A 144179-nucleotide genomic window follows, 5' to 3' on the forward strand; every position below is an offset into this window, starting at 1 on the left:
GGAAGTCTAAAGGCGGAAGTCACACCCCCATCCACATCCATGGGGCTGTGGTGGAAAGGGTGGACAGCTTTAAGTTCCTCTGTGTCGACATCACGGAAGACCTCTCCTGGTCCCTCAGTACCTCCTCTTTGGTAAAGAAGGCCCAGCAGTGCCTATATTTCCTAAGGAGGCTGAAGGGATGTAACCTGTCATAACAGATCCTCTCTAACTTTTACCGCTGCACAATAGAGAGCATCCTGACGAACTGTATCACAGTGTGGTATGGCAGCTGTAGCTCCTATGATCGGAAAGCCCTGCAGCGGGTAGTCAAAACTGCCCAACGCATTACCGGCACCCGGCTGCCGACCAAAGAGAACATCTATCAGAAACGCTGTTTAGGGAGGTCAGTGACCATCATCAAAGACCCTACACACCCCAGCCACATTTTGTTCACCCCGCTGCCATCTGGGAGATGCTACAGGTGCATTCGCACCCGAACGACCAGATTTAGGAACAGCTTCTTTCCCAGGGCTGTCATCCTACTGAACTCTACAAATAAACTCTAAAGCCTGCACATCTGCCAATGCACTTTATTATGTTTATGTTTATGTATTACAAGCCAAATGAATGTCGAATGTTAAATGTCTTAATCTAAATGTACATTCTCGGGAGCCGCAAGACTACATTTCGTTGTACTGCACTTATGCACTAACAATGACAATAAAGTTGATTATTATTATTATTGTTATTATTATAATCTATTTTGTTTTTGATCTCCCGCAAGTGGAAACCTAATTTCACATTTACCCTAGACAAATGATTCATAATTATATTGACCTCGATCAGATCACCTTTAAAACTTCTCTGTTCTAAGGAAAAGAGTATAAAGCTGTTCAATCTTTCCCAAATGCTGTAATCTCATTTATGTTACCATCTTGTAAATATTTTGTTCATTTTTTCCACTGATTCTGTGGCCTTTTCATAATGTGGAGGTCTGATCTGTGCAGCGTGAACAAGGTCCTATAAAGGTTCAACATAACTTCACTAATTTGGAACACTATTCCCCTGAAATAAATCCAAGTGCTCTGTTAGCAGTTTTAATTTTTTTGCTGATCTTTGATGCTGCATTTAATTATATGTTCACCTTTACCACTAGTTCATTGTACTCTTCGCCACATTCAAGTTCTTATATTACACGGAATAGGTGACATTTCTATCAATGCATCACATCACATTTATTTATTTTAAAGTGAATTTGACACTTATCTTCCAAGTCTACAATTTTTCTATACTGTATTATGTTAATACAATACTGACGTCATCTTATTGTATTTGCATATTTAATTAAATCTGACTTTGCAAAACAAAAAGAAACTTTCAAGACGACAAAAAGTTTACTCGCTACATTATTCATCTTACAGATTTGATAAACTCTTTCCTTCACTTATTGAAAACTATATGCAGCCAGTGAGGTATTTAAGAGGAAGATATTTTGAACACCCGTAGATAGTTAACACACCATTTGACAAATCTCTCATCTCCGAAAATGAGCCACTGCATTATTCCAAAAAAGTGCAGCAAGCAATTCAGTTTATCCGAAGTACATTGTGCCCTTCTCAGAGCAATAATACATTTTGTTAAATCTTTCCCTGTCTGTCTCTCTCTCTCTCTTATCTTAATTAATCCTTGAATGACTACATTGTTGAAAATGTATTATCATTGATATCCAGAATTGATTAACAGCCACGTTCTCTGAGCAACAGACTAATTTTGTTGTCTGTAATTGATTAAAGGGGATATGACTGATTCGATAAGTTAAAACTGTATATAGCTTCTTGTCCCAGGAAATAGCCTTCTGATGGCCGAATCCTTAAAACGTTCTCGGTCCCGAGGACACTTCTACAAATGTATATCCTTCCTACATCTAATAAATAGGCATTTTCAAGCGTAAATATTGTTTATTGTTCCAGCTTCATGCAAATCGAAATAAAAACATTGCTTTCAAGCTTTTTTAATCAACTGCTTCGCATCATAAATGTCACATATGATAAGAGATGCCCACAGCAGTAGAACAAAAGGAATAGGAGCAGGAGTAGGACATTTGGCCCTTCGAGCCTGCTCCGCCATTCAATAAAAGCATGGCTGATCTTCTACCTTACCTCCACTCTCCTGCACTATCCCCATATCACTTGATTACCTTAATATTCAAAAATATATCGATCTCTGTCTTGAATATACTCAAAGGCTGAACCTCCACAGCCGTCTGGGTTAGCGAATTCCAAAGATTCACCACTTCCTGAGTGAAGAAATGTCTCCTCATCTCAGTCCTGAATGGCCGACCCCTTATTCTGAGACTGTGACCCCTGGTTGTAGAATCGCCAGCCAGGGGAAACCTCCTCCCTGCATCAATCATGTCAAGTCCTGTAAGAAATGTGTATGCTTCAATGAGATCACCTTTCATTTTTTCTAAACTCTAGATAATATAGGACGAATCTACTCAATCTCTCCTCATAGAGCAATCCCCCCATCCCTGGAAACAGCCTGGTGAAACTCCGTTGCACCCCCTCTAAGGGAAGTATATCCTTCCTCCTGGAAGGAGACCAACACTGTACACAATGCTCCAGGTGTGGTCTCACCGGGGCCCTATATAATTGCAGTAAGACGTCTTTACTCTTATACTCGAATCCTCTTGTAATAAAGGCCCTCATACAATTTGCTTTCCTAATTGCTTGCTGTACCTGCATGTTGACTTGCAGTGATTATTGTACAAGGACACCGACATTTCCCAATCTCCCACCATTTAAAAAATACTCTGCTTTTCTATTTCTCCAACCAAAAGGAATAACTTGACAAATTTCCAAGTTATATTCCATTTGCCATATTCCTGCCCACTCATTCGCCTGTGTAAATCCCCTTGGCGCCTCCGTACATCATCCTCACAACATACATTCCATTTTATGATTGAAGCAATTAGTATACAACATGTTGCTACATGTAACAGCTTGCATGTGAAAAGCATGCAATCTTATATACCTACTAAAAAAAAACATGCTGAGCTAAAAAATAATGAGGCTATATAGTTGTAGATTTCTGTGTTTACCACTAGGGCATTAAGCATCTTCTGGGTGAAGCAGAAAATTGAAAATCCGGCGGGATGAATCGCCTGTAATAGAAACCAACTCATTTTCTATTTTGATATTAATGGAAAGGAACTCTGGCCAGTTCTGTCGGAGTTTTGGATAATATTCTGCCGGAATTTGGAGCCTGCCGTTCGCCCCGGTAATGCTTAATCTCCAAGCGTTAATTACGAAAATCGCGACCCTACTCCCACCATCCGTCCCGAGAAAGCAGTTGTCTCCACGGGTCTTGGTGAGTAACATATATCAAAGCTGCTGAGAACTTTTATTTCTTTTTCAATTCGGCATACACAATGCTGTCCGCAGCAGTGGCCAAGGCAGCTTCTTTCTGATTCAGAGCTTCCATATTCAAAGTAGCATAGGTGAGTTTCTGGTGGTCGCTCTCTGGTACATCAGCAGACGCTCCCTGCGATGAATAACATGAAGAAATGGCAGAAGTAGATAATATACGGATAATGTGTTTCTTTCCTCCTCTCCAACTCTCGTCGCCTCTCTATATCAATCTTTTTCTCTCTGTCTCACTTCCTCTGCCTCGCTCTCTCTCTCTCTCTCTCAGCTATCTTACTCTCCATCTGGCTCTCTGCCTTTCACTGTCTATCATTCTCTGTGTCGCTGTGTCTCACTCCAGCTTTCTCTCTCTCTTTCTCTCACTCTCTGCTTCTGTGTCTGTCTCTCTCGGAATCTGTCTGTCTGTCTCCTTTGTTTCTCACACCTCTGCCTCTCGTACGTTCGTTTGTCTGTTCATTCTGTCTGTCTGTTCTGTCTGCCTGTCTGTTCATTTTGTCTGGTCAGTCTGTCTGTCTGTCTGTTCGTTCTGTCTGTCTGTTTGTCTGTCTGTCTTTTTGTCTGTCTGTCTGTTTGTCTGTCGTTCTGTCTGTCTGTCGTTCTGTCTGTCTGTCTTTCTGCCTGTCTGTCGTTCTCTGTCTGTCTGTCGTTCTCTGTCTGTCGTTCTCTGTCGTTCTGTCTGTCTGTCATTCATTCTGCCTGTCGTTCTGCCTGTCGTTCTGACTGTTGTTCTGCCTGTCGTTCTGCCTGTATATATTTCTATCTATCTATCTATCTATCTATCTGTCTGTCTGTCTGTCTATCTATCTATAAATGTATCGATCTCTATCTCTGTGTCCATCTGTTCTTCTCTCTGTTTTGTCTTTCTCTCTCCTTCTCTCTCACTCACTCTCAATCTCGTTCTTTCACTCTCTCACTCTCCCTCGCTCACTATTCTGTAAGTTTCCGACTCTCTCTACAGGAGCCAGCTCATCGGTGTTTGCAAAGCAAGAGGAGTAATGATTGGTATTTGGGAAAAATTGCACTTACGTTTTTGTCAGGATCTAAAGGAAGATTTGTAGTCTCATCTGAAAAGAAGGACATTTATTTCGTGAAGTCTCTGCCTGTTTTTCCAGCGAGTTTCAATGGGCTAGAATGTCAACTTGCTGCTCGGGCAGAAAACTGCCGTTGCCATGCGTAATAGTAAATGCCTAGTTACTAAATTCCATTAAAATCAGTTGATGGGCAGTTCACTCCCACGCTGAAAATCTTCCCCGATATTAAAAAATATCCTCAGTAATCACTCATTACCACAAATTTAGCGCAAAATTAAAATCATGTTTAGATATTTGTCTTTACCTAATGGGTAATAACAATCACAAGGCCACATTTCAGAAAGCGAAATATCGCAACAAGTATAACATGGCACTTCATTTCAAAGGAAGGGAAATCTGGCGGGTTACGTTACAAGCAGGGATCAGTGTTGCGGCCTCAGCTATTTACAATCTATATTAATGGGCGAGATGAATGGACCGAGAGAAAACAGGGAGGGGGGGAAGTACCTGGACTCTATGTTTCAGGAGGTAGTCACAACTATGAAATTAATTAATTCAGATGTAGTCCGAGGTCAGGGACAGGATGGTGTGACTGTGAGTGAGGCAGGTACGGGGATCCAGGAGGCAGTGTTAAAGGAGCCGCAGCCCTTGCTCTTGTCAAACAGGTTCGAGGTTCTTACTCCCTGTGAGGGATGGAACGGGGACTGCAGGGAGGATGAGCAACCTGGCCACAGCACCGTGGAACAGGGGGCCATTCAAGTGAGGGGAGTAAAAAGAAATGTTGTAGTGGTAGGGGATAGTATCATTAGGGGGATAGATAGGGTTCTCTGCAGTCGAGGGCGGGAGTCCTGAAGGCTGTGTTGCCTGCCTGGTGCCAGGGTTAAGGACATCTCTTCTGGGCTGGAAAGACACTTGGAGTGGGAGGCGGAGGATCCAGTTGTCGTGGTCCATGTTGGAACAAACGACGTAGATAGGGCAAGGAAGAAGGTTCTGTTAAAGGAGTATGAGCAGCTAGGGGTCAAATTAAAAAACAGAACCTCAATGGTAATAATCTCTGGATTATTAACTGGGCCACGAGCGAATTTGGCTAGGATAAATAAAATTAGAGAGTTAAATGCGTGGCGCAAAGTCTGGTGTGGGAAAAATGGTTTTTGCTTCTTGGGACACTGGCACCAGTACTGGAACAGGAGGGAGCTGTTTCGTTGGGACGGGCTTCAATTGGCCAGTGCTGGGACTAGAATCCTGGCGAATCATATAGCTAGGGCTGTAGAGAGGGCTTTAAGCTAATAAGTGGGGGGGAGCTTTCTAGAGAGCAAATAATAAAAATGACAACGGAGAAGGATATAGACTTAGGTAGCAGTGGGGGAATTAAAAACCAGAGCGTGTCAGGAAGGGACAGAAGATATGGAGTAAAAGGTAATGTAGTAAAAGGGGAAAAAGCAGGAACTAAGTGTCACAAAACGTATTTGTAAGTTCTTTATCTGAATGCACGTTGCATTCGTAACAAAATGGACAGGTTAATGGCAAAAATAACTACATATGGGTATGATCTTGTGGTCATTACTGAAACATGGCAGCAGGGTGACCATGACTGGGAATTACACATACCAGGTTATTTAACAATCAGGAAGGACAGGCAAAAAGGAAGAGGAGGTGGGGTGGCTATGTTAATAAAGGAAGGAATCACTGTAATACAGAGAAATGATATTGGGCCAAAGGATGAGGATAGTGAAACAGTTTGGGTGGAGATAAGGAATAATAAGGGGAAAAAAACACTAGTGGGCCTAGTCGATAGGCCTCCAAACAGTTGCAACACTGTTGGACGGAGTATTAATCAGGAAATAGTTGAGGTTTGTAATAAGGGAACAGCTATAATTTTGGGGGATCTTAACTATCATATTAACTGGATAAATCAAATTGGGCAGGGCTGCATTGAGGATGAGTTCATTTGGTGTATTAGGGATGGGTTTCTTGAGCAGTATGTAACTGAACCGACCAGGGGGCAACAACCTTAGATTTGGTCCTGTGTAATGAGACAGGATTAATTAAAAATGTCCTAGAAAAGGATCCTCCATATTCAATTAGAGGGTGAGAAGGTTGGATCTCAAACAAGCGTGCTGAGCTTGAATAAAGGAGTCTATGCAGGTATGAGAGCGGAATTGATTAGAGTGGACTGGGAAAATAGATTAAAGGGTAAGACGGTACATGATCAGTGGTGTACATTTAAGGAGATACTTTAAAACTTCCAAAAAAAAAATATTCCACTGAGGAAAAAAGGGTGTAAAAGAAAATATAGCCATCCGTGGCTAAGTAAAGTAATTAAGGATAGTATCCGACGAAAAACAAGGGCATATAAGGTAGCTAAATCTACTGGGTGGATAGAGGATTGGGAAGTCTTTAAAAGACAGCAGAAAATAACTAAAAGATTTATTAAGAAAGGGAAGATAGATTATGAAAGTAAATTAGCAAAAAATATAAAAACAGATAGCAAAAGTTTCTACAGTTATATAAAAAGAAAAAGGGTGGCTAAAGTAAATGTTGGTCCCTGAGAGGATGAGACCGGGAAATTAATGGTGGGAAACATGGAGATGGCAAAAACACTGAATGAATATTTTGTATCAGTCTTTACAGTAGAAGACACTAAGAATACCCCAACACTGTACAAACAGGGGGATCTAGCGGGGGAAGAGCGAAATACGATTAAAATCACTAAGGAAGTGGTACTCGGTAAAATAATGGGACTCAAGGCGGATAAATCCCTTGGACCTGATGGCTTACATCATAGGGTCTTGAGGGAAGTGACGGTAGGGATTGTGGATGCATTGGCAATAATTTTCCAAAGCTCTCTGGACTCAGCAAAGGTCCTGGCAGATTGGAAAACTGCTAATGTAACACCCTTATTTAAAAAGGGAAGTAGGCAGAAGGCTGCAAACTATACAATTCACAATTCACAATTCAAATCGCTTTATTGGCATGATAAGTTACATCTTATGTTGCCAAAGCATCAAAATACATTTATGGTTGAGCACATAAACGCAGTTCTATTCATACAGTGTATAAACAGGTATATCCCTGAGTGTATAAATATACATTCGCATTGTTTATATATATTCTTTTCTTAGTTTACTGGTTGTCCCTCTGTTCATGGCAAGCTGTAACATAGTGTGCCACCAGTGTTACACAGCTTCTCTCCTCTCCCAGCAGGAATGGGAGTTTTTGGTTGTCATTCAGATTTCTGAAATCAGGGCATATTTGTGAGAATTTTTGGTAGAAATTCTCCGTGATGCCCTGATATTTTCCGCAGGCTGTGAGGAAGTGCATCTCTGTCTCCACTACTCCCTGACTGCAGTGAGAGCATATCCTGTCTTCTCTTGGCAGCCTGGTCTGCCTGTGTCTGCCTTTTTCGATCGCTAGGCTATGTTCGCTAAGTCTGTACCTTGTCAAGGTTCTTCTCAGATTGTTATCCTTTACCATGGTCAGGTAATCAGCTATGTTGTATTGTCTGTTTAGGGCCAAGTAGCAATTGAGTTTGCTTTGGGTTTTTGTTGTTTCTTCCCAATATGTCAGATATTTTTCCTTTTGCTTAGCGACGATTGTGTTGGGTCGAATTCTTTGTGTTACCCTGTCACTGTCCTGGGGCTGGTTATTGTTAGTATTGTTAGTAGTTACTTCACTGAGTCCCAGGACTAGTTGACTGAGGGTATTCTTCTTTATGGTCAGCTTTTGGCATTTCAGGGCGTCGTAGTGATAGCATTGGGGATTGCTCATTTGTAGGTGATTCCAAAATTTGGTGGCTCTTTTTTGGATAGTGATTATTAATGGATATTGGCCTAGTTCCGCCCTGCATGCATTGTTTACTGTTTTCCTTTGAGTCCGGAGGATACTTTTACAGAATTCTGCATGTAGGATCTCAATTGGGTGTTTGTCCCATTTTGCAAATTCTTATTGAGTTAGCGGTCCCCACACCTCACTGCCATAGAGTGCAATTGGTTCAATTACTGATTTGAAAATTTTGAGCCAAATGCTAATTGGGATTTCTATTTGGATTGATTTTTTGATGGCATAGAAAGCCCTTCTTGCTTTCTCTTTCAGTTCATTCACAGCCAGTTTGAGGTTTCCCGTAGAACTGATTTTTAAGCCCAAGTATGTGTAGTTGGTGGTTTGTTCAATTTTGGTTGTTCCTACTGTGAAATTTATTTTGGGTCCCTGATGTTTGGAGTTTTGCTGGAACACAAGGAGTTAGGTTTTTTGGGGATTTATTGTCAGGGCCCAAGTCTGGCAGTACGACTCTAGCAGGTCCAGGTTCTGCTGTAGCCCCTCTTTAGTTGGTGACAGCAGAACCAGGTCGTCTGCATAGAGGAGGAATTTAACCTTGGATTAATATAGGGTGAGGCCGGGTGCTGTAGATTGTTCAAGTAGTTTTGCCAATCCATTTATATAAATATTAAAGATTATCGGTGAGATTGGCGAGCACTGCGTCACCCCCCGCCTCTGTGGGAAGTATTTTGTTTGTTTGTCTCCAATTTAAACTGCACATTTGTTGTTTGTATACATTGATTTAATTACATCATATGTTTTCCCTCCTACCCCGCTTTCGATAAGTTTCAGGAATAAACCGTCATGCCAGATGGAGTCGAAAACCTTCTGGAAATCTACAAAGCATGCGTAGATTTTGCTTTTGTTATGGTGAACGTGTTTGTCAATTAGGGTCTGTAGGGTGAAGATATGATCGGATGTTCTATAGTTTGGCAGGAATCCAATTTGGCATTTACTCAAGACATTGTGCTCCTCAAGGAAGTTTATAAGTCTTTTGTTTATGATGCTACAGAATACCTTCCCCAGGTTACTGTTTACACAGATGCCTCGATAGTTGTTTGGGTCGATTTTGTCCCCACTTTTGTATATGGGCGTTATGAGTCCTTTGTTCCAGATATCAGGGAAATAACCGACACTCAGAGCCAAGTTGAAGAGTTTTAGGATAGCCAGTTTCATTTTGTTGTCTGTGTATTTAATCATCTCGTTTAGTATGCCGTCTGTCCCGTAGGCTTTTCCTGGTCGCAGGTCCTTGAGTTTTTCAAGAAGTTATTTTTCTGTTATTATGGCGTCTAGCGGGTTTTGGTTATCTTTTATGGCCATTTCTAGCTTTTCCAGTTTTTTGCATATTTGGTGTTGCTCTGGTCTTAGTGTGTTTTTCTGGTATAATTTTTCAAAGTGGTTTACCCATGTGTCCCCATTTTGAATGGCCAAATCGTCGTGCTGTTTTTTGTGTAGTGTTTTCAAGTTTTCCCAGAAACAATTGGAATCAATGGATTCCTCCATGGAGCTGAGTGTATTCTTAATATATTGCTCTTTTTTGGTTCTGAGTGTGTTTCTGTATTGTGTTAGTGTCTGACAATAAGTAAGGCGTAGTTCCTCGTTTTCTGGATGTCTGTGTTTTTGGTTTGATATTTTTCTAAGTTTTTTCCTCATGTTATGGCAATCTCGGTCAAACCATTTTTCATAGTTTTTTGTTTTGGGTTTGTTCATGCGAGCTTTCAAGTTTGCATTTGTTGCCAAATTATCAAAAATATTGTTTAGTTTACTAACTGCCCGGTTTACGCCTTCTTTATTGTGAGTGTATATGTTATCCAGAAAGGTGTCTAAGAGAGCTTGAGTTGATGCATTGCTAATTGTTTTCTGGTATTTTTCCGTGTCGTTTTTGGCCCATCTGTACGATTTTTTGATGTTGTACAGTTTACTGGGTTGTGTTTCTATGTTGTTTGTTTCTGTCTTTTTGAGGAACATAGTAATTTGACTGTGATCTGACAGTGTTGTTTGTGGTTTGACTGTGAATGCTCTGAAAGAGGATGGGTCTAAGTCTGTAATCATATAGTCTACTGTGCTGCAGCCAAGAGGTGAGCAATAGGTCGATCTTCCTAGGAGGTCTCCTATGAACCTACCATTGACAATGTACAGACCCAGGTTTCGACAGAGCTGTAGTAGCTGTTTTCCGTTGGTACTTGACTGCTTGTCGCAGTTATGCCTGTATGGAAGGGAAGGGATGTCAAAGTGGTTATTCCCGAAAACGTAATTGCTTCCCTGATTATTGGTGAAGTCTGGTTCTTCGCCCGTTCTTGAATTGAGGTCCCCACAGATCAACACGTTCCCCTGGGCCTGGTATTGGATAACTTCCCCCTCCATGTTGGAGACGGTGTCCTCTTTAAAGTACAGGGAATCGATTGGAGGGATATAAAGTGCGCAAATGTAAACATCTTGGGTGTTTGAGATAATCTCCCTCTCAAGTTTGAGCCACATATGGTTTTTAGCCCTTTTTTATAAATTTGATGTAATTCTTAAGTTCTGTTTTAAACCAGATCAGTATGCATCCGGAGTCTCTGCCTTGGGTTACACTAGGTAATTTATTGGAGGGGACCACCAGCTCAGTGTACCCTTGGGGACAGCCAGTGTGTCCTTTTCCTTTATACCAAGTTTCCTGTAAAATGATAATATCTAGGTCTTTAGTTTCATCTATGAACTCTGGGGTCCTACTCTTCACTTCTCGCACTGAAGAGCGTAGACCTTGGATATTCCAGGTCGAAATATATAAGGATTTCATGTTAAGTTTGCTCTTTTACTATGATAGGTTAAAGAGTGGTACGTGTTTGTCGTGTCTAAGTGTGGGGAAAAAAAAGATCACTTCAGTTGTCCATAAAAGTTAATACAATTTGGTTACAGTTCTTTCTATTAATTAGTCCTTGATCCATAAGGCAGAAGTAGATGCTGCTGCACATCTGCTTATTGTCTCTTAATGGATTGTTTCTGTCTGAGGTATTGCGTACGTCCTGTGCATCTCTCCCTCTGTCTGGCTGGGAGCGGTCCTATTCCCCTGTGGGACAGGAGTGGTGCAGGTCTGATATTATTGTTTTGCATGGGGATCCTCTCTGGTCTCGGTTGGTGTGTTGGTGGTCCTTGTAGTGTTCCTGATATGTACCCCGCTGATCTCTGGTGGTCGGGGGGGTCCTCTTGGAGTCTGGGTATGGACCCGATTAAAAGCGACGTCCTTCAGGGCTTTAGCAAAGATCGATATTCTTTGCCTTTGGATGTGGACGTGGTCGTAAAGACATTCCTCATCGAGGGTGGGGTGTTGGGCCAGGTGTACGTTGTGGTTTGATTCGCAGTCTCTTGCTATGCTGGTATTTATCTCATGAATTGTGTTGTTGTTGAAGTCTGTTCTCGGCAATATTGTGGCAGTGATTCTAGTGTTTGGAAATGTATTGCTTGCCTTCCTAATCATTGCTCTGAGCGATGTTGCTACTTCTTTCTGTTGGGTCTTTAGGTCATTTGTGCCCGTGTGTATTATTATGTGTTGGGGGGAGCCTCATCTGGCTTTGGTCAGCCATCCCATGGCTCTGTTTGTTGTTGGGCACCAGATCTTTTCTACTTTACTTCTAGGGAATAGCTTTTTCTCCCATAGAAATTTCCCATTTGAGTCTATGAGTATTACGACGTCAGCCTTGTTTGTGTTTACTGTCTGGTGGCTTTCGCTTGGACTCATAGTGTGTGTGCTGGGCTGGGGTGTCTGGTGTGTGCGTACCTCTTGTGAGCGGCTCGCTTGTGGTTCCACGGTGGTGGGGGAAGATTGCGAATCAGTATGCTGGTCGGTCTGTGTGGCACCCCTTGTATTGTGTGTCTGTTGCTTTTGTTCCGTGTGGGAGTGCAGCCGTTCCGTCCGGCTCTGTCTTGTCTTATCTCTAGCCTCTGGTTGCTGGTCTAATGGTGTTATCTCTCCTCTATGGCTCTCTTCTTTTTCTTGCAGCTCTTTCACCTGATTCCTAAGTAGATTCACCTGGTTCTCAAGTAGCTTCAGCTCTCTCTTGTGTCTCTCCCTCTCCTGATTTTGATCGTCATTCATTTTGAGGAACTCCTCTCTAAGTTTAACCTTCTCTATCTCTAATTGATTAAATTTATCTTTTGGTTGTATCTGGCTGTGTGATCCCGGGGTATGTGTCTGGTCGGCCCTAGAAGGCTCACTCACTTCCTGGCTAGGCTGGTCGGCCCTGGAGGGCTCACTCACTTCCTGGCTATGCTGCTCTTCTCTTGGTGAGCTGGGAATGGTAGGGGGACTATGTGTGGCTTCCTCCCTGGTAGTTATGCTGGGGTTTGTCAGTTGTATCGTGTGGCTGTGGTTCCCCGGGGTTAGTGTCTGGTTTGAACTGTGTGGCTCGTTCACCTCCTGACCAGGCAGATTTTCTCCTGGTAAGTTGTCAATGTTGGGGGGAGTGCGGGCCACTCTGGGGCTGTTCCTTCCCCCCTTAGTTAATCTTTTCAGTGTCCTGAAGGCCGTTGCAAATTTGTCGAGGTTGCCTTGCACTAATATTGTTCCGGTATTGTACGCGTTGACCGTCGTGGTTGAACTGTCTCCTGGTGTGTTAATTTTCATTATGGACCCATTTGCGGTATTTTCTAGCTTAACATTGGTATAGTGTGATTTTATTGCTGTGATCCAAGCCGCTGGCTGATCTGAGTAGAAAATGAGGTTACTTTTTGTCCCATTGTTGTAACAGTCAGCAAAAAGTGTTTCTGGTTTTTCTCTCATCTGCTCATGCTTGATCGCTTTTATAGCTTTTTTTGCGGTGTTGGGGGGAATCTGGAAGCGGGGCTGTTGTGGATCTTCTGATTCGCTCATTTTTGGTAAAGTATTGTTGATCTTAGTATAAGCTTTTCTGTGGCCCCGGGTTTGGTGTTTCCCTCTCCCTGTTCGCGAACTTTCCCGGTCCCCCTCTCCGACCCCGTGGTCCCTGGGCCTCGGCTTCTGGGTTCACCCTTCTCAGGTCTGGGTCTGTGAGCCGCTGTTTCCCGGTGCCTTCGGGCTGTTCCCCTCCCCCTCAGAGGTCTCTGTGCCCCTGTCTCGGCCTGGCTCCTCGGACCTTTCCCTGGCTTCAGTCTCCCTCCCTGGTCCCTGTACTCACAGTCTTGGTTTGCTTCTGGAAGCCTTCTGGTTGCTCCCCTTCTCCTCAGAGGTCTCTGGGCCTGGCTCCTCGGGCCTTTCCCGGGCTTTCTATCCCAGCCGCCGCTCGGGCTGTGCCTCGTTCGCCGTTCGGGTGCTGGAATGCGGCCGTCGCTCAGGTGCTGGACTGCGGCCGTCGCTCGGGTGCTGGATTGCGGTCGTCGCTCGGGCCGTGTCTCGTTTGCCGCTCGGGCTCCCCGAGTCACCTCGTTCCGGCTGCCGCTGCGTCTCCGTGCGGCCTCCCCGATTCGCCTCGTTTCCCGAAGCGGCCTCCCCGAGTCTCCTCGCTCCGGCTGCCGCTGCGTCTTCGTGCGGCCTTCGCCGAGTCACCGCGCCTCGGTTCCCGATGCGGCCGAGTCACCTCGCTTCTGCTGCTGCTGTGGCCCCGTGCGGCCGCTGTTCTTTGGTTTGTATATTTTTTTTTCCCTTATTTCTTTTTTTTCTTTGGCTTTTTTTTTCTAATTTCCTCTGGTTTTTTTTTTCCTTTAGTGGTCTCTTTGGTGGTCTTTTCCTTCCTTACTTAATCTAGACTAAACTAAACTTAAACTTAACTAAACAAAACTGAACTAACTTAACCAGAACTAAATTTAACTTTAAAACCTTTTTAAACTTGAAATGAACCTTTTTTTCCCCACTTTAAACACTAAAAACACTAAAAATTCAGCAGCCCATCTTCAGCGTGTGTATTCACTCTGTCTGGCTGTACACTTCCCCCCTAACATCTGTGGTTGGTAAAATTTTAGAGTCCATTATTAAGGAGACAGTAATGGGATATTTGGATAAAAATAATTTAATAGGACAAAGTCAGCATGCTTTTATGAAGGGGAAGTCATGTTTGACAAATTTGCTTGAGTTCTTTGGGGAAGTAATATACAGGGTGGATGAAGGGGAACCAGTGGACGTAGTGTTTTTAGACTTCCAAAAGGCATTTGACAAGGTGCCACACAAAAGATTATTGCTCAAGATAAAAAATCACGGGATTGGAGGTAATATTCTGGCATGGGTGGAGGATTGGCTATCTAACAGAAAGCAGAGATTTGGGATAAATGGTTCATTCTCATACTGGCAATCAGTAACTTGTGGTGTTCCGCAGGGGTCAGTGCTGGGTCCCCAACTCTTTACAATCTATATTAACGATTTGGACGAGGGGACCGAGTGTAACATATCAAAGTTTGCAGATGATACAAAGATGGGAGGGAAAGTAGTGAGTGAGGAGGACATAAAAAACGTGCAAAGGGACATAGACAGGCTAAGTAAGTGGGCAGAGATTTGGCAGTTGGAATACAATACTGGAAAGTGTGAGGTTATGCGCTTTGGAAGGTAAAATCATAGAGCAAGTTATTATCTTAATGGCAAGAAACTGGAAAGTACTGTAGTACAAAGGGTTCAGGGGGTTCTGGTGCACGAAACTCAAAAAGTTAGTATGCAGGTGCAGCAAGTGATCAAGAAGGCAAATGGAATGTTGGCTTTTATTGCGAGGGGGATAGAATATAAAAACAGGGAGGAATTGCTGCAGTTTTACAAGGTATTGGTGAGACCGCACCTGGAATACTGCATACAGTTTTGGAGTCCATACTTAAGAAAAGACATTCCTGCTCGCGAATCAGTACAAAGAAGGTTCACTCGGTTAATCCCGGTGATGAGGGGGTGGTCATATGAGGAGAGGTTGAGTAGATTGGGACTCTACTCATTGGAGTTCAGAAGAATGAGAGGCGATCTTATTGAAACATATAAGATTGTGAAGGGGCTTGATCGGGTGGATGCAGTGAGGATGTTCCCAATGATGGGTGAAACTAAAACGAGGGGGCATAATCTTAGAATAAGGGGCTGCTCATTCAAATCTGAGATGAGGAGAAACTTCTTCACACAGAGGGTAGTAGGCCTGTGGAATTTGCTGCCCCAGAAAGCTGTGGAAGCTACATCATTAAATAAATTTAAAACAGAAATAGACAGTTTCCGAGAAGTAAAGGGAATTTGGGGTTACAGGGAGCGGGCAGCAAATTGGACATGTGTCTACGTTCAGAACGGTCATGGCCCTGTGGGTAGCGGAGCGGGCCCAGGGGCCGTGTAGCCTGGTCCTGCTCCTACTTCTTGTGTTCTAATTCTGTGTTGATTTCAGGAGATGGTTCTATTCACAGGGATTAGTGGAGACATCGAACATGCTGCCAGCTCGGTGTCCTTCAAGAGTAAATTGGGCCTGTTCCTGGCTGGGGTGGAGATCACCTTTTACAGAAGGTAAGTACTGTAGGAAATACAGGGATAGAATGATCTCCTGGACGAGTTTCGATCGCCTAGATGGGTCGGAGAGGAATTTCCCAGATTTTCTCCCAAATTGGCCATTGGGTTTTTTAACTGGTTTTTCGCCTCCCCGGGAGATCACATGGGTTTGGGTGGGATGGAGAGTGAAAGTAGATTTGAGGTTAGGATCAGATCAGCCATGACCTTATTGAATGGTGGAGCAGGCTCGAGGGGCCGATTGGCCTACTCCTGCTCCTATTTCTTATGTTCTTATGTTTTTCAATGAATCCAAAATTGATCACGATACAATGCAAAGTGGGACAGTAAGCTGTGAGGAGAAATAAAAGAGTATGCAGAGGGATACAGATAGATTAATTCAGTGGGCATTAAGATGGCAGACGAACTATAATGTAGGGAAATGTGAGGTTATTTACTTTGGTAGGAAGAATAGAAAAACAGAATATTTTATAAACGATGAGAAACTTTCAAATGTTGGTGTTCAGAATGATTTGGATGTCCACGTGCAAGGAACACAGAGAACTAGAATAAAGGTACAGCAAGCAATATGTAATGGAAATGGAATATTGGCCTTTATTGCAAGGGGGGTTGGAGTATAAGAGCAAGGAAGTCTTGCTACAGTTGTACAGGGCCTTGGTGAGACCACACCTGGAGTACTGTGCACAGTTTTGGTCTCCTTATCTAAGGAAGGAGATACCTGCCTTAGAGGCGGTGCAGCGAAGGTTCACTAGATTGATTCCTGGGATGAGAGGACTGTCCTATGATGAGAGATTGTGTAGAATGGGCCGATACTCTCTGGAGTTTGGAAGAATGAGAGGTGATCTCATTGAAACATACAAGATTCTGTAGGGGATTGACAGGGTAGATGCTGAGAGGTTGTTTCCCCTGGCTGGAGTGTCTAGAACTAACGGGTATAGACTCAGAATAAGGGGTCGGCCATTTAAGGCCGAAATGCGGAGGAATTTCTTCACTCAGGGGGTTTTGAATCTATGAATTCTCTACCCCAGATGGCTGCAGATGCTCAGTCATAGAGCATCTTCAAGGCTGAGATAGATAGATGTTTGGAATCTAGGGGAATCAAGGGATATTGAGATCTGGCGGGAAAGTGGAGTTGAGGTCGATGTTCAGCCATGGACTTATTGCATGGGGGGAGCAGGCTCGAGGGGCCGAATGGCCCACTCCTGCTCCTATTTCTTATGCTCTTATGTTCTGATACCTGGGATGGCTGGAATGACATATGAGGAGAGATTGGGTCGATTGGGCTTATACTCGCTGGAGTTTAGAAGAATGAGAGGGGATCTCATTGAAACTTTTAAAATTCGAACAGGACTAGACAGACTAGATGCAGGAAGGATGTTCCCGATGGCGGGGGAGTCCAGAACCAGGGGTCACAGTCTAAGGATAAGGGTTAAGCCATTTAGGACTGAGATGAGGAGGAATTTCTTCACCAAGCGAATGGTGAACCTGTGGAATTCTCTACCACAGAAGGCAGTTGAGGCCAATTCATTAAATATATTCAAGAAGGAGTTAGATATATTTCTTAAGGCTAAGGGATCAAGGGATATGGGGAGAAAGCAGGGACAGGGTACTGAGTTTGGATGATCAGCCATGATCTCATTGAATGGCGGAGCAGGCTCGAGGGGCTGTATGGCCTACTCCTGCTCTTATTTATTATGTTCTTATGAAAGATTTTTGGACTCTAATGGAAACAAGGGAGATGGAGATAAGGTGGCAAAGTGAAGTTGAGGTCGATGATCAGCCATGATCTCATGGACATGCGGAGCAGGCTCGGGGGCCGAATGGCCTAATCCCGCTCCTATTTATTATGTTATTGTGTTCTTATGTAGGCATGCATCCCTTCCATGGAGCTATTTCCTTTTCCATCCCGCTCAGAAGATGCCGGGTAGCCAGGCTCCAAAGCACTAAATTTGACTCCATGACATTATTAATTGTTTCACATATTTGGCGGACAAATTTGTACATGGGCGGGACGTAAAAAATGCATTATCGCTCCTGTCATCTGTAATCCGCTCAAGTCGAAATTCAGTTCCATTAACTTGATTAGATTGGAATATCGGACGTGTCGTACAACTGCTGATATTCAACGGCATTACCATCGCTGAATCCCCCACTATCAACATCCTGGGGGTCACCATTAACCAAAAACTTAACTGGACCAGCCACATAAATACTCTGGCAACAAGAGCAGGTCAGAGGCTAGATATTCTGCGGCGTGTGTCTGAACTCCTGACTCCCCAAAGCCTTTCCACCATCGACAAGGCACAACTAAGGATTGTAATGGAATACTCTCCACTTGCCTGGATGAGTGCAGCTCCAACAACACTCAAGAAGCTCGACACCATCCAGGACAAAGCAGCCTTCTTGATTGGCACCCCATCCACCATTTAAACATTCACTCCCTCCATCACTGGCATATCTTGGCTGCAGTGTATACCAACTATAAGATGCACTGCAGCAACTCGCCAAGGCTTCTTTGGCAGCACTTTTCAAACCCGCGTCCTCTTCCACCTAGAAGGACAAGGGCAGCAGGTGCATGGGAACACCACCACCTCCAAGTTCCCCTCCAAGTCACACACCATCCTGACTTAGAAGTATATCACTGATCATTCATCTTCGCTGGGTCAAATTCCTGGAACTCCCTCCCTAACAGCTCTGTGGAAGGACCTTCACCACACGGACTGCAGCGGTTCAAGAAGGTGGCTCAGCATCACCATCTCAAGGGCAACTAAGGATGGGCAATAAATGCTGGCATTGCCAGCGATGCCCTGATCCCATAAACGAATAAAAAAAAAATGCGAATCCGCCTGTTTGTTTCCAGGCCCTTGTCAAATTTCACCCGCATTGTATCTAATTCAATCGTATGCAGGGTATTATTTTGCGTTTTTTATTCCATATTAGTTACACCAGTGCATTAATAACTAAAAGCCAATCCAGGTACGAGTATTACAAATTAAGCTATTAAGATATCTGTCGCTGTTAGCGTCACCTAGAATCATATTGACCTGGATCTTACGGTCGGTGGCGTAACTACTCCGAACACAATGCGCACTTAGCTCAATGTACCAAGCACTTCCTTGGAGCTTTTCTCGGACATTAGAAACATTGCCTGGACAAAATCCGAAAATGCTTCCATTTCCGGTACATACAGCTTTTAGAAATCTTTGGAATTGTCAGGCGGTATGTGTCAGGCCCTGTGCCCGTTTGCATAAGCTGTTAAAATTGTAATGTTGCTGAGCAATTAGCCCCTACTCTTTGGCCAGTACTTAGAATATCCCCATCGGTGCAAATCATCTGTCAAGTCGGAATGGAACAGATAGCAATTTCGGGATGTTGTGCACGTGCATTCGCATGTGGAAATTCCAAACGTGCTGTACATTTCCATGGCATATTCTGGCCCATTATTTTTAACCTTATTCATTAAAGCAACACTGCACTTACACGTGTTATCAGCGTCGTCGTGACTCGTGACTCCACCTGCAGAGGCCGCCCTTTTGTAACATACACAGAAATGTTATATTATCCTAAACATAGCCCCAAATTAATGTTTATTCTCTGCACCAGTACCTAAGTTGCAATGAACTTGAGTGATTAAAGTATAATGTCATAATTTGCAGAAAACTATGAGTATCAAAATAAAATGTGTCTCATGGTATTCTCACCTCTCAATATTTTGCCTTCTTAATTGTCCTGCAAGGTTAACAACGGGAACATATAAATCACTATGTTAAATTTCGCAATAAAGTGACCCAAACTATCAAAATTTCCACTGTTGAATATTAATACAAGTGAAGTAGATTCAATTGTTTAATATGCACCCTTCCCAGAAGAAATCAAGGAATGGAGACGTGCATACGCACAAAAGGTGCAAGAAAATATGGAATGAGAAAGAAAAAAACAGTTTCCTCTACTTGGTTACCTCACCAACAACGCGAACTGCTTGCTGTTATAGGTCTAGAAATTCGTCTCTTCCTACCCCAAAATATTGACAACAAAGTCGGAAGCTATTACCACCTTAAATAATATAGGGCCTAAATTTGCGGTCGGATGTGTACCTCCGGAGTACGCCTCCAACCCGAAAAATAAATCCAAAAGTACCTGCTGGCTCTCAGGAAGGATATACTTGCCTTGGAGGTGGTGGATCGAAGGTTCACTAGATTGATTCCTGGGATGAGAGGGCTGCCTATGGTGAGAGATTGTGTAGAATGGGCCGATACTCTCTGGAGTTTAGAAGTATGAGAGGTGATCTCATTGAAACATTCAAGATTCTGTGGGGGATTGACAGGGTAGATTCTGAGAGGTTGTTTCCCCTGGCTGGGGAGTCTAGAGCTAGGGGTCATAGCCTCAGGATAACGGGTTGGCCATTTAAGACTGAGATGAGGAGGAATTTCTTCACTCAGAGGGTGGTGAATCTTTGGAATTCTCTGCCCCAGAGGGCTGTGAATGCTGAGTTGGTAAGTATATTCAAGGCCGAGATCGATAGATATTTGGACTCTAGTGGAATCAAGGGATATGGAGATTGGGCGGGAAAGTATAGTAGAGGTCGATGATCAGCCATGATCTTATTGAATGGCGGAGAAGGCTCTCGGGGCCATATGGCTTACTCCTGCTCTTACTTTTTATGTTCTTATGTCACGGGCGTCGGAGTCATTGCGTCCTCAGGCTGCATAAAGGCCCACGGATCCCAGGTAGGCAAGTGGTTAGGAAGCGTCCCTCGATTCCCATGAGTCAGATCAGCACCCAATAATAGGCTGATGAACAAGATCAGAGAATGCGGAGTCAGGGGACAAGTGGCTGAATGGATTGCTGGCTGTCTTCAGGACAGGAAGCAGTGAGTAGGAGTAACGTGTAGCTACTCAGAATGGCAGGTGTGTCTAGAACGAGGGGTCACAGTCTCAGGGTATGTGATAGGACATTTAGGACTGAACTGAGTAGAAATGTCTTCACTCAGAGGGTGGTGAACCTGTGGAATTCTCTACCACAGAAGGCTGTGGAGGACAAGTCACTGAATCTATTTAAGAAGGAGATAGATCGATTTCTAGACACAAAAGGCATCAAGGGGTATGGGGAGAGAATGGGAATATGGTATTGAGATACATGATTAGCTATCATCATATTGAATGGCGGAGCAGGCTCGAAAGTCTGAATGGCCTACTCCATGTTTCTATGTTTCTATAGTGGCTGTGGGATCTTTTCCGTCCACCTGAGAGGGCAGACGGGGCCTCGGCTTAATGTCTCTTCTGAAAGACGGCACCTCCGACAGTGCAGCACTCCCTCAGTACTACACTGAGGACTGTCAGCCTAGATTTTTGTGATCAAGTATCTGGAGTGGGACTTGAACCCACAACCTACGGACTCAGGCGAACTGAACCACAGATGACACTATCAAGGGTAAAGGGTAGCTATTCACAGTGGCAGAAGGTGGGTAGTGGTGTTCCAGAAGGATCAGTGCTGGGACCACTGCTGTTCACAATTTACATTAACGATTTAGACTTTGGAATCAAAAACACTATTTCTAAGTTTGTGGATGACACCAAATTGGGGGGGATAGTCAATACTGAGGAGGACTGCAACAAATTACAGGGGGACGTCAGTAAATTTGGAGAATGGGCATATAATTGGCACATGAAGTTCAACACGGAAAAATATGATGTACTACATTTTGGGAGGGATTGTGGGGAGGTCACTGGTCACTTGGAGGATGCGAGGCTCGGTCGTGTAGAGGATTAAAGGGTCTCGCAGTACAAATTCACAAATCTCTAAAAGTTGCGACACAGGTTAACAAGCGTATAAAAAAGCAAACCAAGCATTGGGTTTATTTCTAGAGGGATAGAATTGAAAAGTAGGGAAGTTATGCTAAACCTGTATCGAACCTTGGTTAGACCACACTTGGAGTACTGCGTACAGTTCTGGTTGCCATATTATAAAAAGGATATAGAGGCACTGGAGAGGGTGCAGAGAAGATTTACAAGGATGATACCAGAAAGGCGAGGGTTTACATATCAGGAAAGGATGAACAGGCTGGGTCTCGTTTCTCTTGAAAAAAAAGGCTGAGGGGTGACCTAATAGAGGTCTTTAAAATTATGAAACATTTCGAAAGAGTGGTTATAGAGAAAATGAATCCACTTGTGGGGAAGAACATAACTGGAAGCCATCAATATAAGATAGTCACCAAGAAATCAAACAGGGGAGTCAGGAGAAACTTCTTTACCAAAAGAGTGGCGAGAATGACGAACTCGCTACCACAGGGAGTGGTTGAAGCGAATAGTATAGATATATTTCAGGGAGGCTGGACAAGCATATGAGGGAGAAGGGAATAGAGGGTTATGCTGATAGAGTTAGATGAGGAAAGATGGGAGGAGTCTCGAGTGGAGCATAAACACTCGCATGGGCTGCCTGGGCTGAATGGCCTGTTACATTGCCGTATATCCTTTGTAATCCTACGTAAACACATTAGAAGGGAGAATCCACATAAGCAAATGAAAAATCCCCAAACAAATAATAATTTACAAAATTCTAATAAAAATAAATATTCTCATGTTCAAAATTAATTAAAAGCTCCAAATTAAGCATTTAAAATAAAAATTGAATTGTCTGAAAAATAATTTTAATTCAGGACAAAATTTAGATGAGTTAATTTTAAAGGTTTTTGTATATTTTTATCATTTAGAAAATGTAATTTAACATCTATTTTAACCCTTACGCTGGTAAAAGCAGGGCCAGTGCCTGCTTTTACCAGGCGTCAGTGTTTTCCTGGGCACTCACTGAAGTAGATGAGTCATCTCAGGAGTAGTGACCAACAAATGACACGATTTCAGGTCCAAATAGAAAGAGAAAAGGTCTATGCAAAGATGAGTGAGCGGATTGAGGCAATGTGAAAAGACAGAGCTTGACAGACAGGACTGTAGATCAGCAATGGGATTTTGTTTTAAATTGCAAGGGCATGTAATAAATATCTACCATTTGAAAAAAGAGAGCAATTCTGGACCCCGTATGCGCACAGCTTCTTTTTAATCCCGAGATAGTCAAATGCAAATCTGCTCCAGCAATAGAGTTTTTTTATGGCACATGCGATGATCACCGCGACAGGTCGCCAATTCCGGTTTATCGGGCATGCGCAGCGTTACGCCAAAAACTGGAACTTGCGGGGCCATTCTGAGGGCTTCCAATGGTGTGTACGCTGTGCATACGCCGTCATCGGCCCCGCAATATCCGGGCCAATATATTCTGGAGATCCGACTAGACAGAGAAGCCTTTCCAAAGCAAGCAGACAGAATTCTTCAACATTTGCCTTACCGTCACCTTTCACAATCTTAATGCTGGACTGAGGACTGCAGGCTGTTTGAAAGGCCTGACCAGCTTTTCAACGATCCTAGTTCATGTGAAAATTCGTACTTTTTTCCCCCATGATCACTTACTTCTCTTCGCGATCAAGAACCAGGTCAGCGGCACAACCAGTAAAACGATGAGCCCAGCAGCACATCCCAGGCCAATGTTCAGCAATAAACTGTTATCTGCACCTATACAGTGATAGAAAGATGGAAGATTGCTAAGATTTCATCAGCACACAAGAAATGTCAGCGTTTACGTCCAGCAGAATGTCCAGTGCATAAAAGGGCACGAGATGATATTCTCTGCTTGACTGACTGCTTTGCGTCAGTGACACATTCTACCTCACGCCCGAAATTAAGTTCATTTGATGTGAGTATGATTATATGGGGGTGAAATTGAACATGGGTGGAAAATTCAAAGAAAACATCAGTATGGCACTGTTCGCTTATTTTACGCCCCGTTTGAGATCCAGTTACATTGCGCTCGACATTACACTCGGGCGGTGGCGCAGGATCGGTGATATCAGATCGGCCGTCCATTATATGATGCTCATGATATTCAATTCCATTGCAGACCGATACCGCCCATATGGCGCCCATTCTGCGCCAATGCCCGAGTCAAATTTCTAAGCCCCATATCCTCACATCTCTCTGTATAGAGGGACTTTTCCTGCTGTCTCCCCTCTAATATTGTATTTACTACACTTTCTTATAGACCCCTAACTATTGACACTAGTTTGCTTCTATCATGATTTTAAATTATCATAGAAGCCAACTTCCGTGCTTTCATAATTTAAAAAACATAGGCCCAGAAATTCGGTTCCCCACGGGTGAGTACGCACGGGGTACTCACCCGTAGGCCCAATGGAAGTGCCGATTTCGTTCATGCACTGCGCATGCACGAGAAACCGGAACTTCTGTTCCCTTAAAGGAAGGGGTTCACAGATGGAACGCGTGCGCCGGAGAGGCAGCGCGTGCGCATCGAACTTACATTTTTTTCCCAGGTTTCTCCGGGAAGGTAAGTCTCCAGGAGTTACACTTTTAAAAAGCAGGCAGAAGGCTTGCTTTTAACAAGGTAAGTGGTGAATTAATTAAAATAAAATAAAAATTTTCCACAGGTTTTTTAGTTTTAAATACTTTAAAGAAAGGTAAGTTTATTTTTATCCCCGTTAGAAAATGTAACTAAATTTTCAAAAATTTAAATCATTGTTTAAAATAGTTATTTTATGTAATTCATAGTTATTTTTAAAATTTCATGAAAAAAAAAATTATTTGAAATTTTAGTGATATTTTGGGGCTTAAACTATTTATAGGTTTGACAGCTCTTCCTGTTAAACTTATGAATGAAGCATTCCCTGCTAACATTGGATCTCCATGGCCCACATGATCCCAGGGGATGCATTGAACTAACTGCGCCCCTGGGATACGCAAGCACTGTGTGCCGGCAGTTGGAGGAGGCCCAGGATCAGAATCCCACGCGGGCCCACAGCTCAATGGCCGGCGCGCTAGGTAAGTGCAGGTCGGGGGCTTGCACCCGCGGGAAGCCCCCGACCTGAATTTCTGGGCCATTGTAATTGCCATTTTTATAATGGCCCGTATTTTCCAATCGCAGCGTCCCTTGGATCTCGTGGGCCTTGGGGAACCAATCGCAGGAGGGAAGACCTGTCAAATATATGAATGGAGATCAATGAAATAACATAGCAAAACTTTAAATAATATTTTTGATATGCCTATCAATTAGTCCAATAAAAGGCGACGAGTTAAGAACGTAACTGAAGGTTTTTATTGGCTAAATAACAGAGCCCACCCTCGTGGGTGATCCGATCCAACAGGGAGGAATACTAGCCAGTCAGCTACCTTTATACCTGGGCAGGTAATGGGCGGAGTCGGAGGTGGTCAGCCCAGGTATAACAGTGCGACAAGAGGCGACCTCGTGTAGTGATGTGACAGTGAGAACAGTGAGAACAATATACAGTGATAACTATAACAGTGGTTTACCACATTCACCCCTTGTTTAGATTAGAGTCCGGCGGGGTGAAGTGTATTACCAGCTCTGGTATGTCAGTCTGTCCGGAGGCTTCGTTAGCCTCTCCGATCGTCGCAGCGGCGGTGTTACATTATCCGGTGTTAAAGCTGGTGTCTGCGTAGTCGGCAAAGGCTCGTGGGGTTCCGGCATGCCGTCTACCTCGGCTGGACTCGGGGGGTTGGGAGGGGGGGTGAGGGTGCGAGGTCTCGTAAGGAGACAGTGTCCTCCCGTCCGTCTGGGTAAGCCACATAGGCGTACTGGGGGTTGGCGTGCAGGAGGTTCACCTTCTCGACCAGGGGGTCCGTTTTATGGGCCCTCACGTGCTTTCGCAGCAAGACGGGTCCCGGAGAGGTCAGCCAGGTTGGTAGGGTGGTTCCCATAGTCGACTTCCTGGGAAAGACAAACATTCGGGCATGGGGGGTGGTGTTAATGGCAGTGCAAAGTAGTGATCGGATGGAGTGCAGCGCAATCGGGAGGACCTCTTGCCAGCGGGAGATTGGGAGGCCCTTAGACTTTAAGGCTAAGAGGGTGGCCTTCCATACCGTCGCGTTCTCTCTTTCCACCTGGCCGTTCCCTCGGGGGTTGTAGCTGGTGGTCCTGCTTGCTGCAATACCCCTCTCCAATAGGAACTGACGGAGTTCCTCGCTCATGAAGGAGGCGCCCCGGTCACTATGTATATAGTTCGGGAACCCGAACAAGGCGAAGAGTTTGTTCAGGCATTTAATGACCGTGTTACTGGTCATGTCTGGGCAGGGGAAGGCAAAGGGGAAACGGGAGTACTCATCAACGATGTTGAGGAAGTACACATTACGGTCGGATGACGGTAGGGGCCCCTTGAAGTCGATGCTCAGACGCTCGAAGGGGCGGGTGGCCTTGATCAGGCTTGCTCTGTCCGGCTTATAGAAGTGCGGTTTGCACTCAGCACAGATCTGGCAGTTCCTGGTCATGGTCCTGACCTCCTCGATGGAGTATGGCAGGTTGCGGGCCTTAATGAAATGGTAGAGTCTGGTGACTCCGGGGTGGCAGAGGTCATTGTGGAGGGTCTGAAGTCTATCACTTTGCGCGCTGGCGCATGTAATGCGTGAAAGAGCATCAGGGGGGTCGTTCAGTTTACCGGGCCGGTACAAGATCTCATAATCATAGGTGGAAAGCTCGATTCTCCACCTCAAGATTTTGTCGTTCTTGATCTTGCCCCTCAGCTTGTTATTCAACATGAAGGCAACCGAGCGTTGGTCGGTGAGGAGGGTAAATCGTTTGCCTGCCAAGTAGTGCCTCCAGCGCCGTACTGCCTCCACAATTGCCTGGGCTTCCTTCTCGACCGACGAGTGTCGGGTCTCGGGGCCCTGTAGGGTCCTTGAGAAGAAGGCTACCGGCCTACCCTCCTGGTTAAGGGTAGCGGCTAGGGCGAAGTCGGATGCATCGCTCTCCACTTGGAAGGGGATTGACTCATCCACTGCGTGCATTGTGGCCTTGGCTATGTCTCCCTTAATGAGGGAGAAGGCCGCGCACGCCTCTTCCGTGAGGGGGAAGGATGTGGTTTTCAGGAGGGGTCTGGCTTTGTCCGCATAATTGGGTACCCATTGGGCATAGTAGGCGAAAAGCCCCAGGGTTCTCCTAAGTGCTTTTGGGCAGTGGGGGAGTGGTAGCTCCATGAGGGGGCGCATTCTTTCGGGGTCGGGGCCGATGACTCCGTTCTCTACTACACAGCCAAGGATGGCAAGGCGCGCTGTGTTAAACACGCATTTCTCCTTATTGTAGGTGAGGTTCAGCCGTTGGGCCGTACGGAGGAATTTCTCCAGATTCACGTCATGGTCCTGCCGGTTGCGGCCGCAGATGGTGACGTTATCGAGATAGGGGAAAGTGGCCTGTAGTCCGTTCTGGTCAACCATCCGGTCCATCTCCCGTTGGAAAACCGAGACCCCGTTGGTGACACCAAAGGGGACCCTAAGGAATTGGTAGAGGCGGCCATTCGCCTCGAAGGCGGTGTACTGGCTGTCCTCCGGGCTGATGGGGAGTTGGTGGTAGGCCGACTTGAGGTCGATGGTCGAGAATACGCGGTATTGTGCAATCTCATTGACCATGTCCGATATGCGGGGGAGGGGGTATGCGTCCAGCTGGGTGTATCTGTTTATGGTCTGGCTGTAGTCGATAACCAGGCGATTTTTGTCGCCGGTCTTGACTACCACCACCTGGGCACGCCAGGGGCTGCTGCTCCCCTCAATAATGCCCTCTTTCAGGAGTCGCTGCACCTCAGAGCTAATGAAGGCTCTGTCCCCAGCGCTGTACCGCCTGCTCTTAGTAGCGACAGGTTTGCAGTCGGGGGTGAGGTTAGCGAACAGGGAAGGTGGCGGTACCTTGAGGGTGGATAGGCTGCAGGTGTTACGCGGTGGGCGGTTTAACTTTCGCTGGTTGTCGAATGTGAGTGGGGGGAGGGGTCCACCGTATGCTAGGGTTACACTTTGGAGGTGGGATTGGAAGTCCAGCCCTAGTATGACGGCAGCGCATAGCTGGGGGATTACGAGGAGTTTAAATTTTTTATACTCTGTCCCTTTAACCGACAATGTCACGACACAGTAGCCGCTGATGTCTGTGGCGTGCGACCTCGATGCCATCGAGATGCGGCTGCGTGTTGGCAGGACGGGGAGGGAGTAGTGGCTCACCGTGTCTGGGTGGATGAAGCTCTCCGTGCTTCCGCTGTCGAACAGGCAGGTCGTGGCGTGGCCGTTGACTTTGATGTCCATCATTGAGCTGGCCAGGTGGTGCGGGCGGGCTTGATCCAGGGTCACGGAAGCTAGGGTGTAGATGAGCGCGTCGTTGTCATGACAAGATGGCGGCGAAGATGGCGGCCCCCGTAGTTCACATGAGGCTCTGTTTAAATCGTTTGCCCCGCACAAAGATGGCCGCCCCTGCTGTTCCCATGAGGCTCTGCAGGCTTCGGCTGCCCCGCACAAAGATGGCCGCCCCTGGTTTTCCCATGAGGCTCTGCAGGCTTCGGCTGCCCCGCACAAAGATGGCCGCCCCTGGTTTTCCCATGAGGCTCTGCAGGCTTCGGCTGCCCCGCACAAAGATGGCCGCCCCTGGTTTTCCCATGAGGCTCTGCAGGCTTCTGAGGATTTGCTTCTGCAGGCCTTGGAGAAGTGGCCTTTCTTGAGGCAGGTTTTGCAGGTCGAGTTTTTGGCTGGGCAGCGCGACCTCGGATGCTTCTCCTGGCCGCAAAAGAAGCAGCCAGCGGCCCGATCGGGGTTGCCTGATGTCGGGGCCGGTACCGGGGCTAGCGGGCCCGGTCGGATCCGTGATGTAGACGCTGAGGTAGGTCCCGGGGGCAGCGCTGTGAAGGGTGGTGGGGTGGGGGTCGAGCCCGAGTCCCAGGGTCGCGAATAGTACCTGGCAAACGCTTCCTGGTCTTGCTGGGTGGCCTCTAGGGTGAGGGCGAGGGCTTCGGCCTTGTCCAGGTCTATGTCCTTAGCTTCAAGCAGTCTTTGACGTGTGTAGTCGGAACGTAGGCCTCTCACCAAGGCGTCGCGGACATTGTCTTCCATGTTCGCAGTAGCCGTCACCGCTTTAAAGTCACAGTTCCTGCCGAGTTGTCTCAGCGCTCGTGAAAATTCAGCTATCGATTCTCCTGGCTGTTGCTGGCGAGATCTTAAGAGATGCCTAGTGTACATGTAGTTTACCGGGCTCCGGTACTGCTGTTTCAGTAGGTTGATGGCGTCGTCGTACGTAGTCATGTCCTGGATGAGTGTATATACTCTCGGGCTCGCTTGGGCTTTCAGGACTCTTAGTTTGGATCTCTGAGGGACGACGGCTTCCTCCAGGTACGATTCGAAGCAGTCCAGCCAGTGTTTGAAGTCGTTGGCTGAGTTTGGTGCCTGTGGGTTTAGATCCAGGTATGGTGGTTTCAAGGCTTGCAGCCAAGCCGGCTGGTGTGGCCCGTTGTCTGGAGGCTGCTGTTGCTGTGCTGCTGGGTGAGCTCCTTGCTGTTGCTGTTCATTATCAGACATCTTTAAAATTTAGTCAATAAAATTGATATGCCTATCAATTAGTCCAATAAAAGGCGACGAGTTAAGAACGTAACTGAAGGTTTTTATTGGCTAAATAACAGAGCCCACCCTCGTGGGTGATCCGATCCAACAGGGAGGAATACTAGCCAGTCAGCTACCTTTATACCTGGGCAGGTAATGGGCGGAGTCGGAGGTGGTCAGCCCAGGTATAACAGTGCGACAAGAGGCGACCTCGTGTAGTGATGTGACAGTGAGAACAGTGAGAACAATATACAGTGATAACTATAACAGTGGTTTACCACAATTTTTTTTTAAAAACACATTTTTAAAATGATTTGAAATTAAAATAAATTAAGTATTTTAAACAAAAAAATAATTTTTTGAAAGAACTAATTCAAGTTTTTTACAGGGCTACATATAAACTTACCTTTTTTAAAAAAGTATTTTAAAATGATAAATCAGTGAAATGTTTTTTTCTTTTTTGAACTCTTATCCTGGTAAAAGCAGGTCTTACTCCTGCGGGTACACAGCGCATACCCACCCGTAGGAATCAGAATATCTGGGCCAATAAAACTAGCCTGTAGATTTGAAGGATTTTTTCGTATCTCTATCTCATCATACCAGGCAGCATCACAGTGAATTTGCGTTGCGCCATATTTAACGTGTAAATATCATTCAAGTTGTGATCTCTTGACTTGGATGGATCACAGATAGTCCGAGTTGGCCTTCCACGCCCATCAGACCATGCAGAAAATGGAGGAGTGCCCAAGTTAAAAATCAGAAGATATCGATGGGCGAGATATTCGACTGCTGATTAAGACGGGTGGCATATCCGATACCGCTGCTTTCGTACCTCTGCCCTGGGAATTTTCTCAGCCGCAGACTGGTTCATGTATTATTAATCTTTTGCACAGTTCTCTTGGTGGAGACAGACACAAGAACTGTGGTGCACCCTATCAGGCAACACTGAATGTATGCAGAGACCATTCCCTAGTATGTTTGCTGCTGATGCACGGCGCTCAAAGCGAATGGAAATCAAATTCAGGAGCTTTCTGGCGTTTCAACGCTTATGAAGAAACAGCGTTAAATAACGCTTCCAGCTCTTAATTCGTGACCATTATTTCTGGATAACAGGCGGAGGGGTTCAGCCTCTGCAGGCTATGCAGAACTAATGGGAACTTTAAGCCAGCAGATAACAGAACGATCCCCAGTTAACAGCTGCAGCGAAATATGTATGTCTCAGTTCGATTTTAAAGGGAATTGGTCATCTATATTTACAATATATGAGCGAACGAGACAGACATTGAGATACAAGAACACACAACCTCATTTTGAAATGTGTTGGTCCCTACCTGTCTCCATAATCGGGACATCTTTTCTGAATGGCGAATTTATCGAACGTCCTGCAACATCTGTTTGATATCGACAACTGTAATTTCCCACAAAGCCTTTGCTTCGGGTATTAATGTTGAAGGTCACATTCCGCTCATCGCCAGTCACAGTGCGAGCCTGTACATGGTTTATTTTCTGATCTTTGTACAATAGAAATGTACCCCCTCTTGAGCGAATGTCGCCTTTGCAGGAAATGCCAACATTTTCCCCATTTGAAACTGCACCGGAATGTGGGTCCATGTAGAAAGTCGGCTCCGGGAGTTCATCTGTATCAAAAATACCGCATGAAATTGTGTGTCAAAAGTCTACTCAATAACATATCAGGACACTTTTGTGAAAATGGAACAAAATCTGTCGCCTTCATTCCAATGCATACTTCGCTTTTTATTATTATTTCAAGGAAAGGACAGATGGGACACAGGGTGAACCAGAATGTGCTGATTTTTTCTATTATGCAAGTTATTTAATTCAGTCTTTATTTTTCTGCTTTCAATAATCACCTTTGGTTAGACGCTTCCTGAACATCTCCATTCAATCTACAAAACCCGACCTTCTTTTGGCTCAACGCTTTAAATGACCTCCCATTCCAAGGCCGACGTTCCACTTATCTGATTCTGTTGGAACTCGGATTAATCGGCTTCTGAAAGGTTTTCATGTATAGTTCATTCAGTACACAGCAAATAAATGCTGTTGGCATCATTGGAGAGAGAATGAGAGAGAGAGCGAGAGAGTGATTTCACTTAGCAACAGCCAGTGTTCAAGATTGATGTTTATTGTATTGCCTTAATATAAACATCCCATCAACTAACCTTTTCGGGTCCCCACGGGTAAGTATGCGCTGGATACTCATGCGTAGGCCCAACGGAAGTGCCGGTTTCGTGCATGCACCGGAAACTGGAACTTCCATTCCCTTGAAGGAAGGAGTTCGGAGGTCAAACGCATGCGCCAGAGAGGCAGCGTGTATGCATGGAAATTCTGTTTTTTTCCAGGTTGCTCAGGAGTGTAAGTCTCCAGCAGCTATGCTTATAACAAGCAGACATAAGGCCTGGTTTTAACAAAGAAAGTGGTGAATTATGTAAAATTAAAACATTTTTTCCACAGGTTTATTATTTTTAAATACTTTAAAGAAAGGTAAGTTTAATTTTAGCCCCGTTAAAAATTGTAATTAATTTTTTTTTAATTAAAATTATTGTTTAAAATAGTTAATTTATGTAATTTATAGTTATTTAAAAATGTGATTTTAAAAAATGTATTTGAAGTTTTAGTTAGGTTTTGGGGCTGATCTCTTTTCATAGATTTGACAGGTCTTCCTGTCAAATTGATGAATAGAGATTCCCTGCTACGATTGGCTCTCCATGGCCCACGTGATCCCAGGATACGCTTTGAACTAACTGCACCCCTGGGATATGCAAGGACTGCACGCCGGCAGCTGGAGGAGGCCCAGGATCGGGATCCCACGCGGGCCCACAGCACAATGGCAGGCATGCTAGGTGAGTGCAGGTCGGGGGCTTGCACCCGCGGGAAGCCTCTGACCCGAATTTCTGGCCCAATTGCAAACTAAGCAATGGGATGTTAATCTACGAGAAGTGTAAACTTGTGTGCATACAAGGCGTCTGAATTACAGTGCAAAGACCAGTAACTACTGAATATTGATGTATGAGAAATGTCAACATGTGTGGGTATGAATCTGCTGATGGAATGTGCATTGACTGGACAATACAGAATGTTGATGTACGAGCAAAAAGATCTGAAAAGCACTGCCTGAAAGGGTGGTGGAGGCAGACCCAATCATGGCTTTCAAAATGGAATTGGATAAGTACCTGAAGGGAAAAAAATGGCAGGGCTATGGAGAAATTGCGGGAGGAGCGGGAATAGCTGAAATGCTCTTGAAGAGAGCTGGCATGGGCTCGACAAGCCGAATGACCTCCTTCTGTGCTGTAACCAATCTAAGGTTCTATTGTGAAATAATATAACCTTGTAGAACAGTTATATAAAATTAATGTTAATAGTGTATGTACTAAACCTGTTAATAGAAAAAAAAATCGTGTGTGAATCTTAAGTTGAGTTATTGTCACCGGATAACCCTTTGCTGTGCTGGTAACCATTAAGAAATCCGCTCACACCATGTAAAGAGGTTGGGTTTGAAAACTAACATCCAAGGTCCAATATAACTGCAGCGCAAGTGTCCTTCTGTTCCACTGGATCGTTTGATTGCTGAGTAAGCACAAATTGTTCTAATCCCATTGGGAGAATAGGTTTTGTTAACATACCTCGAATAATTATCTGAATAGTGTTGCTCGGTCTTGAAGATCTCCATTGTTCATTCTCTGAGTGTAGACATACACATGAGTAACGATTTTGATAGCCATGATCTGCGATGAATTCACAAGCGGTATAACATTGTCCTTCAGGAGCTTCCAGTTCCGTGAATAAACCTTGCCTTCGGTAATAACGGTTCATTGTGAGGGGACACTGACAGCGACAAGTCATAGTTACTGTCTCTCCATCTAAAATGACTTCATATGGTGGATTCACAGTGAAGATTGGCTTCGATAAATCATCTGAGGAAAGCACAGTCAAAAGAGTTTAAGCACCGAAAAGCTTCAATCAATTAACATCAATATCACTGCAATAACCTAAGTTCAACCTGCCCTTTACCAATGTATGCCCCCGCACTGAAATGGTAAATGTGTCAGGAGATAGCGAGCTCTCCGCTTTGTAGATCATTGGAATTAATGTGCAATTTTTAAATTGCTGTAACAGTGACATGATGTTTCAAACAACACAACAGGGAAGTGCAACAGCAGTCATATTAGAAACGGGTAAATTAGGTGGATTAGCCCCTCCCGTTAGCGCCCACAGGGGCATACCAGATTGTTTTAACTGCACCCCGCTCCCTGGTGGTCTAGCAGGGCCCCGATATGTGCGGCGCTAGATTCCACCCTATTAATCAGGGGAGGAACCCTGCAATGAGGCAGCGGTATGCTCCAACGCACGTGATGCTGTTGCACATAGCCACCCGATCATCCGTTATGGCAGCCCAAGAAGGAGGTGGGGCTCTTCCAGTCGCTCTCCACATTCTGCTTGGGACACTACTAATGAATTTCCGGCGGAGTGGCGCTAACATTTACGGGGCGCAAAAATTAGCGCCGGCGACTTTGGCATCCCGAAAGGGTCGCCAACCAATTGATCCACCCAAATACTGAATATCAGGCGCTGTGTATTACGGGCGGCTGATCCGATGCTGCCCGTTTTGCACCCCGCCCGATATGAATGTTGAGCCCTATCTAATAATAGTGATGGACAGTGTTAATAAATACAATTTTACAAAACGCGTACAAGCCGTGATCGCCATTCAAGTAAGTGCAATTTTTTTTTTTGAATATCAGAATTTAAGAAACAATTGCGGGATGTTGCACAACACTTCCTGCATTAGATCAGTGCGCCCTGGAGTTAAACGAAATTCCAACTATGAAGTATTAATTTCGGCTAACTGATGACTATATTAATGAATTGACTATTCATTTTAATGTCGCATACATACATTTTATTTTCTGTCCGAACAACGCCTGGAAATGAACTGAAAGAAAAAAAATGAATCAATGAAAAGTTTTTGCCTATCAATAACCGGTTGACTTGTCGCATTAACCAACTGCTCCCAGAGCTCGCATGTTATCACTTCCGAAATTGCCATCAGATTTTCTTTCCCAGAATTAGGTGTACCTTTGTAATTCAGTACAGGTATGGCACAAAATTCAAATTGAATCAAAATTATCAGACAACAACAAGCATAATTATACTACTACATAATTAAACAGATCGTATACACCGAGAAAAACATTTTGAAATGCCACTTTGTGTTTCGTAGTTGATATAAATGTTAATACATTTTGTTCTAGACTGTTGCAAAAAGAGATAGTTGCAAAGAAAGAAAGAGAAAGTAAGAAATAGAGAATGAGCACAAGAAAGAAACAAACAAAGGAAGAGAGAAAAATAAATTAAAAAGCAATAAATAACGAAAGAGATAGAAACAAAGAAAGAATGAATGAAAGAATGAAAGAATGAAAGAAAGAATGAAAGTCAGGTAGATAAAGAGATTGATGCATACATCGAGATAGTCATATAGACAGAAAGAAAGAACCAAAGAAAGAAAGAGCAAATAAGAAAGAAAGAAGGAAATAAAGGAGAAAAAAGAAAGAAAAAAGGAGATGGTAAGAAGGAAGGAAAGAAAGAAAAAAGAAAAAAGAAAGAAGAAGGAAAGAATGAAAAAAGATAGAAAGAAAAAAGAAAGAAAGAAACAAGGAAAGAGGGAATGATCGACAGAAGAAAAAGAGGGAAAGAAGGAAAGAAAAACTAAGAAGAAGAAAGAAAGAAAGAAAGAAAAACATTGTCAGGTAGATAAAGAGATTGATGGATACATCGAGGTAATCAAGTGAACAGAAAGAAAGAAAGAAAGATAGTCAGGGGGATAAAGAGATTGACGGATACATCGAGATAATCACGTAAACAGAAAGAATGAAATAGAGAATGAGCAAAGGAAAAAGATAGAAAGAAAGAAACAGAGAAAGAGCGAAAGAACAACAGAAAGAAAGACGGAAAGAAGGAAAGAAAGAAAAAGAAAGAATCAGAAGGAAGGAAAGAAGGAGGGAGTTAAAGATCATAAGAAACATAAGAACATAAGTACCAGGAGCAGGAATCGGCCAATCGGCCCTTCGAGCCGGCTCCGCCATTCAATAAGATCATGGCTGATCCAATCTTGCCCTCAACTCCACTTTCCCGCTCTCTCCCCATACCCCTTGGCTCCCCTGTAGTTCAAATGTCTGTCAATCTCCGCCTTGAATAAATTCAATGACTCCGCCTCCACAGCTCTCTGGGGTAGAGAATTCTAAAGATTCACGACCCTCTGAGAGAAGAAATTCCTCCTCATTTACGTCTAAAATGGGCGACCCCTTATTCTGAAACTATGCCCCCTAGTTCTAGATACCCCCATTAGGGGAAACATCCTCTCAGCATCCAACATGGCAATCCCACTCAGAATCTTATATGTTTCAATAAGATCACCTCTCATTCTTCTAAACTCCAATGGGTATAGGCCCAACCTCCTCAAACATTTGTCAAGAGAGAATGAAAGAAAGAAAGAAAGAAAGAAAGAGAGAGAGAGAGAGAGAGTTAAAGTTTTAGGTGTATAAATGTAATGAGAAGTAGCAGATATTAGAGATGAAGAGCATTTATAATAAATATCCGCCCCCCTTGGGAGTCTAACTACCTTCCGTCTGCCACATTGCCGATCCAGGACAAGCCTCTGCACTTTGAACAGGGCAAGCCTCCGAACCACATGAGTCCCTGGGATACATGGTCCTCCTCGCATTTTGTAGTGGAGAGAACCAGGATCGCAATCCTCGGCACCTACAGAGCCAACAGGTTAATGCGTAGATTTTTCCTGATCGGAGACATCCGCACGCACAAAGCCACCGATCGGAAATACAGGGCCAATGTGTCTTTGACGTATGTCTATAGCAGCCTCACATACCTTCTGCTTTCTTCCTTTAATAAGCTTTTAGATTGTACGATAAGATTGTCCAGATCATGAGAAACATCTGTGCGATTTATATTATAAGCTACTAGAGCACATCATCCAGTTTGTATCCTGTGAATTGCTACTTCATGTATTTAAAATGTCAAAGAAATGTCGAATATGATCAAATATGCACTTTAGAGAAAAAACAGCTGTGTGCTGAACCCTGTGTCGGCAGTTCCTCATTTCAAGCAATAAAGATCTTCGAGTAGTTAATGTTACCAGACAGTACACCCATGGCCACTGATCACAAGAGCAACTGCGAGAGTAAGCATGTTCTAATTAGATTCGTGCACACTGTTCGGATCTTCCAAAATACCGAGATATTGTGTTTTGTTAATTGCCTTTGTTATTGATTTGGAGATAATGGATATGACAGGAACGTTGCTGTAGTAACCGAGATTTCAACACAGACTGAAGTCACTTATTAGGGCACTGGGTTAACATTAGTCAAGTTGTCATAAAAAGGAATGGATAACTTCTCTTATTCTTTATGTTGGATTGTAGTAGGGATTTGGGAGGGTAGACTATCCAAAAGTGGAGAGAGGGAAGGAGGCAGAACAACAGGAGGGCACGGTCATGGAGGGATAGCAAGAAAAGTAAAAGGGGAGAGAAAGTGGAAAAAGAAATGAACGGCTCGGGTCCAGACTGCCAGTCAAATAGCTCACGGGAATAGACACAGGGGAACAACCTGTGGAATAGTGCAAAAGGTGATAGATGCACACATCGATATAGACACAGAGCAATAAATAAACAGAGAGAAAGGGAGAGAGAAAGAGAGAGTGAAAGAGAGAGAGAAAGAGAGAAAGAAAGAGAAAGAAAGATTGAAAGTTTGAAAGAAAGAAAGATTGAAAGAAAGATTGAAAGAAAGATTGAAAGAAAGAAAGAAAGATTGAAGGAAAGATTGAAAGAAAGTTTGAAAGATTGAAAGAAAGAAAGAAAGATTGAAAGAAAGATTGAAAGAAAGATTGAAAGAAAGACAGAAATATTGAAAGAAAGATTGAAAGAAAGATTGAAAGAAAGAAAGATTGAAAGAAAGAAAGATTGAAAGAAAGATTGAAAAAAAGAAAGATTGAAAGAAAGAAAGATTGAAAGAAAGATTGAAAGAAAGATTGAAAGAAAGATAGATTGAAAGAAAGATTGAAAGAAAGATTGAAAGAAAAATAGATTGAAAGAAAGATTGAAAGAAAGATTGAAAGAAAGAAAGATTGAAAGAAAGATTGAAAGAAAGAAAGATTGAAAGAAAGATTGAAAGAAAGAAAGATTGAAAGAAAGATTGAAAGAAAGTTTGAAAGAAAGAAAGATTGAAAGAAAGAAAGATTGAAAGAAAGATTGAAAGAAAGATTGAAAGATTGAAAGAAAGAAAGAAAGATTGAAAGAATGAGAAGGAAAGAGTGGTAGAAAGAAATGAAGAAAGAAAAAAGAAAGAGGAGAAAGAACGAAAGAAAGATAGAAAGAAAGTAAGAAAGAATGACAGAAGAGAGAGAAAGAAAAAAGGAATGGTAGAAAGAAAGTAAATAAGAAAGAAAGAGGGAGAAAGAAAGAAAGAGGGAAGTAAAGAAAGAGGCACAGAAGGAAAGAGAGAGTGAAAGAAATAAAGAAAGAAGGAAAGAAAGAAAAAGAGAGTGTAAGAAAGAAAAAACAACGAGATAGTGAGGCAGATAGATAAAACAAAACACTGTGATCCTGGAATCCTGAAATACAAACAGGAAATTCAGGAAACACTCAGCAGGTCAGGCGGTATCTGTGGAGAGTGAAACAGAGTTAACGATTCAGGTCGATAATTGAAATGAGAACTAGAAGATATTAGAGATGAGGTGCTTTTAAAATAAGAGCAGGGACTGGGAACAACTCCCAGAAACCTCTTTCGCACACTTCCACCATCAGCCCTTCCCTCCCAGAAACAATTTCCCACCACCAACCGCACCCGTGGGAGTCTACCTACTATCTTCCGCCTCATTCCCGAACCAGGTTAAGCTTCTCCACCTTGTTAGATTTTCCACGATTCCTTTACCTGTTGCTGTTCTACTGTAACCATTAAAAATCCTTCGCACCCAATATGTGTTTGTAGACTTGCAACATTAGCACTCCCATTTGCCTTACACCATCATCCATTTTGTCACTGAATCACTCATGTCCTCCAATCTATCACAGACTGCCTCCTTTTATTAATTTCCCGTCGACTTTATCCTGGCACTTTATATTCTTAAAAGCTGCTCATCACTAACAACTTCCAGTTCTGATGAAAGTTCTTTGAACTGAAACAATAACTCTACTCTCTCTCCACAGTTGATGCCTGACCTTCTGAGTGTGTCCAGCACTTACTGTTTGAAGTAAGTTAGATAGACAATGTGTCTTTGAATTAGTGATACAGCAGCCACACATACCCTGCCCTTACTTCCTTTAATCCGCTTTTAAAACTGTACGAGAACAGTGTCCAGATCTTGAGAAACGTCTGTGTGATTTATTGTTAAGCTACCAGAGCACATCATCCAGTTTGTAACCTGTGAATTGCTCGCCCACCTTTTAACAATTACAAATACAGGTCGAGTTTGACCGACTATGCTCATTAGAAAAAAAAACAGCAGCGAGCAATGCCCTGTGTAGACTGTTCCTCAATTCAAACAGTTTGCGTAACTCTCTATTTCAACTTTTCATTGAAATAAAAATCTTCGAGGTGTTAAAATTAACAGACACTAGAATCATACTCACCGATCCCAAGAAGAACTGAGAGAGTATACATGTTCTAATTAGATTCGTGCACAATTTTCGGATCCTCCAAAGGACCGAGATAGTTTTCTTTCTTAATATCCTTATTCATTGGTTTGGACATAACGGATATGATGTGGCTGTTGCTGTAGTAACCGAGATTGCAACACAGATATCACGTTAATCAAGTTGGTACTAAAGGAACGAATAATCTTCTTCTTCTTCTTCATAGGCAGTCCCTCGGAACCGAGGATGACTTTCTTCCACAATAAAACTGAGCTCGCAGGTGACTGATGAGTCCAATGCAGGACCTACAGTCTCTGTCACAGGTGGGGCAGACAGTGGTTGAAGGCACGGGTGGGTAGGGTGCTTGGGTGGACGTGCGCTCCTTGATCTTGCTCCCGGCGAAGGGACTCGAGGTGTTCGGTGCCGTCCCGGATGCTTCTCCTCCACTTTGTGCGGTCTTGGGCCAGGGATTCCCAGGTGTCAGTAGGGATGTTGCTCTGTTTCAAGTAGGCTTTGAAAGTGTCCTTGAAGCGTTTCCTCTGCCCACCTGGGGCTCTCTTGCCGTGCCGGAGCTCCGATTAGAGCACTTATTTTGAAAGTCTCGTATCGGGCATGCGGACAATGTGACCCATCCATCGGAGCTGATCCAGCATGGTCAAAGCTTCGATGCTGGGGCTGTTGGCCTGAGCGAGAATACTGACGTTGGTGCGCCTATCCTGCCAAAGGATTTGCAGGATCTTGTGGAGGAACAGTTGGTGGTACCTCTCCAGTGTTTTGAGGTGCCTGATGTACATTGTCCATGTCTCTGAGGCGTGCAGCAGGGCGGGTATCAATGCTGCTCTGTAGACCATGAGCTTAGTGTCAGGTTTGAGGTCCTGGTCTTCAAACACTCTCTTCCTGACCTGTCAGCTCATATAATTACTACACACTCATTCTGAACATGAATTTGACATGTTACACCAGTGTGTGTGTGTGTGTTTAATATATTGATTTACCAGGAGAGATTACACAAATTAGGATTGTATGTCCTAAAATTTAGAAGGTGAGGGTGTGATCTGTTCGATGTTTTCAAGATAGCAAGGGGAACAGATAGGATAGATAGAGATAAACGATTTCCGCTGGTTAGGGATTCCTTGACTAGGTGGCATAATCTTAAAATTAGAGCCAGACCTATCAGGAGTGAAAATATGAAATTCCAAAATTTTACACACAAATGCTGGTCGAAGATTGAAACTATCTCTCGCAAACGGCAATTGTTGCTAGATCAATTGTTAATTTTAAATCGGAGATTGATAGCTTTCCGTTAACCAAAGGAATTAAGGGATATGGGCCAAAGGCGGGTTTGTGGAAATAAATCGCAGATAAACCATGATCTCAATGAATGGCAGAACAGGCTTGAGGGTCTGAATGGCCTCCTTTTCCTATATACCTATATATAAGCCTGTAGCTCATATTAAACAATGTATTGAATCAATCACCTACAATGACAGTGCGTTTTAGGCAATCACATATAACTTACCGGCGCCTCTCTGAAGACCTTTCAATATTAAACATCTTGTTTCAATGATAAAGGACTGAAAACCATAATTTAAAAAATCAGAGACTTTTCTAGGATCGCAGAGAGAAGCTCAGAAGGATTAATTTCTATTCCAGATTATGTTAATTGTATGTTGACGTTATCTTAATATATTTGCATATATATGTACATATTATTACATTTAATTGCTAAACACACAACAATGCTGTTTTTTTCTCTGTACAACAATAAGATTACTCACTACATTATTCAAACTGCAGATTTGTTTAAATATTAGCTTCACCTACTGTAGCCTATCTGCAGCCATTTCAATATTTAGGAGGAAGAAATGTTTAATACACATGGATAGTGAACAAATCACTTTACACATATTTCATCTCTGATAATGATACCCTGTATTATTCCAAAGACATGCAGCAAACAATTTGTTTAATCAAAAGTGTTCTGTGTACTTTTCAGAGACATTTTACAAATGATTGTATATATATAATAAAACAGCACAGAATGTGGACATCGCGCCGGTGCAGTCTCTTTGAAAGAACTATTTATTTGACCCACTCCCCCGTTGTTTCACCAAAGCCCTGTAAATGTTTCATTTTCAACTATAAAATCACTTACCTTAAATTAACTCTGAAATCTGTTTCTATTTTCCTTTCAAGCCATGAATTCCAGGTAATAATTAATAGGGTACTAAAAAAATATCCGCAACTCCCCTCTTTGTTTGCCAATTACCATACATGTGTATCCTCTGGTCAATGATCTCTAGCCAGTGGGAACCGTTTGTCCTGATTCAACCTATCAAAACCCTTTATAATTATGATCACTTTAGGTTCTTCTCAGATACATGATGCAGATTGTGGTATCTCTCTCTCTCTCTCTCTCTTTCTCTCTCTCTCTCTATCACTCTCTCTCACTATATATATATTGAAGTGGATTTTTAGAAATCACACTTAGCAGAAGCATAGCTTCATGTGTAAGAATAAGTAGTCAATGCATTTCTGCCTGGCAACAACAGCCAGAAATAAAGAGGCTTTGCATATGGCTCAGAAGTGAAGCATTGGCACCCTTCAGGAATTAAGGGGTTAACAATGCAGCTTGCACACGAGACAACAGCGGAGACAGTTCAGACATGTTAACCACAAGGACTTGATGCTTTTGCAAGATTAGATAAAACAGGTACAGAAGCACCAACCACAAATAATGGAACCTAGAGTTAAGTAAAATCACACGGGGCACAGTGAGATAGAAATGTAGACATGCAACTTTACTAGAGGTCGCAAAGATACAATAATAGGTGAGGTCATAAAGATCATGTGACAATAAATACAGGGGAAAGATTATGTGATGCGAGATAGGGAATCAGCCAATTAGCAAATGTGCACGTGGGCTTTAAGCCAATTAATGGATTATGCACCAGCCTGCCACGGTTATTGTACACTTAAATACCAGAGACCAAAGACAATCGGGGAGTCAGCCAGCAACAATTGGCAGGAACTCTAAGCTGTACTCCCTGATCAGCCCTTAGATACCTGCGTGGACTGTCCATATTGTACTGTTAAATAATTTTGTATTTTAAATAAATTGCTTGGCTATTTTACTATTTACAGACTAGTGTGCGGATTTAATTAATTTTATTTCCTCACTACATATATAGTAGCTGGGGGGGGGGCCCGGCGTTGCCAAGGCTTTTTTATAAAATGGCAGTTTACAGGGCCGCGCTGTTTACGGCCGGCCGCTGCCACTCCCCCGCTCTGTGTCTCGGGCCGATCGGTTGTGAGGCCCGGCCCGAGTGACCCCAACTCACCTCCTGCTCCGGAGAGAGAGAGAGAGAGAGGCATTTATACAAGCTTACATATATACAGGACAAACATAAAATTAAACCGAAAATGAATACATTGCTGAAAATGTAATGATTGATATCCCGAAAACATATAAACGCACCTTGTCTGAGCCACAGTTTTCCTTCGCTAATTGATTAGAAGGGAGCTGTATTATTAATGTATCGCTTCAGCGGCACTGATCTATCTGCAAAGAAGACAGAAGGAAAATTGAAAAAAAAGAAAGAATTGCATTTATATAGCGCCTTTCACGACCATCGCACATCTCAAAGCGCTTTACAGCCAATGAAGTACATTTGAAGGGAAATCACTGTTGTATTGTGGGAAATGCGGCAACCATTTTGCACACAGCAAGGTCCCACAAGCAGCACTGTGATAATGACCAGATAATCTGTTTTTGTTAGGTTGGTTGAGGGATAAATATTGGCCAGGACACCGCGGATAACTCCCCTGCACTTCTTTGAAATAGTGGCCATGGGATCTTTTTAACATTCACCTGAGAGAGAAGACATGGCCTCGGTTTAATATCTCATCTGAAAGACGGCACCTCCAACAGTGCAGCTCTCCCTCAGCTTTGCTTTGGAGCATTAAGCAAGGCTTTACGTGCTCAAGACCCTAGATTGAGACTCTGAACTCACAACCTTCTGCCTCAGAGGCGAGTGTGCTAGCAACTGAAGCACAGCTGACAGAGATGTGAATACAGAAGTTATACTTCCCTAGATACACTGCTCTGCACAAAGCAGTTGTATTCAAGGCATATTCCTCAACTGATGGTGTTGCTATGAAATTGCAAGCAGCAGCTTTCAGCAGAGGTGTCAGTTTCACAGGAAAAATGTTAAATTGAGCAATGATTGAACGAAACTTGCTCTAACTGCCGGCATCTGGCGTATCAGCCCAGTGAAGTTTTTGACAAATTATTCTGCATCTAATAGTGCATGGGCCAGGAAACCTCAGTTAATTATCTCATTCCATGCTTTAATCTATGGCCCTTACCCAAGATATGCATGTTGATCAGTTATTCTCCATTGTGTTTTATCTCATAATCATTTGTCTTCAAACATTCAATTGCTCATCAACGGATATTTTGACACTTGCTTTTTTTTATATTGCTTCATGCCTGAAGTTCCTCTTCCTTTTCCAAGGCAGGACATTGATTAACGTCGAAATGTTGGAAGCATTCCCAACGTGTGAGACCAGACGGCCAATGTCGGGAAGTTCCTGGGTTGGTTTAGGGCTCACTAGTCACTAGGTAGTCACTAGGACACCAGTGAAACTCTTCTGCTCTTAATTGAATAATGCTGTTCAAGCTGAGAGAACAGATGGTGCTTCGGTTTAACGTCTCATGATAAAGGCGGTAACTCCGACACTGCTGCGCTCCCTCAGGACTGCACTGATGTGTGAGTCTAAATTACGTGATCAAATTTCTCACGTTAGAATTTAACCCATGCGCTTCTGATTAAGATGAAACAGTGTTACCACTTAGACAAGGCTGACACCTGGGATAGGTGGGCGAGCTGGACAAGATATTCCGCTGCCTGCAACTATTACTAGGTTACAATATTACTAAAAGCAAAGGAAAGGTGGCATCCCTGGGCACAACTCTACTAAATGAATTAGGAATATGGGATTATAAAAGAGCCAATATGTCATTAGGCAGGCCGTTAAATGAATCTGAAAGCAGATAGTCAACAACAATGTCACTGTACTGGAAATAAAAAAGTCAACTTGGATGAGATAAAAGGTAACCGCTGGATAAAATTGGGAAGAGAGTTTGGCAGATAAGATGGCGAACAAACACAATGGGAATGTATCAATTGGCAATATTTGGGAGAATCAAGAGATACATTCCAGTATATGAAAAGAACGTGATGCAAACGTTTTTTCCGATTAATAGATTAAATCAATTATGTTAAAACTTTAGAACAAATACAGTGAAGTTATAGTGATGGTAAAAATTATAAACAACGTGTTTGGCCTTAGGTGGAGTATTGTGTGCAACTGTGGCACTACACTTCAGTAAGTGTGTCAAGGCCATGATGAGGTACAAGAAGTTATTTAATAGAATGGAACCTGGGTTGAGGGACTTCAGTTATGTGCAGAGACTGGAGAAGCTGGGGTTCTCCTTAGAACAGAAAAGGTTAAGGGGAGATTGACCAGAATGGTACCAGGGATGAGGGACTTCAGTGATGTGGATAGACTGGAGAAGCTGGGATTGTTCTCCTTAGAGCAGAGAAGGTTAAGGGGAGATTGACTAGAATGGTACCAGGGATGAGGGACTTCAGTGATGTGGATAGACTGGAGAAGCTGGGATTGTTCTCCTTAGAGCAGAGAAGGTTAAGGGGAGATTGACCAGAATGGTACCAGAGATGAGGGACTTCAGTGATGTGGAGAGACTGGAGAAGCTGGGGTTGTTCTCCATAGAGCAGAGAAGGTTAAGGGGAGATTTGCTAGAGCTATTGCAAATTATGAGTTGTTTTGATAGAGTAAGCAAGGAGGAAGTGGTTTTACTGCTAGGAGGGCGGGTAACCAAAGATCACAGATTGAAGACAACTGGCAGAAAAAAACAGCGAGAGATAAGGAGAATATATTTCAAACATAGGATTTTTGAAGGCCCAAACTATCCCATCAAAACGCTTTGGATCTTGAATCAGATAGAGATGACAAGATTGATAAATTCAATTTTGTTTCTTAATTGTATTAAACATATGGAGCAAAGGTGGGTAAATGGATTTGAGGTTCAGACCATCCAAGATCTCATTGAATATCAAATCTGTCTCATGGGGCTGAATGGCCTCCTCATCTTCCAAGTGTGCTAATGTTTCAAGATTTCATTTCTATTCTAAGGTTGGAACGGCTACAGACCACAGACATAACCAATGGAATAAATTGGTTAGTTGATAGATAACTGTGATCTTCCCTGGTCCTATATATTCCCTATGTTATTTTAGAAATAGTTATGTCGCAACCAGATATTTTTTTGATTAGTGGCAATTTGTTGTATTAATGAATTCATATAAATAAATAAATAAATTGAGGTCTTGACAATGTTTTTGCAATATGTATTAAATATACATATGCATATATGTATAGAATTTTAGAACGAAACAGTACAGTATGTGATCATTTGACCCATTGCGCCTATGCACTCTCCAAGAAAGACCTATTCAATTTATCCCTTTCCCCAGTTGTTTACCCATAGCTCTGTAAATATTTTATTTTTAAGCATAGATCCAATTGCCTCAATATAACTATTAAATCTGATTACATTACCCTTTCAGACAATTAATTCCTGATAATAAGAACATAAGAACATAAGAAATAGCAGCAGGAGTAGGTCATATGGCCCCACGAGACTGCTCCCACTTTCAATAAGATCATGGCTGATCATTGACCTCAACTCTACCTTCCTGCCCGATCTGCACATCACTTGATTGCCCTGGAGTTGAAAAATCAATCTATCTCAGCCGTGAATATATTCAAAGAATCATCATTCACAGTCCTCTGGGGCAGTGAAGTTCCAAGATTCGCAACCATCTGAATGAAGAAAGGCCTCCTCATCTCGGTCTTAAATGGCCTACCCCTTATCCTGAGATCATGCCCCCTTGTTGAAGACAATCCAGCCAGGGGAAACAACATCCCAACATCTACCCTAACAATTCTCTTCAAAATCTTGTATGTTTCAATGAGGTCACCTCTCATTCTTCTAAAATCAAGAGAGTATAGGCCCATTCTACACAACCTCTCATCACAGGACAGCCCTCTCATCCCAGGAATCAATCTAGTAAACCTTCTTTGCAACGCCTCCAAGGCATGTATCTCCTTCCTTAGATAAAGAGTACAAAACTGTGCACAGTGCTCCAGGTGTGGTCTCACCAAGGCCCTGTACAATTGTAGCAAGACTTCCTTACATTTATACTCCAAACCCATTGCAATAAAGGCCAACATGCCATTTCCTTCCTAATTGCTTGCCGTACCTGCATGCTAGCTGTCAGTGTGTCTTGCACGACGACGCCCAAATCTGTCTGAACACCAACATTTAAAAGTTTCCCACCATCGAAAAAAGATTATGTTTCTCTATTCTTCCTACCAAAGTGAATAACGTCAGGTTGTGGCAGAGCCACCAAGGGACTCTTATATGGATGTACATAATTGCCTTTAACAGAGTGAATCGGTATCTGTATTCGTTTGCTGCATGTAAGCAGCGCGGTCGCTAAAGGATTAAGACCAAACGAGATGACGTCACCACGTGGGTCACGTGATGTTCCCAACGGCGGGAAACGTGATGACGTCATGACGTCGGACTGAGGAGCCTCCCCTCTCAGTCCTCTTGGAGCCAGCCTTAAGCAAACACCTGTTGATTAGTTCTCCTGCAGTTTTGAATGTTACTTCCTCCAGTTTGCATTAAACATCGTTTGGTTATCTGATTGACTCGCTCTCAGTATTTTCGTCAGGAATTTACCAATTCCTACAATGTTACACTTATTTATACTCCAGCTGCCACCGTACTGCCCACTCACTAAGTCGATCTATATCCCTTGGGAGACTCTTTGAATTCTCCTCACAGCTTAATGTCTCACTTATCTTTGTGTCATCCGGAACTCGGATACATTACACTCGGTCCCTTTATCTAGGTCATTGATACTGATTGTAAAAAGCTCAGGCCCCAACACTGATCCTCCATCCATGCTACAGTATTACCCCCAACCCCATGAGCCCCTATCCGTAAACTCGAGGAACAGCACCTCATCTTTCGATTCGGCACTTTACAGCTTTCCGGACTCAATATCAAGTTCAACAATTTCAGATCATAACCTCGGCCCCTATTACATTTTTTCTTATATTTTTATCCACACCTTTGTTTTTGCCCTTTCCCCCCCACCTTTTTTTTCTCTCTCCCACATGGCAGCTGTCTCCCATTCTGCCAGCGCATTTCACATCTAATCTAGAGCCGTCTTTTGTCTCTCCACTAGTCCTATCACGATCTCGTCTTGTTTTGAATACCTCTTAATGTCTCTTCACTACTCTTTTGTTCTCTCCCAGCCTGACCTCTTAATCTATTTCATTTCCTGTGCCTTTCCAGTCTCGACAAAGGGTTTTCACCCGAAACGTTGACTCTATTATCTCTCCACGGATGTTGCCTGGCCTGCTGAGTTTTTCCAGCATTTTCTGCTGTTATTCCATGAGCCCCTATCGTGTGTAATAACCTTTTACGTGATGCCTTATCGGATGCCTTTTGGAAATCAAAATATACTACATCCACAGATTGCCCTCAAAAGAGTCTAACAAATTTGGCAAATACGATTTCCCTTTCATAAATCAATGTTAACTCTGCGTAAACATGTTAAAATGTTCCAAGTGCCCTCATACAACTTCCGTAATAATGAATTCCAGTATATCCCCGATGACTGATGTCAGGCTAACTGGCCTGTCATTCCCTGTATTCTCTCTTCCTCCTTGCTGCAATAGCCGTGTTACATTTGCGACCTTCCAATTCGCTGGGACCTCTACAGAATCTAGGGAATTTTGGAAGATCAAAACCAATGCATCCACTGTCTCTTCAGCCACCACTTTTAGAATCCTAGCTTGCAGGCGTCAGGTCCAGGGGATTTGTTGGCTTTTACTCCCATTAGTTTCTCTAGTACTTTTTCTCTACTTATATTAGTAAGTTTAAGTCCTGACCCTAATTGGACTCTTGCTTCCCCAGAAATTTTGGTCTGCTTTTTGCGTCTTTTACAGTGAAGACAGATACAAAATAAGTGGTTATTAAAAAAAATCCTCATCTCCCCTCTGATGCTTTTGCTAATTATCATAATTGTGCATCCCCTGGTCACCGACCTCTAGCCAATGGAAACCTTGTTCCTTATTCACTGTATCCAAACCGTTCATAATTAACAACACTTTATTTTCTTCACAGAGACATGGTGCAGATTGTGGTATCTCTCTCTCTCACTCTCTCTGTCACTCTCTCTCTCTCTCTCTCTCTCTGTATCTCTCTCTCACCCTCTCTCTCTATCTGTCTCTCTCTCTACCTCTCTCTCCCTGTACTTCACTTTCTCTTTCTCCATCCGTGTCTCGATCTCTCTGTCTCTCTCTCCCCCTGCCCTTCTCCCTCTATCTCTCTCTGTGTCTCTCTCTCTCTGTCTGTCTCTCTCTGTCTCTCTTTTTATGTCTCTCTCTGTCTGTCTGTCTCTCATTGTCTCTATCTGTCTCTGTCTCTCTCTCTCTGTCTCTAATATATATATATATATATATGTACATTTAGCGAGAGAGACATTTATATAAGCTTACATATATGCAGGACACGGATAAACTTAATAATGAATACATTGGGCCAGTAATTCCAGTCCCAACGCGTGGAAATGAAAAAAGGAGGCATAAGCAGTGGATTCTTGAAGGTAAGTGGTTTAATATTTAAAATTATTTCATTTTTTCCATAGCTTCATTGTTTTTAAGGACTTTACAGTAAGGTAAGTTTATTTTTAGACCAGAATCCGTAAAAAAAAAAAAAATTCAAAAATGTTATTAATTGTTTTAAATAGTTTTTTAAATTTATTTATAGTTTATTTAATTATTGGGATGTTTTTCCAAATTTTAATTAAGGTTAAACTAGTCTTTTGGGCGCCCGTACTTTTCATGAGTTTGACAGTCTTTCCTATCAAACTCATGAATGAGTTTCCCCTCCCCTGTTTGGCTGCACAGTGCTCACCTGATCCCAGCCGGCACATCGCACTAACTACGCCACTGGATCAGGTAAACACATCGCGCCGACATCTGAACCGGGCCAATGACAGGAAATGCAAGCAGGCTCGGGCTTCAGATGTCGGCGCGCCGGGTGAATGCACATCAGGGGCATGCACGCGCGGCAAGCCCCCGATCCTAATTTCTGGCCCATTGTTGAAAATGTATTGATTGATATCCAGAATACATTTACAGGCACGTCCTATGAGCTAAGATTCCTGGCGCTTTTGATTAGAGAGGAGCTGTATCACAATTTACAGTATCTGTGACACTGATCACAAAGAGCACAATGTGAAAAATGATGGTTCAATAATCTCAGGTGCTAACTTTTTTGCGATGGGAGTACAGAAATAGACTTTCCCGAATATACTATTCTGCACAGAGAAATTTGGATTATAGGGAACTGATGGTGTTGCTGTGAAAATGCCAGCAGTAGCTTTCAGCAGAGATATCAGTTTTCACAGGAAACACCTTAAAATTTGCAATGACTGAATCACGCTTGCTCTAACTGCAGGCAGCTGGTGATTCAGCCCAAGGAAGACTTTGACTAATTATTCTGTTTCCATAACTGCCGGTGCCAGGATTGCTCAGTTAATTATCTTATTTCACGTTTTATTCTCAGACCTGTACCCGAGATATACATATTGATAATTTATTCTCCAATGCCTTTCATCTTATAGTCATTTGTCCTCAAATTAGCAACAACTTCCCAAACGGGTGGATTTTCCAAATGCTATTTTGGGTTGGCTGAGTGAGGAATAATGACCAGGACACCAGTGCCACTGCCCTGCTCTTCATTGAATCATGGTGTGGGATAACTTACATCCACCTGAGAGAGGACGAAGGGGCCTCAGTTTAACATCACATACTAAAGAGGGCACCTCAGACAGTGCAGCGCTCCCTCTGGTGATGTTACCATCTGCCCTAAATGTGCACCTCTTGTTGTTGATCTCTGGACAGTGAAACGGTTTTTCAGATTTGCATTTTCAAAATAATTTCTAATCATGAACAACTCTATTAAAATCCCTTGCCCTTCTCTGCTGCATAGAGAACATCACCCTGCTTCTCTACTATGTCCACATCATCGAAGTTCCTCATCTTGTTCCATTCTGTTAAATTTTCTCTGCATCCTTTCCAAGGCCTTTACATACTTTGTAAAATCTGATGGCCAGAACTGGACACAATGTTCCATCTGAGCCACAAAAATGATGTGTAATGATTAAGCATCACCTCATAATTATTTATCACTACTTTATGGGTCTATTTATAAGTCCCATGATACGGTATACTTTTTATCAGCCTTTAAAATTGGCCTGCCAACTTCAAAGATGTGTGTACGTGAACCTCCAGGTATATCTGCTCCTGCACCCCCTTTAAAATGACACCAAGCTATTTATATTGTCTCACCTCATTCTTCCTTCCAACAGGCATCACTTCCCTGCATTACATTTCAGCAGCCAGGTCTCTGCACATTTGAAATGATGCCCTTTAACCCCAAGTCCAGGTCGTTAATATATAGGAACAAGAGCAGGGGTCTCAATAAGCGACCCATGGGGAACCCCCTACATACTCCTTTCCAGTCTGAAAAGCAAGCCTTCAGCACCACTCACTTCTTTCTGACCCTGAGTTGATTTTATATCCACGCTGCCACTGACTCTTAATTAATATAATTAAGGAAACATAAGAACATAAGAACATAAGAAATAGGAGCAGGAGTAAGCCAATCGGCCCCTCGAGCCTGCTCCGCCGTTCAATAAGATCATGGCTGATCTGATCCTAACCGCCAATCCACTAACACAGAACCATCTCCTGAATCTCACAGAATTAGACACACAAAATAGGAGCACGATCAGGCAACACGGCCCCTGGGCCCGCTCCGCTACCCATTAGGGCCATGACCGATCCGAACCTAGACTGCCCGCTCCCCGTAACCCTTAATTCTCTTTACTTCTAGGAAACTGTCTGTTTGTGTTTTAAATTTATGTAATGATGTAGCTTCTACAGCTTTTTGGGGCAGCATATTCCATGGACCTATCTCCCTCTGAGTGAAGTAGTTCCTCCTCATCTCAGTTTTGAAAGAGCAGCCCCTTATTCCAAGACTATGCCCCCTAGTTCTACTTTCACCCATCATCGGGAACATCTTCGCCGCATCCACCCGATCCAACCCCTTCACAATCTTATATCTTTCAATAAGCTCGCCTCTCATTTTTCTGAACTCCAATGAGTAGAGTCCCAATCTACTCAACCTCTCCTCATAGGTCCATCCCCTCATCCCCGGGATTAATCGATTTATCCTTCTTTGTACTGACTCGAGAGCAAGTATGTCCTTTCTTATGTATGGACACCAAAACTGTACGCAGTATTCCAGGTGCGGTCTCACCAATACCTTGTACAACTGAAGCAATACCTCCCTATTTTTATATTCTATCCCCCTAGCAATGAAAGCCAACATTCCATTGGCCTTCTTAATCACTTGCTGCACCTGCATACTAACCTTTTGAGTTTCGTGCACCAGGACCACCAGATCCCTTTGTACTTCAGTATTTTCCAGTTTCTTGCCATTAAGATAATAACTTGCTCTACGATTTTTCCTGCCAAAGTGCATAACCTCACACTTTCCAGTATTGTATTCCATCTGCCAAATCTCTGCCCACTTACTTAGCCTGTCTATGTCCCCTTGCAGGTTTTTTATGTCCTCCTCACTCACTGCTTTCCCTCCCATCTTAGTATCATCTGCAAGCTTTGATATGTTACACTCGGTCCCCTCCTGCAAATCGTTAATATAGATTGTAAAGAGTTAAGAGCACTGACCCCTGCGGAACACCACTAGTTACTGATTGCCAGTGAGAATGAACCATTTCTCCCAACTCTCTGCCTTCTGTTAGATAGCCAATCTTCTAATCCATGCCAGAATATTACCCCCAATCCTGTGATTTTTTATCTTAAGCAATAATCTTTTGTGTGGCACCTTGTCAAATGCCTTTTGGAAGTCTAAATACACTACGACCACTGGTTCCCCTTTATCCACCCTATATGTTACTTCCTCAAAGAACTCCAGCAAATTTGTTAAACATAACTTCCCCTTCATAAAACCATGCTGACTTTGTCCTATTAAATTATGATTATCCAAATGTCCTGTTACTGTCTCCTTAATAATGGACTCCAAAATTTTACCTATCACAGATGTTAGAGTAACCGGTCTATAGTTTCCAGCCTTCTGTCTACTGCCCTTTTTAAATAAGGGTGTTACATTAGCAGTTTTCCAGTCTGCCGGGACCTTTGCCGAGTCCAGGGAGTTTTGGAAAATTATTACCAATGCATCCACAATCCCTACCACCACTTCCCTCAAGACCCTAGGATGTAAGCCATCAGGTCCAGGTGATTTATCTGCCTTGAGTCCGATTATTTTACCGAGTACCACTTCCTTAATGATTTTGATCGTGTTTAGCTCCTCCCCCCCTTTAGCCCCCTGTTTGTCCAGTGTTGGGATATTCTTCGTGTCTTCTACTGTAAAGACTGATATAAAATATTCATTCAGTGTTTTTGCCATCTCCATATTTCCCACCATTAATTTCCCGGTCTCATCCTCTAAGGGACCAAAATTTACTTTAGCCACCCTTTTTCTTTTTATATAACTTTAAAAACTCTTACTATCTGTTTATATATTTTTTGCTAATTTACTTTCATAATCTACCTTCCCTTTCTTAATCAATCTTTTTGTTATTTTTTGCTGTCTTTTAAAGTTTTCCCAATCCTCTATCCTCCCACTAGATTTGGCTACCTTATATGCCCTTGTTTTTAACCGAATACTATCCTTAATTTCTTTACTTAGCCGCGGATGGCTGTCTTTTCTTTTACACCCTTTTCTTCTCAGTGGAATAAAAATTTTTGGAAGTTGTAAAATAGCTCCTTAAATGTACACCACTGATCATGTAACGTCTTACCCTTTAATCTATTTTCCCAATCCACTCGACTCAATTCCGCTCTCATACCTTCATAGTCTCCTTTATTCAAGCTTAGCACGCTTGTTTGAGATCCAACCTTCTCACCCTCTAATTGAATATGGAATTCAACCATGTTATGGTCACTCATTCCAAGGGGATCCTTTACTGGGACATTTTTAATTAATCCTGTCTCGATACACAGGACCAGATCTAAGGTTGCTTGCCCTCTGGTCAGTTCAGTTACATACTGCTCAAGAAACCCATCCCTAATACATTCAATTAACTCATCCTCAAGGGAGCCCTGCCCAATTTGATTTGTCCAATTAATATGATAGTTAAAATCCCCCGTAATTAAAGATTCTCCCTTATTACAAGCCTCAACTATTTCCTGATTGATACTCCGTCCAACAGAGTTGCAACTGTTCGGAGGCCTATACACTATGCCCACTAGTGTTTTTTTCCCCTTATTATTCCTTACCTCCACCCAAACTGTTTCATTATCCTGATCTTTTGACCCAATATCATTTCTCTGTATTATAGTGATTCCTTCCTTTATTAACATAGCCACCCACCTCCCCTTCATTCCTGCCTGTCCTTCCTGATCGTTAAATAACCTGGTATGTTTAATTGCCAGGCATTGTCACCCTGCAGCCATGTTTCTGTAATGGCCACAAGATCATACCCATATGTAGTTATTTGTGCCATTAACTCGTCTATTTTGTTGCGAATGCTACGTGCATTCAGATAGAGAACTTTCAAAGATGTTTTGTGACACTTAGTTCCTGCTTTTGCCCTTTTTATTACTTTACATTATACTCCATACCTTCTGCCACTTCCTGACACGCTCTGGTTTTTAATTTCCCCACTTCTACCTAAGTCTATGACCTTCTCTGTTGTCATTTTTATTATTTGCTCTATAGGAACCTCCCCCCACTAGTTAGTTTAAAGCCCTCTCTACAGCCCTAGTTATATGATCCACCAGGACTCTCGACCCAGCTCTGGCCAAGTGAAGCCCGTCCCAACGGAACAGCTCCCTTCTGCACCAGTACTGGTGCCAGTGTCCAAGGAATCAAAACCCATTTCTCCCACACCAGTCTTTGAGCCACGCATTTAACTCTCTAATTTTATTTGTCCTAGCCAAATTCGCTCGTGGCTCAAGTAATAATCCACCTTGTGGTTCTGCTTTTTAATTTGGCCCCTAGCTGCTCAAACTCCCTCAGCAGAACCTCCTTCCATGTGCTATCTATGTCGTTGGTACCAACATGGACCACGACAATTGTATCTTCCCCCCGCCCACTCCAAGTTTCTGTCCAGTCCAGAGGAGATGTCCTTAACCCTGGCACCGGGCAGGCAACACAGCCTTCGGGACTCTCGCTCTCGGCTGCAAATAACTCTATCTATCCCCCTAACGATACTATCCCCTACCACGACAACATTTCTTTTAACTCCCCCCACTTGAATGGCCCCCCCGCTCCACGGTGCTGTCGCCAGGTTGCTCATCCTCCCCGCAGCCCCTGTTCCCATCCTCACAGGGAGTAAGAGCCTCGAACCTGTTGGACAAGTGCAAGGGCTGTGGTTCCTCCAACACTACCTCCTGGTTCCCCGTACCTGCCAAAATTCTAGACACACCATCCTGACCCTGGCCATGGACTACATCTGAATTAATTAATCTAATTGGCGTGAATACCTCGTGATACACAGAGTTCAGGTAACTCTCCCCCTCCATGATGTGTCTCAGTGTTTGAAGCTCGGACTCCAGCTCTTCAACACGGAGCCGGAATTCCTCGAGCAGCCAACACTTACTGCAAATGTGATCATCGTGAGCATCAATGGTGTCCACCAGCTCCCACATATTGCAGCAGCAACACATCACCTGATCTCCCATTCTATGTAATTAATTAAATTTATTAATATTAATCTTAAATACCCTCTGCCCCGATTCTAGCTGGTGAATATCACACCTTAGAAACTATAAACCAAAGAGATTTAAGCTTAAAAAGGGAGAAATACTTACCAACCAATCACTTACCCGCTTTCTGGTGACGTCACACTTGGATTGCTTTTTTACTCTCTCCTTCCCTCCGAGTTCCAAGACTGGAGATTGGAAAACCTACCTGGGTCTCTGGGGCCTTTATACAGCCGCTCAGTCCGCGATTCCCGCCGATTCTTGCACTGAGGCCTTACCTGGTCTCTGGAGCCTTTATGCAGCCGCTCAGTCCGCAATTCCCGCAGATTCTTGCACTGAGGCCTTACCTGGTCTCTGGAGCCTTTATGCAGCCGCTCGGCTCGCGATTCCCGCCGATTCTCGCACTGAGGCCTTACCTGGTCTCTGGAGCCTTTATACAGCCATAAGAAGTCACACAACACCAGGTTATAGTCCAACAGCTTAATTTGAAATCACAAGCTTTCGGAGCGCTGCTCCTTCTTCAGGTGAAGTGGAGAAATGCATAAAGACACAGCTTATATAGTCAGAGAATCATGTCAGATGTTTACATTTAACCTTTCCAACTGCCATTTATCACACCTCGGCAGAAAGATAATCACAGCAGTCAAAGGTGTGAATGGTGTCCAAACAGGTCAGTCAGGGAAACATTACATCAAAGAACAATGAGGTGGGGTCACAAGGGGTCAAATATTGCAGATGCTGGGGTCTGTATGAAAAGCAAAAAAACAGACAAAAAACATTTTTTTGGCTGGCAATCACAGCAGGTCCGGCCGCATCTGTGTAGAGTAAACAAGCCAATGTCGACTCGAGTCTGGATGACCCTGCATCAGGTGGGGTTACAAGTAGCGTGACATGAAACCAAGATCTCGGTTGAGGCCGTCCTCATGGGTGCAGAACTTGGCTATCAGTTTCTGGTGGCTACTCCGGCATCTCCACACCATTTATACAGCCGCTCAGCCTGCGATTCCCGCCGATTCTCGCACTGAGGCCTTACCTGTGTCTCTGGAGCCTTTATACAGCCGCTCAGCCCGCGATTCCCGCCGATTCTCGCGGGGGACATGTTGGTGTTCAGAGGGACCTGGGTGTCCTTGTGCACTAATGATTGAAAGTTAACATGCAGCTACATCAAGCAATTTGGGAAGCAAATGATATGTTGGCATTTATTACAAGAGGATTTGAGTATAGGTGTGATGACATCTTAAAGCAATTTCATCGGTCCTTGTTTAGACCACATCTATTATGTGCAGTTTTGCTCTGCTTACCTATGTAGGGATATACTTGTCATAAAGGAGGTGCAACAAAGGATCACCAGACTGATTCGTGAGATGTGGTGATTGTCCAGTGAGGAGAGATTGAGGCCTATATTCCCTAGATTTTAGAAGAATGAGAGGTGATCTAATTGAAACATACACTTTTTTAAGGGGATTGACATGGTAGATGCAGGGAGTATGTTTCCCCTGGTTGGGGAATCTAGAATTGGGGTTACAGTTTCAGAATAAGTGGGGCACCGTTTAGGACTGAGTTGAAAAATGTCTTCTCTCAGAGTGTAGTGAATCTTTGCAGTTCTCTACCCCTGAGGGTTCTGGAGGCTCAGTCGTTGAGTATCTTCAAGGTGTGAAGATGCCGGTGTTGGACTGGGGTGGACAAATGTAAGAAGTCACCACAACACCAGGTTATAGTCCAACAGTTTTATTTGAAATCATAAGCTTTCGGAGCGCTGCTCCTTCGTCAGGTGAAGTGGAGAGATGCCTATAGACACAGATTATACAGTCAGAGAATAATGCCAGATGATTACAGGTAATCTTTCTAACTGCCATTTATCACACCTCGGCAGAGAGATAATCACAGCAATCAAAGGTGTGAATGGTGTCCAAACAGGTCAGTCTGGATAACATTACATCAAAGATGATTGCTGTGATTATCTCTCTGCCGAGGTGTGATAAATGGCAGTTAGAAAGATTACCTGTAATCATCTGGCATTATTCTCTGACGATATAATCTGTGTTTTTAGGCATCTCTCCACTTCACCTGACGAAGGAGCAGCACTCCAAAAGCTTGTGATTTCAAATAAAACAGTTGGACTCTAACCGAGTATATTCAAGAAAGTGATCGACGATTTTTAGATATTAAGGGAATCAATCGATATGGGTATAGTGCAGGAAAGTTGAGTTTAGGTTGAAAATCAGCTGTTGAATGGCGGAGCAGGTTCGAGGGTCCGAATGTCCTACTCCTGCTCTTATTTCTTATGTTGTTATGTGTTCATTTCAATTTACTTTGTGCCTCTCTTTACAAAGCCCAGCTGCTGTATGATTTTATTTATCAGCCGTATCTACTTGTCCTGTCATCGTCACAATTGTCAATGTGAACTGCCAATTCTCTTTGCTACTGCACTTCCTTTAAAACAGAACCATTTAATGTGTATTGCATCTCATAGTTCTTCGCAAATGCTTCACGTCACATTTCTCTGCATTATATTTCAGATGGCATGTGCCTGCCCATTTGAAACTATGCCCTTTATAATCGAGTCCAGGTCATTAATGTATCTTAAAAAGAGCAGCGTTCTCAATAACCGACGTTTGAGGAATACCACGAAGTTCTCCCCCCAAGGCTGATAAACAAGCGTGCAGCACCACTGTGCTTATTGTCCATTAGCCAATGTTGTGTGCACGCTGCTACTGCCCTACTAATAATATAATTGATGGAATGACAATAAGCAGCCACGACTATAGAAATTACAGTCACTAAATATTAATTGAAAGTCGAGGAATAACAGGAGGGATCCGGATGAAGTGTCAGGGCCAGCAGCAAGCGCAAGCACTGTACATTGCCAGGTGTAAAGTTTTAAGTGAATAAACGTTTTAATCAGATGAAAACCCAGGGGCTGTGGGGAAGCAGCAGGATATTAGGATGTGTTCTGGCTAGCTGCAACAAACAGCCAGCAGAGACAGAATGAATTCAATGGCCCTGTTATGTGTTGCAAACTTCCACTGTAGTCCTGCTGATAAAGCCATACGCTTGAATGTCAGCTTTTACAATCACCTGTAATGCCTGTTAAACTACACTGCGTACGGTACAGAAGATAACTAAACAATTCTAAACCAGAGTTGAAAGCATTGGAAGAAATCAAATAAAGTACAGTTCCAGTTACCGAGATGTAACAATAACTTATTGTCTGAACAGGTTAATACTCACCACTCACAGGTATCATGAAATGTGGAATCTGATCAGAGCAGAAATCTTTCACTATTTCTGAAGCGGCCAGTTTCTGTTGAGGTCCACTCAGAACTGATAAATTCTGCAGCCACTGCGTTCACACAGCAAGAGCCTGCTCCTTCCTTCCTGCTTTCATGTCATTGCATTAAGAGTAGGGTTAGTGCAGCAACAGGAAGTGGGAGCTTTACAGTATCTTTGAAATTATCCTTCGCATTGCAGCCGTAAGATATCTGGAAGAGTTTTTTGTTATGCATCATTAAAATATGTGGGTATTCAAAGCATGCAATTTACTCTTACTGGTATTACAGATGGATTTGTTTCACTGTCCCTACGTTCCATATATCAATCACAGGGTTGCAGTAAAGGGAGAAAAGGGCAACACCATTAAAGACAATTCTCAGCAAACTACACCTACAATTCAGGAAACCTGACAAAAACGAATGCTGTGCTACTGACAGGATTTTGTTACGATACATTTTACCCTCATTAAATGGTTTTGTTGGCACTTCCTTCTGCAGCTGTTGTGCTACCTACGCAACGGATTATGACCTCGGCATTGCTCTACTTCCAGACCGTTACTTTTTCCAGTCCTGTCCGTCTACGTTCCTCTCCTCACTCCAATTCATTGCAACACAGCGGATGATCATATTTTCTCTCTTAGCGAATAACACTTCTATTCTCTTTCCCTTGAAACACAACGTCATGGCAACGCGATTGTACCTGAACAAAAATCCAGTGGCGCAAACTGCTTGTAAACTCGTAATTATTGAGCACGGATAATGAAGAGTAATTGGATTATGTTGCGAATCAGCTCAGAAGGCTGTAGTAGATCTCTTCGATTGCCAAATTGTGTTTACAGTGGGAAGTAACTATTCGGCCAATGGTGCCTGCGGCAGTTCTTTGCAAGAGCTATCCAACTGTTCCCACTCACCTGCTCTTTCACCATAGCCCTGCCAAAGTTTCCATTCCAAGGCTGTATCCAATTCCTTATTGAAAATTTATATTCAATCGGTTTCCAGAACCTCCTCATTGTTTCCGTCTGTTCCAAATTTCGTGTCAGCTGCAAACGTTGAAATTATGCCTTTATTACCAAATCCAATCAAAGTCTCTGTAAAAAAAGAGCAGTGGCATTAATATCTATTCCTGGGGACAGAACAACATTCTGCCATAATTTCTAAAAAAATGAAAACTAATATTTACAATGCCGGTTGATTTGACAATGGAAGGGTTAAATATTCAAACACAATGTGCACATAAGAATGTCGAGATCTCAGTATTATAATATATCTCCTGCCTAACTGGCCTGCCACCACTTCCCTATTTGCAACATCCAATCTGATAACGGTTCTGTTCTACTTCCTGCCGTTGGAGAAGTTATCTGGCGAGTGAGATAACAGGCATGTAGTCAATCGTTCCACAGAGGACATTTTCTGGGCATTGCGACTGAACAGGTTTGAAGATACAATCGCAGACATACATCTGTTTGCCTCAAGTGAAAATAAAATTATTCAAACATTTAAATTATACACTCCCGAATTATTAATGTAATGCATTTCCTAAGATGAAGATTGAACCCATCTGCTTTTTTCTGAGGCACTGCAATTCATACCTTCAACAATTCATACCTTATCCATTGCAGTTTGAACATAGGAATGCAGGAACATAAGACCAGGAGTAGGCCTTTCAGCCCCTCGAGCCTAAGTACAGATACGCACCCTTGCCCCATATCCCGCAATATCTTTAGTTAGCAAAACGCTACCAATCTCAGATTTAAGATTTATAATTGACCTAGCTCCAATTGCCATTGATGGAAGAGAGTTCAAAAGTTCTCCCATCCGTTGTGTGTAGCAGTGTTTCCTAATTTCACACCTGAAATGTCTGGCTCTCATTTTTAGACTATGCCCCCTAGTCCTAGAATCCACAACAAGCGGAAATAGTTTCTCTCTATCTACCCTATCTGTTTCCCTTAATATCCTGAAAATTTGGATCAGATCACCCTTTAACCTTCTAAATTCTAGGGAATACAAGCCAATTTGTTTAAGCTCTACATTGAACTTAACCCTTGAAGTCCGGGTATCATTCTGGTAAACATACGCTGCACTCCCTCCAAGGTCAACATATCATTCCTAAGATGTGCTGCCCAGAACTGCTCACAGTACACCAGGTTTGGTCTAGCCAATGTTTTGGATAGTGGTAGCATAACTTATAAACCCATATATATTGTCCTCCAGATATAAAGACCGACATTCCATTAGCCTTTTTGAATATTGACTCAACCTCATCATGATATTGTAATGATGGATTTGCTGTCACTTTAACATCCGACCTGCAGACGAGGTGTGAACACTTGGTGTGTTGATTATGGTATGGAAACAGCAGCCTAGAAATTACGTGTAGTGTTGGTATTTCCGAGCCAGTTTCAGCAGCAAAAATACTCAGCAAAGCTGTGCGTTGTTATAAAATTACAATTGTTGCACTAAAGTCTTTCACCGAAGAGAATCTGCCTCCAATCCAGTATTGCCCACCACAATCATTGCCATGGGCAGTCTGGCCTCCAAGATGCAATGAGCGGACTGTCCTGTGTTGAGAGATTGTGCAGAATGAGCCTGTTCTCTCTGGAGTTTAGAAGAATAAGAGGTGATCTCATGGAAATATACAAGATTCTGAAGGGATTGCCAGGGTAGATGCTGAGAGGTTGTTTTCCCCCTGGCTGGAGTGTATAGGACTTGGAGGCATAGACTCAGGATAAGGGGTCGGCCATTTAAGACCGAGCTGAGGATGAATGTCTTCACTCAGAGGGTTGTGAATCCTTGGAGTTTTCTGCCCCAGAGTTCTGTGAATGCTGAGTCTTTGATTATATACAAGGCTGACGCAAATGGAGTCAAGGGATATGGAGCTCGGGTGGGAAAGTGAAGTTGAGGTCGATGATCAGCCATGATCTTTTTGAATAGAGGATCAGTCTCCAGGGTCCTTATGGCCAAAGCCTGCTCCTATTTCTGATGACCTTCCGTTCTTCTGTCCCATAGACAGCGTCCCATAGTTGTTTACAACGAGTCATAGATATGACTTAGCATCCCAGCATCAAGCCTGTAAAGTTCGAGTGTCATCCTCAGGATAGGCCAAACATGCTATATCCGGACAAAAATGCACGATCATTGGGTAATCAACATTGAATCCAGACTCAATAAATCTCATGGATTGAGGAATTGAGTCAAACAAGCTGAAGGAGTCTTCCTGACAATGAACATCTTTTCCTCGACAAGTGATGAATTAGTGCTCTTCCATGTTGACCAACAATTACTGGAAGCACCTACTGAGTTAAAGGCGCAGAATGTGAGGTGATGATTGTGACTAGTCTGATGGAGCGGCTTCCAGCACTACTTTGTCAGGCCCCATAGTTCTTTGGGTGTCCAGGGCAATCAGCAGGTTCTTGAGGTTAGGTGAAGAGAATTGAATTGGCTTTATGCTGGCATCTGTTGAGGACCTCAGGAGCTGTACAAGAAACTGCATGTGCACAACACTTCTGGCTGTGCATGCTTGCGAACTCATCACATTTGCGTTTTGCATTCACACATCATTATGTCGGATGGGGATGTTCTAACCGACTCCTCCTCCAGTTAGTTGCACAATTTTGCACCCACTTTCACGACTGGATGTGGTAGGATGGCGGACCTCTGACCTGATTTGTTGGTTCTGGAATGGCGCTGTCATGCTACTTCCGACTTTTATCTTGCATTTAGGCTTGTGTTCCACCTTCACCCGAGAGGCACTTCATTTTCTGGTTCACCTGGTGATGATCATCGCATGCACTTTGACACGCATTAAACTTAATTTGTTCATCTGACATCTTTGTGTCAGAGGAGAGAGGGTTATGCTGGTTTGTGGGCTACATATTTGTGATGGAATACAACTCTACTGCTGCTGATGTTGCACAACGACTCTTGAATGCACAATTTAGAGCTCATAGATCTGCCCTTAATCTATTCCACTTTTAATGGCGATAATGCTATACTTCACCACAGAGGGTGTCCTCAATATAAAGATAGGACCTGGTCTTTACCAGTACTGTGAGTTGATCATCCTGCCAATCCAATCATGTCAAGTGGATCTTTTCCTCTCATTCGTTCTGAGATGTGTGCATCGCTGCCAAGGCTACCATTTATTGACCATCCCTATTTGCCCTTGAGAAGGTGGTGAAATGATGTAGTCCTTGCAGTGAAGGTGCTCCCACAGTGCTGTTAGTAAGGGAGTTCCAAGATTTTATCCCAGCGACGATAAAGGAACGGCGATATATTTCTAATTCAGGATGATGTGTGACTTGGAGGGGAACTTGCAGGTCACGTTGTTCCCATGCGCCTGCAGCCCTTGTCGTTGTAGGTGGTAGAGGTCACGGGTTTAGGTGGTGCTGGCAAAGAAGCCTTGGCGAGTTGCTGCCGTGCATCTTGTAGATGGTACACACTGCAGCCACGGTGCACCGGTAGTGGAGGGACTGTAAGTTGAAGGTTGTGGATGGGCTGCCAATCAAGAGGGCTGCGTTCACATGGATTTTGTAGAGTTTCTTGAGTGTTGTTGGAGCTGCACTCATCCAGGCAAATGTTCCATCACACTCCTGACTTTTGCCTTGTACATGGTGGAAAATCCTTAAGGAGTCAGGAGGTGAGACACTCGACGCTGAATACCTCGCCTCTGACTAGCTCTTGTTGCCACGGTGTTTAATTTGCTGGTCCAGTTAAGTTTATGGTCAATGCTGACCCCCAGTATATTGATGTTGGGGGTTTCGGTGACGGCAATGCTATTGACTGTAAAGGGGTGGTGATTAGAATCTTGCTTGTTGGAGATCTTTATTGCCTGGAGCTTGAGTGTCGTGAATGTTACCTGCCACTTATCAGCCCGAGCCTGATTGTCATCCAGGTCTTGTTGCATGGGGCATGGAATGCTTTATTTCCTGAGGAGTTCCGGAAGGAACTATACACTGTGCAATCATCAGCAAACATCCACATTTGTTAGCTTATGATGATGAAAGGCCATTGATGAAGCAGCTGAAGATGGTTGGGCTAAGGAGATTTCCCTGAAGAACTCATGCAGCAATATCCTGGGGCTGCGCTGATTGACATCCACAGCAACAATCATCTTCCTCTTTGCTTGGTTTGATTCAAGCCAGTGGAATGTTCCCCCCCACCCGATTCCCATTGACATCAGCTTTACTACGGCTCTTGATTCCATACTCGGTCAAAGGCGGCCTTGATGTCAAGGGCAGTCAATCTCGCCTCACCTCTGGAAGCTAGCTCCTTTGTCCATGTTTGGCCCAATGCTGTAATGAGGGCTGGAGTCACGTAGTCCTGACGGAACCCACACTTGTCATCAGTGAGCAGGTTATTGGTGAGTAAGTGTTGCTTGATACAACTGTCGATGAGACCTTCCATCTCTTCGAACCAGGGTTTGTCCCCTGACTTATCAGTAATGCTTGAGTGAGGGATATGCCAGGCCATGAGGTTACAGATTGTGGAGGAACACAATTCTGCTGCTGCTGATTGCCAACTACGCCTCATGGATGCCCAGATTTGAGCTGATAATTCTGCGACCGGTTTACTGAATAGCTTATTTGCTCGTGTTGGTTCTCTATCCACCTGCAGCAAGTCCGGTCTGGCAGCTGTGCCCTTCAGGTCCCGGCCAGTTCGGTCAATGTTGTTATTTCCGAGCCTGTTGTAGAGCTAGACATTGCTGGTGGGGCAGGACAGAACCACGGACGTTAGCTGAAAGTTATTATTCTATGAATATGCGTACATCAGGCTTTTACTTGACTAGGTTCGCCCAAACTGGCCAGCAGTCCACAGATACCAGTGAGGAGGACAGTGCAGGGTCTAGTGTGCGAGATGAGCCGTTGTTGTGATTTTATTCGATGTCTAGATCATAGCATAATTATCAATTCGATGTTATTGCTTTATTCCTTTCTAGCTGTATTGATACAACTGAGTGGTTGTTTGACCAATTCAGAGGGCAGTTAGAAATCAAAAACTTCGATGTGTGGCTGAAGTTATCTATAGCCCAGACCGGGTAAGGACTGTTGATTTCTTATGAGGAAAGGTTTAGCAGGTTAGAAGAACGAGAGGTGATCTTATTGAAATCTATAATATTCTGAGGGGGTTCGACAGGGTAGAGGCAGGGAGGATGTTTCCCCTCGTGTGGGAATCTAGAACTAGGGGGCATTGTTTCAGTATAAAGGGTCGCCCATTAAAAACGGAGATGAGGAGGGATGTCTGCTCTCAGAGGGTCGTGAATCTTTGGAGTTCTGTACCACAAAGAGCTGTGGAGGCGGAGTCATTGAATATATTCCAGGCGGAGATAGACAGATTTTGAAACACATTGGAATCAAGGGTTATGGGGAGCGGGCAGCAAAGTGGAGTTCAGGCCACGATCAGATCAGCCATGATCTTATTGAATGGTGGAGCAGGCTCGAGGGGCCGAATGGCATACTCCTGCTCCTATTTATTATGTTCTTGTATTCGTATGTTTCCTTCACGAAAGTACAATAAGCTATGCTTGGAATATTGCAAATAGTTTAACTGTGTGTCAGCATCAGAGAACACACTTTCAGGTTAATGCCAAAATAAGGATTTATCTCAGAGAGCAATATACACGAATTGAGTTAACTCGAAGCGAAAGTAATACATCTCCGGAAAGATTGAGCAGACTGGGATCCTTTCTGTAGAAAAAGGAACGCTGAGCGTGGAAGAGATTTTTAAGAATATGAGAGAAATTGAAAGGATTCCACTTGTGGGGAAACCAAAATTGGGGCCATAAATATTAGAGAATAACTGGTAAGTCAAACAGGAAATTTAGGAGCAATGTATTCAGCCAGAGTGTGGTTACAATGTGGAGCTGGCTAACACATGAAGTGTTGATGCTAATAGCATAGATGCAGTTAATAGGGAAGATAGATAAATCACGAGGGATTAGGTTATGCTATAGGGTTAAATGAAATGTGGTGGGAGGAGACTCATGTGATGCCTAAACATCGGCATGGACCAACTGGGCCGAAGGGCCTCTTTCTGTGCTTTTAATTCCATCTAATTCAATGTAAAAAGAGCATTAAGGAATGAAACCATGGCCGGAGACGTTCGGATTTGAACTGTGTGTTTTTCCATCTGAAACTGTAACTTTTGGCATTGGGAGATGAACTCTTTGCATGATTTCATTCACTCTTACCATTAGTCAGAGAAGGCAACAGTGTTTTCAACTAAATCAATCGTGATACAAAACCAAAATACTGCGGATGCTGGAAATCTGAAATAAAAACAGAAAATGCTGGAAATACTCAGCCGGTCAGGCAGCATCTGTGGAGAGAGAAACAGAGTTAACGTTTCAGGTCGATGACCCTTCGTCAGAACTGGCATAAGGTTGGAGATGGAAGTGTAGGGCCAGGGGGAGGGTGCAGGGGGGAGGGGAGGAAAGAACAAAAGGGAAGGTCTGTGATAGGATGGAAGGCAGGAGAGATTAAGAGACAAAAGGAAGGATGGTGCAAGGCAAAAGTAGATGGCAATGGGTCAAGTTAAGAAACAAAAGATGGCTCTAGATGAAGGGTAAATGGCAATGGCAAAATGAAGGACAGCTGTCATGTGAGAGAGAGAAAAACATAAATGAAATAAAGATAGGGGCAGAGTCTATTATCTGAAATTGTTGAAAACTATGTTGAGTCCAAAAGGCTGTAAAGTGCCTAATCGAAAGATTGAGGTGCTGTTCCTCAAGCTTACGTTGAGCTTCATTGGAACAGTGCAAAAGGCGGTAAACCATGAGGTGTGAGTCGGAGTGGAGTGGAGACTTAAAGTGACAGGCGACTGAAAGCTCGCGGTCCCCCTTACGGACTGAATGGAGGTGTTCCATCAAAGCGGTCACCCAATCTGTGTTTGATCTCCCCAAGGTAGAGGAGACTGCATCGTGAGCAGCGAATACAGAATACTAAATTGCAAGAATTGCAAGTAAATCGCTGTATCACCTGCAAGGGGTGTTTGGGGCCCTGGGCAGTGGGAAGGGACTGGTATAAGGGCATGTGTTGCATTTCCTGCGCAAGGGAATTCATTTAAGGAAGCTACAACAACAACTTGTGCATATATATATATATATATATTGCGCCTTTAACTTAGTAAAACGTCCCAAGGTGCTTCACAGGAGTGCGATAAAACAAACAAAAATTGACAGCAAGCCACATAAGAAGAAATTAGGGCAGATGATTAAAAGTTTGGTCAAAGTGGTAGGTTTTAAGGAGCGTCTTAAATGAGGAAATAGAGGTAGAGAGGCGGAGCGGTTTTGGGAGGGATCTCCAGAGATTATGGCCTAGGCAATAGAAGGCACAGCCTCCATGGTTGAGCGATTATAATCAGGGATGCTCAAGAGGGCAAAGTTAGAGGAACACATATATTTCGCGGAGCTGTCTGGCGGTAGGAGATTACAGAGATAGGGAGGGTCGAGGGCCATTGGAGGGATTTGAAGAAAAGGATGACAATTTTGAAATCGTGGTGTTGCTTGACCGGTAGCCAATGAAGGACAGCAAGCACAGGGGTGATGGGTGAAGGGAATTTGCTGCGTGTTAGGACACGGGGCAGCCGAGGTTTCTACATTTATCTTATTGTAATACAGCAAGTTCAATGTGTTCTGTACCAGAAAGGCATCCGTCAATCAATGGAAACACTGTTGGAAGGCAGCAGGCTCTCTGATTTTGAATGCTTCTACATCTTCAGAACTGACATGCAATTTTTGATGACTGTTACAGAGGTATCAGTAACATGCAGAAAATGAACAATCCATGACCGCATGCAGAAAGACGTGAACGACATTTAGGCTTCAGGCATAAGTGGCAGGTAACATTTGCGACACTCAAGTGACAGGCAATGACTACCTACAATAAGCGAGAGTCTAACCAACTTCCCATGACACTCAACGGTATTACATGTTATACAAGAGCTATCCAATTCATCCCACTTCCTGCTCTTTCCCCATTGCCCTGCACGTTTTTTCATTTTACATGTGTACATCCAATTTTCTTTCAAGACTTAACATTCAATCTGCTAGCACGACCATTTCAAGTAGGACCGCCCAGAACAGAACATCTTGCTGCATAAAAAAAATTCTTAACTCGCACTGTGGGTCCTCTGCTATTTACCTTATGTGCCCGTGGTGCAGTTTCTGCTTGTCATCGATGTGTAGGGTGATTGTCAACGCGGCATCACATGGCCATGACTGAATTCTTGCCATCAGCACGGGAGGGATCGGAGGCAGTGTAACAGCGGGAGTCACTTTTGAACATAGCATTTTTTAAGCAGCTTAGTGTCATCAAACATCTCTAAACATGACTCTATTAATGTAATTAAAACCACATCTGACCGTAAAACAGAACACTGTGACATTGGAACAGTTATTCATCCCTCTCTGGCGCAAAAACACAAAAGCAAAAGAGCCACAACCACGGCTAACAAAAGAAATTAAGGAGAGTATTAGATCGAAAGAGAAGTCATATAAAGTTGCCAGGAAAAGTAGCAAGCCTGAGGATTGGGAGCAGTTTAGAGTTCAGCTAAAAAGGGAAAAGAGATTGATTAAGAGGAGAAAAAAAGAGTATGAGAGAAAACTTGCAAGGAACATAAAATCGGATTGTAAAAACTTCAACAAGTATGTAAAAAGTAAAAGATTAGAGAAGACAAATGGAGGTCCCTGACAGTCATAAACGGGAGTATTTATAACGGGGAACAAGGAAATGGTGCGGTGATTAAACAAATACTGTGGTTCTGTTTTCATGGAAGAGGAAACAGTTAACTTTCCAGAAATGCTATCGAACCAAGGGCCTAGTGAGAAGGAGGAATTAAAGGAAATCAGTAATAGTAAAAAAATAGTGCTGGAGAAATTAATGGGAATGAAAGCTGATAAATCCCCTGTGTGACTGTATTATTCCTGTTTAACTTTCCTCTACCTCTCTCAGTTTCTGTCTCCATTTGTACAACAATTTCTCGCAGTTTTCTCTTGCTCACAAACTCCTATCTTTCTCTTAATTTCTGCTGAATGTGTGCTGCTTTTTAAATTTATATACCTGTGCCTTTACTGTTTATGGTTTTCCTCCGTGTAACTTTCCTCATTATATTTATCTCTTTCTATTTTCCTCCATCTCATCTTTTGCCGGTTTCTCTTTGTGCCTTCTCAGTGTGTTTGCCCATTAATTTCTCCCTCTCTCCCTCTTTCTCTCTATTCTTTTTTCTCTCCTGTTTCTCTATCCATTTCAACATCTACATCTCTTACTCTTTGCTTCTTTACCTATTTTGATTGGTCTCTTGTTGTGTTTACTTTCTTTAACGTGTTACCTCTGCACTCTCTACGCTCTGCAATCAGTTTCACTTTCGGTTGCTCTACATTTCATTTCTGTCCCTTTCTTCCCTTCTGAGTTCTGACCTATGTTTTTTCTCTGTTTTAGGGCTCTCACTATCTGTCATTTCCACTTTCCACCTGCCACTATATCTATGTTTATCTCTCTATGTAACTCTGTATTCTTTTCTTTGCCTTTCTCTATCTATTGATAACCTATCTCTTTATCTATCTCTGTCATTCTGTGTCACCATTTATGTGCAGAGCTCTGACCAGGCCCACAGCAGCGACTGTGATTGGCGGGTTTGCCCATGTTGCTGTCGGTGCAGGGCGGGCCTTTACTGGAACTCCAGCTGAGCACTTTAGTGCCGCCTTTTTGTGAAACAATTCAAGTGTCGTCATCGGAGCGAGTCCCGCCTCAATAGGTCAGATGATCAACAAAGAATAATAACAGGATCAGATTTAAGATCATTTCAGGGCTCTGGGCTGTTAATAAAAATGTAGTTTTGCCCCAGTGGTGACTGAGGGAATGAAGCATGAAATGGGAATCAGTTCTACTGCTTGAAACCCTTCCGCCCCTTCAATGATATAACTAATTTAACTATTAGATTGAGTGGGCATTTCACCGCGTTCTTCAGCTCCTCTCTGAATGTAGTCTGGGTCACAGCATAAATACACGTGTTGGTGCAGGAACTGAGAAGCTGCAGCATTCCTGCTGTGGCTCCTGTGATATAAAGAGGGTCATTGAGGGAGGAAGCATAAATCTTTGCAATTCGCTGATAGAGAATAAATATAAAATCAGGGTCACCCATAACAGTATAAAACTGCCAGATATGCTGAAGAGTAAAACGATGGATTTCCTTCGGTTCTCCATCTCTGGATCCTTGTGATTACCTTCATTGCTGCTGACACTTTCATAGCTCCTTCTCTGCTTCAGTGTGATGGACTCACTGACTGTCACTGGACTTCATTGTAACATGAAATATTTTGAGGATATGCTGTATCAGTTTGCACTGTATCTGTTGGAATCAGAAGCCCTTCTATTGATCTGGAGATTATAAGAAGCAGCGGTGATGTTGGCGTTTTGTTAACTGAACAATCGTCCCATCTAACACTGGAATTTATAATTACAGGAGAAAGGACTTCCTATGCTTTTAGTTCTGTCTGGTAGAGATATTCGATTCTGTTGATTCCATGTATTACAGATGAGGGGACGAGTACAGATGAACAGGAGGAGGCGTGGATCATCTGCAGAGATATTTAATTTTTCAGACATCTCGCCAATGGACAAACTGACACTGAGAATAGGATCAATGAGCACGAAGCATGTGAGCAGAATTTCGGCGTTGTAGGATAGGATTGAATCGGATGTGAAAAAGCTTTGGCAAAGAGAATACAGACAGTGCGGAAAGATAGAGGAGCAATAGAGAAACAGAGAGGGAGAAGGCAAGCGAGAAGGATATGTTTAGTGAAAGTGAGAGAGAGCGAGCTACTGAAAGCTCGAGTAAAATTACAAGTAGATGTGACTTCAAGATATTATTAGGATGTGGTCAGATTTGGTGAGATGTTATTGTTGGACCCGCTCCCTGTGTTTGTGCGTCAGATCCTCTGTCTGTTTTCGTGAATGTTATTTTTCCTTACTTTATGACTTATAAGTACACATTCTTAAAAATTAATTAACATCTAGGATGCATGAAATGGTAATCGTAATCAATTATTGGAACAGTGGATTTTTAAAACTATGCAACAGCTGAATTCAATCAAAAATGAGGCAGTTATAACGGATATATTTGAATTTGAATTTGATGTAACTGAATTGCTGAGTTAATTATTTGACCACATTTTAAACCCAACAAGCTGACACCAGTAAACACAGAAATGAATGTTTGAATTTATTATTTGAGTGGTGTTACTGTGATCTATACATTAACTTCCTCTCACTCTCTGCTGTAGTCTCTCCCTGTGAATCCCAGCCTCTCCTCCCCCTGCATTGAATCCTCTGTCTCCTCACCCGTTTCTTCAGTTTGTCCGCATTCCCAAACCCTCTGCTCTTGACACCCCTCCAGCTCCCCCGTGTCCTTTTCCTGGTTTCCCTCCCAATCTCACTCAATTCAATTCAATTCAAATCGCTTTATTGGCATGACAAGGTACATCTTATGTTGCCAAAGCATCGAAAAACATTCATGGTTGAACACAAACACAGCTCTCTCCATACAGTGTATAAACAGATATATCCCTGAGTGTATAAATATACATTCATATAATTTGTATACACTCTTTTCTTAGATTTACTGGTTGTCCCTCTGTTTATGGCAAGCTTTAAGATAGTGTGCCGCTAAGGTTACACAATTTCTCTCTTCCCCTAGTAGGTATGGGAGTTTTTGGTCGTCATTCAAATTTCTGAATTTCGAGCATATTTTTGTGAATTTTGGGTAAAAATTCTCCCTTGTGCCCTGATATTTTCTACAAGCTGTGAGGAAGTGCATCTCTGTCTCCACCACTCCCTGACTGCAGTGAGAGCATATCCTGTCCTCTCCTGGTAGCTGGGTCTGCCTGTGTCTACCTTTTTCGATGGCCAGGCTATGTTCACTAAGTCTGCACATTGTCAAGGTTTTTCTCAGTTTGCTATCCTTTATCATGGTCAGGTAATCAGCCATGTTGTATTGTCTGTTTAGGGCCAAGTAGCAATTGAGTTTGTTTTGGGTTTTTGTTGTTTCTGCCCAATATGACAGATGTTTTTCCTTTTGCTTAGTGACGATTGTGTTGGGTCGAATTCTTTCTGTTACGCTGTCACTGTCCTGGGGCTGGTTATTGTTAGTAGTGTTAGTAGTTACTTCACTGAGTCCCAGGACTAGTTGACAGAGAGTATTCTTCTTTATGGTCCTCTCTTGGCATTTCAGGGCTTCGTAATGATAGCAGTGGGGGATGCTCATTTTTAGGTGTTTCCAAAATTTGGTGGCTCTTTTTTGGATGTTGTTTAATAATGGATATTGGCCTTGTTCTGCCGTGCATGCATTGTTTATGGTTTTCCTTTGAGTCCGGAGGATACTTTTACAGAATTCTGCATGTAGGATCTCAATTGGGTGCTTGTCCCATTTTGCAAATTCTTTTTGTGTTAGGGGTCCCCAAACCTCACTGCCATAGAGTGCAATTGGTTCAATTATTGATTTAAAAATTTTGAGCAAAATGCTAATAGGGATTTCTATTTGGATTGATTTTGTAATGGCATAGAAAGCCGTTCTCGCTTTCTCTTTCAGTTCATTCACAGCCAGATGAAAATTTCCCGTAGAACTGATTTTTAAGCCCAAGTATGTATAGTTAGTGGTTTGTTCAATTTTAGTTGTTCCTAGTGTGAAATTTATTTTGCGTCCCTGATGTCTGGATCTTTGCTGGAACACAAGGACTTTGGTTCTTTGGGGTTTTATTGTCAGGGTTCATGTCTGAAAGAACGACTCCAGCAGATCCAGGTCCTGCTGTAGACCCTCCTTAGTTGGTGACAGCAGAACCAGGTCATCTGCATAGAGGAGGAATTTAACCTTGGATTCATATAGGGTGAGGCCGGGTGCTGTAGATTTTTCAAGTAGTTTTGCCAATTCATTTATGTAATTATTAAAGAGTGTTGGTGAGATGGGCGAGCCCTGCATCACACCATGCCCCTGTGGGAAGTATTTTGTTTGTTTGTCTCCAATTTAAACTGCACATTTATTGTTGCTATACATTGATTTAATTACATCATATGTTTTTCCCCCTACACCACTTTCGATAAGTTTCAGGAATAGACTGTCGTGCCAGATGGAATCGAAAGCCTTCTGGAAATCTAAAAAGCAGGCAAAAATGTTGCTTTTGTTTTGATGAACATGTTTGTCAATTAGGGTCTGTAGGGTGAAGATATGATCTGATGTTCTATAGTTTGGTTGGAATCCAATTTGGCTTTTACTCAAGACATTGTGCTCCTCAAGGAAGTTTACAAGTCTTTTGTTTATGATACTACAGAATACCTTCCCCAGGTTAATGTTTACACAGATGCCTCGATAGTTATTTGGGTCAACTTTGTCCCCACTTCTGTATATGGGCGTTATGAGTCCTTTGTTCCAGATATCAGGGAAGTAACCGACACTCAGAACCAAGTTGAAGAGTTTTAGGATAGCAAGTTTCATTTTATCGTCTGTGTGTTTAACCATCTCCCTTAGTATGACTCGGCTTCCAGCTACCTTTTCCAACAGATCCAAAGCGTCAAACTCCCTGCCGTGGCTCTCGGCCTTTCCCGTTTAGTGCCAGACACTGTCGGATCCGTTAACCCGGAGCAAACACAGCAGCAGCACCTCCCCCTGTCCCGAAATCATCCCGGCCTTAAATTTCTTTCACTCTATCTGTAGCTTAAATCCGGATTTAACACTTTGGATACCCGCTCCCTGAAAGCTCTCCTCCTTTGACCACTGGCACTGTGCCCTCAATAACAACAGAAAATGCTGGAAAACTCAGCAGGCCTGGCAACATCCGTGAAGAGAAATTAGAGTGACGTTTCGGGCCTATCCCTTTTGCAAATGGAAAGGAAATAAAATAGATCGAAGGCAGGGCTGCCATAGAACAAAAGAAGTAAAAGAAGTAAAAGAGACATTAAGAGGTGTTCAAAACCAGACGAGATGGTAATAGTACAGTGGAGACAAAAGACAGCAAGATTAAATGTGAAGTGTACTGGCAGGTTGGGAGACAGCTGCCGTGTGGGAGAGAGAGAAAAAAAAGGAAAGGGGGCAGGGGGAGATCCAAAACAAAGCGGTGGAAAAAAATATGTTAAAATGTAATAGGGGCCGAGGTTATGATCTGAAATTGTTGAACTCGATATTGAGTCCGGAAGGCTACAAAGTGCCTAATCGGAAGATGAGGTGCTGTTCCTCGAGTTTACGTTGAGCTTCCATGGAACAATGCAAGAGGCCAAGGACGGTGAGGTCTGAGTGGGAATGGAGCGGTGAATTAAAATAATAGGCGACCGGAAGCTCGGGGTCACCCTTACAGACTGATCGGAGGTGTTCCGCAAAGCGTTCACCCAATCTGCGTTTGGTTTCCCCAATGTAGAGGAGACCACTGTGCTGTGACCTCACTCGGCCCATCCAGTGGATCCGCTGCTCACTTTATTCACTTTCTTTATCAAAGTTCCTTTTAATTAATGATAATTGTTTTTAAATACATTTATCTGCCCTGAAGCGTTGCCCAGGTCCATGAATCAGTTTCCACCGTTCGATGCAGCATCAAATCTGGCAATATCAGCGCAGTTCTTGTCAAACTGCTGCTTTGGCTCCAGCTCTGATCAGTAATTTCTCTGCTTCCTTTTCTCTCTCTTACATTTAACTTGGTGGCGGTTGTGATCCTGTCCCGAGGAAAGTGCGGTCCCTCCAAATGCTGGAATATGGGTTCTAAATGAATTTTTTGCATCTGTTTTCACTGTGGAGAAGGACGATGTAGACATAGAAATAGGGCGGGGGGACTGTGATATGCTCGAACATATTAACATCGAGAGGGAGGAGGTATTGGAGGTTTTAGCTGGCCTAAAAATGGATAAATCCCCAGGCCCGGATGAAATGTATCCCAGGCTGCTGTGTGAGGCAAAGGAGGAGATTGCGGGTGCCCCAACACATATATTCAGGACCTCTCTGGCCACAGGGGATGTGCCAGAGGACTGGAGAACCGCTAATGTAGTACCATTATTCAAGAAAGGTAGTAGGGAAAAACCGCGGAACTACAGGCCAGTGAGCCTAACATCAGTGGTAGGAAAATTATTGGAAAAAATCCTGAGGGACAAAATTTGTCTCCACTTGGAGAGGCAAGGATTAATCAGGGATAGTCAACATGGCTTTGTCAAGGGAAGATCATGTCTGACTAATTTAATTGAATTTTTTGAGGGGGTGACTAGGTGTGTGGATGAGGGTAACGCAGTGGATGTGGTATACATGGATTTCAGTAAGGCCTTCGATAAAGTCCCGCACAGGAGACTGGTCAAGAAGGTAAGAGCCCATGGAATCCAGGGTGCCTTGGCACATTGGATACAAAACTGGCTTAGTGGCAGAAAGCAGAGGGTGATGGTCGAAGGTTGTTTTTGTGACTGGAAGCCTGTGGCCAGTGGGGTACCACAGGGATCGGTGCTGGGTCCCTTGCTGTTTGTGGTCTACATTAATGACTTGGATATGAATGTAAAGGGTATGATCAGTAAGTTTGCGGATGATACAAAAATTGGTAGGGTGGTAAATAGCGAGGAGGGTAGCCTCAGTCTGCAGGATGATATAGATGGGTTGGTCAGATGGGCGGAACAGTGGCAAATGGAATTTAACCCGGAAAAGTGCGAGGTGATGCACTTTGGGGGGACTAACAAGGCAAAGGAATACACAATGAATGGAAAGACCCTAGGCAAGACGGAGGGTCAGAGGGATCTGGGTGTGCAAGTACACAGATCCCTGAAGGCGGCGGAACAGGTGGATAAGGTGGTAAAAAAGGCATATGGGATACTTGCCTTCATTAGCCGAGGCATTGAATATAAGAGCAAGGAGGTTATGATGGAGCTGTATAAAACACTGGTTAGGCCACAGCTGGAATACTGTGTGCAGTTCTGGTCGCCACACTACAGGAAGGATGTGATCGCGTTAGAGAGGGTGCAGAGGAGATTCACCAGGATGTTACCAGGGCTGGAGCGCTTCAGCTATGAAGAGAGACTGGGCAGATTGGGTTTGTTTTCCTTGGAGCAGAGGAGGCTGAGGGGGGACATGATTGAGGTGTACAAAATTATGAGGGGCATAGATAGGATGGATGCTGAGGAGCTTTTTCCCTTAGCAGAGGGGTCAATAACTAGGGGGCATAGATTCAAGGTAAAGGGCGGGAGGTTTAGAGGGGATTTGAGAAAGAACTTTTTCACCCAGAGGGTGGTAGGAGTCTGGAACTCACTGCCTGAAAGGGTTGTGGAGGCAGAAACCCTCACAACATTTAAGAAGCATTTGGATGTGCACTTGAAATGCCATAGCATACAAGGCTACGGGCCAAATGCTGGAATATGGGATTAGATTAGGCAGGGCTTGATGGCCGGCGCGGACACGATGGGCCGAAGGGCCTCTATCCGTGTTGTATTACTCTATGACTCTATGACTCTAAATGTATCACTGGTGGGAATGGCAATGGCCGATCTTCTGGCCGTCATCAATGATCCCATATTGAGGTGCATGTATCTGAATTATTTCCCAAATCATTCCTGAGAATTACTCTCGTGTTAAGTCTCGTTACCTTCCTGGTTTATCCAACCACGGCGGTTTCTGACTGGCTCACAGTTGCTTTCACCATTGATCGATTTGTGACCATTTGTTGTGAGAAGCTGAAAACAAAATATTGCACCGAGAAAACGGCCACTGTGGTTACCGGTACAGTGAGTGTGCTGGGCTATTTAGATCCTGTCCCCTGGTACTTTATTTATGAACCTAAGAATGTACTTGATTATGTTCCCTGGGATTGTGTCAATCAACCGAGCTTCTTTCCATCCCACGCATGGGTCGCATTTGAGTTGTTGCACCTATTTTAACCCCTTGTGTCCCGTTCTTTCTGATTTTGTTGCTCAAAGCTCTGACGGTCAGAGGTATTTTAGCGGCCAGTAGAGTCCGCAGGGGACTCCGGCATCGCGGCGATGGTGAGAATCACAAGGACCCAGAGATGGAGAACCGAAGGAAATCCATCATTTTGGTTTTCAGTATATCCGGCAGATTAATAGGTTTATGGACGCCCATGTTGTTTATTTTCTATCTCTCCATATCCAAGCCCTCTCTTCTTCCTCATCTACCTCCTTCCCATTGAAACTTCCATCACCAGATATGGGATCCTTTTCTACATGTCCATTGAAGCCACCAGTTTTAACATCTCCTCTCTCGACCCCCCTTTCCTGTGTTATCCGACTACTTTTCCAACATCCTGCTTTGAATGAGCCATAACTTTCTCTAAACAAACATTGGCAAGGCAAAAGCCATCATCTTTAGCCAAATTTTACAAACTTTACAAACATTGTTCCCTAACCACCAGTACCAATCCCCACATTGGCCGTGAGCTGCCAATGACCCTCAGCATCTCTCTGATCCTAACTTCTGCGTTATAACCATCAGTCACGCTATAACAAAGTCCACTGACTTCCGCCTCAGTAGCATCACCGCCTCCACTCTTGCCACATCGGCCCGATCTACTCAAACTCTAATCATAGGACAATCCTCCCATCTCTTGGATCAATCTAGTAAACTGTTGTTGCACTGTCTCTAAGGCAGGTATAACCTTCCTCAATTAAGGAGACCATAATTGTGCGCTGTACTCCAGGTGTGGTCTCCCCAAAGCCCTGTACAATGGTAGTAAGGCTTCCTTACTCTTGCACTCCATCCCATTGCAATAAAGACCAACAAGCTATTTGCCTTCCTAATTGTTTGCTGTACCTGCATGCTGACCTTCTAAGGTTCCTGTTCGATAACACCTATATCTCTCTGAACTTCAACATTCAATATTTTGGCACCAGTTAAAACGTATTCCCTTTTTCTATTCTTCCTATCAAAGTGAATAACCTCACATTTCCTCACATTATACTGCTCAATTGCATAGCCTGTCTATATCACTTTGCAGGATCTCTGTATCTTCCACACAACTTACTTTCCCACCTAGCTTTCTATCGTCATGAAAATTGAGAACATTACACTCGGCCCCTTCATGTATATCATTAATTTATATTGTAAATAATTGAGGCCCAAACAATAATCCTTGCGGCACCCCAATAATTATAGCCTGTCAACCGGAAAAATGACCCGGTTAACCCTGCTCTCTGTTTTCTGCCCGTTAATCAATCCTCTAACCATGCCAGTAATTTACCCCGACCTAATAAGTCTTTATCTTCCATAACATTCTTTAAAGTGGCTCCTTATCGAATGACTGTTGGATATCCAAATATAGTACATCCACTGCTTCCACTTCATCTACCCTGCTCGCTGCATCCTCAATATACTACAATAAATTTGCTAAACACAATTTCTCTTTCAAAAAACCATGTTGAGCCTGCCTAATCATATTATGATTTTCTAAGTGCCCTGTTATCACATCCTAAATAATGTTAAGAGAAAAAGGTAAAAAAAAAGTTGTAGTTTTGATCAAATGCATATGATTGGATTAGATCTGATTAAGCCTGTAAACCGATATCGGAATTGAGTCCCTCAATTAAAACAGCAACGTTGAGTTATAGGTAATGTTAAGTGTAATTTGAACCACTATAACGTGTACAATATAAGTAATCATTCTGATATACCTGGTATTAGACGTTTATGAACGCCTCCTTCATAGCTCTTATTGTTTGCATTTTCAGCACAGGCCTCTTGCCTCATCGAGCGAGCACAAGCATCTTAGTTTGCAGGTGGGTTTTTAGAGCACAACCCATGGGGAGTGTGGTTAATTCTACTCTGTCTTTGCTTTTAGGCTAGTTCTCATGATAGAAGAAAGTTGCTCGAGTGAAACTGATCAAAAATAATACGTGATACATCTCTGGATTCATAGCGCATTCATTCATTGGGTGAAAACGTGTATTGGTAACAGAAAATCTGCCACAAGAGCCTTCAACTGCGTCTTACTGGTTAAAGATATTAGGTAAAGTAAGAGTTGCTGGTGAAGGAAGTGTCTCAGATATTGTGGAAGGCCGTAAGGCAGTACATTTCAGATATTGTTTGTTGCGTTGAGAGGAAAGTGGCTGCAATTGACAATCTTGCTTTTTACACGACACTCTTACGGGTCATGCTTGTCTCCAGTTTCTTTGGCTGGCCTGATATGGGCTGAACATGCCCAGGTGATTATTAATGTTGCACACGATGATTGATTGGATGGATTTAGTGTCTGCTGGAAGAATGATGCAGCATCGTGTATCATTAGAACAATTGTTCCCATCAGAAGAGAAACTGAATTTCCTGGGCATGTTCAGTCTTCGTTTATTTTAATTTTCACAGTTAATAACAGGAAAAGTTTTAACATAAGAATCACATCTGTGACAATACATAACACAGTTTATTAAGGAGAATATATTACAGCAAGCATCGATTTGCAACTTTGCTTAAAATGTTGTACCAATATCGATTGATCCATTAAACATGTTTTGATCTTTATTGCTATCGCTGATAAATATTGTGTGGGAAACACTTCAGCTATTTCACTTATTTAAATACTTTTGCAATTGAATTCAGTGGATATTTTACCCCATTCTTTAACTCCTCTCTGAATTTACCCTGGGTCAGCACATAAATACATGTGTTTGTGCAGCAATTGAGAACTTGAAGCATGAATCCCACCGATTCAATGTCATTAACATCATCATACTCAAAGACGGTAATACGGACAAACAGAAAATAAACAACAATGGTCATCCATAACAAAATAAAACTGCCTGATATACTGAAGAGCAAAACGATGGATTTCCTTCGGTTCTCCATCTCGGGATCCTTGTGATTCTCTCCATTGCCGAGGCCCCGGAGTCCCCTGCGGACTCGACTGGACACTAAAATGTGTCTAGCGGTGAGAACATTGAGCAACAAAATCAGAACGAATGGGACACAAGGGATTAAAGTAAGATTAAAGACGTCAAACGCTGCCCACGCGGGTGAAGTAAGAAAGGTCGGTTTCCAGACACAACCCCAGGGTACGTTCTCCATTTTATATTCAGGGTCAAATACAAAGTACCAGGGAATGTTTATTAAACAGCCCAGCACACTCACCACCCCGATAACAACAGCCGCCGTTTTCTCGGTGCAATATTTTGTTTTCAGCTTCGGACAACAAATGGCCACAAATCGATCGAAGGTGAAAACCACTGTGAACCAGACCGAGGCCGCTGTGGCTGCCCAAACCAGGACTATATTGAGACAGCACACGGGGGTAATGGTCAAGAATGAAACTGGGAAATAAATTACAACAATGCACTGTAATATTACATGCGTACAAACAACCAGGAGATCGGCCGTTGCCATGGCCACCAGGTAGCGAGTGATACATTTGGAGAGACCGCACTTTCCTCGGGACAGGATCACAATCGCCACCAAGTTAACTGCAAGAGTTACAAAGATTAGTGAGATTTGTTTCCACTCAGAGTCGCAGTAAAACCCTCATTATTCAAATTGTTTTGAGTGAACTTTCAAGTTATTATTGCACTGATTAATAGGAAATCATTCACGCACTGGTGGCTGCCATCTGCCATCTAATCTGAACTCGCATCGTTATCCAATTTCTCTCATAGCTCCCCTCATGCCCTCTACGAGCTCAACTTGTCTATGAGACCCACCTACTGCTCGCTCGATCCTATTCCAACCAAACTGCTGACCACTCAACTTCACTTCCTGGCCCCCATGTTAGCTGGTATTGTTAACAGTTCTCTCTCCCCACATACTGTCCCCTCCCCTTCAATTCCGCCGTCATCAGCACCTGCTCAAAAAACAACCTTGAAGCCTCTGTCCTTGCCAACTACCGCCCAATCTCCAACCTCCCATTCCTTACCCCGTCCTTGATCGTGCTGTCTCCTCCCAAGTCGGTGCCCATCTTTCACAGAATTCCATGTTTGAACCCCTCAAATCTGGTGTCACCCGCTGCCCGAGTACATAAACGGCCCTTAACAAAGTCACAAGTGGCATCCTATGCGACTGTGACTGTGGTAAGCTATCCCTCCTCTTCCTTCACGACCTGTCTGCATCCTTTGTCCACACAATTCTCCTCCAATGCTTCTCCAGCGTCTGCCAGCTGCAGGGGACTGCACTCACTTGGTTCTAATCTTATCGATATAATCGGAGCCTGCAGCAGATTATCTTCCCACTCCCGCACCGTTACCTCTGGACTCCTCCTATTTATCATCTTCATGCTGCCCATCAGCGACATCATCCGAAAGCACAACGTCTGAATCAAAGGCATGCCGAAGACACCCAGCTCCACCTCACCACCAGCTTACCCAACACGTCCCTTGTCCATAATTTCACACTATTTGTCATGAACTATAATTTCCTGCAACTAAATATTGGGAAGACCGCAGCCATTGTATTCGGTCCCCGCTATAACCTTCATTCCCTAGCCACCAGCTCCATCCCTCCCTTGCAACTTTCTGAGGCTGGACCAGCCTTGCCCAAACTTGGTGTTTTATTCATCCCGATATGAGCTTCCAACCAAATATCTGCTCCATCACAAAGACTGCCTGCTTCCACCTCTGTAACATCACCGACTCAGCCCCTGCCTCATCTCAACTGCTGCTGACCCCCTCATCTATGCCGCTGTGGCCTCTAGGATTGATTGCCCCAACTCTTTTCTGTCCGACCTACCCTCTTCCAACCTTCATAAACTTGAGTCGTCCAAATCTCTGCTGCCCACATCCCAACTTGCACAAAGTCCCGTTCACCCAGCACCCACTGAGCTCACTGATCTTCATTGGCTCCCGGTCTGCCAAAGCCAAAATTTTAATATTCTCATTCTTGTTTTCAAATCTCATCTGGCCATTTAATGCCATCCCCAAACTTAGCGTTACTGTTTGCAGGTCTGTATACAACTCCCACTAACGTTTTCTGTCCCTTGGTATTTCTCAGCTCTACCTATACAGATTCCATATCATCAGAGCTAATATCCTTCCTTACAATTGTGTTAATCTCCTCTTTAACCAGCAATGCTACCCCACCTCCTTTTCCTTTTTGCCTGTCTTTTCTGAATATTGAATACCACTGGATGATGATTTCCCAGCCTTGGACACCCTGGAACCATGTTTCTGTAATCCCAATCATATCATATCCGTTAACATCTATTTGCACAGCTAATTCTTCCACCTTGTTATGAATGCTCCTCGCATTAAGACATGAAGCCTTCAGGCTTGTTTTTTTAGCACTCTTAATCCTTTTAAAATTATTATTTACTTTGGCCATGTTTAATATAAACCCTTGATTTCTCTGACTGCCACTTTTGCTTTTCTCCTTCCTGTCTTTTGCCTTTGGTGCGTTCCTTGTTTCCCTTTCCTCTGTCTCCCTGCACTGGTTCCCAACCCCCTGCCCTTTTAATTTAAACCCTCCCCAACAGCACTAGCAAATACTCCCCCAACGACATCGGTCCCGGTCCTGCCCATGTGCCAACCGTCCAGTTTGTACTGGTCCCACCTCCCTAGAAGCCATTCCAAAGTCCCAGGAATTTGAATCTCTCCCCCTTGCACCAGTCCTTTAGCCACGTATTCATCTGAAATATCCTTCTATTTCTACTTTGATTAGCACGTGGCACTGGTAGCAATCTTGAGATTACTACCTTTGAGGTCCTATTTTTTAATTTACCTCCAAACTCCCTGTATTCAACATTTTAGGACCTCATGCCAGGTTTCAACCTATATCGTTGTGACCTATATTCACCACGACAAATGGCTGCTCAACCACCCTCACCCAGAATGCCCTGCAGCCGCTCCAAGACATCCTTGACCCTTGCACCAGGGAGGCAACATACCATCCTGGAGTCTGGTTTGCGGCCGCAGAAATGCCTATCTATTCCCCTTACAATAGAACCTTGAGATAAGGAGGAATTTCCTCACTCAGATGGTTGTGAACCTTTGGAAATCTCTGCTGCAGTGGACTGTGAATGCTGAGACTTTGAATATATTCAAGGCTGTGACAGATAGATTTTTGGAATCTAGGGACTCAAGGAATATGGAGATCGGGCATGAAAGTAGAGTTGAGGTCGATGATAAGCCATGATTTTGTTGATTGGCAGGGCAGGCTTGAGGGCCCGTGTGGCCTACACCTGATCTTATTTCTTATGTTCTTCTGTCCTTAAATGAATATAAATAATTAGGAACTCAAAACAAAATACGAAATTAAATTAGCAACCAATATAAAAATAAATAGTTAAGTATTTTATAATCATAGGAATAGGAAAATAGGGATATAGCCACTAAGGAATGAACAAGACAAACTCTAAAATAAAGGCAGTGAAATGAGAAATATTGAAGAGTTATTTTACCGCAGTTTTTACCAGCGTCACAAACATGGTGCACGTGAAGTTAGCCAAAGAATTCAGAAAGGTAACCACGGCTTCTAAGATAGACAGGAGTGAGATTTTTAATGAACTAGACATTAATTAACTAGATGATAAACCTGGGGTCTGGAAAGACAGTTACCCCTCATACTCAAAGCTAAGGAAGAGATAGCAGAGGCACTATATATATATATATTTTTTTTAAATTTATTATATGTAAAACAAATTCTGTCGTCCAGTTTGCTTAAAATCGGCGAGAGGAAAGGTATTGAAATCTTTGCTCAAACATAATATAGAAGAAACGCTAAAATCCAAAAACATAATTGTCATAAATCGCAAACTCTACAAGAAGTAACTCAGGAAGTACTACTGAACGGCCAGCTGAGTGTGTCGCCCGAGGAGTATAAATACTAGGGTGTGGGCCCAGCTTGGCCAGAGACAGTCTGGAAACAGGAAGCTAGTGGCTACTAACTAGACATCCATGTTTTGTTACAAGTCGATTAAAGTGCGTAGTGAGTCTTTATTATGTCAATAATAAAGACTTGTCGGCATGGATTTCAAAAGGGAAGGACATCTTTGACCAACATTATAGCATTATTTGACAAACTAGCAGAGAGAGTAGTTAAGGGTAAGTTGCGAATGTAGTATACATAGACGTTCAAAGAGCTTCCACCGCCATAGTAGACTCATGACTAAGGTCCGAGCATGTAGACTCAGTGGACATGTAGCCGCATGGATAGTAAACTGGCTGCTAAATAGAAAACAGAGGGTAAAGATTAAAGGTAGTTGTTCAGATTGGCGGAAGGTGGGAAGTGTTGTTCCACAGGGGCCACTTTTGATTACAATTTATAGTGGAGGTTTGGACTTGGGAATCAGAAGTATAACATCGAAATTTGCGGATTACACAAAATTATGCGGTAAAGTTAACACTGAGGAAGTCTGCGACAAAATTCAAGAAGATATTAACAGAATGGAATCAAGGAGAGTAAATGATAAATGATTTTCAATAACTATATATGTGAGGTGGTGAATTTTGTTAGGTGGTATAAGGAGGCCGCATGAGACTTGGAAAATAAGAGTCCAAATGGGGGAGAGAAGAAAATGGATTTAGGGGGACAAATTCACAAATTATTAAAGTAGCTAAGAAGGTTAAGGAAGCCATAAAACGTGCTGTCAAAACAACGTAGTTCATTTCTAGAGGAATGGGTTGCAATAACAGAGGAGGTATGTTAAAATTATATAGAACATTGGAGAGACCACACTTAGAGTGCAGAGCACATTTATGATCTGCTTAGTACAACAAGTATGTAGAAGCACTGGAGAAAGTGCAAAATGGGTTAGAATTTGAAACTCGTTTGCATTCAATAAGATCATTGCTGATCTGTTTTGGCCTCAACTCCACTTTCCTGCCCGCTCTCCATCACCCTTGACTCCTCTATATTTCAAAAATCAGTCTATCTCCATCTTGTATATATTCAATGACCCAGCCTCCACAGCTGTCTGAGGTACAGAATGCAAAAGCCTCACGACCTGCTGAGAGAAGAAATTCCACCTCATCTACGTTTTAAGTGGGCGACCCCTTATTCTGAAACTATGCCCCCGAGATCTGGATTCCACCCGTGGGGATATATCCTCTCTACATCTACCTAGTAAAGCCCCCTCAGAATCTTATATGTAACAATAAGATCACCTATAATTCCTCTAAAATCCAATAAGTATTGGTACATCCTGCTCAACCTTTTTTCATAAAACAACCACCGGGGGGATTAAGTCTGACTGGATTGCTCTACAGACAGCTGGCATGGAGTTGACGAGCCCAATGGCCTCCTTCTGTGCCGTTATGACGCTATGACTCTATGATATATAGAGGCTGCGGCGCTTAGCATAGATGCATTTAAGTGGCAGCTAGTTAAGTACAGGAGGCAAACATGAATAGAAGGAATTGTTTTTGGAGTGAGGCAAAGAAAGGTGGGAGATGACTTTCGTGGAACATAAATCCTGGCATAGATCTGTTGGGCAGAATGGCCGGTTTCTGTGATGGAAAATTGTATGTCATTCTATTCTATGTAATGGGAACCATGCGGGGTGAAGGTACAATGGAAGCTGGGCAGGGGGAAGGTGTAGTGGGGTTAGGGCAGGGGGAAGGTGCAGTGCGTCTTGGGCAGGGTGAAGGTGCAGTGGGTCTTGGGCAGGGTGAAGGAGCAGTAGTGTTTGGGCAGTGTGAAGGTGCAGTGGGGATTGGGCAGGGGGGAGGTGCAGTTGGGTTTGGGCAGGGGGAAGGTGCAGTGGGCTTTGGGCAGGGGGAAGGTGCAGTTGGGTTTGGGCAGGGGGAAGGTGCAGTGGGGTTTGAGCAGAGGGAAGGTGCAGTGGGGTTTGGGCAGAGAGCAGTTGCAGTTGGGTTTGAGCAGCGGGAAGGTGCAGGGGGGTTTGGGCAGGGGGAAGCTGCAGTGGGGTTTGGGCAGGGGGTAGGGGCAGTGTTGTTTGAGCAGGGGGAAGGTGCAGTGGGTTTTGGGCAGGGGGAAGGTGCAGTGGGATTTGGGCAGAGAGCAGTTGCAGTTGGGTTTGAGCAGTGGAAAGGTGCAGTGGGGTTTGGGCAGGGTGTAATTTCAATGGGGGCTCAGCCTGGTGACGGTTCCATGGGAACTGTGCCTAGCGAAGGAGAAATGGGGATTGGAGGGGTAAAGCTGCAATGGGGACTTGGCAGGATGAAGATCCAATTCGAACACGTGTTTCCTCCATTTCAAAATCGATCTTGCTGTATGATAGAGAAGTGAAAAAGAAGTAATGTGTTGTTGAAAGTTCTGAATCATTGTGATATAGTTAGAGGTGGACCCAATCAGTGATAGGATGCTGCCAGAGCTCATGAACAGCGCCCTCTGGAGGGAAGCCAGGAGCAGATATTGGGCAGAAAGCACAAGCACCGGATACGAGGATAGGCGTGTTTTCATACATAGATGTGGAGAAAGCTTCTACATTCACATGTGGGCAGGAACTGAAGATGGTTTGGGTGGAGGCTTCCCACTGCTGCCTGTCTGATATCAATTATGTTGCTGCTGTTGACCACAGAGTCTTTACATAGCAATGTTACAAACTGTGGATAAAACACTCGATAATTCAAAGCAGAATTCCCTCCCTCCCCCCAGACCCCGGCACCAGACCGAATGAAGAGATGAGTTTAAATTAACACGGATTAATTTGAAATATGAAAGTCAATATTATGATAACGAATAACAGATACATGGACAGAACTTTCATTTGATCTGCAATTTCGAGAAATTCATTCACATGGATTATATATATATTTAACCCATAAATTATACATCATTGTCCAAACACAAAAAACTGAAACAATCGAAGAATTGTCCTCTAAAACTTCGACACTATTATCTATGAATTAAATGTTAAAATATCCAAAGAATTATCGAAACAATTATCAACAGAATTATCAAAATAATGATTTATCGAATTATTCAATGAATTTCAACAGAATTCCGAACTCAGTTATGCACTCAATTATCTAGTGAAAGAACTACTGAAATAGTCAAAGAATTATCCACTCAATTGTCAATCAAATTAAACACTGAAATATACAAAGAATTATCCTCTCAATTATCCATCAAATTAAACACTGAAATATACAAAGAATTATCCTCTCACTTATCCATCGAATTAAACTTTGAAATATACAATGAATTATCATCTCAATTATCCATCGAATTAAACTTTGAAATCTACAAATAATTATCCTCTCAATTATCCATCGAATTAAACAATGAAATTTCGAAAAGAAATATCCACACAATTATCTATATATAATGGAACACTGAAATACCAACGAATTATCCTCACAATATCTATAAAAGTAGACATTGAAATATCCAAAGAATTACCAACACAATATTCCATCGAATTAAACACTGAATATCCAAATAATTATCCACTCAATTATCTATATAATTAAACACAATTATTTACATAAATAAACACTGAAATATACAAGGAATTATACTTTCAATTATGCACCGATTTAAACACTGAAGTATCCAAAGGATTATCTGTGAAATTAACTATATAATTAAACACTGAAATATCCAATGAATTATCCTCTCAATTTTCCATCGAATTAAACAGTGAAATATCCAAAGAATAATCCACGCAATTATTCATCGAATTTAATGCTGAGATCTACAAAGAATTATCCTCTCAATTCTGTATAGAATTAAACACTGAAAGATCTGAAGAATTATCCTCTCAATTATCGATAGAATTAAACATTGTAATATCTGAGGAATTATTCTCTCAATTCTGTATAGAATTAAACACTGAAATGTCTGAAGAATTATCCTCTCAATTATCTATATAATTAAACACTGAAATATCTGTAGAATTATCCTCTCAATTATCTATAGAATTAAACACTGAAATATCCAAAGAATTATCCTCTCAATTATCTATAAAATTAAACATTGAAATAGCCAAAGAATTATCCTAACAATATCTATAGAATTGAACACTGAAATATACAAATAATTATCTACTCAATTGTCCATCGAATTAAACACTGCAATATCCAAAGAATTATCCTTACAATATCTATAACAGTAGACATTGAAATATCCAAAGAACTCCCAACACAATTTTCCAGCGAATTAAACACTGTATATCCAAATAATTATCCACTCAATTATCTATATAATTAAACACAATTATCTACAGATATAAGCACTGAAATGTACAAGGAATTATACTCTCAATTATGCACCAAATTAAACACTGAAGTATCCAAAGGTTTATCGATGCAATTAATTATATAATTAAACACTGAAATATCCAAACAATTATCCTCTCAATTTTCCATCGAATTAAACAGTGAAATATCCAAAGTATAATCCACGCAGTTATTCATCGAATTTAATGCTGAAATCTACAAATAATTATCCTCTCAATTCTGTATAGAATTAAACACTGAAATACCTGAGGAATTATCCTAACAATATCTATAGAATTAGACACAGAAATATACAATTAATTATCTGCTCAATTGTCCATCGAAATTAAACACTGAAATATTCATAGAATTATCCTTTTAATTATTCATTGAATTAAACTTTGCAATATCCAATGAGGTTTCAATATAATTATCTAAAGGATTAAACACTGAACTATACAAAGAATTATTATCTCAATTATCTATAGAATTAAACACTGAAATATTCAAAGAATTATCCAGACACTTATCTATAGAATGAAACACTGAATGTTTCAAATAATTATCCTCAAAATATCTATTTAATAAAACACTGAAATATCCAAAGAATTACCAACACAAGTAGCCATCGAATTTAACAATGAATAACCAAATAATTATCCACTCATTTATCTATATATAAATAAACACAATTCTTTACAGAATTAAACACTGAAATGTACAATGAATTATACTCTCAATTCTGCATCGAATTTAGCAGTGAAATATCCAAAAAATAACCATCACAATATCTATATAATAAAACACTGAAATATACAAAGAATAATCCAAACAATTATACATCGAATTTAACACTGAAATCTGCAAAGAATTATCCACTCAATTATCCATCCAATTAAACACTGAAATATCCAAGGAATTATCCTCACAATATCTATATAATTAAACGATGAAATATACAAAGAATTATCCTCACAATTATCTGCAGATTAAAAACTGAAATGTACAAAGAATTATCCATATAATTATCTAAAGAATTAAACACTGAACAATGCAAAGAATTATTATCTCAACTATCTATAGAAATAAAAACTGAAATATCCAAAGATTTATCCTCTCAATTACCTACAGGATTAAACACTGAAATATCCAAAGAATTATCCATTCAATTATCTATAGAATTAAACACTGAAATAGGCAAAGAATTGTCATCTCTATTATCCATCGAATTGAACACTGAAATATCCATAGAATTAGCCACACAAATATCAATCAAATTAAACACTGAAATATCCAAAGAATTATCCACTCAATTATCTATAGAATTAAACACTGAAATATGCAAGGAATTATCATCTCTGTTATTCATCGAATTGAACACTGAAATATCCAAAGAATTAACCACACAATTATCAATCGAATTAAACAATGAAATATCCAAAGAATTATCCACTCAATTATCCATCGAATTAAACATTGAAATATCCAAAGAATAATCCACACAATTATACATCGAATTAAACACTAGAGTCTACAAAGAATTCACCTCTCAATTTGGTATAGAATTAAACACTGAAATATCCAAAGAATTATCCTCACAATTATCTACCGAATCAAATACTGACATACTCAAATTATTTTGTCCTGCATTATCCACTGATCTATCCAAATATAACTTCTTTCTGGACTCCTATTCACTTACAGGATATTATTAAAATATGATTTTCAGCAGACACATGTTTCGGTTCCCCTGCGCTTCTAGCTGCAATGACCCCACTATGATGTAAGCATTGAAGGATTGGTATTTCTACAAATCTCTGACATTCAGCACCCCTTGAATGACATGTTAGTTTCGTTATAGTTTTAAGTACCAGAGAGAGACTAGAACACACAACTTCCTGAAATAAATGCTGGAGCGCTGGCAACAAAGCCAAGCCAACAAAAAAACATATTGAAACGAAGTCTACTGGGAGAACCTGTAACTTCAGGGAGAGCCATTCCAATAAGCATTGAGCTTAATGTTAAATGATTGCGTTGTGCTCAATAATATGATGCACCACTTTCTAACTGGAGAGATATAGGAGCCCACCCAGAGCCGATTCCCATCTGTAAGTAATGCGGTAACTTAGGTTTCCTAATGATACACAGGAACGTGACAATACATAACATCAAACAGCTCCACTTTCAAATGCATTTCGTTTATAGTTAGAAAAATGATTTACAACATAACGCAACAACAGGAATGTAGGACAAAATTAGACTGAGCTGAATCATGAGATCAATGGAAGTGGTCAAGATGCAGACATGATTGAATCTTGCTTCCAACCATAAGTAAATAAGACATCGAAATTCCATTAACATTTACAACTTTGTCGTTTGGCCAACATTGCTGATGTGCTCACTGTGCACAGTTCAAAATAAATATCGCTGTAATAGAAAGTAAGTGATTAGTAGAACGTTCGTTCCTTGCAATACTGTAACACCCAGGAAACTCATTCAATTACATTGTTAATTATTTCAATGTGAATTTTGGAGAATGCGTCAAACCCGACATTAATTAGCACTATGCAATGATTGCCATTTTACACACTTCATGTCCGGCGACACCATTTCTCATTTGATGGAGTCCTTTGATCCGGAGCCCAGCTTGCAAGACAAACAGTTCAGAAAAAGCACGGTGACGTCACTAGAAACTAGAGCGTGAAAGAAGACACCACCTTAATTAAACAGGAACATTGAGGTTAAACAGACACTACAGCTTACATAACTGCAAGAGAGGAACTCAAAAAAGCAGCTGCTTTGTCAGACACGCAGCATGAGAAGCCATGTAGTTAACAGAGTTTACACGATTCGTATATTTTAATAATCTCTTACCAGGAACACCAACAGCTGCGAGAATAGGGCAGTAAATGGCTCTTATCTGTTGAAGTATCGGGGCTTCCATTTAATGTGAGAAGCGACTATTCCTGTTGTGATGGATACATCAGCCCCGGTGAAAACTGTGAAGTGAGACATTGAAAGCAGCCCTCATTTATAAAGCAGGGAAATCTCCAGCATACAGTTCTGTCCCAGGGCCACTGATATTAGTTACAGTCATTTGAACAAACAGTTTGCGTCAGCCGCTTTACTCCCAGGATAATACTGCTATGGGAATGAACGTTTCAATGTGACACATCACACTTTGGAACTGGATAACAAAGACTTTGAAAGTTAGAAAACAATGGTTAAATGTTACAGGATTTAGGGCACGGCAGGGCGGGGGAGAACTGTGTGGGCTTTGCGGGGATCGGTGTTGGGAAAAGTATTGTTGCTAATTTCCCTCTTTAACAAAGTCTAGGAAACTCAATGTCAACTGATCAAATTTTAGATATTGTCAAATCAGAAAGGGTGCTCTAGGCGGAGAACACAGCTCAGAAACAACACGACATTTTAGGCAAAATATTCAAGTGAGAACATTAATGGGCGGTGTAATTTAATGCAGGCCCGTGTAAAATACCACACAGTTAGAGGAATTAGAATTCTAGGCATTAAAATAAAAGTGTTCTTGGAGCTGAGGATAAGTTATAAAGAGCCCTGGGATGTTAAGTAGATTGAACAGTGAACAATCCAACAAAGGCGATACAGCAATCAAAAATATCAATAAAATATTCATCTACAATCCCAAACAACAGAGTACAAGTCAGGGAAATCACCGTGCAACTGTGTGCGGCTCGGCTCCATCCAATGTTTGAGAAATCTGTTCACCATTATTCACCGAAATATAGGGGGGACATTAAGTGCGGGGCACAGAGCAGGGAACGGCCAGGAGTCTGATCTCCAAAGCCAAAGCTCTGGTTTATGAGGAAAGAGTGGAGGAAATTGGACCTTTCAATCTCGAAAACAATCGACTGGGCTGATTTATTCTTTATTTGTTCATGGGATAAGGGCGTCGCTGGAAAGGCCGTATTTATTTCCCATCCCTAGCCACCATTCAAGGCTGGATGTGGCAGGACTGCAGAGCTTTGATCTGATCTGTTCTTTGTGGGATCGGTTAGCTCTGTCTATATCACGATGCTTCCGCTGTTTCTGATGCATGGATTCCAGACTTGTAGCTTCACCAGATTGGCAGCTCTTTATATCTAGGCCTGGTGAAGTTCATGGCATGCTCTTCCACGCTTCTCATTGAACAAGAGGTAGTCCGCTGGCTTGATAGTACTAGTAGAGTGAGGGATATGCCGGCCATCCCATGAGGTTACAAGTTGCACAGATTACAATTCTGCTGCTGCTGATGGCCCACAGCCCCTAATGGATACCCAGTTATAATGGCTAGATTTGTTCTGAATCTACCCCATTTAGCACGATGGTAGTGCCACACAACACGGAAAAGGGTGCCCTCAATGTGAAAACTGGATGTGGTCTCCACAAGGACTGTGTGGCGGTCATATCTCCACAGTACTGTCAAGGACAGATGCATCTGCGACACGTGGATTGGCGTGGATGAGGTCAAGTTGTTTTCTTTTCTCTTCATGTTGATTGTATCATCACATGCGGCAAGCCTTTCCTGAATTTTATATCCTTCAGGGCTCTGATAGCTTGGTCAGTACTGGTGCTGGTGAGTCACTCTTGGTGATGGACATTGAAGTCCCCCACCCAGAGTATATTTTGTACCGTTGCAACCTCAGTCCTTCTTCGAAGTTGTGTTAAACATGAAGGAATACAGATTCATCAGCTGAGGGAGAGTGATAGGTGACAATCAGCAGGAGGTTTCCTTGCCCATCTTTGACCTGTAGCCATGTGACTTCATGGGGTCCGGTGTCAATTTTGATGACTTAGAGTTCCATTCCCTCCCGACTATGCAGCAACCACTGGTGTGTCGGTCCTGCCGGTAAGACAGTACATATCCAGGGATAGTGATGGAGGATTCTGGGATGTTTGCTGAATGCTATGATGCTGTGAGTATGACTATGTCAGGCTATTGCTTGTCTAGTCTGTGGGACAAGTCTACCAATTTTGGGCAGATTCCCCAGGTTTTAGTGAGCAGCAATTTTCAGGGTCGACTGGGCTGGGTGTAACTTTGTCGTGTCCGAATCCAATGCCTTGTTCGATGCAGAGTTGTCCATTCAGTTTTATTCTTCTTAAAGTCTGTCGTAGCGGTTTGGAACAACTGTGTGGCTTGCTAAGCCAATTCTGAGGGGAGTTAAGATTCGACAACATTGCACGTGAGATATGGGCTCGTGAGGTTGGGGGTAATATAATAGCAAGGATATAGCATTGGCTAACGGACAGAAACAGATAGGGATAAACGGGGCATTTTCAGGTTGGCAGGCTGTAACTAGTGGGGTGTTGCAAGGATCATTGCTGGAGCCTCAGACATTTACAATCTATATTAATGAATTAGAAGAAGGGACAGCCATTTAAGTCTGAATGAGGATCAATTTCTTCACTCAGAAGGTTGTGAATCATTGGAATTCTCTACCCCAAAGGACTGTGAATGCTCAGTCATTGAATATATTCAAGGCAGAGATAGATTGATTTTTGGACTTTCGGGGAATAAAGGTCTATGGAGATCAGGCGGGAAAGTAGAATTGAGATCCATGATTAGCCATGATCTTATTGAATGGTGCAACAGGCTCGAAGGGCTGTATGGCCTACATCCTGCTCCCAATTCTTATATTACCTCAAACAACACCCAGCACTTCAATCTAAGGACAGAGACCTGTATGGCTGCAGCTCGGTTTTCTTTAAGAAAACAGTCCTTTATAATAACGGCCCCTGCACTTTATGTACACGTACCTTTAAAATCTGCTGGCACTTCACTGCAAGGACATAGACCTTTACAACAACCAGCACTGTAATGTAAGGACACAGACTTGCACAAACCCCAGCACGGCACTGTAAGGACACTGTGGAGCGGCTGTCTTTCAGAGGAGACGTTAAACCAAGGACCCGTCTGCTGCCAGGTGGATGTAAAATCTCATAGGACAATATTACAAAAAAGAGCAGGGGACTTATTCCCTGTGCACTGGCCAATATTTATCCCACATTTAAGACAACTAAAAACATAATATCTGGTCATTATCATATTGCTGTTTGTAGGAGCTTATTTGCAAACATTGGCTGCAGCGTTTCTGACATTACAATCAGTGATTTCAAAAGGCTGGATTTCGTAGTGGCAGAAAAATTAATTTTCTATTTACTCAATATATCCCACAAATTGACCACAGATATTTCTTTAATTAGTTTCAATATTATCAGAGAGACAATCATTTCAATACACTAATGAAGGAAATAACAACTGAAAATGCTGGAAACACTCAGGCCACATCCGAGGAGCGAGAAACAGAATTAACTTTTCATTTCTGTGACACTTCGCCAGAACTGAATAAAGTTAGAGATGTAGCAGTTTATAAGCAGGTGCAGAGGCAGAGAAAACAGGAGGATAGGAAAGAACAAAAGGAAAGGTCTGTGATAGGGTGGAAGCCAGGAGTGGTTGAATGCTTTAAATTGGGATGGCAGAATCATCAAAAATAGGGGCAGGGTTTATTGTCTGGAATTGTTGAACTTAATGTTGAGTCCGGAAGGCTTTAAAATGCCTTATCGAAAGACCAGGTGCGGTTCCTCGAGCTTGCATTGAGTTTCTTTAAAACAGTGTAAGATGGTCAGAATGGGAGTGGAGTGGAGAATTAAAGTGTAAAGCGACCGGAGCGCCGGTTTACCCTTGTGGACTGCACGGAGATGTTCCGCAAAGTGGTCACCCAATCTGCGTTTGGTCTATCAATGTTGAGGAGCCCGCATCGTGAGCAGCGAGTACAGTATACTAAATTGCAAGAATTACAAGTAAATTGACGTTTCAACTGGAGGAGGTGTTTGGGGCCCTAGACGGTGGGAATTAATGAGGTAAAAGGGCAGGTGTTGCATCTCCTGCTTGCACGAGACGGTCCCATGCAGAGGGGAGGGGATTTTGTGGGTGGTTGAGGAATGGACAAGGGTGTTTCCGGGGGAGCAGTCCCTGTGGAATGCTGAAAGCAGAGGGCAGGGGAAGATACCTTTGGTGGTGGGATCATGCTGGAGGTGGAGGAAATGGCAGGGGATGTTCAATTGACTGTGGAGTTGTGGGGTGAAAGGTGAGGTCATGAGGAACCCTATTATGGATTCGGGAGGGAGGGGAAGTGGTGAGATCAGAACTGCGGGAGATAGAAAGGACACAGTCCAGGGCCGTGTCAACCACACTGAAGGGGAATCCTTAACTGAGATAAAAGGAAGACATATCAGAAGCACTTGTATAGAAGGTGGCATCGTCAGAGCAGATGTGGCGGAGAAACTGGGAGAATGGAATATAGTCCTTGCAGGAAGCGGTGTGGGAGGAAGTGTCGTCCAGGTAGCTGTGGGAGTCAGTGGGCTTATAGTGGTTGCTGGTCGATAAATTTTCCCCAGAAATGGAGACAGAGAAGTCGAGGAAAGGATGGGAAGAGTCGGAAATGGACCATGTGAAGGTGAGGGAAGGGTAGAAATTGAAAGCTAAGTGAATAAAATTTTCAAGTCCAGGGCGAGAACAGGAAACGGCACCAATGTAATCATCAATGTACCAGAATAATAGGTGAGGGAGGGGGCCTGATTAGGATTGGAACAAAGAATGTTCCATAATCCCACGGAAAGGCAGGCATAGCTCAGACCCATCGGGTTCCCATATGAACAGCTTTAATTTGGAGGAAATGAGTCGAGTCAAAGGAAAAGTTGTTCAATGTGAGAGCAAGTTCACCCAGGAAGAGTAGGGTGGTGATGGATGGGAACTGGTTGGACCTCTGTTCAATGAAGAAACATAGCGCCCTAAGGCAGTCCAGGTGTGAGATGGAGTTGTAGAGGGATTGTACGTAAAGTCTGATTCAAAGTGCTGCTTCAAATGTCGCTTGGCCAAATTGAGGCAATTCGACACCACGGACAGAATTCAAATCGGCTTTTCTCTTGTGTCCTGCTTTTTTTCCCATTTAGGCAGCAGTTTGTGATTCACAGAAAGTGGAAGAGAATAAATCTGCGGCTGCATTGCATTTCCTGCTGCGTGTCCACCCAGTTAAACATTGTTTTTTCTGTGGAGAAAAGAAATCAGCACAATGTACAAAGAAAGAATAGATAAATTCTTGCAGGGCTTGACAGGTCACATGTTGAGAGGCCGTTTCCTTTGGCTGTGGAGTCCAGAAATAGGGATCAAAGATTCAGAACAAGCGGCAAGCCATGTCGGATGGAGAGGAAGAGAAATTTCTTCAAAGTAATGGTTGTGAATCTTTGGAATTCTCTACCGCAGAGGCCTGTGGATGTTCAGTACATTCCTAACCAAGAAGGATTTGGACATTACCAAAAGGAAGGGATATGGGGCTAGGTCGGGAAGTTTCAGTTGAGGTAGAGGATCAGCCATGATCTTATTGAATGGTGGAGCAGGCTCGAGGGCCGCATGACCAAATCCTGCTCCTTATTCTTATGTTCTCATGTACCGATCTTGGATAAAAGAGTACCAGTGGATGTAGTATATTTAGATTTCCAAAAGGCATTCAATAAAGTACCACATAAATTGTTAGTACACAAGATTAGGGCTCACAGGGTTGGAGGTTATATAGTAGCATGGATAGAGGATTGGTTGACGGGCAGAAAACAGAGAGTAGTGCTAAACGGATCTTTTTCAGGTGGGCAGGCTGTAACAAGTGGGGTTCCGCAAGGATCAGTGTTGGTGCCTCAGTGATTTACAATCTATATTAATGACCTAGATGAAGGGAATGAGTGTCATGCATCCAAGTTTGCTGATGATACAATGCTAGGTGGGACAGTAAGCTGTGAGGAGAACACAAAGATTCTGCAAAGGAATATAGATAGACTAAGTGAGTGGGCAGTAAGGTGGCAGATGGTGTCTAATGTAGGGAAATGTCAGGTTATTCACTTTGGTAAGAGGAATAGAAAAACAGATTTGTTTTAAACGTTGAGAATCTTTCAAATGTTGCTATTCAGAGAGAATTGCATGTCATCGTGCAAGAAACACAGAAAGCTAGCACGCAGGTACAGCAAGCAGTAAAGAAGTCAAATGCTATGTTGGCCTTTATTGCAAGGGGGTTGGAATATAAAAGTAGGGAAGTCTTGCTACAATTGTGCATGGCCTTGCTGAGACCACAACCAGAGTACTGTGCACAGATTTGATTTCCTTATCTAAGGAAGGATATACTTGTCTTGGAGGTGGTGCAAAGAAGGATCACTAGATTGATTCCTGGGATGAGAGGGCTGTCCTATGATGAGAGATTTAGTAGCATGCGCCTATACTCTCTGGAGTTTAGAAGAATGAGAGGTTATCTCTTTGAAATATACAAGATTCTGAAGTGGATTGACAGGGTAGATGCTGCGAGCGTGTTTCCCCTGGCTGGATTGTCTAGAACTAGGGGCCATCATCTCAGAATAAGGGGTCGGCAATTTAAGACTGAGGTGAGTCAGAATTTCGTCACTCAGAGGGTTGTGAATCTTTGGAATTCTCTGCCGCAAAGGGCTGTGCATGCTGAATCATTGAGTATATTCAAGACTGAGATAGATAGATTTTTGGACTCCAGGGGAATCAAGGGGTATGCAGATCGGGCGGGAAAGTGGAGTTGAGGTCGATGATCAGCCATGATCTTATTGAATGGCGGAGCAGGCTCGAGGGGCCATATGCCCTAATCCTGCTCTTATTTCTTATGTTCTAAGAGTGTGCTGGCAGAAAGGGAATGGATGGCCGCCATACAGAAGCGAAGGACCAGGCAGGTACTGCAGGAGTCCCCTGACTGCATCTGGCTCAATATTCAGTTCCGGATACTGGTTTGGGCGCTGTTCCTCTGGGATTGCAGCAAGAGCCAAGTCCACGGCACCATGGGTGGCTCCGCTGCCCAGGTTGGGAGGAGGAAGAGCGTAAGAGCAATAGTTGTAGGGTATTTGATAATTAGGAGAATAGACAGACCTTTCTGCAGCTGCGGACGTGACTCCAGGATGATATGTTGCCTCCCTGCTGCCAGGGTGAAGGATGTCACTGAGCAGCTGCAGTGCATTCTGAGGGGGAAGGTGAAAATCCAGAGATCGTGGTCCCCATCGGTACCAACGACATAGGTAGAAAGAGAAATGAGGTCCTGCAGGCAGATTTCAGGGAGCTAGGAGAAAGATTAAAAAGCAGGACCTCAAAGGTAGCAATCTCCGGATTACCCCTGGTGCCACGTGCTAATGACTGCAGAAGCAGGAGGATAGAACATATGAATGCATGACTGGAGTGATGGCGCATGCAGGTGGGATCTAGAATCCTGAGGCACTGGGACCATTTCTGGGGGAGGTGGGACCTGTACAAGCCAGACTGGTTGGTTAAGAAGGCACATGGGATACGTGCATTTATTAGCTGAAGCATAGAATAAAAGAGCAGGGAGGTTATGCTTGAATAGAATAAAACACCAGTTCGGCCACAGCTAGAATACTGCATGCAGTTCTGTTCACCACATTAGAGGAAGGATGTGGTTGCACTAGAGAGGGTGCAGAGGAGATTTACGAGGATGTTGCTTGGGCTGGAGAATTTTAGCTATGAGGAAAAATTCGATAGGCTGGGCTTGTGTTTTTTGGAACAGAGGAAGTGAGGGGAGACCTAATTGATGTGTAGTACTTTATAAGGGTCCAAGATAGAGTGGATAGGAAGGACCAAGTTCCCTTAGCAGTAGTGTCAATAACCAGGGGGCATTGATTTAAAGTACTTGTTTGGAAGTTTAGAGGGGATTCGAGGAGAGTTTGTTTTCACCCAGAGGATGGTGGGGGTCTGGAAATCAGTGCCTAAAGGGTAGTGGAGGCAGAGACCCTCATCACATTTAAAAAGTACTTGGATATACACTTGATGTGCCGTAACCTGCAAGGTTACAGACCAAGTGCTGGAAAGTGGGATTAGGCTGGAATAGCTCTTTGTTGGCCGGCATGGAAAAGATCGGCCGAAAGGCCTCCTTCTGTGCTGTAATTTTCTATGATTCTGTGATAATTCTATGTAGCTTTGAATGTGCCCCGGCGCAGGAACTGAAAGGCAGCAGAAAAATTAAGTAAAACTGTATCACTTTGGATGACATCATCGACAGGATTCAAAGTTATGCGGGTAAACCGCAATGGGTTGCTATTGACCATTGACTTAACCACTCGGTCATGACTAGTATGCCGTTCGCTCTGCCTCATGCAGCTTCTCAGTTGCTGCAAAGCTTGTGCCTCCAGGCTGAACACGGTGTCAGCCTTTTGTCCCATTATTTTATCTTGTAGATTTTCTCTAGTGACAGTGATTGTTTTAAGTCCCTCCCTTTTGCCACTTGATTTTCCACTAACATTGGGAGACTTTTACATCTCTCTTGAAGCCAAATACAAAATATTTGTTGAAAGTCTTTGCAATTTCCCTCTTTCCCATTATTAATTCCCCAGACTCATCCACTGTGGACCAACGTTTCCTTTCGCTACTCTCTTCTTTGTTATACACTTGTAGAAGCTCTTACTTCCTGTTTTTTATATTTCTTGCTCTTTTACTCTCATAATTTATTTTCATCCTCTTTATTTGTTTACAGTCATCCTTTGCAAGTTTCTAAATATTTCCCAATCTTCTGGCCTACCAATAATATCTGCAAAATGTCATGCCTTTTCGTTCAATTTGATACCATCTTTAACTTCCTTAGTTAGCCGTGGATTGTTCATCTTTCTCGTCGAGTCTTTCTTTCTCACTGGAATATATCTTTGTCGAGAGTTATGAAATTTCTCCTTAAAGTTCTGCCACTGCTTATCTACCGTTTTACATTTCAATCTATTTTCCCAGTCCACTTTAGACAAATCTGTCTTCATACCATTATAATTGCCTTTATTTAAGTTTAAGACACTCGTTTCATATCCAAGGTTCTCACCCTCAAACTGAATGTGAAATTCTATCATGTTATGATCACTCTTCCCTACAGGATCCTTTACTATGAGATAATTAATTAATTATGTCTCATTACAAAGTACCATATATAAAATAGCATGTTCACCGCTTGGTTCCACAACGTATTGTTCTTTAGAAACTGTCCTGAATAAACTCTATAAACTAGTCCTCAAGGCTACCTTTGGCAATTTGATTTGTCAAATCTATATGAAGATTAAAATCGCCCACGATTACTGCAGTTCCTTTCTTACAAGCCCCCATTAATTCCTGACTGATAATCTGTCCTAGAGTGTAACAAATGTTAGGGTGCCTATAGATTATTCCCAGCAGTTACTTATTTCCATTATTATTTCTTAACTCCAGCCAAACTGATTCTACATCTTGATTTCCCGTGCCAAGATCATTTCTCACTATGTACTGATCACATCCTTTACTAACAGAACAACCCCAAACTTTTCCTTTCTGGCTATCCTTATGAAATGACAAATATCACAGTATATTCAATTCCCAGCCTTGCTCACCTTACAAGCACGTCTCTGTAATGGCTAGTAGATCATAGAAACAAATAAGACAGGAGCAGGAGTAGGATAAGGGGTAAGCCATTTAGGACAGAGCTGAGGAGGAATGTCTTCACCCAGAGAGTGGTGAAGCTGTGGAATTGTCTACCACAGAAGGCAGTTGAGGCCAATTCATTAAATATATTCAAGAAAGAGTTAGATATATTTGTTAAGGCTAAAGGGATCAAGTGATATGAGGAGAAGGCAGGGACAGGGTACTGAGTTTGGATGTTCCGCCATGACCTCATTGAATGGCGGAGCCACCTCGAGGGGCCGTATGGCCTATTTTAGCTCCTAATTGTATGTTCGTATGTTTGTGATTGCCTACAAATACTGATTTCTTTCAGTTCCTCCCTCTCATTAGACCCTATGTTCCCCGACATCTCTGGGAGATTATATGTGTCCTCCTTTGTGAAGACAGAACCAAAGTATGTATTTTATTGGTCTGCCATCTCTTTGTTCCCCATTATAAATTCCACTGATACTGAATGCAAGGGACCTGCGCTTGAGTTCAACAATCGTTTTCTCTTCACATATCTATAGAAGATTTTACAGTCAGTTTTTATGTTCGCTACAAGCTTACTCTCATACTTTATTTTCCCCCTCTTAATAAATCCCTTTGTCCTCCTTTGTTGAATCCTAAACAGCTCCCAATCCTCAGGTGTACTGCTTTTTCTGGCCACTTTTTGTGCCCTCTCCTTGCATCTTATGATATCGCTAATTTCCCTTGTTAGCCACGGTTGAGTCAACATTTTTTTCTATTTTTTATGCCAAGCAGAGATGAACGAATTCTCTAGTTCATCCAAGCGATCTTTAAATGTTTGCCATTGCCTATCCACCATCAACCCTTTGAGTAACATTCCACAATCAATCCTACCGAGCTCGCACCTCATACCATCATAATTTCCTTTATGTAAGTTCAGGACCCTAGCCTGTGCGTCTAATACTTCATTCTCTATGTTAATGAAGAATTCTATCACATTATGATCGCTCCGCCCCAAGCGGTCTCGAACAACAAGATTGCTAATTAATCCTTTCTCATTACATAATACCCAGTCTAAGATGGCCTGATCTCCAGTTGGTTCCTCGACATATTGGTCCAGGACACCATCCTGTATACACTCCAGGAATTCCTCCTACACATTATTGTTACTATTTTGGTTCGCCCAATCTATATGTAGATTAAAGTCACCCATGATATCTGCTGTGCCCTTATTGCACGCATCTTTATTTTCCCGTTCAATGCCATCCCCAACCTCCACATGACTGTTTGGGGGTCTGTATACAGCTCCCACTAACGTTTTCTGTCCCATGGTTTTTCTCAGCTCTACCCATAGAGACTCTACATCATCAGAGCTAATATCCTTCCTTACAATTATGTTAATCTCCTCTTTACCCAGCAATGCTACCCCACCTGCTTTTCATTTTTGCCTGTCTTTCCTGAATATTGAATACCCCTGGATGTTGAGTTCCCAGCCCTGGTCACTCTGGAGCCATGTTTCCGTAATCCCAATCATATCATATCCGTTTACATCTATTTACACATCTAATTAGGCCATCTTATTATGAATGCTCCTCGCATTAAGACACAAAGCCTACAGGCTTGTTCTTTAACACTCTCAGACCTAACTTATTATTTCTATTTCTGCTGTTAATTCATCTATCTTGTTCTGAATGTTGCGTGCATTCAGATAATGAGCCTTTAGTGTTGTCTTTTTGCTATTTTCCCTACTCTGACCCTGTTTGCTGGTGCACTCTTATGTTTGTACGCTTTGTCCCTTCCTCGCACACTCTGATTCTCATTACCCCTAAGCTACCTTGCATTTTGGCCTTCTCCTTTCTATTTAACTTTCTAAGTTTCCCCTCACCTGAACCAGCCTCCCCCCCCACCCCGCCCCGCTATTTAGTTTAAAGCCCTATCTACATCCCAGGTTATTCAATTCACCAGGACACTGGTCCCAGCATGGGTCAAGTGAAGCCCGTTACAATGGAAGAAGCCCCTCTTTCCCCAGTACTGGTGCTTGTTCCCCATGAATCGAAACTCATTTCTCCCACACTAATCCTTGAGCCAGGCGTGCAAATCTCTGATCTGATTGACCCTATGCCTATTTGATCGTGGATGAGGTCGTAATGCAGAGATAATTACCATCGTGGTTTTGCTTTTTAATTAGGATCCAGCTCCTGAAACTCACTTAGCAGAACCTCTTTCTTAGACCTACCTATGCCATTGATATCTACGTGGGCCATGGCAACTGGATCATTCCTCTCTCACTTCAAGTTCCTCTCCTGCCCCAACGAGATGTCCTTAAAACTGGCAATGGGCAGGCAACACAGCCTTCTATAGTCACGCTCTCGGCTGCAGAGAACAGTGTCTATCCCCCTAACTTTACTGTTCCCTTCCACTATTTCATTCGTTTTTACTCCCCTAACATGAATATCCCCCTGTACAACCGTGCTGTGTTCAGTTTACTCAACCTTGCTGCAGTCCCTGCTCTCGTCCACACAGGCAGCAAGAACGTCGTACCGGTTCGACAAGTGCAAGGGCTGAGACTTCTCCAATGCTATTCACAATATATATTAAAGGTCTAGACAAGGGAACTAGATGTAATATCTCCAAATTTGCAGATGACACAAAACTGGTTGGGCGTGTGTGCTGGGAGGAGGATGCCGAGAGACTCCAGGATGATTAGACAGGTTGGGTGATTTGGCAAAAGCATGGCAGATGCAATATAACGTGGATAAATGCGAGGTTATTCACTTTGGTGGCAAAAACAGGAAGGCAGATTATTATCTGAATGGCAATAGATTGGGAGAGGGGGAAGTGAAACGAGACCTGGGTGTCCTTGTGCGCCAATTGCTCAAGGTAAGCATGCAGGTGCAGCAGTTGGTTAAGAAGGCAAATGGCATGATGGCCTTTGTAGCGAGAGGGTTTGAGTAAAGGAACAAGGATGCCTTGCTGCAGTTGTACAGGGCCTTGGTGAGACCACATCTTGAGTATTGTGTTCAGTTTTCATCGCCTTATCTGAGGAAGGATGTTCTTGCCATGGAAGAAATTCAGCGAAGATTCACCAGGCTGATACGTGTGATGGCAGGAATGATGTAAGAGGACAGATTGGATTGATTGGGCTTGTACTCGCTGGAGTTTAGAAGAATGAGAGGGGATCTCATTGAAGCTTATAAAATTCTGACAGGATGCAGGAAGGATGTTCCCGATGGTCGGGGAGTCCAGAACCAGGGGTCACAGTCTAAGGATAAGGGGTAAGCCATTTAGGACAGAAATGAGGAGGAATTTCTTCACCCAGAGAGTGGTGAACTTGTGGAATTCTCTACCACAGAAGGCAGTAGAGGCCAATTCATTAAATATATTCAAGAAGGAGTTGTATATATTTCTTAAGGCTAAAGGGATCAAGGGTATGGGGAGGAAGCAGGGACAGGGTACTGAATTTGGAAGATCAGCCATGATCGCATTTAATGGCAGAGCAGGCTCGAGGGGCCAAATGGCCTACTCCTGCTGCTATCTTCTATGTTTCTATGTTTCTATATTTACCTTCTGCATCCCTATACTTGCCTCAATCGTAGTCAGACCCTCCTGTTGTTGACCACGTACCAAATCTGAAAAATTAAAATGAAGGTTGTGACTGCCTCCTGGAACAAAGCTTCCAAGTAACCTTCTCCCTCCCTGACGTATTGCAGTGTCAGAAGTTCGGACTCCAGCTCATCAATTCACAGCTGAATTTGTTCGAGCTGCAGATACTTACTGCAGACATGATTGCTGTGGACCTCACTGGGGTCCACCAGCTTCCACTTGCTACAGCTGCAGCACCTCACCTGCCCTGCCAACTCTATTGTATTTTCCTTAAATAATGAAATTGACAATTTTTGAAATACTCATTTGACTATATATATTTTCTAATGCAAGCAATAAACTTGGATGAGATAATGAGGTTACCTGGTAATTCCTGTCAGCAGGGGCTGTCTCAGGGGTTTGGAATTTCTGCTATAATAACAAAAGGCTTTTGCTAATGCTCGGAGGTAAGTGGCACCGATTCCAGTTCTATGGATTACTGCTTCTACAGAGTAGTAAAGTCGGAAATTCATTAACTCATCCAAGGTTATTACTTGGATTAGAAAATATTAATAGTCAATTGAGTATATTAAAATTAGTTATATGAATTAGGTCTTTACTGTAACTTAGCCCACAGTCATAATTAAACCTTTTTATTTATTTTTGTTATGCATCAAGCAGAACCTTTTACTCCCCCCCCCCACCCCCCCGGCACCTCACCAAATTCCCTCATTCAGCAAATTTCCGAATTTATTACTCTGTAGAAGCAATAATCCATAGACCTGGACTCGGTGCTACTTACCTCCGTGCATTATTACACTAGCAGAAATTCAAACCCTCTGATTCAGCCCCTGCTGACAAGAATTACCGGGTAACCAGTTCTAGCTAGATACCGCATTAACTGTGCAACTGGCACTAGCAGGCAGTTTGTTTACCGCTGTGAAATAAAGTACAAGTTAAGGTTGAAGTTAAGTTAAACGCCAAATGTTAAATGCTAAATGTAATGACATTTTAGAAAGAGATCAACACTTAACAACCCCTTCACTCACCAAATTCCCGAGTATCGTACTCTGCAGATGTTGTACTCCGTAGAACTGCAATAAGTGCAACAAAAATAAAGCCTAACTCTACTTAAAGCTGCACAATGTGTTCCTACACAACCATTACTACAGGTGTGGACCTCAGATTGTCCAGGTTCTGTGCAGTCACCGTTGGCCTGGTGGCAGGTGCGATTGTGCTTTTTCGCATATGTGTTGCCTGCAGCCCGCCCCCATCTCCATTCTCCAACCCCGTGATTGAGAGAGATGTGAAATATATACATTCTGCATATAAAGCAATTCATGTGCGTGTGTGTGTGTGTGTCTTTATGTATTCTTACAATCTATATTAATGATGGGACCGAGTGCAATATATCCAAGTTTGCTGATGATACAAAGCTAGGTGGGGAAGTAAGCTGTGAGGAGAACACAAAGAGCCTCCAAAGGGATATAGAGAGTTTAAGTGAGTGGGCACAAATGTAGTAGATGGACTATAATGTGGAGAAGTGTGAGTTTATCCACTTTGGTAGCAAGAATAGAAGAGCAGATTAATTTGAATGATGATAAATTTTTAAATGTCGGTGTTCAGAGAGATTTAGTTGCCCTCGGTCAGGAAACACAGAAAGTTAGCATGCAGGCACAGCGAGCAATGCAGAAGGCAAATGGCTTGTTGTCCTTTATTGCAAGTGGGTTGGTGAATACCAGTATGGAAGTCTTACTACAATTGTACAGACCTTTGGGGAGACCACACCTGGAGTACTGAGCACAGTTTTGGTCTCCTTATCTAAGATAGTGCATACATGCCTTAGAGGGAGTGCAGAGAAGGTTCACTAGACTGATTCCTTGGATGAGGGCTTTTTCTTATGCGAGTTTGAGTAGATTGTGCCTTTACTCTATGGAGTTAGCAAAATGAGAGGTGATCTCATTGAAACGTATAAGATTCTGAGAGGGATTAACACGGTAGATGCTGACAGGTTATTTCCCCTGGCTGGAGAGTCGAAAAATAGGAGGAACAGTCTCAGGATAAGGGGTATAACACTGAGATGAGAAGGAATTTCTTCACTGAGAGGATTGTGAATCTTCGGGATTCACTACCCCAAAGGGTAGATGCTGAGTCATTGAATATATTCAAGGCTGAGATCGAGAGATGTTTGGAATCTAGGAGAATCAAGGGATATGGAAAACTGGCGGGAAAGTGGAGTTGAGGTCTATGATCAGTCATGATCTTATTGAATGTCTGAGCAGGCTCGAATGGCTGTGTGGCCGATTTCTGCTACTAGTTGTATATTTGTGATTGTGTGGGAGTGTGTGTGCTTATGTTTATTTGTGTGTGTGTGTGTTTTTTTGAGTGAATGCGTTGTATATGTGTATGTTTATATATGTGTGTGTGGCCGTGTTTTGTCCACAGGTTTCGGTCTATGGGTATGCATTTGTGTCTGTGCATGAAGTTATGTGTAGGTGTATCTCTGTGTGAGTGTGCGTGTGTGCATGACGTTATGTGTATCTGTGTGTGTGTATATCTGTGTTTGTGTATCTGTGTGTGTGTGTGTCTGTGCATGACATTATTTGTATCTGTGTTTGTGTATCTGTGTGTGTCTGTGCATGACGTTATGCGTATCTGTATCTGTGTGTGTGTGTGTGTATCTGTGTTTGTGTATCTGTGTGTGTGTCTGTGCATGACGTTATTTGCATCTGTGTATGTATCTGTGTTTGTGTATCTGTGTGTGTGTCTGTGCATGATGTTATTCGTATCTGTATCTGTGTGTTTGTGTGCATCTGTGTTTGTGTATCTGTGTGTGTGTGTCTGTGCATTACGTTATGTGTGTGTGTGTGTGTGTGTGTGTGTGTGTGTGTGTGGTATCTTAAATCATGATGCTTTTGCATTGGCTGACAATCTTCAGCATTCTGAGTCATGACAAAATTTGTACCAGTAATGGCATTTCAAAAATAAAGATTTATTAATCCAATACGTTAATCTCACATATTGATCACATCTATTAACCATATTTAAGAAAAACAGAATGAAATCAGTTAAGTGAACTTACAGAAGGAACACAAATTGAATGCAACTGGACAACCTGCCAATTATTGCAAAAGTAATTCTGTTAATTCCGATAGGAAGCCAGTAAAATTAACCATTAATATATTGTAATGAATTAAGCGCATTATATAAAATATGTTAAAACATCATTTGAATACAACTTCATGTTACGTGTTTTGTCTTCTGTTTGATATGAATGATAGAAGAGACTTCCATTCATATAAAAACAGTGAGGTTGCTAATGATAGTCTGAAAACACATTGTACAAAATAACGTCCCTGTTGCTATAAAGACAAATAAACGATGGCTATTCCAAAAGCGAAATCGGAAACTTGCAGTTATCATTGATATACGTTTTTCTCATGGCCGAATTCAGTATGAAAAACCTACACCAGGTTAGATGTGAGAGGAGAGCGGAATCCTTTATTATTATGGGGAGTGCTTCCGATTTAGAATGATAACCGTCTAAATAAGAAAACAGTATAAAGTATCACATCATATGTTGCATCGTGGTTTCTTTACGTTCTCAAAACGTGGCCTCTGCGTTGAAGGTAGGATTCATTTCATTTAAGTTGGCGGCAGCTGTTAACAAACTGGCATGTCCTGCGAATTTCAGAACAAAAATTGTTGTATTCCATGAGACAGGTTAGATCATGATGCTCAATTTACCGATCTCTATCATTGATTCATTTCAATGTAAGTTCTGTTAACCAATCATTACACAAGCCGGGTACACAGAAGTCTCATTGGAGTCGAGGTTCAGCTTGGACGGTCGGCCTCCTGCTACACACGTTGCTCAATATTCAATTCCATTAGTGTCAATGGAATTAAATATCAGTAGCGGGGCGTGGAATGAGCAACCATTCCAGTAACTCCCTCTTCCGCTACCACCCGGGACAGATTTCTACCCGGATAAACTTAGAATTTCACTTTTTATAAATTTAGGATTGATCTTTATCTCTCTCCCTTTCTCTTTCTTTCCTCCCTCTTTGTGATGCCGCATATGATTTCTTTGTGTTCTTTATCTGAGGAAGGATATTCTTGCCATGGAAGGAGTTCAGCGAAGTTTCACCAGGCTGATACCTGGGATGGCAGGAATGACGTATGAGGAGAGATTAGATCGATTGGGCTTGTACTCTCTGGAGTTTAGAAGAATGAGAGGGAATCTCATCGAAACTTATAAAATTCTAACAGGACTAGACAGACTAGAAGCTGGAAGGATGTTCCCGATGGTCGGGGAGTCCAGAACCAGTGGTCACAATCTAAGGATAAGGGGTAGGCCATTTAGGACAGAAATTAGGAGGAATTTCTTCACCCAGAAAGTGGTGAACCTGTGGAATTCTCTACCACAGAAGGCAGTAGAGGCCAATTCATTAAATATATCCAAGAAGGAGTTGGATATATTTCTTAAGGCTAAAGGGGTCAAGGGGTATGGGGAGAAAGCAGGGACAGGGTACTGAATTTGGATGATCAGCCATGATTGCATTGAATGGCAGAGCAGGCTCGAGGGGCCGAATGGCCTACTCCTGCCTCTATCTTCTATGTTTCTATGTTTGGGGCTTACTAGCAAGTTGACTGGAGTCGGCCGGGAGTTTATTATTCCCCATTGTAGAAATACATATAATCATGATTTAACACAATGTGTATATCAAACACATGTGGTTGTGTCATCATAGCAATGAAACACTTGGTCTGTTTAAGTTGAAGATAGTTCAATGATGATAAATTCTTTATTTTACCTTTTCTTTTCTGGTTCCTAATGGCGGTCGCTACAGCGACTGCTCCAACACCACCACCGCAATCAAACAAATATTGCGAACCATCATTTCAATCGTTGATTTGGCTGTGAAATAACAAGCAGCTGCATTAGACAGATAGGTTCGTGACTGAATTTTACCACTAACTCATTTTACATTCAGTTACTTTTCGCAATGCTTGAGATCTAACAGGTCTTCGAAGATTGGTTTCGCATTAAACGGCACTTTAAATAAACTCAACCGCAGCAAATGTGAAGCCCTCGTGTTTAATGGGGATTGGCAGAATGGACTCGCTATTGGCTGAGAGGGAGGAGGTGGAGAGCAGTGGTGAATGGCTGTTTTTCAGAATGCAGGGATGTATAAATCGGTGTTCCCTAGAGTTGATATTAGGACCATTGCTCTTTCTGATATATATTAATGAACTGCACGGTGTATCGGCTGAATAATTGCCAAGTTCGCAAATGACACAAAGCATAGAAATATAGTGAGCAGTGAGGAGCATAGTAGCAGACTTTAGGAGGAAAGAGAAAGAATGGTGAATTGGGCAGAACAATGGTAGATATATTTGATGCAGAGATTTGTGAAGTGATGCATTTTAGCAGGGAAAAAAATGAGGAGCCGCAGAATAGTCTCAATGGAAAACATTTACACGGGGTGCGGGAACAGAGAGAACTGTCCATTCACATATACACATTTTTGATGGTCGCAGGACAAGTTGAGAAGGCTGCGAAAAATGTATCCGGGACACGTTGGTTTCAAAATAGAGGCAAAAACAAGGAAGTTATGGTAAAGCTTTATATATCACTCCTTACGCCTCAGCTAGAGTATTGTGTACTATTATGTTCACCACACTCTAGAAAGAATGTCACGGCCTTGAAGCACGTACAGAAGAGATATACCAGAATTAGGGAATTCAGTCATGTGGAGAGACTAGAAAAGCTGGGATTGCTCTCCTTCGAGGAAAGATTAAGAAGAGATTTGTTCAAAATTATGAGGGTTTTTTATAGAGTACATAGGGAGCAATTGTTTCCACTAGCAGGAGCGTTGTTAAGCAAAAGTTGCAGATTTTAATTTATTTGTCAAAAAAAACAGAGGAAGGGTGAGGAGGTTTTTTTTTAACTCAGCGATTTATGATCTGGACTGCAATGCCTGAAAAAGTGGCATAAGCATCTTCGACAGTAACTTGCAGGGCTAAGGGAAAGGAGTAGGGGAGTTGGACTATCTGGAGAGCTCTTTCAGAGCGCTAGCACAGGCACCATGGGCCGAATAGCCTCCTTCTGGGCTGCATGATTCAACGAATATTAGCTGTGCTGAATTTTCTTCGATGTGAATATTTTTTGTCAGAAACAACCTGATGGTATTTATATTCCGTAATAGTTTTAGAAGGGCGTACAATGGTTCTTATTAATACACAAACCGCATTAAACTATTTTTGGCATTTACCAGCGCTCAGTTTTTGTGAATTCTTCATGGTCTATCAATATTTCCTCCTCGCAAGACGAAGGGTGAAAACAGAATTCGGGAGATTTACCAAAATGGGGGAGCGGATCGGCTGACCGTTATACACGCAACTCATTTTACTTTCTATTTGGGATTTATTGGAACTCCTGGCACAGGTGAACAACGGGCGACATTGAATTAGCCATTGAATGTGCAACTCTCCCGATTTTAAATTCCATCACCTTCAGTGGAGAGGGAAATCCGGTGTGGTTTATAATGGGGTTCTATTTCAATACTGCACATTCTGCGCCATCAGCAAACTGTAAGGTTCACCTATTAAATTCAATGGGAACTAAATTCGGGCCGGGTGTATAACAGGTGACGTATCCGCACCTGCCCTCTTTTCACCCTTGCCATTGAATCCCCCGTCTCCCAGTTGAGGCCTTGCTCAAATTGTTTACTGTCCAAGGAGCGCCCTCGTGTACTTCGTGAAATGTGATTATTATTCTTGTTCCGGTTGTTCAAAGGCCAGTGGCCAATGCTCAGTGCCTCCTTGTTTGAACCCACTGAGACACTGGGTGAAGCTGCACCCATTTGTGTTGTTCATTGTTTGATAAAAATATCTTCCTGGACCTTACTCTTACCTTTTCTATATCGATGGTGGAATCACATTTGGGAAGTAAGAGCGAATATTACACATGCTGGGACAAATTTTCAACATAATTGTTTAGGAGGTAATTTGGTGTCGCATATTGTCTGTACTTGATAGAACCCAGCAATTTACATTCAATTTCGAGCGGTTTTATAAGTGGAAGCCGATGTGATTCCGCAGGTGTTCCAACCCCGCACATGTGGAACTTCACCACCTCGAATCTAGGTCAAGGGCTACATACGATTAAACTACATTTTACCCACAGATCTCTTGGGTCTAATGCACCTTTCTTTCTTTCCATGTGTTATTTGTCTGTTTGTCAGGATGAACTGATTCATTTATACAGTGTGGCTCCAGAAATCTCACAATGTATTTACTACCACGAGCCCTGTAGTCAATCATTACCTTTACCCACATGTCACTGTATAAATCGCTCTCACCCTTTACAGTCACCTGCACAAGTTGACTGATAGCTGATGTTAACACTGTTCCATTGACCATTGCTTTATAGCGATAGGAGTAGGCTCCTTCATCATCCTGAGTCACATTGGTGAAGGTGATGGTGACAGAATGATCCTCTGCTGACACAGTCCGGGAGGCAGAGAAATTGGCATCGCCAGCTCTCTGCAAGAAGAATATGATGCTGCGATAGACAGTCCATCTGGTGCAGGTAATAGAGACGTTTCCACCGATTTCAACATTTCCTGAATGTGTAGATATAACTGGTTTAAAAATCTCTGAAAAGAAAACGTATTGAGGGAAGTTGACTAAATTTCATATGCTGGAGGCATTGCCATCAATTCAGTGTAGAGTTGCACGAAGTACAATTGAGCAAGTTGCTGATGATATGATTGAGTCGTTAGAAGTCAATATTTTTTGGGTGATAAATTGGACTCGGATGGTGGTGAAAACCGGACGGTGTCGGATCGGCCGCCCGCTCTATGTAGCGACAGATATTCAGTTCACTTGACAGCATATTACTCGGTGGCTGAATTGAATATTAGGCGCAGCATATCCCAGGCCACTAATGTGCTACCATCAGTTTTACAACCACGCTCCCTACCCCCTGCCCCGCCATGACCAATTCCATCACAGTCATTCTTCGCACTTCGTCTTCACGTTTGTCATTAATGTGCTAAATGTTAGATCCATTTCAGTTTCAGCGTGTTTTGGAAAATGATGAGGGGAACCAATATCTAGGGAGCTAAGTAACAAATTGTCCCGATAGAAAGTGAAGTTGTTGACATTGATCTGGTCGGAATCGGAACAGGTAATGGGAGCTGAATCTCCATTCATATACTCACCCGGCTGGTGGTACAAAGAAACACTGGTGATCATCTTTTGTCCTGGAACAGGAGATAAAAAATAATAGATTTGAAAGAATTTATATTCGTATCACAACATAAATCACAGCTTTCTCATTATACATAAAGTCAATGGAGGGAAAAGCAGGCTTGCAAGTATTACAGGTGGCCAATGGACATCACCCAATTTACACCATCGCAGAAATGTAAAACTAGCTCTGTTATCATGGGCCACAATTACAGAGATATGCGCCAGAACTCTCAACTTCCCTAGGGGCGTAAAACGGCGATTTCCAATCATCATTCCGTCATACCCACCGCCCGCCCCACATTATTTTATTTTCCATTGAAGAAATTGCAAAGCAAAAGCGAGCGGGATATATAACGGGCAGCATTCCCATATTGCCCATGTTATCCAGCTGAAGTTGAGGCAGCCACACACAGGCAGCCAACATCAATAGAGACGCCAACGGCATCATTCAGATGCTTTGCTATTTATTTTGTCTAGCAATTCTTATATCACATTACTGGTTTTTAGCCTGCTGCCTTAGCTCGGGTTAATTCATTATAAATTTCTTTCCTGAAGATGTTGCTGTACTAAATCATATCGGGTGTAACACAAAACATGAGCAATGCAATCGGCCTCCCATTATACGCACCGGGGTGTGGAACAGGCAGACGAAGCGATGCCGCCCACTGTAGCATTGCTGCCCAGGAGGAAGTTCTACCCCATAAAGACACAGCAGGAGAACAAGTCTAGAGGTCGCTACAATTTAACGTGGTAACTCCGTAAAAGCATATTTTTGCGGTGAAATTTGTGTTTTGCGGAAGCAACAAAATGGTGGGAATTAATTGGTCGCCCCTTTTGCACACTGCCCAGTTTCAATTTCCACAGAGAGTTGAGCACACACAATAAGATTTTTACCAGTTATCAGAGCCAAGTTTTACAGGTAGATATTCAGTTCCATTGCGGTCAATCAATGTCAACATCAGGCGGGACCAAAAACGTGCGGCAGATTGGATAGCGCCCATTTGTGCACCAGCCCAAGAGCAATATCTACTTTTCTTCAACTGAAGGTGTTGCTGATCTCTGGAAGCCGTTATACAAAATTGGAATGGCATAAAATATCAGAAAGTATAACTCACTTTGGACAGTCACAGCATCACTGGGAATAGAGTTAATCCGGCGTCCGGGCACTTGTTTCTCATAAAGGCATTTGGAGCATCCGTCACTATTGTTATTTACATTTATTATTGAGTTAGTAAACGATTGTTGTTCCTTGTATATTTCATTGGATGTATTGTCAACCGGCCACCTGAGTAACCACTGAAGCTGACCGAAAGTGTAACCATTGGCAGCATCGCAGATAATGATGAGTTCTTCTCTGACCAGATATACCGGATAACTGGGCCTTGTTGGAGGAGGTGGGGGGTCTGAAACGACAGAATTCATTGCTGATGTTACACTCAGGCTCTGAATGATGAATGGGCAAATTAACATTGCATTAACACATATGATCTGGTGCGCGTTCAGTGTCACAATGTTGCTGCTGTGTTAGAACAAATGTAAATTTCATTACATAAAGGACAGAAAATAACAGGTTTCTGTCAAAGTTTGTTTTATAATAAACGGACCAACACAATTATAATAATATACACCAGTGAATATCACACACTTATTTTACAAACTATCGTTGTATTCCTTGGTATTTAGATGATTAAGATGTGACTTTATTGAACTTTTCAAGATATTATGGGTAACATAGGGTCCTAAATTTAAATAAAGGAAACTGCGAAGATCTGAGGCTGGAGTTGGGTAGGATTGATTGGGGAATGTCACTCAAAGGGTTGACGGTGGATAGGCAATGGCAAACATTCAAAGACCGCATGGAAGAACTACAGAATTTGTTCCTCACAGTTTGGCATGAAAATAAAACAAAAAAGGTGACTCAACCGTGGCTAAGAAGGGAAATTAGTGATAGCATAAGATCCAAGGAGAGGACATATAAATTGGCCAGAAAAAGCAGTAAACCTGAGGATTGGGAGCAGTTTACGATTCAACAAAGGAGGACAAAGGGATTAATTAAGAAAGGGAAAATAGAATATGAGAGTAAGCTTGCGGTTACATAAAAACTGAATGTAAATGCTTTTATAGATATGTGAAGTGAAAAAGATTGGCGAAGTCCAGCGTAGGTCCCTTGCAGTCAAAATCAGGGGAATTGATAATGGGGAACAAAGAAATGGCACACCAATTAAATACATATTTTGTTTCGGTCTTCACAAAGGAGGACACAAATAACCTCCCAGAGATGTCGGGAAACATACAGTCTGATGAAAGGGAGGAACTGAAAGAATTCGGTATTTGTAGGGAAATGTTGTTCGGGAAATTGATGGGATTGAAGGCCAATAAATTCCCAGTGCCTGATAATCTACCTCCTTAGGGTACTTAAGGAAGTGGCCCTAGAAATAGTTGATGCTTTGCTGATCATCTTCCAGCATTCGATGGAATCTGGAACAGTACCCATGGATTGGAGGGTAGCTAATTTTATCCCACTATTCAAAAAAGGTGGTAGAGAGAAAACAGGGAATTACAGACCGGTAAGCTTGATATCGGTAGTGGGGAAAATGCTAGAGTCCATTATAAAAGATGTAATAGCAGAGCACTTGGAAAACAGCGACTGGATCGGACAAAGTCAACATGGATATACAAAAGGTAAATCGTGCTTGACTAATCTACTGGAATTTTTTGAGGATGCAACTGGTAAAATAGATAAGGGAGAACAAGTGGATGTGGTGTATTTGAAATTTCAGAAGGCTTTCGACAAGGTCCCGCATAAGAGATTAGCGTGTAAAGTTAAGGCACATGGGATTGGGGGCAAGGTATTGACTTGGATAGAGAACGGGTTGGCAGACAGAAAGCACAGAGTTGGAATAAACGGCTCTTTTTCCGAGTGGAAGGCAGTGACTAGTGGGGCAATGCAGGGATTATTCCTTGGGCACAAGAAATTCACAATATATTTTAATGATCTAGACAAGGGAACTAGATGTAATATCTCCAAATTTGCAGATGACACAAAGCTGGGTGGGCGTGTGTGCTGTGAGGAGGATGCCGAGACTCTCCAGGATGATTTGGACAGGTTGGGTGATTGGGCAAAAGCATGGCAGATGCAATATAACGTGGATAAAAGCGAGGTTATCCACTTTGGTGGCAAAAATAGGAAGGCAGATTATTATCTGAATGTCAATAGATTGGGAGAATGGGAAGTGCAACGAGACCTGGGCGTCCTTGTGCACCAGTCGCTGAAGGTAAGCATGCAGGTGCAGCAGGCAGTTAAGCAGGCAAATGGCATGTTGGTCTTCGTAGCGAGAGGGTTTGTGCACAGGAACAAGGATGTCTTGCTGCAGTTGTACAGGGCCTTAGTGAGACCACATCTTGAGTATTGTGTGCAGTTTTGATCGCCTTATCTGAGGAAGAATGTTCTTGCCATGGAGGGGGTGCAGCGAAGATTCACCAGCCTGATACCTGGGATGGCAGGAATGAAGTATGAGGAGAGTTTGGGTCGATTGGAGTTTAGAAGAATGAGAGAGGATCTCATTGAAACTTATAAAATTCTAACAGGACTAGACAGACTAGATGCAGTAAGGATGTTCCCGATGGCGGGGGTGTCAATAACCAGGGGTCACAGTCTAATGGGTAAGCCATTTAGGACAGAGATGAGGAGGAATTTCTTCACCCAGTGAGTGGTGAACCTGTGGAATTCTCTACCACAGAAGGCAGTGGAGGCCAATTCATTAAAAATATTCAAGAACGAGTTGGATATATTTCTTAAGGCTAAAGGGATCAAGGGATATGGAGAGAAGGCAGGGACAGGGTACTGAGTTTGAATGATCAGCCATGATCTCATTGAATGGCGGAGCAGGTTCGAGGGGCCGAATGGCCTAATCCTGCTCCTATCTTTTATGCATCTATGAAAACGCTTATTTCCTTCACTAAAATTGGCGGGCATTTTGAAATGTGTGATCAATCCCAGCTCAGTCAATCGGGGACTGAGTTTCTAGCATTTCATTGATTGGTCAGAGTTGGGTTTAAACTGTCTGGCTGTCGGTCTGCAGCCAATCAGTGCTCGGGGCTGTCCGTCACTGAGTATAACAAGGCGGACACACTGCAGATTCCGCATTGACAGTCCCTTTGTTCCAGATTTTGCTGAGATCAGTTCAGAAAATGGCCAGGACCAATGAGACAGCGCGCAAATCGACCGGACGGAAACCTCCTCACAAATAGCTGGTGATCAAAGCGGCCCGGAAGACCGCTCCAGCCACGGGCGGAGTGAAGAACTCCCATCGCTACAGACCTGGCACTGTGGCTCTGAGGGAGATCCACCACTACCAGAAATCCACCGAGCTGCTGATCCGCAAACTGCCATTCCAGCGCTTGTTGGGGGAGATCGCTCAGGACTTCAAGACCGACCTGCGCTTCCAGAGCTCGGCCGTCATGGCCCTGCAGGAGGCCAGCGAGGCTTACCTGGTGGGAATCTTTGAGGACACCAATCTGTGTGCCATCCACGCTAAGCGAGTCACCATCATGATCAAAGGCATCCAGCTGGCCCGCCGCATCCACAGGGAGCGCGCCTGAACTCACCCTGCCCGGCTCCAGACTTTAGCACCAAATGCAACAACGGCTCTTTTATGAGCCACCAAATCAGCAATGGAAAGTGCTGCAATCTGTGCAAAGCAAATTGGCCTGCACACACCGTGCAGGTCTTGTAGTGTTACCTTAACTGGGGATTTACAAATTGGGGGCAGTGAATATCTGATGGAGTGTTTATGATCTCGGTTGAAATGTGAGTGAGCTGCCCAGTCAACTCAATGAACTCGCACAGTGTGAGTCGGAAACTTTAATTGGCAGTTCTGATTGTGAATTGATACAACTCCACATATCGGGATAGATCCGCGCGAAAGAGAGAACGAGGTGTCTGAATATTGAATCTCACCTTTAAAATCAGCTCTTAATGCGGGACAGGTGGGAGCTTTAGTTACTATTTGAAATATTTTAAATTAACCAAAGCTGCAATTCTGGTTCGATCCTGTCTGCTAATTAAAAGGGGAAATGTTTGTATGGTTCTGGATGTACATATTTCTCCCTTTGGAATTATTGTCCCAATAAGGAACAGTAAGCCCAGCAACCGCTCACTCACTTTATACTCGGTTCTTAACATCCGTTCATATTCGGCTCTCCCAACAACGTGTTCATTGAGTGTCGGTCTCACGTTCGTGTCCGTGTGTTTTGTTTTACTCTGAAGCCAGTCCTTCTTTATATCGATTCACTGATCAGAATATTCTCTCACAGCATGCCCGCTGCACTGTTTGTAGATCTAGATTTCTACATGTTCCACAGTCAGTGTCCTGTTTATAACCGAAAATGGCTAAATAGTAAGCAACCCTTTCCCAGATGCAGTGGGTGGCTCTGAAAAGAGCCTTTGGGTTATTAGATTGAATCCTGTCCACTTTACTTGCTCTTGGAGCTGGCAGTGCTGGTTTTCTTGGGTAGCAGCACCGCCTGGATATTAGGCAGCACCCCGCCCTGAGCGATGGTCACCTTTCCCAGCAGCTTGTTGAGCTCCTCGTCGTTGCGGATGGCCAGCTGCAGGTGTCTGGGGATGATGCGGGTCTTCTTGTTGTCGCGGACCGCGTTGCCGGCCAGCTCCAGGATTTCAGTGGTCAGATACTCGAGCATAGCAGCCATGTAGACTGGGGCTCTGGCACCCACACGCTCAGCGTAGTTGCCCTTTCGCAGGAGCATGTGATAACGGCCCACAGGGAACTGCAATCCGGCCCGGGATGAGCGAGACTTGGCCCTGGCCCGAGCATTACCGCTGGTTTTTCCTCTCCCATACATTTCCACAATACACTCGTTCAGAGAAAGAATGAAAATCTCCTCCCACATCTGCCCTTCTTATAGCTTCTGGAGGAATGCAGATAGCGTACTTGTGATTGGTCGCTCTATGGTCAACTTCATTGGTGTTTTCTGGTGACCAATCACAGTCTGTTTTTTCCTGCCATTGAAAAGTGTGTGGAAATAACTGCCTCAACAGTCATACCGCCAACCCTTTTTTAATTTCAAAAAGACCGCCAATATTTTCCTAAACCAACGAATTAAGTTAATAAATTGACTATCAGCCAAAGATTTCTGGACATTTTGTTATTCCTTTTGTCTTATTCCAACTCTCCCTTGCAAATTCTAGGCTGTTACAATTAGGATTAATTTCGGGTTCAAGTTCAAACTGTATCGGGCGTGCATCAGTTTGCATTGATTCTGTAACGGGACACATTCCATCTCAATCTTTGTGAGGTTTCACAGATTATCGATCGATCATTTGCACAGGCGCTGCTGCGGGAGTGAAACCAGAACTGGGAGTCCTGCTGTGAGAAGAGAAGAGGGCCAGAGGGTTCAAACTGCCCCCTTTCTGGTCTCTGTATGAACCCCCATTCTGCGTTGTAACACTGCAGGTATCCCCGGGTTAACAAAAGGATTGACTCCCAACTGGCTTTACAAAAACATTGAAAAGGCCTTGAAAGAGAACGAGGTGACTAAAATCCGAATCTCATCCCTAGAACAAGCTTTTAATTCATCCTGTCTGACAGCAAAAGGAAAGAGCGAGCAGGGATCGTGTTTATAATTTACTGGGCAGGAAATTCAACAGTGACTCTCAGGTCGAAACGGATAATGGAACTGCTTATCTGAGAATTCCCAACTAAAGCTGCAGCTGGAAATTCAAAAATTGTTCTCAAAAACATTTGATCAGCAAATAATTATAGTAAACTGAGGAAAAACACAGCCAATTGCGTCGAAAGGAACACGCGTTTGTGTAGCTCTTTCGGAGAGGTTGTGGGAGGCTCTTAAAAGAGCCGTTGTGTTTTGGGTTTGTTCTTTCAGGACAGCATGGAGTTTTACTTGGAGCTGGTGTATTTGGTCACCGCCTTTGTCCCTTCCAACATGGCGTGCTTGGCCAGCTCCCCGGGCAGCAACAGGCACACGGCGGTCTGGATCTCCCAGGAGCTCATGGTGTGCCACTTGTTGTAAAGGGCCAGGCGGGAAGCCTCACCTGCAAAATGCTCGAAAATATCGTTCACAAACGAGTTCATGACGCTCATGGCCTTGGAGGAGATGCCGGTGTCGGGGTGAAACTGCTTCATCACTTTGTAGATATAGATGGGATAACTCTTCTTCCTCGACTTTCTGCGTTTCTTGCCGCTTTACGCTGCCGCTTTCTTCACCATTATCTTGGCACCCTTCTTGGCAGCGGATTTCTTATCATCAACCATCGTCTCGTTCAGGATCAGGAAACAATTGAAGAGAACAATGCTCCGAGCTCGTATTATATAGGCAGCCCCACAATCCATCCGCAGAGCTATGCTAATGAGGGATGGGTGAAGGCAAGGATTGCGATTGGTTTATTGGCAACGTTGTCAATTTACTTTGTTCTCTATCTCTCCGATTGTCTTCTTTACGCATCCAATCAGATTCTGCGTTCACCACAATCTCATAACTGGAATGCCATCACGTATTAAAACCCCTTCCATATTTATACTGTCCTCTAATCCCGTTTCTATTCTGCTCCCTCAAACCTGTTCAACGACGACCGGCGTTAAGTTGAAAATTATTTGTGGTTTTTTCCTCTGCATATATATTTGTGTGTGTAAAGAATCTTAACAGCCAACGCGCAGTAGTGATTGTTGATCTAGATTTCTAAATGTTCGACAGACACGGATATATACGAGTCATCTCAGATCAGGACATTTCCAGGGCATCCACTGTAAAGTTTTAATATAAGACTAACTCTAGGACAATTGCGATCAATTGATCAACAGTAACCAGCCCTTTCAGATACAGTGGGTGGGTCTGAAAAAGCCTTTGGGTTATTCGATTAAATATTGTCCGCTTTACTTGCTCTTGGAGCTGGCAGTGCTGGTTTTCTTGGGCAGTAGAACAGCCTGGATATTAGACAGCACCCCGCCCTGAGCGATGGTCATCTTTCACAGCGGTTTGTTGAGCTCTTCATCGTTGTGGATGGCCAGCTGCAGGTGTCTGGGGAGGATGCAGGTCTTCTTGTCGCAGGCCGTGATGCCGGCCAGCTCCAGGATTTCAGTGGTCAGATACTCGAGCACAGCAGCCATGTAGACCGTGGCTCTGGCACCCACACGCTCAGCATAGTTGCCCTTTCGCAGGAGCCTGTGAACACGGCCCACAGGGAACTGCAGTCCGGCCCGGGATGAGCGGGACTTGGCCTTGGCCCGAGATTTACTGCCGGATTTTCCTCTTCCAGACATTTCCACAATTCAACCGTTCAGAGAAAGAATGAAAGTCTCCTCCCACATCTGCCCTTCTTATACCTTCTGGAGGAGTGCAGACAGCGTACTTGTGATTGGTCGCTCTGTGGTGAATTTCATTGGTGCTTTCCAGTGACCAATCACAGTTTGTTATTCCCTCCAATGAAAACTGTCCTCAACATTCAGACCGCAAACCAGTTTTTTAATTTCAAAAAGCCCGCCAATATTTTCTAAAACAAGCGAACTAAGTTAATAAATTCTCCATTAGCCAAAGATATTCCGGAAATTTTTGTTCTTCCTTCTGTCTTATTCCATCTCTCCCTTGCAAATTCCAGGCTGTTACAATCAGGATTAATTCCGCGTTCAATTTGAAACTGCAGCAGGCGGGAATCAATTTCCATTGAATTTGAAACAGGAGACATTCCAGCTCAATCTTTGTAAAAGTGAGGTCTCACAGATTATCCATCGATCATTTGCACAGGCACTGCTGCGGGAGTGAAGGTAGATCTGGGAGTCCTTCTGTGAAAAGGTGAGAGGGACAGAGTGATCAAACTGCCCTGTTCTGTTCTCTAAAATAATTCCCATTCTGGGTTGTTACACTGCACAAAGCCTCAATTAATTATCCGATGACTCCCAAATGGCATTAAAAAAATTGGAAAGATCTCTTCAGCGAATAAAGTGACTGAAATCAGTGTCTTGTCCCTTCCTTAAACAAGCTCTTAATTCATTGGCAGGCGGTGTAAATGAACGGGTCTGTGAGCAAAGGGAAAGAGCGACCACGACCGTGTTTTTAGTTCTCACCAGCCAAGCACAGAGGAAACGGCATCCGCTGGGGGAGCGGTGCTCGCAGGGGCCCTTCCCATCGGTTTAAAAAGTGTGGGGGAGGCCGAGGCGAGGGTTGTATTTGAGTGCATGGTCAGACTTCTTTTTATCACACTTATATCAGCCAAAATGTGATTGTTTCACAAATCGCTTTTATCATTCATTAAATGGGCCACATGGAGACGATATTAATTATCATCCAAATTACTGATAAACCAAGTGCGTGACCCAGACTGGAGTGGGTGTTCCTGAACAGGTTTACACATTCCGCCAGTTGATATTTTATTTTCACCCACAGGGTCATGGGGGGTCTGGTACTATTTTGCCTGAAAGGGTGGGAGAGGCAGAAACCCTCATCGCATTTTAAAAAGTTCATGGTCATATCCAAGCAGTGCCGTAAACTGCAAGGCTATGGACCAAGAGCTGTAAAGTGGGATTTGGCTTTATCGACTTTTATGGCTGACACAGACATGATGGGCCAAATGGCCTCCTTCTGTGCCATATATTTCTTTGATACAATAAATCGCAGACAGACAGCTATAGAGTAAATCACACTCATGTACTGTAGGGGTTGCAAAATTCCCCTATTTCCCTGAAGATTGAAAAATATTAGTCCACATCGCGGACGAAGAATTGCTTGACCTGAATTGTCTCAACATCAGGACTTTAAGATAAAAATGGTACACTTTGAGTTTCGAACTGTGCAAATTGCAGAGGGATTTGAAAAGAATGTGGACAACACAGGAGTCGAGGAATTCTGTGGAAAACATTCACATATCTTGAGACAGTACTTTAATAATAAAATCGTTCCCTGGAGTTTGGGCAATCACAAAAGGTTTTAAAATGGCCAGAGAAAGGATGGCCAAAGGACAAAAAAACAGCTGGAGTTGTCTGTGTGAAAAGGTGGGAGGATGCAGTGGCTGTGAGTCAGTCCTGCCAATCAAAGGGAGGTTCCCTCAGAAGCACTTGAAGTTGCTTATTGACATAAGGGATTACAACTACTTGAGACCAACTGTAGGACAATCAATTGTAACTGCTTCTGTTTACACAGCCATTCAAACTACTCAGACACACAATGGAGACACTGAAACCATGGACCAGATCTTGAATGGGAACAGTTTAAGCATTGAATGGGTTTAAACCACCCAGCATTCTGGACAATAGGGCTGTTGCATTCCCTTTTGTTTCAGCCCAGGTAAACTCCGGATGTGGGCGGGAACATTTCGGCCCCGCAGTGCAGACACACTAACCCAGTCCAACCTCTTTGAGTTAGCCAATCACACCTTTTCTCTATGTGTGTGTTGGAACTTATTGGGTGCGAATCTTCCAGCCAGGCAAACAGCAGGGGGTAGCAGGGGGCTCACCGAATATATATGATAGCTGCTGAGAAGCTATCGCTCTCTTTTTACTTCCTGGGACCACAGGTGAGCCTCTCTCTCTCTCACTTCGCTGGACCACATGTGAGCAGAGTTTCTGACTCCTCAGAAAAGCAACCTAGTAAGGAGGTAAGGGGTTAAGGGATGGTAATTAAGTGCATATTGCTAAGATTGTTTAATTAACATTGTAGTCACTTACCCCTCGTTTTTATGGTCTGCATTCCCCATTTAAGCAATTTTACTGTAATTACTGTGTTTGTGTGGTATAGTTTACAATTTGATTGTAGTTTCTTTTAGTTAATAAAACTTGATTTTTCTCTCATACAAACCACATGTCCGTTTTTAATATCATTAATTATAAGCCCTGCAGTCAGAACTGGAAGGTGGGGTAGCGATTCCAAACCGCTGTTATAAAATTGGTTTATTGGAAATTGGTCAGAATGCAGGCAAAGGCTGCAGACCAGGTAAATTACCTTGAACCAGTTAAAGATGCCCCCCTTACAAAATGGCGACCGCCGCAGGACTGCAGGCCGTTTTTGATTTGATGAGTGGTTTGGATCTGGAGAAAGTACCAGCTCTTGTTTCTCTCGTTGTCAGTATGTGGGTAGCCCTGCAAATTTTAGTGGCAGTGTGTAGGCTGACCTATCGGGGTACAGGTGGCTGGTTTAGGAAGGATGAGATGAGGGAGCAGAAGGAGGGTAAGGAGGCCAAGAATCGGGAGTCCCAGTTTGAAAAATGCCAGGCATTTATAGATTGCGTGGTGCAGGAAGTCACTGAGGCCAGGGAAAGTGAGATGAGACTGTGGGAAGAGAATGCCCGCCTCATCTCAGAAGTAAAGGAGCAGGAGGAATGGTTTAGGGAAGTAAAGGCAGCCTATAAGCTGGCCTGCGCCCAAAGGTTTAGTGAAGCAGATCATGGCCCCTGTAGGGCAGAGATAGAAAGCCTTAACATGGCTTTAAAGGTAGCAAGGGGAATGATTTGCGTGATCAGCCCGAAGGCAGGTCAGCTGGCTTTTACTGGCAGCCCAAATCAAATCGCCCCAGAGGCAACACACAGGGTAAGGCTGGCTAGGGAATTAGAGACCCCAAGAATGCAGCCCAAAGCTCCGAGTCTTGAAGAGCTCTGGCAGCAAGGAGGGGTGGTCAATGGGGTGGTAGGAGAACGCCAACAGGTCCCGCTAGGCAGGCAGGGACCAGGGCCAGTGTACCCACTCTGACAATGGAGGTACGGTCCGCCCATGAGGAGTGAGCCTGAGAATAGGAATCCTCAGCCGACAGCAGGTTCAAGTTCACAGGAAAGTACTGTGGCTTGTGTGGGGTGAGGAGCCATTCCTAGGCAGAGTAAGCTGTTTAAGCCAGGGAACAGGGAAGGAGAGTTCTGGGACAACTGTAGAGCAGGTCCAGTAGCAGAAATCCGGGACAAGGGAGGCACAAAGGGGATAGTTTTGGCCCCAGGCCAGAGTCAGGTCCAGGTCCAAAATTCCCCATTTAATGCTACCCGGGTAAGAGAACATGAGTTCGCTTACCAAACAAGTTCAGGTTCACAGCCTGTAAAGACAGGCTCTGTGGCTTGTTCTCAGGGAAAAGTTGTCCAACCCGCAAATTGGGACACTTCCCTACCCCAGTAGGACCCTAGTTTTGCACAAAGTTCAAACTTGGAAAGGTTATGTGGCTTAGAAATGGAGAAACAGCAGCCTGGGATCAGAAATCAGCAGGCTGCTGCCCATCCATTCACAGATCGCTTGGAGACTGCCCGCGCATGTGCAGTCGCTGGTCTGGAGATGGGAATCCCAGACTTCTGAACAGAAGGTTCATGCAGGTGCAGTGGTGCGCCTGAGGGGTGAGTTTTGCCAGGATCAGGTTCACGCAAGCGCGGTTCCACAGCACGTACCCCCAGCGGATCCTCCTCAGTTTTCCCGCGCAGGCGTGGTCGCGCGCCTGAGGGGAGGGCTTTGCCAAAAGGAGGGCCGCACAGGCACAGCCGCACGGCTGAGGGAAGAAGTTTCTCAACTCCGGGATCGCGCAGTCATAGTTGTGAACCCGGAATCCCCAGCGACTCCTTTCCTCTGCGAGGCCGAGCGTGCAGGCGCAGTCGGCCTCTTAAAGATCCCGGCTGCTAAGTTTTTACGCGCAGGTGCGGAAGCCTGCTTGGAAGACCCAACGGTTCTTCCAACCGTTTTTAAAGAGACCGAACGTGCAGGCGCGGTTGTGTGTGCTAGTGTAGCAGTTCCCCAACTCTTCAAAGAAATTGTTCGCGCAGGCGCAGTTGCCTGCGGGACCCCAGCGGCCCCTCTTCTGTTTTTCCACGCAGGCACAATCGCCTGTTTGAAGCCAAAGGCTTCACAGCCTCTGCCGTGGGACAAAGAGGAGGAGGCTTGCGCAGGCACGGTCGTCAGCTTGAATACAAAGGTTCCTCAGCCTCTGCCAGGGAACTCAGGAAAGGAGGTTTGTGAAAGCACAGTTGCCGGTGGGACCAGCGTGTCTCTTTTCCAGGAGGTTTGCTCGGGCGCACTCGCCTCCTTGAATACAGAGTCTTCACAGCCTCTGCCGAGGGACTCACGGGAGGAGCTTCGTGCAGGCGCAGTCGCCTGTTTAAAGGGACCAGCTTCCAAGGCAACCTCTAGAATGGATCCCCTGATGATGTGGGATCCTCGGGGGGGGGGCAGGGATAGCAATTCCTCTTGCAGGGGAGCTGGTAACAGGTTTTGGACATGGGGGAGAAGGTACCCAGCCAGCTACGGCTGCGACCCTGGCTCAGGGTCCGCCAGCCAAAGTTTCCCCCACAGAGACGCCCCTCAGAAGGTCTCAGTGGGCCTGCAAGCCCAAGCAAAGTTGGTCACCAGGGTACATGCCACAAAGAGCAATCTCCCAAACCGGGGAGAAGCCAAAGGGCAGAGTTCCCCAATCAACAGCCATAAGGTGCGAGGGACCAGAGACAGGAGGCAGACCAGCTTCGCTGCAGCCAGCAGCAATCTGCAAAAGTGCCAGAGATTATCCTGGCTGTCCGGAGATGGGCAGCATTTGTATTATAGCTTTGGTGTGAATATAGCGTGCTTTTAAGGTGTGTTTTAAGTTTTGTTGATATAACTAATTTTAAGTTTAAGTTTGAACAGTTTAAGTTTACATGTGTGCCAAATGTTTGTATTTTGGTCCGAGGTCAATGGACTCGGTGATGTCTCCACCTAAGTCAGCAGGTCAGTGAGACCTGGCTGCATGTCCTTTTAAGCTTTGCAAGAGATTGGACCATGAAGCTGCCATGTTCGCCCAGCCCGAGCTGGGAATCGAATGAAGATACGGATACGGAATGTTGGGGATCACCTATCCACTGGACGAATCCAGGAGACCCCGCAGTGATCTTCATGAAGAACCGGATAGGGTCCGGAGGGACATGCCTACTCCTCCTATGGGGAGGAGATGGCCCCAGCTGGGTGTGGCATGGCCCCCAACCCAGCACCATCCTGACTGAAGTTCACTTGCGGGAGACCTCGCAATTAAGGAGTCATGATGGGGAAGTGCGGGCCCCTTGTCAGATAGGGATGCGTTCCTCGGGGGTGGGTGGTGATGGCCCAGGAAGGATCGTATAGAGGAGGGGGAGACCCAAGAGTCGCGTGGGTGCGGTCGGGGAGGGAGGAACTCACCCTGGGGCCCCCGGGCAAAGAGAGTAAGTGTGGCTGGGAAGGATGAGTGGGTGGCCGGATCTGGGATCCAAGTCTCAGTATGGGGCCAGGGAGAGCCGCCACACAGGCACCGATCATTTTCTGCAGCCAGTCGAAGGAAGACGGGAGGGGGAGGGACTGGGAGTCATGATCCCATACTCCCCAGTCTCGGTCTGTGCCATGGGAATTTTAAACATGAGGGGTACCGCAACTCCACAATAGGACAAGGGAGCGGCTTGGGGCTGGTGGAGCAGGCTGGTCTGTAAATCCATTCTGCCTGTTTTAAAGTTTAAGACAATCAAAGGGTGGTGGGAGGTACATTTACTGCCCAGGTGGGAGGAGCAATACCCACTCGAATTTTGCGACCCATCATTGGCACATGATGGTCAGGGTTTATTTACGCATGTTGTTTCAAATGTTTAATGGTTTTTTTGTTTTTGTTTTATAGTTCCAAGTCGAGCAGAGGCGTTGGACCCTCTCCGTGCTTGGGATCATTTTGATTACATTGCGTAACTAAGATTGCAACATTTTGTAATAAGTTATAATGTAACAAGCGTTTGTAATTCTGGATTACATTGTATAATTTTACAAGCGTGTAGGGGTATGAGACCCCTTATTGTAAACTAATGTATCTGTAGGATGCCTACCGTAATATGGTTTTCTCGAATTTTAGGGAATAGACGGTTCGGAGGATGAGTGGCAGATAGCTGTTAGGTAAATACAGGGGATGATTTTTTGTGAGTGGGTCTGAAAATTTGGCTCACTCCTTCGAGTTGATACTACAAGCAAGTTGGGAGTATCAAAAGGTGGGAATGTAGGGGTTGCAAAATTTCCCCTATTTCCCTGAAGATTGAAAAATATTGGTCCACATCACGGACGAAGAATTGTGTGACCTGAATTGTCTCAACATCAGGATTTTAAGATTAAAATGTTACCCTTTGAGTTTCAAACTGTGCAAATTGCAGAGGGGTCTGAAAAGAACGTGGACAACACAGGAGTCGAGGAATTCTGTGGAAAATAGTCACACACCTTGAGACAGTACTTCATTAATAAAATCGTTCTCTGGAGCTTGGGCAATCACAAAAGATTTTAAAATGCCCAGAGAAATCATGGCCAAAGGACAAAAATAACAGCTCGAGTTGTCTGTGTGAAAAGGTGGGAGGATGCAGTGGCTGTGATTCAGTACTGCCAATCAAAGGGATGTTCCCTCAGAAGCACTTGAAGTAGCTTCTTGACATAAGGGATTACAACTACTTGAGACCAACCGCAGGACAATCGATTGTAACTGCTTCTGTTTACACAGCCATTCAAACTACTCAGGCACACAATGGAGACACTGAAACATTGGACCGGATCTTGATAAGGAACAGTTTAAGCATTGAATGGGTTTAAATCACCCAGCATTCTAGACAATAGGGCTGTTGCATTCCCTTTTGTTTCAGCCCAGGTAAAGTCCGGATGTGGGCGGGAACATTTTGGCCCCACAGTGGAGACACACTAACCCAGTCCAACCACTTTGAGTTAGCCAATCACAGCTTTTCTCTTGTGTGTGTTGGAACTTTTTGGGCGCGAATCTTCCAGCCAGGCAAACAGCAGGGGGGGACAGGGGGCTCACCGAGTATATAAGATAGCTGCTGAGAAGCTATCGCTCTCTTTTTACTTCCTGGGACCACAGGTGAGCCTCTCTCTCTCTGTCTCACTTCGCTGGACCACAAGTGAGCAGAGTTTCTGACTCCTCAGAAAAGCAACCTAGTAAGCAGTTAAGGGGTTAAGGGACGGTAATTAAGTGCATATTGCTAAGATTGTTTAATTAACATTGTAGTCACTTACCCCTCGTATTTACCATCTGCAATCCCCATTTAAGCAATTTTACTGTAATTACTGTGTTTGTGTGGTATAGTTTATAATTTGATTGTAGTTTCTTTTAGTTAATAAAACTTGATTTTCCTCTCATCCAAGCCAAGTGTCCGTTTTTAATATCATTAATTATAAGTCCTGCAGTCAGAACTGGAAGGTGGGGTAGCGACACGAAACAGCTGTTTTAAAATTGGTTTATTGGAAATTGGTCAGATTGCAGGCAAAGGCTGCACACCAGGTGAATTACCTTAAAACAGTTAAAGATGCCCCCCTTACAAAATGGCGACCACGGCAGGACTGCAGGCCGTTTTTGATTTGCTGAGTGGTTTGGATCTGGAGAAAGTACCATCTCTTGTTTCTCTCGTTGTCAGTATGTGGGTAGCCCTGCAAATTTTAGCAGCAGTGTGTAGGCTGACCTATCGGGGTATAGGTGGCTGGTTTAGGAAGGATGAGATGAGGGAGCAGAAGGAGCTTAAGGAGACCAAGAATCGTGAGCCCCAGTTTAAAAAATGCCAGGCATTTGTAGAGTGCCTGGTGCAGGAAGTCACTGAGGCCAGGGAAAGTGAGATGAGACTGCGGGAAGAGAATGCCCGTCTCATCTCAGAAGTAATGGAGCTGGAGGAATGGTTTAGGGAAGTAAAGGCAGCCTATAAGCTGGCCTGCGCCCAAAGGTTTAGTGAAGCAGATCATGGCCCCTGTAGGGCAGAGATAGAAAGCCTTAGCATGGCTTTAAAGGTAGCAAGGGGAATGATTTGCGTGATCAGCCCGAAGGCAGGTCAGCTGGCTTTTACTGGCAGTCCAAATCAAATCACCCCAGAGGCAACACCCAGGGAAAGAATGACTCGGGAATTAGAGACCACAAGAATGCAGCCCAAAGCTCCGAGTCTTGAGGAGCTCTGGCAGCAAGGAGGGTGGTCAATGGGGTGGTAGGAGAAAGCCAGCAGGTCCCGCTAGGCAGGTGGGGACCAGGACCAGTTTACCCCCTCCGACAATGGAGGTATGGTCCTATGTGAGGAGTGAGCCTGAGAATAGGAATCCTCAGCCCACAGTAGGTTCAAGTCCACAGGAAAGTGCTGTGGCTTGTGTTGGGGGAGGAGCCATTCCTAGGCAGAGTAAGCTGTTTAAGCCAGGGAACAGGGAAGGAGAGTTCTGGGACCCCTGTAGAGCAGGTCCAGTAGCAGAAATCCGGGACAGGGGAGGCACAAAGGGGATAGTTTTGGCACCAGACCAAAGGCAGGTCCAAGTCCAAAATTCCCCATTTAAAGCCACCCGGGTAAGAGAACATGAGTTCGCTTACCAAACAAGTTCAAGTTCACAGCCTGTAAAGACAGGCTCTGTGGCTTGTTCTCAGGGAAAAGTTGTCCAACCCGCAAATTGGGACACTTCCCTACCCCAGTAGGACCCTAGTTTTGCACAAAGTTCAAATTGTGTGCTGCTGCAGTTTTGCTAAGTGGGAGAATAATCATTTAAGTGTATTTTGTGAATTTTAGTGCGTTAAGAAGTCAATTATTTGAAGTAAGTTTAATTTTTTAAGGGTTTTTTAAACTCTTGGGCAGTTTAAACCGGAAGTAGAATCCGGGTATAAAAGGGGAGGGGCTAGTGCGGTGCACGGAGTGCTTTGTGCATTGAGTGCTGCTGGAGTTTTGCTAAGTGGGAGAAAATCCATTTAAGTGTATTTTGTGAATTTTAGTGTGTTAAGAAGTCAATTATTTGAAGTAAGTTTAATTTTTTAAGGGTTTTTTAAACTCTTGGGCAGTTTAAACCGGAAGTAGAATCCGGGTATAAAAGGGGAGGGGCTAGTGCGGTGCACGGAGTGCTTTGTGAATTGAGTGCTGCTGGAGTTTTGCTAAGTTGGAGAAAAATCATTTAAGTGTATTTTGTGAATTTTAGTGTGTTAAGAAGTCAATTATTTGAAGTAAGTTTAATTTTTTAAGGGTTTTTTAAACTCTTGGGCAGTTTAAACCGGAGGTAGAATCCGGTTATAAAAGGGGAGGGGCTAGTGCGGTACACGGAGTGCTTTGTGCATTGAGTGCTGCTGGAGTTTTGCTAAGTGGTAGAGTTCGGATAAGTGGGAGGTGAGGGTGTTTTTTTTGCTCTGTTTTGTTCCCCACTCGCAGGCTTAGACAACACTGCGGAGGCAGAGCAGCGAAACGAGTCAACCAAACAGGCCCCACAGACAACATTCAAGGAGGAGGTTGGTGATCAGCTGGTTGGTTGATTTTCTTCCTTCTCTTCTCTTTTATACCTTTAAGTTGGTAAGTCCTATTGAATAGTGGTGTGAAATTATCATATATATCCGGGCAGGGTCTTCATAACAAATAATAAGAAATTTAATTAATTATATGGAATGGAGCAGGTGATGTGTTACTGTTGCGAGATGTGGGAACCTGATGAACCCCATTGAGGTTCACGGTGATTACATCTGCGACAAGTGTTTGCTGCTCGAGGTTCCATGTTATGGAGCTTGAGACCGAGCTTCAGACACTGCGACACATCAGGGAGGGCGAGAAGTTCCTGGACTCTATGTTTCAGGAGATGGTCACACCTATGAAGTTAATTACTGCAGATGTAGTCCGTGGTCACGGACAGGATGGTGTGACTATGAGTGAGGAAGGTACAGGGATCCAGGATGTAGTGTTGAAGGAGACGCAGCCCTTGTCCTTGTCCAGCAGGATCGAGGTACTTACTCCCTGTAAGGGCGGGAGCGGGGACTGCAGGGAGGATGAGCAACCTGGCCACAGCACCGTGGTACAGTGGGCCATTCAAGTGGAGGGAGTAAAAAGAAATGTTGTAGAGGTAGGGGATAGTATCATTAGGGGGATAGATAGGGTTCTCTGCAGTCAAGAGCGGGAGTCCCGAAGGCTGTGTTGCCTGCCCGGTGCCAGGGTTAAGGACATCTCTTCTGGGCTGGAAAGAAACTTGGAGTGGGAGGGGGAGGATCCAGTTGTCGTGGTCCATGTTGGTACAAACGACATAGATAGGACAAGGAAGACGGTTCTGTTAAAGGTGCATGAGCAGCTAGGGGTCAAATTAAAAAACAGAACCTCAAGGGTAATAATCTCTGGGTTATTACCTGAGCCACGAGCGAATTTGGCTGGGATAAATAAAATTAAAGAGTTAAATGCGTGGCTGAAAGACTGGTGTGGGAGAAATGGGTTTTGCTTCTTGGGACACTGGCACCAGTACTGGGACAGGAGGGAGCTGTTCTGTTGGGATGGACTCCACTTGGCCAGTGCTGGGACTAGAGTTCTGGCGAATCATATATCTAGGGCTGTAGAGAGGGCTTTAAACTAATTAGTGGGGGGGAGGTTTCTAGAGAGCAAACAATAGAAATGACAACAGAGAAGGTCATAGGCTTAGGTAGCAGTGGGGGAATTAAAAAACAGAATGTGTCAGGAGGAGACAGAAGGTATGGAGTAAAAAGTAAAGTACTAAAAAGGGAAAAAACAGGAACTAAGTGTTACAAAGCATACTTGAAAGTTCTTTATCTTAATTCATGTAGCATTCGTAACAAAATTAATGAGTTAACGGCACAAGTAATGACATATGGGTATGATCTTGTGGCCATTACAGAAACATGGCTGCAGGGTGACCATGACTGGGAATTAAACATACCAGGTTATTTAACAATCAGGAAGGACAGGCAGGAAGGGAGAGGAGGTGGGGTGGCTATGTTAATAAAGGAAGGAATCACTATAATACAGAGAAATGATATTGGGTCAAAGGAGCAGGATAGTGAAATAGTTTGGGTGGAGATAAGGAATAATAAGGGGAAAAAAACACTAGTGGGTGTAGTCTATAGGCCTCCGAACAGTTGCAACTCTGTTGGACGGAGTATTAATCAGGAAATATTTGAGGCTTGTAATAAGGGAACAGCTATAATTATGGGGGATTTTAATTATCATATTAACTGGACAAATCAAATTGGGCAGAGCAGCCTTGAGGATGAGTTCATTGAGTGTATTAGGGATGGGTTTCTTGAGCAGTATGTAACTGAACCGACCAGGGGGCAAGCAACATTAGATTTGGTCCTGTGTAATGAGACAGGATTAATTAAAAATGTCCTCGTAAAGGATCCCCTTGGAATGAGTGACCATAACATGGTTGAGTTCCATATTCAATTAGAGCGTGAGAAGGTTGAATCTCAAACAAGCGTGCTGAGCTTGAATAAAGGAGACTATGAAGGTATGAGAGCGGAATTAATTAGAGTGGACTGGGAAAATAGATTAAAGGGTAAGACGGTACATGATCAGTGTTGTACATTTAAGAGTTATTTTACAACTTCCAAAAAATATATATTCCACTGAGGAAAAAAGGGTGTAAAAGAAAAGATAGCCATCCGTGGCTAAGTAAAGTAATTAAGGATAGTATCCGACTAAAAACAAGGGCATATAATGTAGCCAAATCTAGTGGGAGGATGGAAGATTGGGAAGTCTTTAAAAGACAGCAAAAATAACTAAAAGATTGATTAAGAAAGGGAAGATAGATTATGTAAGTAAATTAGCAAAAAATATAAAAACAGACAGTAAAAGTTTCTATAGTTATATAAAAAGAAAAAGGGTGGCTAAAGTAAATGTTGGTCCCTTAGAGGATGAGACCGGGAAATTAATGGTGGGAAACATGGAGATGGCAAAAACACTGAACAATTATTTTGTATCTGTCTTTACAGTAGAGGACACTAAGAATATCCCAACACTGGACAAACAGGGGGCTCTAGGGGGGGAGGAACTAAATACGATTAAAATTACTAAGGAAGTGGTACTTGGTAAAATAATGGGACTCAAGGCGCATAAATCCCCTGGACCTGATGGCTTGCATCCTAGGGTCTTGAGGGAAGTGGCGGTAGGGATTGTGGATGCATTGGTAACAATTTTCCAAAACTCACTGGACTCAGCAAAGGTCCTGGCAGATTGGAAAACTGCTAATGTAACACCCTTATTTAAAAAGGGTAGTTGGCAGAAGGCTGGAAACTATAGACCTGTTAGCCTAACATCTGTGGTTGGTAAAATGTTAGACTCCATTATTAAGGAGACAGTAACGGGACATTTGGAAAAACATAATTTAATAGGACAAACTCAGCATGGTTTCATGAAGGGGAAGGGACCGGGTGCTAGGGTTTGGATGATCAGCCATGATCCCATTGAATGGCGGAGCAGGCTCGAAGGGCCGAATGGCCTACTCCTGCTCCTATCTTCTATGTTTCTATGTAAGTCATGTTTGACTAATTTGCTTGAGTTTTTTGAGGAAGTAACATACAGGGTGGATAAAGGGGAACCAGTGGACGTAGTGTATTTAGACTTCCAAAAGGCATTTGACAAGCTGCCACACAAAAGATTATTGCTCAAGATAAAAAATCACGGGATTGGGGGTAATATTCTGGCGTGGGTGGAGGATTGGCTCTCTAACAGAAAGCAGAGTGTTGGGATAAATTGTTCGTTCTCAGATTGGCAACCAGTAACTAGTAGTGTTCCGCAGGGGTCAGTGCTGGGTCCCCAACTCTTTACAATCTATATTAACGATTTGGAGGAGGGGACCGAGTGTAACATATCAAAGTTTGCAGATGATACAAAGATGCGACGGAAAGTAGTGAGTGAGGAGGACATAAAAAACCTGCAAAGTGGCATAGAAAGGCTAATTAAGTGGGCAGAGATTTGGCAGATGGAATACAATACTGGAAAGGGTGAGGTTATGCACTTTGGCAGTTAAAATCATAGAGCAAGTTATTATCTTCATGGCAAGAAACTGGAAAGTACTGCAGTACAAAGGTATCTGGGGGTCCTGGTGCACGAAACTCAAAAAGTTAGCATGCAGGTGCAGCAAGTGATTAAGAAGGACAATGGAATGTTGACTTTTATTGCTAGGGGGATGGAATATAAAAACAGGGAGGTATTGCTGCAGTTTTACAAGGTATTGGTGAGACCACAACTGGAATACTGCATACAGTTTTGGTGTCCATACTTAAGAAAAGACATGCTTGCTCTCGAATCAGTACAAAGAAGGTTCACTCGGTTAATCCCGGGGATGAGGGGGTGGTCATATGAGGAGAGGTTGAGTAGATTGGGACTCTACTCATTGGAGTTCAGAAGAATGAGAGGCGATCTTATTGAAACATAAAAGATTGTGAAGGGGCTTGATCGGGTGGATGCGGTGAGGATGTTCCCAATGATGGGTGAAACTAGAACTAGGGGGCATAATCTAAAAATAAGGGGCTGCTCATTCAAAACTGAGATGAGGATAAACTTCTTCACTCAGAGGGTGGTTGGCTTGTGGAATTTGCTGCCCTAGAAAGCTGTGGAAGCTACATCATTAAATAAATTTAAAACAGAAATAGATAGTTTCCTAGAAGTAAAGGGAATTAAGGGTTATGGGGAGCGGGCAGGCAATTGGATATGAGTTTAGGTTCGGAATGGTCATGGCCCTGTGGGTAGTGGAGTGGGCCCAGGGGCCGTGTAGTCTTGTTCTGCTCCTACTGTGTTCTAATTCTGTGTTAGATTTCAGGAAATGGTTTTATTCCTGTTCCTGGCTGGGGTGGCGATCGCCTTTACAGAAGGTAAGTACTGTAGAAAATATAGGGACAGAGTGATCTCCTGGAAGAATTTCAATCGCCTAGTTGGGTCGAAGAGGAATTTCCCAGATTTTTTTCTCCCAAATTGGCCATTGCGTCTTTATCTGGTTTTTCGCCTCTCCCGGGAGATCACATGGGTTCGGGTGGATGCAGAGTGATAGAAGATTTGAGGTTAAGATCAGATCAGCCATGATCTTAGTGAATGGTGGAGCAGGCTCGAGGGGCCGATTGGCTTACTCCTGCTCCTATTTCTTATGTTCTTATGTTATGTGGCTTAGAAATGGAAAAACAGCAGCCTGGGATCAGAACTCAGCAGGCTGCTGCCCATCCATTCACAGATCGCTTGGAGACTGCCCGCACATGTGCAGTCTCTGGTCTGGAGACGGGAATCCCCGAATTCTGAACAGAGGTTCGTGCAGGCGCAGTCGTGCGCCTGAGGGGAGAGTTTTGCCAGGATCAGGTTCATGCAAGCGCAGTTCCACAGCCCGTAGCCCCAGCGGATCCTCCTCAGTTTTCCTGCGCAGGCGCAGTCGCGCTCCTGTGGGGAGAGCTTTGCCAAAAGGAGGGCAGCGCATGCGCAGCCGCGTGGCTGAGGGAAGAGGTTTCTCAACTCCGGGTTCGCGCAGTCGTAGTCGTGAACCTGGAACCCCCAGCGACTCCTTTCCCCTGTGAGGCCGAGCGCGCAGGCGCAGTCAGCCATTTAAAGATCCCGGCTGCTAAGTTTTTACACGCAGGCGCAGAAGCCTGCTTGGAAGAACCAGCGTTTCTTCCAACCGTTTTTAAAGAGACCGAACGTGCAGGCGCGGTTGTGTGTGCTAGTGTAGCAGTTCCCCAGCACTTTAAAGAAATTGTTCGCACAGGCGCGGTTGCCTGCGGGACCCCAGCAGCCCCTCTTCTGTTTTCCCATGCAGGCACATTCGCCTGTTTGAAGCCACAGGCTTCACAGCCTCTGCCGTGGGACAAAGAGGAGGAGACTTGCACAGGCACGGTCGCCAGCTTGAATACAAAGGTTTCACAGCCTCTGCCGGGGAACTCAGGAAAGGAGGTTTGTGCAAACACAGTTGCCAGTGGGACCAGCATGGCTGTTTTCCAGGAGGTTTGCTCGGGCGCACTCGCCTGCTTGAATACAGACGCTTCACAGCCTCTGCCGAGGGACTCATGGGAGGAGCTTCACGCAGTCGCCTGTTTAAAGGGACCAGCTTCCCAGCCAACCTCTAGAATGGTTCCCCCCATGATGTGGGATCCTGGGGGGCTGCAGGGATAGCAATTCCTCTTGCAGGGGAGCTGGTAACAGGTTTTGGACATGGGTGAGAAGGTTCGCAGCCAGCTACGGCTGCGACCCTGGCTCAGGGTCCGCCAGCCAAAGTTTCCCCCACAGAGACGCCCCTCAGAAGGTCTCAGCGGGCCCGCAAGCCCAAGAAAAGGTGGTCACCAGGGTACCTGCCACAAAGAACAATGTCCCAAGCCGGGGAGAAGCCAAAGGGCAGAGTTCCCCAATCAACAGTCATAAGGTGCGAGGGACCACAGACAGGAGGCAGTCCAGCTTCTCTGCAGCCAGTGTTGAAGTGCCTTTTTTCTTAGCTCTGGGTAATAACTCAAGACACTCTTGGATTCGTCAGACGGACAGGCCTTTTATTTCACTTGCAAGGGGAATCAGCACCTCTACTCAAGGGGTGAGGCTACTATTCCAATGATACAGCGTAACGTTCCATATTAATACAGTGTAACAAACAAGTTTGATTGACATTCCTTTGTTCCTCTATCAGGATACATTTTAGATTAATCATTAGGTCTTATGACATATTGACAGAAGGATCCTGGACACATAAGTCAACCGTTAATCTATAACAGGGCATGAATCGTGTAACTGGAGGTCCTCTTTAATCTTAATCATATATTGGGAGGCTAGGTTTGCTTACGGTCGCAAGTTATCAGGTCACTGGATAAATCAAACGGAACCCATTGTTTCACTTCTACATTCTTATTAGGTGGGCAGACATCTGTTCTTGGCTGTAATCCAGGTTCGTGCAATAGCTCTAGTTACACATCGACTCTTTACCTGTGTCAAGTCTGAAAACTTTTACCAAGCAAGCACTTGAAATTAACCCCTTATATCATGTAGATTTCCTCATTCCCCCCTTTTGTCCTTTCTAAGGACAATCTATTTCGCTAAGTTTAAGAAATTCCACATCAAAGGTCTCACCCTTAATATCCTCATATTCAGACATCATTGGTACTGGAGGAGTTGATGTCAATAAGGAAAAAACTTTTGTACACAATAATTTTAAACAACCAATCAATAAACTAATTAGAATTATTATCATCACAATTGCAATTAAGGCTTCCAAAATTTGCTTTCCTAGTGCTCCTCCCCACCCTGAAATCCAATCCCACATGGACCACTGTTCAGGTTGACGTAGTTTCTTTACGGCCTCCTTTATGTGGTTTACCACGTTGGTGATATTTTCTGAGCTATCTGGAATATAGGTGCAACATTCGATTTTTATGATTGCACATGTGCCCCCTTCTTTTGCCAACAAATAGTCCAGAGCCATGCGGTTTTGTAAGGCAACAGTGCGCAAAGCCACCATTTCTGCGTTTACATCACTAAGAGCATCAGTATCATTGGCTATTTGTTCCAACACTGCTGCCATGTTAATAGATTCTCTTGCTAACTTCCCTGTTCCATACCAGGGAAATGCTACAGCAAAGAACCTTTCAGTTTCTGTAATGGCTCATTTTACTCGTGTCCCAGGGAGGCTATCCAAAGATGAAATATGATGTATATAGACCACTACATATCCCAAGTAACATGACCCAGTCCAACTTTGTGGTAACCAAGGGTATGCTCTATGCCCACAGATGAAATAGGTGTTATTATAGGCTTCAAATTTGTTCCATATCTAGTGCAAATAACTCATGTATACAAAGGTATTAACATGATGATAGTTATGATAAAAGAGATTTTTGTTTAAAAGTACACATTCTTTTATGCATGGTTTGCCTTGCAGAGGATCTGGGTAAATCCATATGGCAGTTTCAATTATTGTTGACAAAAAGAACAGTCTTGTTAAAGTCCAAATCCAGTTCATCTTGGCAGTGTATCATCTTCAACTGATGCCTTCTTACAATGGGACACATGTATCCATGTTGGTCGCTCCTTTACTTTCACAGCGGTGTTTGTGGTCAGGAGTACTTGGAAGGGTCCCTCAAATCTGGGTTGAAGGCTATTCCTTCGCTTGAAGATTTTTATATAGACGTTATCTCCTGGCTCGAAAGTATGGCACTTTCCTTCAGCGGGATCGACCTGGGCTTCCTTCACCTGTTGATGGAAACTAGAAATGCATTTGGTTAGTGCAATGCAATAACTCAACATATCTTCCTCCATTTTATGAATGTCCATTTGTTTAGCTGTTAAAGGTGCTGAAAAGGGCAATCTTTGTGGTCTTCCCATGACGATCTCGTGAGGCGACAATCCTGTAGTTCTGTTGGTAGCAGACCGCATTGTCATTAAAGCTATGGGTAACAGATCAACCCATTTAAGTCCAGTTTCTTTACACAGTTTTGCAAGCTTGTTTTTCAGCGTCCCGTTATATCTTTCCACTAGTTCAGCCGACTGTGGATGATAACTGCAATGGAGGTGCTGGTTAATCTGTAAGGCTTTGCATAGTTCCTTAATCACTGTTCCCGTAAAATGAGACCCATTGTCACTTGACAGTTTTGCTGGTATCCCAAAGCGTGGTACAATGTCCTTCAATAAACATTTAGCAACAGTGGTAGCGTCCTTCTTTCTGCAAGGAAAAGCTTCAATCCATCTTGAAAACATATCAATAATAACTAATACATATTTAAAGCTCATACATACAGGTAGTTCAATAAAATCCATTTGCAAGTGTACAAAAGGACCCATGGGGTTTGGATGGGATGCGGGCTGTACCTTCTTTATTTTTTTCCTGCATTCATGGTCTGACAGATAATACAATTTTCACAAATTTGTTTTGCCAATTTTGAGATTCCTGGTGCATACCAGATCTTGAGGATATAGTCCGCCATCCCCCCTTTGCCCGCATGGGTGAATTTATGAACACATCGGGCAATTGGTGATAGTAATGATTTGGGTGCCACCATGTGGCCGTCATGATGAACCCTTAAGCCGTCAGTGTTTTTAAAACAATGATTAACAACCCATTCCTTTACTTCGTCAGAACTGGCCCTATCTTGATGGGTCAGCACATCATCTAAGGACGGGGGCTGCGGTATCTCTGGCTTTTCGCTAACAGGGAAGGCTGAAACTTGTCGTTCAGTACTTGATATATCTACTGACTTTGTAGCGCTATCTGCAGCAGCGTTTCCAAGTGCAACCTTGTCCAAATGCCCCGTGTGTGCTTGGCACTTAATAATGGCAATCTGCTTAGGTCTCTGGATGGCTAATAAAAGGTTTTGAACCTCGTGCATTTTTTAATTTTGGTTCCTGATGTCGTTAAATAACCGCGAATTTTCCAAATTTGTCTTGCTCATGTCCATTAGTGGTCTGGTTATTTCTGAATAGTTCAATATCCATTGTCTACAATAGCCAGTCATTCCTAGAAAATGCTTCATTTCTCTTTTAGTTTTTGGCAACGATGTGTTGCAAACGACCTTTATTCTATCCGGCGTTAACACCCTGTTTTAACAATGATTCCATCACTGGCTCAATTCCTTTTTCTGCTTTCTCTGACAATGGATACTGTGACCTTTTGGGTAATGGTGCAGCTGGATTAATTGTAACTTTATAGGGCTGTGCAGTCTAATAGTTAGGAGGTATTTTAAATTTAAAAACGGCTGATAATCTTGTCCTGTTTTGTCATAGCAGGCCGTGCAGTGCAATTTTGAATGCCATTTCCCTAGTTTCAGGGATTCCTGGTATTGTTTTGTGGAGCTTGTATCGAATCCCCATGCTCCTAACAGACTGACAAGTTTGGGACTCAAACTTGGGTCGGCAATTTCCCATGCGTAAAGAACAGGGTGTTTTATTTCTTTTACTGGGTACTCATATGCCTTATCTGCTTGGATTTCTACCGTTACTCCTGATGGGGAGCAAATGATTGTAGCATTCATTTTGCACAGCAAGTCTCTTCCACATAAATTCATAGAGACATCTCCTGATAACAGAAAGGAGTGTTCTTCCTCAAATTCTTCTACTTTTACTGTGAGGGGAGTCGATTGATTCAAGCGTTGTAGTATTCCAGCCAATCCAGCTATCGTGGTCTTTTTCCCATTAATAGGCATTCCTTCAGAATATCCTTTCCCTAACACCGAAAAGGTTGCTCCTGTATCTACTAAAATGACATAGGTCTCCCAGCTATTTGCATTTTAATTTCAGGTTCGCTGCGTGAATTTAAAGAAACAACAGGCATTTGGTGGTCTGTGGCGCCTGGGGCTGCTGGTGTCAGTCAGTAATTCTGATCTCTTTTTCTCCTAAATCCCTGTCCGTTTGTAGGGTGACCTCCTGACTGGTCCAAAAAAGGGTTATGGACAGTGAAATTCGGACCTTTATTCTCTAACGGAGGTCCATTATTGGAGGTTTGCTTCTGACGATTTTTCGCAGGGCATTGGTTTGCCCAATGTCCGGGTTGTCCGCAATTGTAAAAATTACCAGATCGTCCATACCCTCTTACTCTACCACGTCTTCCTCTATACTCCCCTCTATTCATCCTTCTATAGTTACCTTGTTATCCTACCATAATAGAGGAGAAAGGTGTTTCTTCGGGGTAATTTTTTTTTTCTTCTGACTCAACAAACATAGAGGCAGTCTTTTTATCTGGCTGTTCTCTATTTCTATCTTGTCCGTTAAACATTCCTCGAGGCAAGTAATTCTTTCTATGTTAAATGAACCATTTGTGGGAAAGGGTCTAGTCTTATTTACAGTCCATTTGGACCAATTTGGTAGGTGATCAATGGATGATTGACCAGTTCTTTAACATAAAGGCTGCTGACGTGCCTTTCTCAGGTGGCTTACTGGTGCTAGCACCCATTTTAGCAGCTTAAATGGTTCACTTAAAACAATCTAAACCCCGTGACAATCCGTGATCTGCGTTGTACGCCCCTGCAGATCAGATTAATAAACTATACATACGTATCAAAATTACAGTCACATCCAATCTTCTTGGTCTTTACTTCAAATCAGTGTCACAAAGTCCTTGACCATTTGTCACTCCGAGTGCCTTTAGAGTTTCGGCGCCTACTTTATGGTCCCGGCCTTCACGTGGGGCATTTGCCCTCTTAATAACTGGCCTGAGGCTAGGCGACTGAAACTCAGCACTTCCCGACTGAATTTAGTCAATTGACTGCAACAAGGTTTTTTTAAATATTTACAACACATTAAGACATATCCTTATGCTTTAAAACTCGAGGGATCTTAACCCTCGTGGAAGGTATTTCTAACTGGGGAAAATACTGAATCCACAATATCTTAGTGGATCATGTAAAAGACACCACTATTTTCTCAACAATACATTCCGCCGCGGGACTCACTTCCCCGGCTTGGGTCTTTTCCAACCCCTTCTGCAGTTTTTTTTTCAGCTTAAATATTTTAGTTAAAACATACAACAATTCCGTAACACTCTACGATCTGCGTGGGACGCCTCTACAGATCAGACATGACTAAACATTAATACATATGACAATAAACAATAAACAATACACTTGTTAAACAACAACCAAAGTGTTACTAAATCCCGAACCTATGCAGCCTTACTGGACAAAGTTGATTGCTAATAACAAGTAGTTAAATACTCACTCTCATAAACATTAAACATTGACACTGTGTTTCAGACAATCGCCCACTCTTCTTTCCTCTACCTTACTCCCTTTAGCCAAATTTTTTAGCAAAAAGGGCCTTCAATTTGTCCCAACTAACTTCACCCACTCTCTCTCCTTCTACCCTACTCCCTTTATGGAACATTGCTAGTTCAATTTCCAGTAAATCGCTAGCTCCATAGTTAATCAAATTCCTGACTTAACCTTCTCTCTCTGGTACCTTTATACAGTCCTTTTCTGCACAATCCTGTTCGCGGAGCATCGGCGCCTCATGGCTGATCCTCTGTTCCGTTTCTGAAAGGGAAGCAGTCACAACGGCAGTTAAACCTCCGAACCTTGTGAGTCAATTACCCGATGGCAGTACTGTCCAATGGAATAAACAGACTATGCGCAGCTATGCTTCTGGCAGGAAAAGTCCCAAAAATGTGGCAAAACACCACCTTCGGCCGATGGGATTTTCGTAACTGAGCAATGTACTCGGCGTCTGTTAACTCACCAATTGGTACGGCAAGCCATCTCGGTGGAACCTCCAAATTGTTGAAGTGCCTTTTTTCTTAGCTCTGGGTAATGACTCAATACACTCTTGGATTCGTCAGGCAGACAGGCCTTTTATTTCCCTTGCAAGGGGAATCAGCACCTCTACTCAAGGGGTGAGGCTACTATTCCAATGATACAGCGTAAGCGTTCCATATTTATACAGCGTAACAAACAAGTTTGATTGACATTCCTTTGTTCCTCTATCAGGATACATTTTAGATTAATCATCAGGTCTTATGACATATTGACAGAAGGATCCTGGACACATAAGTCAACCATTAATCTATAACAGGGGATGAATTGTGTAACCGGAGGACCTCTTTAATCTTAATCATGTATTGGGAGGCTAGGTTTGCTTACGGTCGCAAGTTATCAGGTCACTGGGTAAATCAAACGGAACCCATTGTTTCACTTCTACATTCTTATTAGGTGGGCAGACATCTGTTCTTGGCTGTAATCCAGGTTCGTGCAATAGCTCTAGTTACACATCGACTCTTTACCTGTGTCAAGTCTGAAAACTTTTACCAAGCAAGCACTTGAAATTAACCCCTTATATCATGTAGATTTCCTCACCAGCAGCAATCTGCAACAGTGCCAGAGATCAGCCTGGTTGTCCGGAGATGGGCGGCATTTGTATTATAGCTTTGGTGTGAATATAGCGTGCTTTTAAGGTGTATTTTAAGTTTTGTTGATATAACTAGTTTTAAGTTTAAGTTTAAAGAGTTTAAGTTTACATGTGTGCCAAATGTTTTTATTTTGGCCCGAGGTCAAGGGACCCGACCATGTCTCCACCTAAGGCAGCAGGTCAGTGAGACATGGCTGCATGTCCTTTTAGGTTTTGCAGGAGATTGGACCATGAAGCAGCCATGTTCACCCAGCCCGAGCTGGGCATCGAGTGAAGATACGGATACGGAATGTTGGGGATCACCTCGCCACAGGACGAATCCAGGAGACCCCGCAGTGATCTTCAGGAAAACCCGGATAGTGTCCGGAGGGACTTGCCTACTCCTCCTACGGGGAGGAGATGGCCCCAGCTGGGTGTGGCACAGCCCCCAACTCAGCACCATCCTGACTGAAGTTCACTTGCGGGAGACCTCGCTGTTGAGGATTCATGATGGGGAAGCACGGGCGTCTTGTCAGATACGGACGCGTTCCTCGGGGGTGGGTGGTGATGGCCCAGGAAAGATCATATAGAGGAGGGGGAGACCCAAGAGTCACGTGGGTGCGGTCGGGGAGGTAGGAACTCACCTGGGGGCCCACGGGCAAAGAGAGTAAGTGTGGTTGGGATGGATGAGTGGGTGGCCGGATCTGGGATCCAAGTCTCAGTATGGGGCCAGGGAGAGCAGCCACACAGGCACCGATCATTTTCTGCAGCCAGTCGAAGGAAGGCGGGAGGGGGAGGGACCGGGAGTCATGATCCCATAGTCCCCAGTCTCGGTCTGTGCCATGGGAATTATAACATGAGGGGTACCCCACCTCCACAAAAGGACAAGGGAATGGCTCGGGGCTGGTGGAGCAGTCTGGTCTGTAAATCCATTCTGCCTGTTTTAAAGTTTAAGACAATCAAAGGGGAGTGGGAGGTACATTTACTGCCCAGGTGGGAGGAGCAATACCCACTCGAATTTTGCGACCCATCATTGGCACATGATGGTCAGGGTTTATTTACGCATGTTGTTTCAAATGTTAAACGATTTTTTTGTATTTTGTTTTATAGTTCCAAGTCGAGCAGAGGCGTTGGACCCTCTCCGTGCTTGGGGTCATTTTGATTACATTGTGTAACTAAGATTGCAACATTTTGTAATAAGTTACAATGTAACAAGCATTTGTAATTTTGGATTACATTGTACAATTTTACAAGCTCGTAGGGGTATGAGACCCCTTATTGTAAACTAATGCATCTGTAGGATGCCTACCATACCACGGTTTTTCTCGAATTTTAGGGAATAGACAGTTCGGAGGATCAGTGGCAGATTTCTGTTAGGTAAATACAGGGAATGGTTGTTCTTGAGGGGGTCTTAAAATTTTGCTCACTCCTTCGAGTTGATACTACAAACAAGTTGGGAGTATCAAAAGGGGGAAATGTAGGGGTTGCAAAATTTCCCCTATTTCCCTGAAGATTGAAAAATATTGGTCCACATCGCAGACGAAGAATTGTGTGACCTGAATTGTCTCAACATCACGATTTTAAGATTATAATGTTACCCTTTGAGTTTCAAACTGTGCAAATTGCAGAGGGGTCTGAAAAGAACGTGGACAACACAGGAGTCGAGGCATTCTGTGGAAAATATTCACACACCTTGAGACAGTACTTTATTAATAATATCGTTCCTTGGAGTTTGGGAAATCACAAAAGGTTTTAAAATGGCCAGAGAAAGCATGGCCAAAGGACAAAAAAAACAGCTCGAGTTGTCGGTGTGAAAAGGTGGGAGGATTCAGTGGCTGTGAGTCAGACCTGCCAAGCAAAGGGGACGTTCCCTCAGAAGCACTTGAAGTTGATTATTGACATAAGGGATTACAACTGCTTGAGACCAACCGTAGGACAATTGATTGTAACTGCTTCTGTTTACACAGCCATTCAAACTACTCAGACACACAATGAAGACATTGAAACCATGGACCGGATCTTGAATGGGAACAGTTTAAGCATTGAATGGGTTTAAATCACCCTGCATTCTGGACAATAGTGCTGTTGCATTCCCTTTTGTTTCAGCCCAGGTAAACTCCGGACGTGGGCGGGAACATTTATGCCCCACAGTGCAGACACACTAACCCAGTCCAACCACTTTCAGTTAGCCAATCACAGCTTTTCTCTTGTGTGTGTTGGAACTTTTTGGCCGCAAATCTTCCAGACAGGCAAACAGCAGGGGGTGCACGGGGCTCACCAGGTATATAAGATAGCTGCTGAGAAGCTATCGCTCTCTTTTTACTTCCTGGAACCACAGGTGAGCCTCTATCTCTCTCTCACTTC

At 43.4% G+C, this 144179-nt stretch overlaps 2 protein-coding genes and 2 pseudogenes across 2 annotated transcripts; 1 reads left to right on the forward strand and 3 right to left on the reverse strand.

Annotated features, from left to right (window-relative positions):
* Positions 1–3235: 3235 nt before the first annotated feature.
* Positions 3236–112726, reverse strand: LOC147085087 (immunoglobulin superfamily member 1-like). Its single transcript, XM_085979429.1, has 8 exons — positions 112420–112726; positions 110410–110706; positions 32716–33012; positions 30406–30711; positions 19358–19385; positions 19137–19186; positions 4431–4468; positions 3236–3522 (listed from the first exon to the last, which is right to left on the reverse strand). Exons 1-8 carry the CDS (start codon positions 112724–112726, stop codon positions 3382–3384), a joined length of 1464 nt encoding a protein of 487 aa, XP_085835555.1. The 3' UTR covers positions 3236–3381.
* A 2769-nt stretch (positions 112727–115495) lies between these two features.
* Positions 115496–116040, forward strand: LOC147085088 (histone H3-like; annotated as a pseudogene).
* Positions 116041–116779: 739 nt separating this feature from the next.
* LOC147085089 (histone H2A type 2-C-like) lies at positions 116780–117169 on the reverse strand. The gene has a single exon (XM_085979752.1). The coding sequence runs from the start codon at positions 117167–117169 to the stop codon at positions 116780–116782; it is 390 nt and encodes a 129-aa protein (XP_085835878.1).
* Positions 117170–118221: 1052 nt separating this feature from the next.
* On the reverse strand, positions 118222–118596 carry LOC147085090 (histone H2B-like; annotated as a pseudogene).
* Between the last annotated feature and the right edge of the window lie 25583 nt (positions 118597–144179).

The sequence above is a fragment of the Somniosus microcephalus genome, unplaced genomic scaffold, assembly GCF_052327205.1.
Source record: "Somniosus microcephalus isolate GS21.2 unplaced genomic scaffold, FLI_Smic_1.0 unresolved_chr9, whole genome shotgun sequence".
Classification (NCBI taxonomy): Eukaryota; Metazoa; Chordata; class Chondrichthyes; order Squaliformes; family Somniosidae; genus Somniosus; species Somniosus microcephalus.

What these genes read in the sequence shown, in the direction of transcription:
- LOC147085087 (XM_085979429.1), bottom strand. Translation starts at nt 112,726, where the DNA reads ATGAATTCTGTCGTTTCAGACCCCCCACCTCCTCCAACAAGGCCCAGT. An exon ending in TGTGCAGGTGACTGTAAAGG is followed by an intron (nt 33,013 to 110,409) that starts GTGAGAGCGATT and finishes TGACTGTGCTTT; the next exon opens with CCTCAGATGATTTATCGAAG. An exon ending in TGTCCCGATTATGGAGACAG is followed by an intron (nt 19,386 to 30,405) that starts GTAGGGACCAAC and finishes TTAACCTTGCAG; the next exon opens with GACAATTAAGAAGGCAAAAT.
- LOC147085089 (XM_085979752.1), bottom strand. Translation starts at nt 117,169, where the DNA reads ATGTATGGGAGAGGAAAAACCAGCGGTAATGCTCGGGCCAGGGCCAAG.